The 133,341-nt window shown below is 34.0% G+C and overlaps 14 protein-coding genes, 1 long non-coding RNA gene and 1 pseudogene across 30 annotated transcripts in view; 7 read left to right on the forward strand and 9 right to left on the reverse strand.

Annotated features, from left to right (window-relative positions):
• Nucleotides 1-4,681: 4,681 nt before the first annotated feature.
• On the forward strand, nt 4,682-16,837 carry LOC133705234 (uncharacterized). 10 transcript variants are annotated; one of them, XR_009844236.1, is made up of 18 exons: nt 4,684-5,138; nt 5,749-6,884; nt 7,007-7,188; nt 7,788-7,987; nt 8,150-8,218; nt 8,355-8,420; nt 8,557-8,629; nt 9,056-9,212; nt 9,316-9,607; nt 9,706-9,820; nt 10,009-10,172; nt 10,288-10,362; nt 10,475-10,655; nt 10,798-10,887; nt 11,308-11,373; nt 11,786-11,837; nt 11,941-11,968; nt 16,331-16,837. XR_009844236.1 is itself a non-coding variant. In XM_062130371.1 (15 exons), exons 2-15 carry the CDS (start codon nt 5,434-5,436, stop codon nt 10,935-10,937), a joined length of 3,030 nt encoding a protein of 1,009 aa, XP_061986355.1. In that variant the 5' UTR covers nt 4,999-5,138; nt 5,423-5,433; the 3' UTR covers nt 10,938-11,228. The 10 variants fall into 10 exon arrangements, 5 of the variants coding, with proteins under 5 accessions (XP_061986353.1, XP_061986350.1, XP_061986351.1 ...); XR_009844234.1 differs by lacking the exon at nt 16,331-16,837 and adding an exon at nt 12,085-15,630; XR_009844235.1 differs by lacking the exon at nt 16,331-16,837 and adding an exon at nt 14,843-15,630.
• A 3,476-nt stretch (nt 16,838-20,313) lies between these two features.
• On the forward strand, nt 20,314-27,356 carry LOC133705590 (glucose-6-phosphate isomerase, cytosolic). Of its 2 annotated transcripts, none has more exons than XM_062130879.1 (24): nt 20,314-20,469; nt 20,644-20,717; nt 20,799-20,875; nt 20,969-21,050; nt 21,244-21,291; nt 21,598-21,753; nt 21,829-21,925; nt 22,095-22,137; nt 22,856-22,923; nt 23,036-23,120; nt 23,389-23,437; nt 23,650-23,722; nt 23,798-23,858; nt 24,116-24,182; nt 24,486-24,542; nt 24,638-24,691; nt 24,803-24,931; nt 25,369-25,432; nt 25,526-25,599; nt 25,766-25,819; nt 25,902-25,970; nt 26,434-26,523; nt 26,686-26,793; nt 26,972-27,356. In XM_062130879.1, the coding sequence occupies exons 2-24, from the start codon at nt 20,667-20,669 to the stop codon at nt 27,020-27,022; spliced, it is 1,707 nt and encodes a 568-aa protein (XP_061986863.1). In that variant the 5' UTR covers nt 20,314-20,469; nt 20,644-20,666; the 3' UTR covers nt 27,023-27,356. The 2 variants fall into 2 exon arrangements, with proteins under 2 accessions (XP_061986863.1, XP_061986864.1); XM_062130880.1 differs by having other exon boundaries at nt 20,320-20,469; nt 20,656-20,717.
• Nucleotides 27,357-28,882: 1,526 nt separating this feature from the next.
• On the reverse strand, nt 28,883-30,651 carry LOC133705991 (homologous-pairing protein 2 homolog). The gene is made up of 6 exons (XM_062131483.1): nt 30,547-30,651; nt 30,361-30,386; nt 29,894-30,161; nt 29,586-29,656; nt 29,286-29,474; nt 28,883-29,196 (listed from the first exon to the last, which is right to left on the reverse strand). The coding sequence occupies exons 1-6, from the start codon at nt 30,572-30,574 to the stop codon at nt 29,098-29,100; spliced, it is 681 nt and encodes a 226-aa protein (XP_061987467.1). The 5' UTR covers nt 30,575-30,651; the 3' UTR covers nt 28,883-29,097.
• Nucleotides 30,652-32,462: 1,811 nt separating this feature from the next.
• On the forward strand, nt 32,463-34,293 carry LOC133704217 (uncharacterized). The gene is made up of 2 exons (XR_009844015.1): nt 32,463-32,582; nt 32,763-34,293. It is a non-coding gene; the product is annotated as an uncharacterized LOC133704217 (long non-coding RNA).
• An 822-nt stretch (nt 34,294-35,115) lies between these two features.
• On the reverse strand, nt 35,116-36,106 carry LOC133704215 (small ribosomal subunit protein cS23z-like). The gene is made up of 2 exons (XM_062128998.1): nt 35,688-36,106; nt 35,116-35,597 (listed from the first exon to the last, which is right to left on the reverse strand). Exons 1-2 carry the CDS (start codon nt 35,967-35,969, stop codon nt 35,310-35,312), a joined length of 570 nt encoding a protein of 189 aa, XP_061984982.1. The 5' UTR covers nt 35,970-36,106; the 3' UTR covers nt 35,116-35,309.
• An 11,441-nt stretch (nt 36,107-47,547) lies between these two features.
• Nucleotides 47,548-50,841, forward strand: LOC133704318 (aluminum-activated malate transporter 4). Its single transcript, XM_062129115.1, has 6 exons — nt 47,548-48,029; nt 48,108-48,245; nt 48,356-48,622; nt 48,725-48,861; nt 48,959-49,105; nt 49,907-50,841. The coding sequence occupies exons 1-6, from the start codon at nt 47,657-47,659 to the stop codon at nt 50,513-50,515; spliced, it is 1,671 nt and encodes a 556-aa protein (XP_061985099.1). The 5' UTR covers nt 47,548-47,656; the 3' UTR covers nt 50,516-50,841.
• Nucleotides 50,842-54,031: 3,190 nt separating this feature from the next.
• LOC133705471 (serine/threonine-protein phosphatase 2A 65 kDa regulatory subunit A beta isoform-like) lies at nt 54,032-60,470 on the forward strand. Of its 3 annotated transcripts, none has more exons than XM_062130709.1 (13): nt 54,032-54,185; nt 54,394-54,823; nt 55,305-55,551; nt 55,842-55,954; nt 56,936-57,015; nt 57,166-57,307; nt 57,428-57,508; nt 57,988-58,092; nt 58,481-58,663; nt 59,153-59,245; nt 59,589-59,728; nt 59,821-59,887; nt 60,034-60,470. In XM_062130709.1, exons 2-13 carry the CDS (start codon nt 54,431-54,433, stop codon nt 60,148-60,150), a joined length of 1,761 nt encoding a protein of 586 aa, XP_061986693.1. In that variant the 5' UTR covers nt 54,032-54,185; nt 54,394-54,430; the 3' UTR covers nt 60,151-60,470. The 3 variants fall into 3 exon arrangements, with proteins under 3 accessions (XP_061986693.1, XP_061986694.1, XP_061986695.1); XM_062130710.1 differs by having other exon boundaries at nt 54,064-54,185; nt 54,407-54,823; XM_062130711.1 differs by having other exon boundaries at nt 54,069-54,185; nt 54,419-54,823.
• A 6,372-nt stretch (nt 60,471-66,842) lies between these two features.
• Nucleotides 66,843-68,033, reverse strand: LOC133705270 (probable carboxylesterase 6). Its single transcript, XM_062130411.1, has one exon. The coding sequence runs from the start codon at nt 68,031-68,033 to the stop codon at nt 66,984-66,986; it is 1,050 nt and encodes a 349-aa protein (XP_061986395.1). The 3' UTR covers nt 66,843-66,983.
• A 6,244-nt stretch (nt 68,034-74,277) lies between these two features.
• On the reverse strand, nt 74,278-79,374 carry LOC133704887 (transcription factor TGA2.2). Its single transcript, XM_062129931.1, has 11 exons — nt 79,064-79,374; nt 78,785-78,891; nt 78,571-78,647; nt 78,256-78,453; nt 77,516-77,593; nt 77,364-77,423; nt 76,813-76,890; nt 76,639-76,696; nt 75,314-75,585; nt 74,966-75,211; nt 74,278-74,855 (listed from the first exon to the last, which is right to left on the reverse strand). The coding sequence occupies exons 1-11, from the start codon at nt 79,090-79,092 to the stop codon at nt 74,709-74,711; spliced, it is 1,350 nt and encodes a 449-aa protein (XP_061985915.1). The 5' UTR covers nt 79,093-79,374; the 3' UTR covers nt 74,278-74,708.
• Nucleotides 79,375-83,459: 4,085 nt separating this feature from the next.
• LOC133704461 (uncharacterized) lies at nt 83,460-90,493 on the reverse strand. Its single transcript, XM_062129288.1, has 7 exons — nt 90,127-90,493; nt 89,129-89,598; nt 87,851-88,034; nt 87,501-87,725; nt 87,279-87,395; nt 85,128-85,364; nt 83,460-83,937 (listed from the first exon to the last, which is right to left on the reverse strand). Exons 1-7 carry the CDS (start codon nt 90,181-90,183, stop codon nt 83,737-83,739), a joined length of 1,491 nt encoding a protein of 496 aa, XP_061985272.1. The 5' UTR covers nt 90,184-90,493; the 3' UTR covers nt 83,460-83,736.
• Nucleotides 90,494-96,777: 6,284 nt separating this feature from the next.
• LOC133704932 (protein ASPARTIC PROTEASE IN GUARD CELL 1-like) lies at nt 96,778-98,581 on the reverse strand (annotated as a pseudogene).
• Nucleotides 98,582-101,604: 3,023 nt separating this feature from the next.
• LOC133704996 (lysine histidine transporter-like 6) lies at nt 101,605-104,982 on the reverse strand. Its single transcript, XM_062130081.1, has 8 exons — nt 104,841-104,982; nt 104,595-104,734; nt 104,102-104,485; nt 102,581-102,974; nt 102,391-102,496; nt 102,185-102,276; nt 102,028-102,096; nt 101,605-101,928 (listed from the first exon to the last, which is right to left on the reverse strand). The coding sequence occupies exons 1-8, from the start codon at nt 104,862-104,864 to the stop codon at nt 101,830-101,832; spliced, it is 1,308 nt and encodes a 435-aa protein (XP_061986065.1). The 5' UTR covers nt 104,865-104,982; the 3' UTR covers nt 101,605-101,829.
• A 2,968-nt stretch (nt 104,983-107,950) lies between these two features.
• Nucleotides 107,951-112,800, forward strand: LOC133704891 (GDT1-like protein 4). 3 transcript variants are annotated; one of them, XM_062129935.1, is made up of 13 exons: nt 107,951-108,187; nt 108,295-108,363; nt 108,855-108,950; nt 109,916-109,975; nt 110,075-110,122; nt 110,590-110,678; nt 110,780-110,816; nt 110,891-110,938; nt 111,607-111,675; nt 111,826-111,870; nt 111,960-112,021; nt 112,143-112,215; nt 112,324-112,800. In XM_062129935.1, exons 1-13 carry the CDS (start codon nt 108,170-108,172, stop codon nt 112,390-112,392), a joined length of 783 nt encoding a protein of 260 aa, XP_061985919.1. In that variant the 5' UTR covers nt 107,951-108,169; the 3' UTR covers nt 112,393-112,800. The 3 variants fall into 3 exon arrangements, with proteins under 3 accessions (XP_061985919.1, XP_061985920.1, XP_061985921.1); XM_062129936.1 differs by lacking the exon at nt 108,855-108,950 and having other exon boundaries at nt 107,958-108,187; XM_062129937.1 differs by lacking the exons at nt 108,295-108,363; nt 108,855-108,950 and having other exon boundaries at nt 107,958-108,187.
• A 1,251-nt stretch (nt 112,801-114,051) lies between these two features.
• Nucleotides 114,052-115,650, reverse strand: LOC133704442 (ATP-dependent Clp protease adapter protein CLPS1, chloroplastic-like). Its single transcript, XM_062129265.1, has 3 exons — nt 115,445-115,650; nt 114,855-115,005; nt 114,052-114,555 (listed from the first exon to the last, which is right to left on the reverse strand). Exons 1-3 carry the CDS (start codon nt 115,506-115,508, stop codon nt 114,294-114,296), a joined length of 477 nt encoding a protein of 158 aa, XP_061985249.1. The 5' UTR covers nt 115,509-115,650; the 3' UTR covers nt 114,052-114,293.
• A 618-nt stretch (nt 115,651-116,268) lies between these two features.
• On the reverse strand, nt 116,269-126,854 carry LOC133704616 (mediator of RNA polymerase II transcription subunit 25-like). The gene is made up of 15 exons (XM_062129497.1): nt 126,613-126,854; nt 126,486-126,516; nt 126,048-126,111; nt 125,259-125,389; nt 123,289-123,498; nt 123,128-123,193; nt 122,675-122,885; nt 122,016-122,083; nt 121,020-121,886; nt 119,969-120,022; nt 119,804-119,832; nt 118,667-118,735; nt 118,464-118,548; nt 117,322-117,408; nt 116,269-117,130 (listed from the first exon to the last, which is right to left on the reverse strand). The coding sequence occupies exons 1-15, from the start codon at nt 126,708-126,710 to the stop codon at nt 116,573-116,575; spliced, it is 2,628 nt and encodes an 875-aa protein (XP_061985481.1). The 5' UTR covers nt 126,711-126,854; the 3' UTR covers nt 116,269-116,572.
• A 4,990-nt stretch (nt 126,855-131,844) lies between these two features.
• LOC133704169 (uncharacterized) overlaps nt 131,845-133,341 on the forward strand; it is a 4,042-nt gene continuing 2,545 nt past the window's right edge. Inside the window, exons 1-3 of one of the 2 annotated variants that reach the window (XR_009844008.1) lie at nt 131,845-132,234; nt 132,351-132,476; nt 132,717-132,875. Coding sequence is in view for 1 of the 2 variants with exons in the window: in XM_062128936.1 (XP_061984920.1) it covers nt 131,965-132,234; nt 132,351-132,476; nt 132,717-132,875 (555 nt within the window). In the remaining variant the exon portion in view is untranslated. The remainder of the gene's footprint in view (nt 132,235-132,350; nt 132,477-132,716; nt 132,876-133,341) is intronic. The other variant, XM_062128936.1, reaches the window with a different exon arrangement.

The raw sequence follows: 133,341 nt of genomic DNA on the forward strand, positions 1-133,341 counted from the left end.
AATTATTACAGCATTTCCAAACAGCTCAAAATCAAATATTAACTTCATTCCATGAATGCCACATGCTTCAGAAACGTGCATATATTTAATTCATGTAAATCTTTCTTTATATGTGACGAGATTCCTTGTCGGCTAGGACCTAGCTGGGTCTCTGTCGCTTACCCAGAGCTAGAGGACAATTACCTAGCCAGAGTTTTTTTTTTTTTTTTTCCAGCAGCGTCAATTAAGATTCCCTGTCTACTGAATTTGGAAACGAGGTTAGAATTGAAGAAGAAAAAAATTAAATTAAATTTTTATATATTTTTAGATAGTTTTTAACGTTAATATTAAAAATAATTTTTAAAAAAATTAAAAAATATATATTTTTAAATAAAAAATATTTTCAAAAACAACCATTATTATATTATCAAACGTCCTCGTAATCAATTTAAGATGTCAAGATGCCAATTAGATAACTAATTTTCTAAAATGGGTTGAATTATTTTTTTAATATTAAAAAAATGTAATTATTTTAGAAAATCAAAACTTTAATACATATTGACTAAAATTCTTAAAGTACTCACATAGGGACATATTTTGATGATATAGTTTTTTAAAGAAACCTATTAAGACTAGTATATATTAAATCAACTTAGGTCAATTATAATTAATTTATAAAATTTGTGATATAGTTTTTTTAAAATATATTGGTAATGCAATTTATATCGATTGAAATTGTATTAAAATTATATTTTTTCATAATTTTTTATATTAATACATTAAAATTAATAGAAAAACATCTCTAAAAGCATCAATTTTAGTGGGTGTATAAGGTACTGGTAGATGCTATTTTTCAAAGTATTTTTTGTTTGAAATATATTAAAATAATATTTTTTATTTTTAATATTAATATATCAAAATTATTTAGAAACATAAAAAAAAATTATTTTAAAAACATAATAATTTAAAACTTATTTTTTATTAAAAAAATAATTTAAAAAACAAGTTGAATTACGTTAGCAAAATATATCACTTGTATTGAATTTCCTTCAGGTGTTGTCGGTCTTAGGGTGTGTAGATCCCATTATGATACACGACTACACGTGTACCCCTATCATGCCATTTAGATAATAAAACTGAGTTTTTGTTGAAAAATATCACAACTGTTAAAAAATAACAAAATAATATACTTGAAAATTTATCCGTGAAAACCGCATTTCAAAAAAAAAACTAATCTCTTTTGTAAAAGATTAAAAAAAATTTTGTATGTTTTGAACTGTTTTAACGTGCTGATTTTAAAAATAATTTTTTAAAAATAAAAAAAATCATTTTAATACATTTCAGTATAAAAAGTTATTTAAAAAACAATAACAACCATACATCTAAACACCCCTAGTTTGTTAAGATATGTTGGTCTCACAAAGGTGATTTGAGATCTGCATGTCTTACATGTGCCGCCATATAGTGTCTAGTATTTATTTGTGTCTGGTGTGAGCGATGCACATATTAACAAACGAGTATATTGTTATATTTTAGAAGAATAGTTGTGATTGTTTTTAAAAATATATTAAAATTATTTGAAAATACTAAAAAAATATTAATTTAGAATAAAAAATTATTATTATTATTATTAAATACTTATAAAATATAAAAACAAGGAGATGGAAAATACGCAGTAGCATCTTCCAAAACTCATCTTTCTTTCATTTTCTTTTTTATCTTCCCTCTCCTGCTTTGGCTATTGTGTCAACCCATTTATGATCCTTTGGTATATATTGTCCCCGTAAAAACAATTGTGCAATGCCTCTGTTGGGAATTTATATAACATGCACGATTACTTTTATGTATGTGTTTTTAAAATCGTGGTTATTTTTTTTAATTTACATTGAAACCATGAAAAAATTAGAATAAATATCAATTTAATGCCTTTTTCATATCAAATATATTTTTTTAAAAAAAATTCCAAACACCGTTATAATTTACTAGACATTTGCATATCACATGAAAAAAATGGACCTGTGTTTTCTGAAAAATCTAGTAATGCTTATGCTCTAGCAAGACTCGACAAATCGTTCATTCACATCTCACAGATTTTTATAGATTGCTATTTTGATTTCAATATTCTGGGCTATATGAAATAATGCGAACTCAGTTTTACTCCCATAAAGAAAATCGGGATAGACCTGAAAAATGCTCCTTCACTTTTAGGTTAGTACCGGTTTTACCCCCGCATGAATTTTTGTACCAGTATTATCTCAGGAATAACTTTGATTTCTCAACTGGAACATCATGTTAGTATTTTATTAGTCAAAAATGTTATTCTTTTATAAAATAACGTCGTTTATTGCTAAAAAAATACTATTTGAATAGATCTCCAACCAAATATGAATGAAAAAAATAATTGGAAAATTTGAAATTTAAGACACAAATTTAATACAAATTTTACTTGGATTCAAAATTAATACCACATAGACTAGACATATAAACATAAAACACATAAATAAATAAAAGATGACCAATGCTTGTTTCATTAATGTGTTAATTAACCTATTTTATCATAGTTAATAGTTATTAACTGTAATAATTACAGTAAAGTTAAATTATATAGGGAAAGTACTATAATTTTTTTTATAAAATATTATAGATTGTTACATGATTTTTTCATGTTTTTTTTTTAATATGGAGCTGGCTGAAAATTTAGCTTTATAATTTAAAAAAAAAACACTATAGATTACTACAGTGTTTTCCCATGTGGTTTTTTGTTTTTTTGTTATGATTTTTTTTCAAAATTATCATTGTCGGTTTTATTTTTTAACATCGAGCTGGTTGAGAATTTAATTTTGTATTTTTTTAACAAGTAAAGTTAAATAACACGGGAAAAGCACTATAGCTTTCTTCACAAAACACTATGGATTGCTATAGTGTTTCCAATCCATAGTGTTTCTCCATGTGTTTTTTTTTTGTTTTTTTGTTATGATTTTTTTTTAAATTATCTTTATCAAATTTATTGATGAAAACACTATAACTTTTCTCATGAAACACCGTGAAAATGTGGATTGTTACAGTATTTGTTCACGCAAGTTTTTTTTGTTATGATTTTTTTCAAAATTATATTTTTTTATTTTATTTTTTCAATTACAATTACAAGTAAAACTAAATCATGTGATAAAAACACTATAGCTTTTCTCACAAAACACTGTGGATTGCTACCGTGTTTCTTTACATGTTTTTTTTGTTCTGATTTTTTCTAAAATTATTTTTTTGATTTTATTTTTTTAATATTGAGATGATTGAGAATTTAATTTTGTAATTTTTTTTCTTTTGTTAGTAGAAAAACTAGATCATTTGAGGAAAACACTATAGCTTTTTTCACAAAACATTGTAAATTGCTGCAACTTATTTAATTCAGTCTCTAAATTTTTAATCATCAACATAACTTTTATCCCCTCGTAGAATATTGGCTTCATTACACTTTTAGTTTCTATTACTTGTCTAGTATTGGTTTGTAATTATAACAACTTTAAGGATATTTATTTTACATACTCTTACGCGGGTATGCCATCTAGTTTTATAATGAAAGTACATTAAGGCCTTATTTGTTTGCTGGAAAGTAGTTTCCTTTTAGAAAGTGAATTTCGGGAAAGTGAATTATTTTCTGATGTTTGGTAGTGTAATGGAAAATAAGTTGGAAAACATTTTATAGTGTTTGGTTATATCATGGAAAATGAGTTAGAAAATAATTTATTAATGTTTTATTTTTTCAAGTTTATTAAAATAATGATAAACAAATCTTACAAACTAAAAAGTTGAATGAGAATGAAATTGAAAAAATTTCCATAAATTATCTCAAATAAAATAAATAATAATCAAAATAATAGAGATCAAATCTAAAAAAACAAGAAAAATAAAGAATAAAAAAATTAAAATAACAATAATTAACATTTCATAAATTATTTCAAATAAAATAAGCAATAATCAAAAGAATAAGGATCAAATTTGATAGATAAAAAATTTTAATAAAAAAATAACAAGGAAAAAACAAATAACAATTATAAAAATAAGGACCAAAGTTAATATAAAAATTAAATTTTAAAAGATAAAATTGAAAAATAAATATTCTAAAGAAAATATATATAGCAATCAAAAGTTTGAGGACCAAATTTGATATAATCAGCAAATAATATGATATTTCTAAATTTTTCACAACTTCCGGAAAGTGTTTTCCGTCCAAATTTTTTTTAAAAATACTTTTCTGGAAACCAAGTTAATTTTTTTTAACTGAAAAATATTTTTTATTGACCAAATTTTCTATTAACAAATAAATAAAAAAAATTTAAAAAAAAATTTAAAATTATTTTTTAAAAAATAAACAAGTAAGTGGGTTAACTGGGGATATGGGGATATGGGCTTATTCTGTTATTGGAGCGTGTGAATATCCAATTACATGTAATGTTGTCTAGGAGTCAGTTGCATCGCAAATTTTCAATCTTTCTTAATTTTAAATTAATATTTTAATATTCTAATACTAAAAATCAAATAAAAAATATTATTTAAAAATATTTTTAAATAAAAATCAGAAATCCAAAACCTTAATCACAAAACAGCCGGCACCACCCAGACGCTCTTCAAGGCACGCGCGCGAGTCATCGTTCCAAATCTGGAAAGGATAGTCAGCCAGCGCAATACGACGACCTCTCCTCCCCTTCAAATTACTTACGTAATCAATTCACTGTATTTCCAAAATCACCCTCTTTCCATCCTAGAGAAAGAAAAATCCCTAATAAAAAAATCGCTTAACCCTAGATTTGCTTCCCCGTCACTATTACCAAACAATGGCGAGCGACTCCGATGCCTCACGTCGCAAGCACCGAGGATCTTCCTCCGATGACGAGGTGGAGAAGTCCTCGAAGCGCCAGAAACATCGTCACCATCATCACCGACATCACCGCCATCGTAGCAAGAAGCACGGAGGGGATACCAAGCAAGGCGGTGAAGAAATCGCTCCTCCTACTCTTCCTCCTCCGGTTCCTGTTGCGCATAGTAATAGAGCTGATAACGATGACGTGGAGGAAGGGGAAATTCTTGAGGAGGAAGGTTTTGGTGGTGTCGATATCAAGGCCAATGAATTACGTGAGGAAATAACTGATTCTCAAAATCTGGTGTGTTCTGTTTGCCCTCTTTTATCCCTATTTTTTTAGCGCAAACTGTTACTTCTTTTTTTTGCCTTGATTTGCTTCTTGTTTGGTCGCTGAGAAATTTAATAAAACGTGGAATCTTGAATCTCAATTCTTTTTGTATACTGCTTTTCAGAGCTACAAAATCTAATAAATTGCTTACTCTTGGGACTTTCCTTTAAAGGAGTAACGTGAAAGGTGATTTTTAATTTGAAAATCTGAGTGTCTGAATGGAAATGTTTTCTCCTTTTGTTACCAACTTCCCTCAGCGGCCAAACGGATGCTTGTTTTGATTTTTGGAACATGTGATGAATTTTTGGCTGGTGAGAGTCTTATCGAGTATGTTCCATACACCTATGTAAGAACCTGCTTGCACCTACAAACACGAACATGTGTGAATTGCAAAAAGAAAGACGTTTCCTCTAGGCCTTTCAATGAAGAACTGATGGCTTTATATTCATTCGTAAGAAGCTGTTATTCTGAATATTTCTGTTTTTTTCCCTGCGTACTCACATGTGTTTCTTCCTTTGATAATCACCCACACTGTTTGTCATGTTTCAAAGTTTGTCACTTATTTTTCTTATATATTTTATAGCAGGGATTTGACAAGAAAGACAATGGTTTCGTGAGTAATCAACTAGTTGTTGATAAGTTTGACAATGATGTCAGCTTTCAAAGAGATTCTAAGGCTGAGCTTCAAGATGAGTTAGTTTCTAAAATTGACTCAGAGGATCTTATCAAAGGTAGTTTGGGTCACAAAAATCATACAGATGACAAGAAGAGGCATGGGGAATCTAGATACCCTTCAAAAGGAAGTAAGCGAAAGAATAACCGGGATATTGACCCAACTGAGGGTGATGATAGCAAATTAAAGGATTGGAAGAAGTCACCATCATCTGAAAGCAGCGAAGACAAGCATAAGAGGGCACGTTCACCATCACATGATAAGTATCATGATGAGATTCATGCTAGAAGTAGATCAATGTCACGAGATATAGTTAGGGAGAGATCTCGTTCCCGTAGTGTAATTGAAGATGAGGCTCTTTTGAGAAGAAAAAGACACCATGACAGGATTGAGAATGACTCTTATGATGAAAGAATGTCTAGATACAGCAGGAATTTGCGGCACAACATTGGAGATTCAGTGAGAAATGTGGATAGGGAATGGAGTGTTAGTTACATCAAGTCTTTTGATGGAGAAGAATGGCATCACAGTAAGGATGCACAGGACAGAGAGAGGAGCAGGGAGAGGGAGAGGGAGAGGGAACGGAGAAGAGAGAAGGAACAAGAGAGAAGCAGGGAGAGAGAGGTTGACAGGGATAGGAGAAGGGAGATGGAAAATGAGAGGAGCAAGGAAAGCGATTGGAGAAGGGAGAAGGAACAGGATAGGGAGCTAGATGGGGAAAGGAGGAGGGAGAAAGGACAGGAGAGGAGTAGGGACAGGGTGGAGGAGATAGATAGAAAAAAACGGATGGAAACAGATATGACCAAACACAAAAATATGCAAAGGGCTAGCAACAGAGATAGAGATAAGGAGAGAGAAAGGGAGAATGGTAGAGATAGGTACAGAGAAAGGGATAGAGCTAGGGACCATGACAGTGGAAAAGAACGGGACAGGGAGAGGCGAAATGACAGGGATAGGGAGAAATCTAGGGTTATTAAGAGCAATTCAGAGAAATTTTATAATTCCAACAGTAATTTGTTAGGACAGGGAAGAGACAATCTAAACAGGTATTCTTTATTGATAAAATTGAAATGCTTATTTTAATTGAAAACAGCTTTTTTACTTCAAGAAAATTTATGTCCCCAGAGCACCTTTTTGACCCAACTTTATGTTTTATATTTTCCTTCAGAGATGAAGATGACCAAGATGATTTTGAAGAAAGGATTGCACTGAAATTAGCTGAACAGGAAGAGGATAATCTTGATAGAATAAAGGAGGAGAGTAGAAAGCGAAGGGATGCCATTCTTGAAAAATATAGAAATCAGCAGTTGCAGCAGCTGAAAGAGTCTGGATCAGAAGATGCAGACAAAAGTACTTTTCCATTCCTTCAGCTTCATTTTTACACTGTACTGTGATATTTACTCTTAAGCTCAGGATCAACATCCAACTGTTTGGTTTGTTGTGTCATAGATGAACATGATTTTCAAGTTGTACATGCTTGCTTGATGAGTCTCATTTGTATTTGACAACTTGCTTATTAAAGTTTCATGCTGTTTTCAAGAAACGTGATTCAGAATTGCTGTTTTATTAGATGTCCAAGTTCCACTAGCACCTGCAATATTTGCAACTTAAACAACAAGAATATTGTTTTATATGGTGTGTTAATACTCATCCAAGGGCTAGAAAAGTCTTGTTTCTGTTGCAAAATGCTTAAGTTCTTAGTCTGAGTTACATTTAGGCAATAATTTTGCTGCCATCTCACAAGTTGGAATGGTGGATGGATGATTTGTGTGTTAGTTGAAAATCCTAAAAGAAAAATCTGCTCCCATTGTTGATTCATACAATAGATATTGAGCAGGGTTAGGTACTGATGGATGTTTACACCATTCATTTTTATCTGTTTTCTCCGTATTATTATGTGTTGCTCATGCTAATTTCTTCTCACAAGAAGATTGTTTTGTGTGGAGCAGACAAGGAGCCTATAGAAGGTTCTGACCAATCAGCAGCAGCTGACAATGTTGCTCCAGAAACTCTTGATGGTAGGACTGATGGTGCTGATGTTTATGTTATCGAGACATCATTTTCTGTGGGGAAATCACCTTTACAAAATGGAATACAAGCTTCCAAGAGGACTTCAGGAACTACAGGGCTTGGAGAGGGTTCGCCAAAGGTCTGTCCATTGGTTCCCTAATGTCTTATTTTTCTACTTGGTTAGTCAAGCTTAATAATCATATAGGTGGGAACTGTATACACAATTTCTACTGAATCCACAATGGAGTTCACCATTGATTCGCTTTGCTGATGTTTTCTTTTTGGTTACTATTATGCACAGAGTGAGAGATCAGATGAAAAATTATGTGATGATATTTTTGGAGAGACTCCTGTTGGAGTTTGTAAATCGGTAAGATCCACAGTTTTGTGCATCTTGTTTATCTGTCGTTTGTGTTGGTAAATTTTCTCTGTTAGATGTGTAATGCAGTTCTTTAAAATATTCACAAGCAATTATGCTAACGAATTGTGCTTTGAATGTGTTGCAGGGTAAAGGAGATGAAAAATATTGTGATGATATTTTTGGAGAGACTCCTGTCGGAGTTCGTAAAACGGTAAGATCCACAGTTTTGTGCATCTTGTTTATCTGTCTTTTGTGTTGTCATACTTTCCTTGTTAGTTGCACAATGCTGTTCTTTAAACTATTCATGAGCAATTATGATAAGGATTTGTGCTTTGAATGTGTTGCAGGGTAAAGGAGAGGGTTTGCCAATCGTGAGGAGTGGTCTTCATGACAATTGGGATGATCCTGTAGGATATTATAGTAAGTATTCTGAGATGTGATAATCTCCTCCATTGTCATTTCTATTTTCCTTTCCCCCTAGTTTATCTTGAGCACTGCCTAAGACATACTTCTTTTGCCTTTTGAATATAAGACCTAATATAGAAACATGTTTTTTTTTAAGAGATGGATGTTTTTGAATTTGACTCTTCATGGTAAAAGCTATTTTATCAATCCATTTTGAAAGTGTTATTTTCCTTTTTTTCCACCAGAACATGTGTTCTTGTTCTGGAGGATGAGACTTCACTTTACATCATTTCAGAGGCAATCATAGGAAGTATAAGCTTGTATTCAATTTGTCGCAAGCATTTATTGATCTTGAAAATTTGTGAATCTGGTAGATCAATATGTTGTTTTTGCTCTTCAAATAGTTATTTTTATTTTTTATATTATTATTTTGGTATGTAGGCCACCGATTTGGAGAAGTACTTGATGGTCGATATGAGATTGTTGCTGCTCATGGAAAAGGTGTCTTTTCTACAGTAGTTCGCGCAAGGGATCTGAACGCTGGCATTGATGAACCTGAAGAAGTGGCTATAAAAATTATACGCAACAATGAAACAATGTTAGTATTCATTTTTTTAATAATACTGTGTTCTCTCTTTTCTTATCCTTGTTCCTTTTGTCAACTTATTTTATTGGCCGCTGATTGTACATCTATGGTGCAGGCGTAAGGCTGGTGATACAGAGGTTTCAATATTGAAGAAATTAGCAGGTCAAGATCCAGAGAACAAGCGTCACTGTGTTCGTTTTCTTTCAAGTTTCAAGTATAGAAACCATCTTTGTTTAGTTTTTGAATCTCTTCATATGAACCTGCGTGAGGTCCTTAAAAAGTTTGGTCGAGATATTGGCCTTAAACTAACTGCTGTTAGAGCATATGCGAAGCAGCTTTTTATTGCTCTGAAGCATCTAAGGAACTGTGGTGTTCTTCATAGTGATATAAAGCCTGATAATATGCTTGTAAGTTTCAGTGCCACAATTTTGTTATGTTACTTTAGTTAATTATCCATTGATTACACGCTGTTTAATTCACCTTTTCCTCCTCTCTTTTCCCACAGGTAAATGAGGCAAAAAATGTGCTGAAGCTTTGTGATTTTGGTAATGCGATGTTTTCTGGTAAAAATGAAATTACACCGTACCTTGTAAGCCGATTTTATCGTGCTCCTGAAATAAGTAAGTTCCATTGTTGAACAACTATTTTGGGCACTCTTGTTAAATAAATTGTTACTGACACGCTTTCTCCAGAAAGATAAATTGATATTGACACTTTCGCCAGAAAAAAGAAGCTGATATTTCATAATATTTATAACAATAAAATTGTTTCCAAATAGGGAAAAAGTAATTATGCACTTCTGTTGCAGTTCTTGGTTTGCCGTATGATCATCCGATGGATATGTGGTCTGTTGGTTGCTGCTTGTATGAACTTTATTCTGGAAAGGTTCTTTTTCCAGGTTCTACAAACAATGACATGCTACGACTTCACATGGAATTGAAGGGCCCTTTCCCAAAGAAGATGCTTAAGAAGGTAAAATCACTCCCACCCCTCTCGATAATCATTGTTGATGGTTCTCCATGGTGGCTTGCAACTCTGTTCCTGAATTTGGCTATCCTTCTTTATCTGATTTGACTTCTACATGCAGGGTGCATTTGTTGACCAGCATTTTGATAATGATTTGAATTTTCATGCTACAGAGGAAGATCCTGTTACTAAAAAGGTATTTTGTATGCGTAGGTCCCATTCACAGACTTGTTCGTAACATTTGTACCTTGTGGTGGTCCAATTTCAAATTGATTGATTTGATTTGATTTTTTTTTCTTTCTCTGCAGATTATGAAAAAGATTATTGTGAACATAAAGGCAAAGGATGTTGGGTCTATTATTTCTGGCTCTCCTGGTGAGGATCCAAAGATGCTAGCAAACTTTAAAGATCTTCTAGAAAAAATCTTTGTGTTGGATCCTGAGAAGAGGATGACAGTTTATCAAGCACTAGCTCACCCATTCATCACGGGCAAGTGAACCATGTTGCTGCTTTTCTGACTCCAGACATGCTGTTGCACTAGAATTTGTACATTATGACCTAACCCATTCAGATATCTAATCATTGCACATTATCTTTATATTCTGTCTTCTGGCCTCTGAGCTTTGGACAGTTTTTCGCATGGCTGAAGTCAAAACTGGTGATATGTGGTCAGCAATACTCTTTACAGGCGGTTCATTCAGTGGAATGTACTGGTTCTATTGTAAGACAACTTGCCAAAGGCGTTTTTTCTCCTCTTGTAATCATTTTTAATTGGGCCATTGTGAAATTTCATCAAATTTGCACTTATTTCTCTGCTACAATTTTTTTTGTACTTTGGACATGGTTGCTGCAATTGGATTTGTGGGATACATAATAAGGAAAGAAGTATTCTGGAACCCACGAGTTAGTAAATGTATATATTCTTTGAGACCCATTGCTGAAGCAGGCAGGAAGAATCTCGTTTTCTGCTGTTTTAACCTGTATTTTCTACTCATATAGTTGTATATACTGCTGAATATCAAAACGTTTGTCATTCTAAGTGCTGCAATTATTTCACTTTTATATTTGCAGTCTATATTTTCTCTTACCCTTTTATTTGATTTTTCTGGTCCTTGAGTGTCTAATTAAATTTTTCATCCAGGATAATCTTCCCCTGGTTTGAGGCATCCTTCCAGTGCTTAGATGCTTAAAAGGCACCCAGGAGAAGGTACCTTGGTTTGTTTACTAGGAGCTCATTTAATAACCCGTCGAAAGTGCTGGAAATTTTATTCTTCTTTTCCTGTCATGAGCTTGAACTAGAATTCCTAGGGTTTCTTATATTTCTTTTTATGATAGTTTTTTTTATGCCTCTTTCGTTTGTTTGGATCTTGATGTTGCTTTCAAAGAACACGTCTGCTGTTTAATATGCTTCTTACATTTCAGTGTTGCTACATCTGGCACCCTTTTTTGTTTTGCAATACGCATTTGTGTTTCAGACATTTCAGGACTGCTTAAGCAGTCAATGTCTATATTTTTTATGTGGTCATTATCAATGGTTGTAGTTATTATTTTGTTTACCTTTACTATCTATATGCGCTAACATAGTGCATGCATCTGATCCATGGCCTGTCATTCTGGAGGCACTTGCTCCTGAGATTTGCCGCTACAAACTTGAAGTGATAGTGCATTTTGGTAAGTAATTCAGGTTTTAGATTTGGCACTTCTCTCCTTGGAAGGTGTTGTATTTCCACTGGAAATGCTAATGTATCAATATTGTTTCCTGTCTTTTTTCCAGGGCATTGTGTCATCCATTTGCAGCTCCGGTAAGTATCTGAAAACTAATTGGTTATTTTGAGCTGTGTAATTTTTAATAACATGAAATGTTTAATTTTAGGTTTTCTTGAATTTTGGTCTCTGATGTAGCCATAGTTTGTTACAGATACTTCATAAGAACCATGCATTGCCTGCCATGTGTAGTCAGTGCTCCTCATACAAAAGTTTTATCTATAACTTGGATACAAAACACAGGATGTGACAAAATACTATTGTGAAGCATAAGCTTCAGTCAAAATTGCATCTGGATAAGATATAGAAACATGTTTGAAGTATAAAATCTAGTTGAACGTGCTCATACGTTCTTTTAGGTCTGAGCCTAGCAAATATTAAATTATACTTTTAATTAAGCTCAATGAACATGTTTAGAAGATATGATCTGTGTTAATCCTGAATTCATTTGTTTGAAACCCTTGTGTCTTGGATTTGGGTGATCACTGGAACCCGTGAGTTAGTATCTGGTCAAATTTGTTGTTTGGGATGATGTGTTAAAGCATCAGTCAAACTTTTGTGGCATTGGACCTGAATATTTTTCTCATTATGCCTCAACCTTGACTGCTTGCTATGGATTGGAATAAGTTGAATTAATAGTCTTTCGTAGCCTACTCTAGCATCATGTTTCAATATTTACTGTTACAACAATATAAATGACAAGCAAGAGAGCGTTCTGTGTTTGGTCATGTGGTGAGGAAAGGAGGTTGTTTGGAGAAGTATTGCACAAGCTACCAGCCTTAAAGTATATTGATCTTTAATCTTGCAAGAATTGTGCACAAAAGGTCCTATAGTATTCCAAGATCCAAGGCTTCCCTTCTACCCGCATGATATCTGACCTTAACCACCTGAGCTCTGTATTTTCCACTGTCAGTTTCCCAATTGGGTATGGGTGCAAGTACTGTTCTAGGTTTGGGAGTAGAAGGGATATGCGGGGAAGAAGGGGAAAAGAGAAGGTAATGATACAGAGATTAAAACATGGATTTGAATACTGTTGATAACAAAAAGGATGATGCTGCTATTCTTCCCCGTGTTTCAATCAGATTAAATAATTTCTATTTCCTTTTCAATTGTACAGAGAAATGAGATGGTCTTTTCATATGAACTTTTTGTCGAATTAAAATTGTTCTCTGATAATGCCCAGTCATTGTATTCTGGCAAGTGGAATGACAGGACACAAAATATGATTTAATAAAAGGCAAGTTGGATTGTTCTATTAAAACATCAGGGTCTGTTATTGATAGTAATGTACAGTGGGACTAAGAATGCACAAGATGGAAGTAGAGGGGTTCATCGTGTTTAATTTTTTGCACCGGGCTTGGTTTTCCATTCAAGGCAAAGTTGAGGGACATGTATGGAGCCAAGCTTGTTAAAGTAAATATTCTCTATATTTAGTGTAGCTATCTTGATAAAAAAAAGGTGTGCGACATGCGTTTCTGGTTTGATGTCAGCCGCTATATAGGCTGGTGGTTTTTGACAGAAGTATTACAAAGATATACACTCCTTATCATATCTGTCTGTCCATGTGAATTGAATGCAAATATTGCCATGCTTCATTCAGTGCAACCTCTAATTGGCCTTATGGTTTGAGTTATTTCTTATTTTTCTGATTTGATTTAGAGCCTAGTGTAAAAAAATTGCTTGTGGTTAATATCTTTGGATCTAAAACTTTTGTTTTGAGTGAAGGAAAATTCCTTCTAAGTAGAACTAGTTTACTGCACTTTTATGCATATAGGTCATTGGAGAAACAAAACATGGCTAAGATGAGAAAATAACTTGACATACAGATATGCTATATTTTAACTGATTTGGTGTAAAGTCGAAATGAAGAACTTGTTCTTCCACTTCCCCTGATAATTACTCCACAGGAGCTTTCATAATGAAACTAAATTTGTTGGTGAACAGGAAATTTGATTTCTTATGAGATTATTTTCACAAATGTTTGTTGTTATGCAAAGTACATTAGCTTTTGCCCTCGTTGCATTTTTTCCAGAACACTGGGATTTCATTTTTCTTTAATTTATATAAGTTGCATAGTTAAGTGCTTGTGTTGTATGATTTCCCTGCAAAAGTGTTAATGCGAGGTTGTTCTCCCCATTCCACTGTCAAATTGGTTTCATTGATGATTTGCTGAATTCACAAGTGTAATTATCCAAATGCTGGATTGATGATTATTGTGCTTCAATTCCAATTTGATTGTTCCCTGTCAAATCATAGTTTGAAAAAAGATTGATTAGCCTATATTAGAATTATTTATAATTGGTTGCCACCGAGTTTTGTGGTGCTCATTTTGGTTGGGCATGTTGGTCCTGAATGTTTTTGTTGGACATTTGTATGTTAGATTTAGTTCTTGCTGCTTCTTTTGAGGGCTGAAAGGAGCATTTGTTTTCTGCTTTCTACATGTAACATTGGGTGATTTAAGGAATAATTCCAAGTTCAAACTCAAAATCAGAAGATAAGAGGATGTTGTTGAGTCATTTTATTAGACTAGTAAAACAGGAGGGAAAAAAAAAGAATTAGTAAGCAACCTTCTACATTGTTTTAGATTTGTGTTTATATTTCTCAAGCTTTATGATCTTCTTATGTTTTGTCTTTGGCATACGTAAGCTTAAAAGATGATATTTTTCTAGGTATGCAACCTTCTTGAGTATGGCAGTGTGAATTAAGGTTCATTTCATATCTATTCATATCTCTTCATCTTTTACCATTGCTGACTTCCTATTTTGGTTCTTAAAATGATATTCTAATCCATTTGTGTGTGTGTGTGTGGGGGGGGTGGGGGGTGTAGTTTATTGCTTCTCACACTGCTTTTGAATTGTGTTTGACTTAACTGGCAATAACTGTGAGTTCTATATATATTTTTTGGAATGCAGTGGAAGATAATATGATATTATCTAAGGAAAAATGAGGTTTGAAAATCTTCCACTGTTTTGCTAACGTGTCCTAGTTTTGGCTTGCCTTTTTATTAGTTGCCAAAAATGGAATGCTTTTGGATTCAGAAGTTCTTTTCCATAGGTTAGAAAAGGATGACATAGCAAAGAAAAAAGACCGAGCAGGCTTAGATTTTAACAAACTTGTTCTAGCGACTCTATTACTAACTTTGTTTTATCATGTGATCCAAAACCTGTTAGTTGGTATCCCCTTTCTTTTCTATTCTTTTTTTTTTTTGGTTTGGAGGTGGGGGATGGCTGGAGTGGCAAAAAGGTTTTCTTGCCTTGTCTTGGGAACATTATATATGCAAGAGGTGTGTGGATGTATGTTCTATGATGCTTTTGATATCAGTTTGTTTGAGTGCTGTTTTGATCTAGTGTTATGAAATTATATGTGATAGTATCTTCACAGCAATTATACTTCTATCATGCACCATGTTTCGGTATATGCAGTGTTTTATTTCATGATACACATCAAAATTCGTTTCTGTTTGTTGAAAAGTTTTTGTAGACCAATTATTTGGCTATCGAGTCATCTGGGATTTTCCCTAATAGTTTTTTTCTGTTTTTTTTCAATAGTTTGGTAAAAGGTCCTAGAAAATGTGGCGGGAATTATTTTTTTTATGAATTATATCAGTTGCCTTTTTGGTTGCATATAAACACAAAGGGGTGATCAATGTGATTTATACTATTTATGTCTCAGTTTTTAATTGATGAGTTTTCTGATTCCATTGACGGCTCCTTTCATTCAATGCACACTTATTCATGTGCACTCAAGGGCGCTGTGGAGTTTTGTTAATTATTCAATTCCTTGGTTCAGCGATTCTTAGTTACAAGTGGAAACTGAACAATATTACCTCTTTTAACTTTTATGGCCTTGCTTAACTTGCTATGATTAAGACTTGCTTTTATTGACCTTAAAAAAGGTCTTGCCAGTAGGTGTTATTCAGACAATTTATTCCTTGTAATCATCCTACCAGTGCTTGGTAGAAATGCTACTGACAGTTATCTTTCAACTGGTTGAGCGAGGTTCTTTTTATGTTTTTTTATCCTGAATTGATTGGTATTGCATTTAATGATGAGTTATTGTTGAACTATCAAAATAAGGCGCAAAGAAAATTTGGAATTTGCTTGTATTTCAATGTTTTATTGGAAGGAACATTAGAATTGCTAATGACATTTTGCACTAAGCTATTTATGCCTAAAATACCTTAAGCTCGAAGGTCAAGTATGGTTTGGAAAATATAGGATTTGAAGTTATAGGAATGAGATTTTGAGATTCACAATCCTGTGCATTGATAAATTGTCCATTTTGGTCGATCCAGCTTCCCATTTAAAATTTTCTTAGTTAAGAGTGGTATGTTCAATCGGGAAATGGAAATTATCGTTGTAATATGTGGGTGTGCTTGAGAGGTGAGAGTTGATGTGCAGGGAAATGCTTCGATTGTTAAGTATGAAGGTCTGGATTTGTCGGTGTTCTTAGTGGCTTTGGTAGAGGACTGGATTGAATAGCAATGCGTAGAATGGTGTAACCGGTTTTATTCAAGCTTGCTATCTGTCACAAGTTGACAACTGAGGTTGGGACTTGGGTCGCTTTGGCTGAAATCTTCGTTGTTTTCTTGCAAAAAACATTTGTGGTTGATTATACACGGTAGGTATAATCAACCTCTTCCCTCTGTAAACTATAATATAGTATTAAAAAAAAAAAACAAGCTAACTATGCTTGTTCCTTTTATATTTTCCTATTTGTGCAAGCTTGAAAAAATGAATCAGAGGTTTCATGAGAACCAACAAATTTGGTCCATGAGAGCAATCAGAGGGTCATAAACATTGTCTAAAAAATAGAGCAATGATGTGTTGTCGTTATAATATGAAAACAAAACATTAAAATATGTTTTATTTGATATTTTATCGAATAATATCTTAGTATTTTGTGTCTGATGTTCATGCAAGACATTTTAAACTTAATAATAAACTCTAAATTTGTATTGTTTCATCTTTCTAAAAATGAGTTGACTGTTTCAAAGTTTCATAACATCGTGATTATTTTTTTGTATTTTTTTCCCATCGCGTTCATACCGCCTTCAAGGCTTCAACTAGTAGCATATTCTTTCCTCGCCATGAAGCGTGTGAAAGAACTTTCCTCTTTTTTTAAAGCAACACTGGGTATGAATTAATTATTTTGCATCATTTTATTTGTTGATTTTTCTCTTTTCTTTGATGCAATTAATGAAAATACATATGCTTACAAACCAGCTCTGCCTTTATCTATTCGTTGCACAAACATTGTATGATTAAATACAATTATTGATGTTTATACCACTAACTACACATTCTTTCTTTGTTGTTTCATACAAACAACATCCCGTATGACTTTTCACACGTTTTATATGAAGAGGGGCTCTCAAAACATCTCGAATGATAGTATTGTCCTTTGAAACACGGTGTAGCTATCCATTTTATATTTTTGAAAAGCTATTGTTTGACCCACAACATACATGTAAATTACTAGTTTATTATTTTCATGCTGAGCTTTGATTATCCGTTTTGACGAGCTCACTATCAGATTCTCATGTGTATAGAAAAAATATCATTTGACCTGAACTTGATTTTGCGCAATATTAGAACTTTAGGGACTATAATTGACAATTGGGAAAAAAATCAATCTCCTGGAAAAAGAAAACAAAAAAAGCCAAAAAGATGTGGAATTTAAAGAGATGAGAGATAAAAAAGAAAGTTAAGAAAAACATTAAAATATGATTTTGCGCAATATTAGGTTACCTTCGTACGTTATGAGATACAACTGGTAATGAAATTATTGGCACCCGAGATCTATATTTCCAATGGAAGTATCAACTTGCAAGTTTTCAGTAATATCAGACTATTACTCACTGCCATATTTTTGTAATTATTCTATAACCACCATCACTATCATCATCATTCTTATAATATCATTATGCTATGCAACAACTATTCTTTTTTAAAATGTGTTTATTATTGTAGTAATTTTTATAGTTATGATTTAAAAAAAGTTATTTTATAAAAAATATTTTTAGTAAAGATTAGTTTGAAAAAATATATATTTGATTGAAATTATAATTGAAATTATGGTTTAACAAAAAATAATTTAATGTGTTTAGTTAAGAATGATTTTCATAACTTCATGAGCGTGCAACAATATCAGGTAAAATATCATCAGGAATAAAATTAGGATTGTGATTAAATTCTGCAAATGCTACGTCATCATGAAATTTTCTTTTAATATAATTATGTAGTGTCATTGAATAATGTTAAACACTAATTTTTTAAATAAAATACAATGCCTGAGAAATTTTGTTAGATTTTTTTTTTTATTTTTTCAGGTTGGACCCAGTCCAATTCATTTATGTTAGGGCCGGAACCTATCCGGATCATTAACAGTGAAGATGCTCTCCACTGTTCACGTGAATAGTGGATCAGCTGAATTAGTTTACATGAACAATGGAGCAGAAACATAAAAATTTTGTTTTTGTTAAACTGCGGTAACAACCGTAATTTAAATGAGTTCCACTAAAACAAAACTCAGTTCTTAACTTAACCGAACACTAATATTTGTGACTGATTGTTAACCTCAATTGTAATCTCAATGCCAAACGAGCACTTAGCACATCATATTTATTCTCGATGTTAATCTATCGTTATCTTTTTACCAATATAACAATTCATAATATTACTAAATTGACCATCATATTTTATACTCCCTCCAACAATGAAAACTATATAAATTATTTGCTCATAAAACATGTTCCACCTACAATGTAACAATATTTTGATGAATAATGAGTTCTTATACATTAGTTTTGAATTAGCATCATCGGGGCGAGAGCTCGCCAGTCATGAGAAGAAGAAGAAAAGACCTCGTTGCCATTTTTACTCAAAGTTCCGTGTCTGATCAATTATATTATTATAATTATAAAAAACATTAAAATATTTAATTTGGAAACATTGTATATATGAACAGTTAACCATCTTAAATATATATTTTTTATTTGGATTTTTTTATTGGGATCTCTTCTTTTCATTTGCATCATTCTTTTGTTTACCAGGTATTTTTTGCTTTCCATTTGAACCACGACATGGTGTTTGGATTATTAACAATTTTGACCATGTTCTTTTTTTTTTCAACTGGCATCCTTTTCATAACCGAGTTTTTTTTGCTTTTCATTGAACAATTGTAGTTTGGTTTTGTAAAGTGGATGTCCGATAAATTTTGAAATGGTATTTAAAATCATGAACATACAAAATAAGAAAAATATTAAAAAATAATAAAAATGCAACATAAAAGAAAAACATAAATAATGGTGGATTGCTTACAATATTTTTTTATTTTCAATTAAATTTTTATTCATAATTTAATTCTTTCATATTAAATTGACTTGAAACCATGTTTGATATTTTGTTTTGGTTGGTTTTATATAAAGCTTTTACAATATTAAAAATAAGTTTTTATGTTGAATTAATATTTATCTGACAAAATAAAATTCAGTTTTATTGATTCAAACCACATAAAACTTTGAAACAAATATTTAAGTTTTTTTCTCAAGAAATATTATCTTTAAAAAACCTTTCTGGCTCAATATTTGATTTAAATTAATAAATTTATTAATATATATATATAATTTTTTATTTATTTTATAAATAATCTGCCAGCTGGGCAGCATGCCTTACCTCGTCCCCTGAAATCACAAGCAAAGTCAAAATCCATGGCTGTTGATACATAAAGAAACACCAAAGGAGTACAAAACAGACACTTCACTTGATCCGTGCATCGTTTGGAAAGGTAGATGCCCCTTGTAATCTCTACCGGGTAGTTTAATATGAAATCGATGGATATTGAAATGACTTGTACCGAATTGAATAAATGAATATTTTTTTTAGATTTAATAAATAATATATAGAATATAAATATTATCAAATTTAACCTGAATTCGCAAGAACTTAAGCTAGGATATATATTTATATAATATTTATATTTTTAACACAATATATATATTAATTATTTTATTTTTTATTGATTAATAAATAATATAAGATAATGAATACCTAAATCTAATGAATAATTTATAAATATATAAATGTTTTATGTGATATATAATAACTAGGACATAAATATCAAGAAATTCAATTCATGGATAACTATTATCATCTTTAATTTCTAATAAAAAGTGTTTCATTGGATTTTTTTTAAAAAAATGGATTTTTTAAATTTTAAATTAGTTTTTTATATATATTTTTAGGTGATTTTGATGTATTAATATTAAAAATAATTTGTTTTAAAAATATTATTTAAAACTATTTGTTTTTTCACTGATAAATACCCCTTAGCCAACACCTGGCTCATACTTTCACGTGACCATACTCCTTAGCCAACACCTGGCTCATACTTTCACGTGACCACACTCCTTAGCCAACACCTGGCTCATACTTTCACGTGACCACATCACCACCGCCTCTTCATTTCTCTATTCTTCTCTTTGCAGCTATCCTCTCTTTTCCCTAGCTTCATCTAATCCCTCTCTCCCTCTTCTCAGGTATCGTCTTTTGTTTTCCTTTTTCTTCCTCTTGTGATTGCTGCTGACTACTTCGTTTGTTTAACTTGTATCAACCATCGATTCGATAATCGAGTTCTCGATCATTTAAGTGACTGTTTATTACACGATTTTGACTATAGCCACTATAAATTTATTGCCTACTTTTTTTTTAAGCGCCTGCTCCAGACAAATTTCAGATGGCTTCATCGACTTTAATTTGCGAAACCCAGCCATGGAAGGACTTGAAGGTAAAGTGCTTATTACTTTCTGTATGATATAAAAGATACTTATAAAGGCATTATTAATAAATCGGGCTTTTGTTTTTGCAGTCTCATGTTGAGGACATTAAGAAGACTCATTTACGCGAGTTGTTGAGTGACACTGACCGATGCAAGTCAATGGTGGTGTAAGTTTGTTTAATGTTTTTTCTGTTTCGATTTTTTTATCTTACTGTATTGTTGTGGATTGGGTTTGTAATGTGTGCGCGCAATTTCGATAGTGATTTTGATGGAATAACGCTTGACTACTCACGCCAACGAGCCACCCCTGGTACCATGGATAAACTTTGTAATCTGGCAGAGGTAAATTTTGAGTGGTTCTTTTTTTTTTGGAATTTTTGCTGCCAGCGCACGGCAGCCTCTCAAACCACCATGTGTGGGACGTAATAATTTCTCCATCAACTTTTTCTTACCACTCTCTGCACCTTATTAATGTTAGTTTGAAAGGATTCTTTGCAATGTAACTATCTAATGCAAGTCACTTTCCATTACACAGGCAGCTCATCTCAAGCAAAAGATTGATCGCATGTTCAATGGGGAGCATGTGAGTCACATTTTATCCTTGTAATCTTATTCATGCGTAAGCTTATGTGAAATTGGTGTGCTGTACTTATTTCTGTCAAGAAATTCGCTGTCCTTTATGAATTCCTGATCTGTGATCCTGCGTTTTGTCTTTATAATGCCTTATTTAAAGACCCCATTTGTTAGAGCAGAGGGTGTCCAACTCTCTTGATTTTACTTATTAACACTCATATCACTGATGTTTGCTAAGTTTTGTATTTGTATTTGTGTATTTTTGACAATATGGCTGTATGAACATGCTGTCTGATGTTAGTGTGGATCTTTTCAGATAAACAGCACTGAGAATAGGTCAGTGCTTCATGTAGCTCTTCGTGCTCCAAGGGATGCAGTTATGCAAAGTGATGGCAAGAATGTTGTACCAGATGTCTGGAATGTTCTGGACAAGATCAAGGATTTCTCTGAGAGGGTCCGCAATGGTTCTTGGGTAATCTTCAGTTCCTTTCTGAATTTCAGTTGATATACATGATGCTGAAGCCAGTAATGAATTGAATGTTGGTAGGTTGGAGCCACAGGAAAACCACTTACTGATGTTATTTCAGTAGGCATTGGTGGCAGCTTCCTGGGTCCTCTTTTTGTGCATACCGCTCTTCAAACAGGTTATCTGATGCTTTATTTTCTGATGCTTTATTTACTAAAGCTGCACCATTCTGTTTTATTATATTATTCTCATTGCATCATGGTTGTGTTTTCTTAATAAAAACTGTTGACCTTGTTTTACGGCAAAATCTTGCTTAAATTTTATTGTTTACTGATTGCAATTTACAGATCCAGAGGCCAGCAAATGTGCTACAGGACGCCAATTGCGATTGTAAGCACTTACTGTAACTTCACACTTCATTATTTTCCGTGTTAGTGTTATACAAGCTTCTCATCCTAAACTTACAGATATAGGCTTCAATGTTCAAATTGTTTTAGCAAAGGTCCACTTGCTTTCAACAATGATTATTGAGCTTTTGAAATAAATTTTAGAACTCATTGCTTCTGACCTTAATAAATAGAAGAGGGGAATAAGCCCACGAGATACTATCTAAAATCTCGACCATTTCATGTGTGAAATTATATTTAGGAGTCAGAGAAATTATGTTTCATACAGGTATTGTGTATTGCAGGGGATGAAGCTGACAAGAGCTAGCGATATGCCTTTTCTTTTCTTTTCCTTTCCTTTCCTCCTTTTCTTTTCTTTTCCTTTCCTTTCCTTTTGTTTTGAGAGGAGGGGGAAAAGGGAACATTCAAATGCTAGATGTATCCTAAAAGTGACATTATTGCTCATAGCGCATATCAGGGGAATGGTGCATCATTTAACTGGCCACCCCGGAGTTGCAATACACATTATGACATCCTATCATAAGTGATGTAAACACACAAACGACATGCTTAATGTGCGGACAACTAGTTGTAGGTGCATTCATGGTTTAAGGGGTCATCATAAATGATTTTTATGATTATGTCTATGCTTACAAGGCAATTGTATCATTAGATTGTTTTACAATGCAAAATGATGTTCTTGTTTTTTTGGCATTTGCCAGTCTTGCAAATGTAGATCCAATTGATGTTGCTAGAAATATTGCAGGCCTCAAACCTGAGACTACCCTCGGTAAATAATATTTGTTCATTATTCATGTCACTAGTTTGTTGTATACCTTTTACTTATGCACCTTTTCCTACTTTAAATTCTAAATCCTATTTTTTTTTGTAATTACATGCAGTTGTTGTGGTTTCAAAGACTTTTACCACAGCTGAAACTATGCTGAATGCTCGAACACTAAGGGCATGGATTTCAAAAGAACTCGGGTTAGTGCAAAAATCTTCTTATTTAAGCATGCGGTATTGGGTGATCCAGGAATTAAGTTTAGATCATTTTGGCAATAAAGAAAAGCGGAGGATTGATTTCAGAGTTAGAATAGCATGACTGCTAAGATTGAGAGAGTAGTGCTTATAAATAGTTTGCATAAATGCTCCATGTCTGTCTCGTAGTTTTTAAAATGCATTTATAAATCTTGTAATTGCTCCATATCTCTCTCTGATTATAACTTGGGACCCTTCTGCAACTTATTTTCAGACCATCTGCAGTTGCCAAGCATATGGTTGCAGTTAGCACTAATCTTACGGTAAAGTGACTTTATGTTGTTTGCACACTATCATTCTTTAGATTTTAGGATGATTGAAGTTCTATGGTATTTTAAAAAATCATTTTCTCCACCCCCTTTATATCATTTTCTATAAATGGCTCTTCTTCCTTCTTCCTTCTTCTTTCTCTTAGAGATGCCCTTTTTTGGTATTTGGCAACCTTTCTACTCAATTTTTCTTCTTTCTAATGCAGCTTGTGGAAAAGTTTGGCATTGATCCTAACAATGCTTTTGCCTTCTGGGACTGGGTTGGTGGAAGATATAGTGGTAGGTTTTATCTCTTTTTATGGACGGAATTATGGCGAACTTCATGCAGAATGCTAATTGTGTCATTGCTTGCAGTCTGTAGTGCTGTTGGCGTGTTACCTTTGTCTCTCCAATATGGTTTCACAGTTGTTGATAAGTATGGTAACTTCTGATTGTTTTAATTCACGCATTAGATTTTTCCTTCACCATTTTTTTAGGGTTCGCAAGAAACAATGTCAAAAGTGCCAAGGATTCTCAATCTGTGGCATACAAAGATGTATACATAATGTACACTTATCACCTTTTTGTCCTCCATAGTTTCCCACACATCTCCTAGTTACTTGCCTGGTCTTTTTTGCTATTTTGTTAGGATTTGTTACGTAGTTGATAAAAACTTCTACTTTTCTACTCAAGGTTCTTGAAAGGAGCATCAAGCATTGATCAGCATTTCTATTCTGCACCATTTGAGAAAAATCTACCTGTAAGTGCTCCAACATCATGAAATTCTATCAAATCTATTATTTTTTTTATCCCAAAAAATTGCGTATGATTTTCTACTAGTGGTGCTTAATCACTGTTAACATGGGTAGGCTCTGGATTAAACAGTTGGTATGATATATGATTACAGTCTTTGAGGTCCTCTTAGATTTGAAGCATTTAGTATGGTGCTATGTCTTTTGCCTTGTGATATCTATTTGGGGGATTATCTCAACAGGCATGAGTCCTGGATGTGCTTTATGAGATTCTAAAGACATGTTGATAACTTTCTGACTTTCTCCTGCAGGTACTTTTAGGTATGTTGAGCGTGTGGAATGTTTCATTTTTTGAATATCCTGCAAGAGTGAGTGTTTCTTCACTAGATCTATTTGAGTTACCACTCATTTAGAATTCTTAACTTTACCAGTGGTCCTATAACTTGTTCTACTACTCCTTTAGGCCATCTTACCTTATTCTCAAGCCCTGGAGAAATTTGCACCGCACATCCAGCAGGCAAACCTACTTGAGCTCTATCTTTCCTTTCCCTTTTAGTATTAAATATGTAAAAGAGAGAAAATCTGCTTATTAAAGTACTCAAGGCTTGTTTATTTTACTTAAATCTAGGTCAGCATGGAAAGTAATGGCAAGGGGGTATCTATTGATGGTAAACCACTTCCCTTTGAAACTGGTGAAATTGATTTTGGTGAACCAGGAACAAATGGTCAGCATAGCTTTTATCAACTAATTCACCAGGTAATTTTCTTGTTACGCTATACATTTGGTAGAAGTAAAATTAGGTCAAGGGATAACTAAGTTGGTTTTCTTAAATTCAATTCTGAAATTCAAATAATTTCCTAGTTCTATGAATTTATTTTTTTGAAGAAATCCCTGCATAACGTTGCTTCTGTGGGATAAGCTGTTTCTGGATACATTTATTTCTAATCTTGATATCTTTATGCAAGGTTTTGCCTTTTTTTTCCTGCACATACCCTGTCATGGTAAACTTAACATCTCGATACTCATGTATATGCACCTCAACAGCCTGTCTTTTTAAATGGAGCATGAAATTTAGTTCTTCATTTTGGATGGTTTCTAATTGAACAGTGGCCTGCTTTTTTTCAATGTGTGTGGCACCAACTTCAATTCCCATTTGCTGCATATTTGTTAACTCATCCTCTTAAAATTTTCAGGGACGTGTGATTCCCTGTGACTTTATTGGTGTTGTGAAGAGTCAGCAACCGGTATACCTAGAAGGTATTTTGTCAAGATTAAGATTTACAAGGTCAACTTTTTAAGCTTTGAATTTTTAGTTATGCTTTATCTGATTTCAAATCAATTTGTTCACAGGAGAGGTTGTAAATAACCATGATGAACTCATGTCCAACTTTTTTGCCCAGCCAGATGCCCTTGCATACGGGAAGGTAGGTTTAAGCATTTATGTATCTACTAAAAGGATAAGAAAAAAGATACAAGAAACTATATTTGCATGCTATAAGGGCCAAGGTATCTTACTGCTGTATCTGATTCATGGTGCAGGGGTTGTCTGCAGTGACGTCTAATTATTAATTTATTTATATTTTTTTGCAGACACCAGAAGAGTTGCAAAAAGAGAATGTTCTGCAGCATCTCGTACCTCACAAGGTGAATCCTCAGACTTACTACAGCATAGCTTTACCAATTATCACTGGATGATTAATCTTAAGCATTGCTTTGTCTTGCCCAGACCTTCTCTGGCAATAGGCCTTCTCTCAGCCTTCTGCTCTCATCATTGGATGCTTACAAAATTGGACAGGTTTGTGGCTTCTGCTTGTTAATGAAGTAGTTGTGCTAATAGAGTTTTTGAATGCAAGTTTACTATTTAGAAATCCTATGTTTGAGTTTGATGCTTTGGTTAGTGATTCTACTTCCTGTGGGAATTCTGCTAGCTACATGTTGTCCTATTTTTTGTAATCCAGAAAAGATTTCCCATGATATAGCAACGGCAGCGACATGTAATCCATTATTGGGAATGTCTGTAGCTGAATGTCATGTGAAAAAAAAAGTAATGTCCCACCTAGTTTTAAGGTTGACCACTCTTCCAGTGCTTATGCTTACTTGAACCTGGTATCCCTCGCTCTCCACGTTCCATTCCATGTACTCAATTCAGGTTGCCCTTTCCTACAATGCATTTGTCGGTGATTGTGTCTGTTCTTTCATTGCTTTACTGTCTATATAAACTCCTTCTGGTCTAATAGCAGAAAATCTGTCCTTTTCAGTTGTTGGCGATCTATGAACACAGAGTTGCTGTGCAAGGCTTCATATGGGGCATCAATTCTTTTGACCAGTGGGGAGTTGAGTTAGGAAAGGTATGAATTACCTCAGGAACTAGTTTGATCCTTACGAAACAAACATGTTGTCCAAGAGTTATGCTCTCTTCTGAACTAAATGTTGCCTTTCCTGTTCTTGCTTTTGCGATTTTCCTTTTGGTATTCCTTGGTCCAAGTGTCTCTTTCATTTTCTTAATACAGTCGTTGGCTACTCAAGTTAGAAAGCAACTTCATGCATCTCGTGTGAAGGGAGAACCGGTTGAGGGTTTTAATTTCAGCACTACAACAATGCTAACAAAATATCTGAAGGTATGCGGGAATACTATACAGCTGACAGCAGAAACATGTTACTTTAGGAACAAACTGCTGTAAAAAAATATTCACTGTAGTCAAAGCGCTATTCTATCTGAACAGCTGTAGCAAGTTAAAGAAACATAAAATTAACCCTAATTATGGTAATGCCACTGAAATTGAGTTTTACTTGCAGGAAAGTTCGGAAGTTCCAGCCAATCCTCCAACTATTCTTCCTCGGATATAACTTTGTTCCATGACCTGGAGGTTTCAGCTTTGCTATACAACTTCTTGGAATCCTAAAGATAACATATGCAGAGACACTTTTCGCGATTTTCTGAAATTTTCCTCTTGTTAAAAGGTTCCTTTTTAATACGAACAAGGCTATAATGATACCTGCAGTTATACTAGCAGGTTCTCTCATGACTCATACGGAGGCTGAAAAATGAAATTTTTGGCCCCGAATTTTCTTATTCTAATGCTCGGTGCTCCTGCGAACCTCATTGTTGCGTTTGAGCTTTGTGTTACCACATTATTGTGTATTCACAATAAAATGACACTTGCCAGGTCCAGCAATTTTATTTTTTGAGGGCTTGAAAGCCAACTGTTATATTCTTGAACCCACCTCCAAAATTCAAAGAAAGAGGAGAACAGGATGAATTGCTTCGAATTCCATTAACTGCTCGAGATTAATAATTTTTCTTCGATTCAATTCATTTTTTGAACTCGTATTATTTAATCAAATCAAATTTTGTTTAACCTACCCTTCGGTGCTTATTCGTGCATACAATATTGATGTTTAAAAATATGAGATTTCAAGAATCAAACTCGTAACTACTTGAACAGAAACAAAAAATTATCATTTCAAAATTTTCTGGATTTATGCCATGTTCTCTAATTGTCTAGTGTCAATTCCACCAGAATCATGGGAGTTTTCGGCCTGTAGGGAGCCACGGTTTATTTATTGGGTTCGGCCTGCATATGTTTATACTATACATATTTGATTTATGATGTCCTAACAATATGTTTGTAGTTTCTTTGAGTTAAGAACTTGGTTAGCACGTGTAAATATTTTTCTTTCACACTTCTTCCTCTCCATTCTATTTCCTCTCTCTTTATGGAATATTTTTAATGACTCGATCAGCAAAAAAAATTACACAGAAGCATAGCTAGAGAAAAAAAAATCGAGAATAAACATATTTTTGTTGGCTATGAAAGTAGAACAAGTTAAAATAATAATAATAAAAAAAAATTAAATTAAACGGTTATACTGTTTGCACCGGTGCAACCCATAAAACAAGATTTAAAGAGTTACGTTGATCCCATTAGCGCAACAAGAAAATCCCTAGGGTCATTCAAAGTGGCCCGAAGGTGAATTCAAGACATGGATATTCCACAGCACGTGCTACAGAAGGACCTGGTATTCAAAGTTCACAGCGCTTAAACATAGAGAAGGGACTTGTCTCTGTCAGCACCAGACGAGTTCGAGGATTCCAAGAATCATGATTCATGAGCATATCGCATCTGTCGTTAAGCTTGGTCAGTTCTGCTAATAGGAAGGCTTGATTATAGGTTACATCTGTTCATTCTTCACAGTAAATTTTGGGGACAATTTGGCTGCGTGTGCGTCGTATATTTACTGGATTCTGTTAAAAACAGAGGAACCTATTTAAGTGTGTATGTTTGTATTGAAGAGGATTCTTAACATGAAATGTGAAGAGAGTGCAAACCATCCTCTATGTGGAAAACCAAGGACTCCCTGGAACCAGACGGGCACACTTCTTATTACCAATTGAACAAAACAACAAAAAGCATGAAGACCTTCAGAACTCCTGAAGAGTGTGCTGCCTAGAAGCACTGGAGGTAAATGCCTCAGCTGTCTTGTGTTCATCAATGTCGAGACAAAATCAATCATTACTCATTTGTCCAAACACACCAATGGGAAAACATCAATAATTCATCCAGTTATGTAAAGGCAGTCACACTCATGGCAAGCTGAGATCGCTTTGTAAAAGATGTTGCACCATTTGAGAAACGTATCTTATGGATTCCCAAAAACTATTTAAACGAGAACTGGACATCCTTTCCTATGAATAGGTCCTCCATGTAAATTGCATTAATTCAAATATAAGAACACTTAAACTGGAATACCATGCACCTTTTTGAAACAGCGGTCCAACATGCAATTGGTCAGAAGCGACAAATCTAATTCTTACAAGATAACAGGATCTACAAATTTTATAACCGGCTAACCCCTTAAGAAAGAAAATACCAACAACTTGTGCCTAATGCTTCATCAAATATGCAGTTCCTCCTATAAAGTTACTGGTCTCTGGTTCGCTTCTTGCCATGTTGCAGCAGGCCACTGAAAGACTGCAAGCTCACACCAACATCTTCGTCATATTCAAGTCCAAGTTCTTCCTGCAAAAACATAAATATATTTATTAAACCCAATTCCTGCAAACCAAATTGCAAATTGCTGGCAATACATGAAAACATATAGATATGACCTTAAATTCTTTTAGATCCTTGGGTAAGTTCTCAGTTATAGCATCCCACACATCCTTGAACATCCTTTTCCGCTTTCTCCACTGACTTACTTTCTCTGAATACATTTCCGCAATTGCCTTCCGCTCTTCTGGCCTGACCAAGGTAACTCCTTTGCGCAATTTTACCAATCTGTCTTCCATTTCTTTAACCTGATACAGAATTCAAAAATCCTTAGCTCAGTCCATTCTTCTTCTCGGAAACAACTTCAAAGGACTCCACTAAACAATCACTTCAAAAACACGCGCCCATGCACAATTTACCTCCTTCTGCAGCTTGGCCTCTTTATGACGTATCTGTTCGAGCGTCAGATTCGACTGCAAGTTTTTAATTTCTGCAATAGTGTACATCAACCCTCCCAATAAATTACTAACTTTCCTCAATAGTTCACAAAGAAGCTGAGACCCATGTTAGCTTCGGGTAAATCATATCATATTGAACAGTTGAGATATGTCAAAATAGTAGTTGTTGTAACACGGAAATTCATCAGATCCAACCATGAAATATTCAATATTCAATTTTATTTAACAAAAACTATAAGCACACTTGTTGGGTTGTGTATAGAACATACCTCCCTCAACCTCACTAATTGCTCTCTTCTGCTCATCCAGCTGTTGCTGCACTTGTGCATTTTCTGCTTTCATCTGATTAAGCTCTTCGCTGTTGGGAATATCAAACTGGTCTTGCCGAGCAAGGTATATCTTCTGCTTACCATACTCCTTAAACGAAATCTTCCCGTTATCCGCAAGATTATCCAGTGCTTTCTGTATCCCTGCCTTCTTTAGGTTAAACTTTTGCAATGAATCGGCCACGTTTTGAGAGTTCAATGGCCTATTTTGCTACACAAAGTGAATTTTCAGATTATAAAACTACATTAAATTTGAAGTCAGATTTCTTCTAATTTACACTTGTAATTTTTATTTTCTGAAAAAATAAATAAATCAAATGAAGAACACAAGTTAAAATGTTACTTTGTTTTCTCTGCAATAGCAGCAACCGAACAAATTGAAATCTCTGAAGAGAGAAAGGGTTATTTACCTCATTCACGAAGTTCAGCACGATAGCTGCCAATTCAACAACAAAGCGAGAGAGAGAAGAGAGATGTAAGCATTAATCAGATATAATAATGGTGGTTGAGAAGCGATTAAGGACGATGTAAGTTGAAATTCATTATGGAGACTCCAGAATATATGTATCTGTTTTTAATATTCAGAGGAGATTTACCTTCGGCGCTATCGGATTTCGGGGCCATTTTCGATCGGAAAATGAGAGAAAATGCGCGGGAGACGCGTTTCTGAAGGAAACCCCCCGAAATAAAAAGTGTTGTTGTGTTTGGCTCGGTGAGGAGGTGGCTTCCTTTTCTTTTAAGAGAACATCGGTTCATACGCCACCGTATGCTGGACTCTTTTAATTTTTCTTCGTTTTTATTTGTAGTTTTTATTTTTCTTTTCTGTGAGAAAAGGGACATCTACTAGGGTATTTGCGTATATTTCAATCAAGTTTTAAATAATTTTTATTTTTGTGTTCCAAATTATTATTTTTTTAATTATTTTGATATATTAATATTAAAAATAATTTTTTTAAAAAATAATTTTTTAATATATTTTTAAATAAAAAATACTTTAAAACATAGCTATTATTATTACACAATACCACTTAAATTTCCCACATTTGCCACATCAAAGGTTCAAAAGAAAGCATGATTCTGGTTATCACAATCCTTCACCAAAATTTGTAAGTCTTATTATCCATCTTCTCCTCGGGAATCCTTCAATTGTCTTTTAATTTATATTTGTAATTTTATTTTTCAAATTAACCATCACTCACATATTTTATGTTAATTGTCGTCTTGTAATTTTTTAAAACGTGATGATGCCAATTTAGCTAATAAGATGATAAGAATGATAAAAAAAAAATCAAGAAGTTCTATATGTAGAAAAATTAAGTTTTTAAATGAAAACAACGTTGTTTTATTAAAAAAAAATAAAAAAAAATTGTTTTTATTAAAAAAATATAATTTGAGTTAAATTGTTTACCCTTATATCAACTTGGATCTTGAGCTACATCCACCTTAAAATTATACCTTATAGCCTTATGTATTATAGATATTGAAATGATAAAAAACATTCCGTTGTAAAAAAGGTTCATAATCGGGGGACCAAGGAATAATTTATTACATCCCCGGAGTTCAAAATTGAGCCAGCCAGTTGCTTCTTTTTTTAAAATTTTTTTTAATTAATATGAATGTTCGGATCAGCTTGTGTGTATCTCGATTAATTTCATGGACCTCAAAACTAACAATTATATAAGCCTCCACTACTTTTAAGAGAACTCAAACTCATAATTATTAATAAAAAAAATTTCAAAACTTAACTAATTAAACTTCCTCTTAGCATTAATATTATTAACAAAATTGCTTCATTAATTATTGCTGTCATGGTTAATATTTTAATATTATTAAATTTAATCTTGTTTGCTAGTAATTTATTTATCTAATATATGATTTGGATTAATTTTTATATTGAATTAAATGAGAATTAAATTAATTAACTTGAAAAGTTAAACTATAACTTAAAAAAAATTTAGTTTAATTTTTTTTATTTTAAAACTACATCATTTTAAATTAACTCAAAATAATATATTTTAACCTTCATAACCCATAAATCAAATCTTTTAATTATGTCATGGGCTGGTGGGCTTTACAGGGCAAATGAGCATTTTTTTTATTGTGTTCGTTTTTTATTGAAAAAAAGCACAATCAGACCCCAAACCCCTGAGGGAGCAAGCTTGATTGAGCCGAAAATTAACTCAAACCCTATAATATTTGCTCGGTTCAATTCAATTTGGTTTTTAAAAAGAAAAACCAGCAAAACTTGTCATTTTTAGTGGTTTATTTTGGGCTTTTGTGGCCAAATATGATTTATTTTTTTATAAAACAAATGATAAAATCAAAATAAATTCATAAAATAGATTGGATATCTAAAAATATTCAATAACACATGTAAATATAATAACAAAATTAGAAGAACATATGCAATTATTCAGACAATATATATAATTACAATCACAAAAATTTATTATAAGCAAAACATATCCGGACTTGTTTTCTTTTATACATTAGAAACAATATAAACTTCATGTTCTAACACAAAGATGCAAATCTAAGGATGGGTCGCGGGTGAGGTAATGGAGGAGAACGAGAGATAAGGGTGGAGAGCGAAAGGAGTGTGAAGATAATTTTATATTTATACCCTTGTCGAGTTAGCACAATTTCTTATTTTTTAGTTAAATTAGTTTGGTTTGGTTTGGTTCAATTAGTTTTGAAAACTTGACACCAAAACTGAACCAAATCTTTTTTTTTTCCTGATTTTTCCGGTTAATATTTTTTCAGTTTTCTAGATTTAATAAGTATTTTTTTATTTTTTATATTTTATTCCCAGACCAAAAGCGTGCAAACAATGGCAGCAACATTAGCTGGAGCGCTGCTCTGCAACAACCAAAACACAGTCTCCTTCGCCTAAGATAGAAACGATAATACGGAAAGTGGTTCAGATTATTCCGTGGGTTGTTGAAGGAGTTTACATTTTGTGGCTCTTTCTACTTCCTTACCCCCCTGTAAGTAAACTCCTCCCCCTCTTCGTCTCCTTTTTTAAAACAATGTCCCATGTCATAAAAAAAATGCAATTTGTGAAATCATATACTCCAGTGTGTTTGATTAATACAGGGAGATTTTGTGTGGGCTGTCAGTTCAGAGACTGTAAATTCTCTCATTGGACTTTCTCTCAATTTCTTCTTCATCTTGCCTTTCATCGATTCTGATATGGCCTTTTCGAACTCACATCTGATCGCTAGTTAGTACTTGTTGAGTATATTTTAAGCTTGATGGGTTCGGAAATGGACTTTCTGGCTAGTAGTCGGCATAAGTTATGTTGACGCCCCAGTTCTTCACCCGGTAAGAATGGTTGGCACTCGGTTCTGTACCCTTTTTACAGTCTAACGTTGGCGTCGGTGATTTTTCTTTCTTTTACCCGATGTCTGAAGGATTATTCAACTCTGCTCTTGGGTGGATTTTCATGCTCGCTCCTTCGCTGTTCACCGATTGCAAGAGGGATAGGTACTGATGTTCATTGGATGTTTTATGGGGCTTCCAAATGTTCCTTACAAACAGTATCCTTCATTCCTTGCACAATCTTGTTCCTTTTTCCATTCCCTTTAAAACACCACTCCAAGATTACAAGATCTTCTAGGATGATCACTTGATTCGGCTGGATGGCTTTTAATAGCTATTGGCGGGGCTGCATGCCTGATATCAGTACTGTGGGCTCTTTACGGTCGAATGGATGGTAATTTTGGGAGCATAACAGACAGATGGGGTTTTTTGGTCTGTTATTTAGAATCAGAGAGGTGGTTTATTCTTTCATTTGGGATATGTATCTCAACATAATTTTCCAGCGGTGGCTGGGGTAGGTGAATATTTGCAAAATGCTCAGAAAAGCAAGGTTGATGTGGTGAGATATCTTATAGAGTTGTTCCAGTGGTGGGCTTGGTTGCCTATCTTCTCTGTTTGAATCTTGATGAGGACCTGTGGCCAAATGTAGTTCTTTGCTAGATTTGAGCTGGAGTCAACTTTACAGGTTTCAAACTACTTTAAATGCGTGCATTTTTTTTTCACCATCTGAAATTTTAGGGAACTTTGTATCTCTATTTGGCGTACAGTAAATGTACTAGTGAATTCGTGTGATTATTACAACGAAGCTCAATAGTGAGTTGGGGATGCTTTGCCTGTATATTGCTCCTTCTGTTGTTGAAATGGTCAAATCCAGAAACAATATATGAAAGAACTTTTTATATTGTACGAGAGGAAGCTATGTATGATCACCCCTTTCGTTTTCTTTTCATTTTTTGTTCAATGATGAGTGTTATGTTTTCAAGTTATATGAGCAGAAGTCATATGTGATCGCTCGTCTGTTACATTGTGTTATCTTTTCCTCTTTTATTGGGATGTTTTTACAGCTGAAACAAAGTTACAATCGGTGTAATGCTCAGTTTCAGAGAAATTATCTCAGTTTTTCATTTCATGTCATGTTTTAGATTCCCGTGTGTGCGCTTCCCCTGCTCAAGGGAATTTGTTAATATTGAGTGTTGAGCAATGATAATTCTATGGAATCTTGTTGGAGCATATACATCAATTTGCGGAACATCGGATATTGCGGGACAGAACAAGACTGGGTGTCATGAGACAACCCTCCCCCAACGACACTGTTCAATTCCCGAGGCAGGAATTCAATGTCGTGAGTGCAGATTGCACTGCAGTTTTTCCAAACAGTGTTTCATTATCTGAATCTCTTTCCAAGCACCGGTCTTTCAAATTAGGTACCATTCCTTTAGTTCCACTTAAGCTGAAGGCAGCTAGATTTCTCTATTTCTCCTGGTCACATTCAGTAATACAACGATGTAGAGTTCACCATGAAGATTAAAGATCTTGGCTGCAAATTCATTTATATTTCAAGACGAAGCATCAGTAATGTTTTGCGATGTTATAAATACAAGTCCCAAGCTCAAATAGAGTCAAAAATTTCTACCAATGCAGACCTCCTTGCGTATGCATAGAGCTTAGAGAAGAGAGTTTCCTAATAGCAGCACTCCTATCAGAAAGTCTCTCCTAATCAGCTAGCAGCAGATACAACTGGACTTTCTGCTAATATTGTACTGCAGCCCAAGTGGAATGAGGCGGTAAACGTACACCTATTACCAAACATTTGCAAATAATTTTTAAACATTTGCAATCCGACATAATTCAACTTCAACTGGGAAAAATACCATAACAAACCATAAAACGTGAATACAGTTAGCACGAACATATCTCAACTTTCAATCATACCAGAAAGAAAGATCCAAAAGGATGTAAACGAGCTACAACCTAAACACAACAACGAACTGCAAAACAAACCCCAATTCCGCACCCCAAAAAAACGTGACCATCAATTTCATTGTGCGGTAAGATTACCACCACTTTGCTGCCACAAATTGATGATATCCGTGGCCTGATTGAGAAGTATGATCATCTTCTTCTGGGATATCCATGGCTTACTCTCTAGAGTAGCTTTAAGCTCTTCCCATGCATCCTTCCTAGGCCAAAAAAAGTAAGGACTCAATGGGACAGTGCCATGTCCAGGTATCACCTGATCAAGAGCCAGCCCGATGTTCTTCTCCATCCATACAAACTTCAGCACCAGCCTTGGCTTCTCCACTTGCTTCACCACCAACTCCGCTTTCTGAAAAAAATCAAGAAAATCACCTAACAGAAACAGTATAAAACACATATAAACACTCATTAATAGTTAAAGAAAGAGAAGAATCTGGACCTCGGTTTCTTGGATGGGGATGGATTCTTCTGCTGCATTGGATGGTGGAGCATCGGCGGGTGTTTCAGCTGCGAGAGCTTCTGGGACTGCAAAAGTTGTGTATCTTTGGTTTCTTGAAACGTGTCTCCTTTTCCGGTCAAAAAATGTTGAAGAGCGTATCGGATTTGGTTTGGGATTGACAGAGATTGTGGCTTTGAATGTTTTGCAACTAGGGGTTCGGCTAGGCAATGAATAATAAGTGAACACGTTATTTACACCAGATTGAAATGCCATGGATAACATCTTCTCTGTGTTTTAGAGAGATAAACCTTCTGGAAAAGGAGAGAGAAAGACAGAGATTGGTTATGTCCTGACCAAAACCATGACGGTCTTTCTCTTCACCAGACGAGAACCACCTGGGTTAGGATAAGGCATTTGGGATTTTAGTTCAGAGTCAGATGGGATAAAGTTTGGTGTACGAGAGATTGGGTTGGGCTTATGGAGTTGTCTTGAATTAATAACACATCTATAGAAGTTGGCCCATATAACATCAGAGCCCAGATATGGAACCAGCAACTTCAAGCTATCACTGTATACCAGATTTGAAAAAAAAAACAGATGAATATATAAAATCCAAAACTTCGAAAAGCATTAATGTACAGGGCTGAATTTGGACTTAATTTATGAGAGTGGAAACCTGTATGAATACTCTAATTCATATATATATATATATATATATATATATATATATATATATATATATATATATATATATATAGTCCCGTAATAGGGTGAACAGTGTAAAAAATGTGTTTTTTTTTGTTGTATTCTTAATCTCGATTTTAGTTCTTCTTTGGATTTTACACACCTCAGCTAGCAACAAAATAACATTCGATTTTTTTTTACGATGATTAAATTGCATCTGCACGATCTCGAAGGTACAGACATAGTTGTATGACCACGCACCTGAGTAATAAATGTGGAAAAGCAGTGCATTGTATTTGTAGGGGTGTTTTAGAAATTATTTTTTTAAAAGTGTTTTATATTTAAAAATTTATTAAAATAATATTTTTTTTATTTTTAAAAAAATTATTCTTGACATTAACATATTAAAACAATCTAAAAATATTTTTTTAAAAACACCATGGTGAAATATTGTTCCAAACGAACACTTGGTATGTATTTGGTAATATTTTAAAAGCTTTTTAATTAAAAATACATTAAAATAATATATATATATATATATATATATATAATCACCACATCAAAATTATTTAAAAATATTTTTTAAAAATTATCAATTTAATTTTGTTAAGAATAAAAATAGTTTGAAAAATTTGCACCGGAGTGATTTTTTTATGGCCAACGTGTAATAAAGAGGTTGGAATTAGCTCTCATGACTTTACTTTCTAAGTCAAGATTAAATGAACTCACAGGAGAAACATGCCTTCGCATGGGGTAAAGGTAAAGCAGATCTTAGCCAAAGTTTACTTCATGCTCCCCTTGTGATTGGATTTTACCCTTTTCCGTGCTTGACAACACGGGCGGGCGGGCGATTGGTGGAAGTTTATGATAGAAAGTCGATTTTTCTAATAAATTTTCGTAATCACACAATGTATGTGGTGGGCGCCACGCAACGAGACTGGATTGTGTTAGCTTGTGCTAAAGGAACATGATAGAAAGAACAGGATGTCAAGCTAGAGAAAGTTCGGGACAACCTTGCACAATTTTATATTTTACGGATTGATTTAGGAATGAATGGCTACTAGGCTCGAGATTGATCTATAACTATCTATTTTTGCATGGGATAGTTTCATTGAGTATTTTATAGTTTAAAAAGTTTTTCACTTTACCTCAATTATATTAAAAATTACACTTTGTATTCTACATTAATTAAAATTTCCAAAACAGACAAAATGATTAAATTACCCTAATATATCAGAAATTCTTTTTCTTCAGACACGATCTCTCTTCTTTTTTAACCAAGATCAAAACATGACCTAGTTTAACCAAAAAAAAAAAAAATCATGATTCTTTCTCTCTTAATTCTGCTATCAACCAAATATATAAACAATAAATACAAGATAAGAAATGTGCAATAAATATACCGAATCTCTAAAATTAGTATTGTTAAAATTACAAGTTGACTTGTGCCTTATCTATCACTTCTTAAGTTTTCATTTTTTTTTATGGAATTGTGCCTCTAGCAGCTGTGATATCTCTTTTACTTTTTAGAAGTTCATATATGCATTTTGATTAGACAATTAGGTTTAGAGAGAATTTAGTAGTTTGATTGTTGTTACTTTTTAAATAATTTTTCATGTCAAAAAATATATTAATAATATTTTTTAAAAATTATTTTTGACATCAGCACATCAAAACTATCTAAAACATACAAAACATATTAAATTTTAACCAAAAAAAATTAACGCATTCCCAAACATATTCTTAATCACTTTAATGCAAGTCATACCTTTAGGGACTGGCTTTAAGCGTGAGTGAAGGCTCGGATTTTTGCTTCTAATTGTTGGTTGATTCAAATACTAGAACTGCAATATATGAATCAAATGACATAATTAAGAATCCGGTTTGAAAATATAACGTGTTTCTCTACATTTACTTACTTTTAATAGGTTGTTTCCATTTCTTTTAATTGTTTTCTTGCATGTCAATCACTTTATCATACATGAATAAAAAGTAAAAATATATGCTATGAAATTAGAGAATACTATTTCCATAATAAAATCTTTACAATTGTACGAAGGACCAAACATATTAGATACTTGTCATGCTATATATATGTTCTTATACTTTTGAATGTGATGAGGTGAGACTGTGTGTTGTTAGTAATATTTAATGCTTATTGTGATGGAAAAATTTTCTTTCATTTCACTAGTGTTCCAATTCAATAAAATAAACATGGATTATAGGTAACTATTCATGTGCTTATAAGTGTTCTATTCTTGAATATTTTCAAGACCCTACTTGGACTTGCAATTATGTTACATAAATCCCTTAAAAAAAAACTACTCACGGTTTTATAATTTTATTATCCGAGTTTCTATTGTATTTTTTGTGTCATGTTAAAAAAATATTTTTAATAACCTTGACTACTATTAATGCTCTCTTTAATGACCTCTCGATCATTGCGAGAAACCACGGTCACCTTTATTCTAGAGATCAAGTGATATAGTTTGATAAGTGTTCATGGCTAGTTCAAGGTTGGGACGGTGCTTGGTTAGAGACTTGATTAATTAGATCTATTTAATCATGAAGATGTGCGAAGAATATTTGATTTTAAAGGTGATGAGATTTAGGTTGTTTCTAATTAATAGGTATGATATTTTTTTGTGTTGTAGCATTAATACTTAATAGCCAGATTAATCTTAAAGAAAGAGACTTGAAGATTTTTTTTTAATACTCTCTAATTGATGGGTCCAAACTTAACGGGCTCAAAAAAAATCTATTAAAAGCTTAAAAAAGCTCAAAGAAAACACCCAAAAATCATGGGCTCGGACGCGCACCCGAAGCCCAATATGCTTGGGTTCAGGTAGAGTGTTTGTATCCATGTTTCACCTCTAATAGGCTCGGACACTTTGTTGGAGCCCAACACTCATTTCAAAATTTTTTCTAAAACCTTACATGGATCATTCAGTATTTTTTATTGATTCTATACGTATTATTTTGAATAGAATGTAACTTAAAATATTATAAGAGTGAAATTACACTTCAACCTATTTTCTTCATAAAAGGACAAGATTTATGAGTTATAAATGTACAATGAATCCTTCAAACTCAAAGTTCATAATCTTTTCATTCTTAATATTTTTAGCATATATATATTTTAGAGTTTATTTCTCTAAAATATCATTGTATTTTCTCTGCCTGCAAAGCTACTGACTTTACCTTCAAAGAGTTCTCACGTCCATCAAATGAGATCTTTTACAGGTATTAACTACTAGTTACCTTGGCATATTAGGCACCACCTGCTACTTCCATAACTACCAACCACCTTGGATTATTAGACATTACTTGCTACTATCTATCAATCACTTGAGTTTTCCACCTAAAACCCATCAAACTAAACTTTTTATATCAAACTGTCAGATACCTTGACTATAAAAAATAAATTAAATTGTTTAAACTAAGAGATTAGTTAATTATCCAACACACCAATTTCATTTCTAAATATTTTAGCTTTTCGAACTCATCGGAACATGATTAATTTAGGAATGAATTTTGATTGAGATGAATAAGTTTGAAGGCTAATTTCGTTGTAAGGCCATCAACTACAATTTTTAAGTTTTTATTATTCCATTTCTGCACTTAACCCTTAGTGCATTTTAGAAATCTGAGTTGAAAAATTTCTTTTGTCATTAATTTTATTTGCAGTGAGTGTTGCTCGACGCATATGATTATTGTCCATTTTGTTTATTCTTGCTTATAAGAATTGTTAGGATACTGGCATGCAAACCCGACAAGATAAAAGGCAAAGAATAGGATAAAACGAGAAATCAGACACACAAGAATTTACGTGGTTCACCCAATTTGGCTACGTCCACGGGCAAGTATAGAAGGATTTTACTAAGTAATGTGGGAATTACAACCTCTCTCTACTAATAGGAGAACAACTGAAATCTCTCTATTAATAGGAGAAAACACCTCACTTACTCTCTCACAAATACCTCACAATTTTGTGGGATTTCTTTCCCTCTCTCACTCTTCTCTTCCTCTCTTGTTTCTCTCGTGTGGTGTGTTTACAATGCTTGGATGCATTGCCTATTTATAGGCAAGCATCCATGTAAATACAAGGGGCAAGGCAAGTGGCACAAGTTTGGTGCCTACAATTTATGACTAAGGAAGGATGGCTTCACCACCATTGTTGACTCCTTAGGTGGCTGGTTTCACATTCTCTAATTCAATCTTGGTGGCTGGTGGTGGCTGGCTTCACATTCTCCCACTTGAAGACTTTGATGATTTAATCAAGTCTTCACACATGATCTTCTGTGATTCTTCTATCCTTTCTATACTTGCCATCTTCATGCTGCTTACGTTTCTGTTAGGCCATAAGAGGATCTGCACCATATATACTTGTCAGTGTTGACTGGTTTGGTCAAAGCATCTGCTGGGTTTTCCTTTGTGTGAACCTTTTGAAAATCTACACTTCCATCTTCCACCACTTCGCGAACAAAGTGATACTGAACATCTATGTGTTTTGTTCTTGAATGAAACGCTGGATTCCTTGCAATATGCAAGGCACTCTGACTATCACAATACAAAAGAATGTTCTCTTGTTTGTGCCCGAGCTCCTCCATAAGTTTCTTTATCCATATTGCTTCTTTACAAGCTTGTGTAGCTGCCATGTACTCAGCTTCTGTTGTGGATAACGCTACAACAGTCTGAAGTTTAGAGACCCAGCTCACAGCTCCTCCTGCAATTATGAACACATAGTCTGTCGTGGATTTTCTTTTCTCAAGGTCGCCAGCAAAATCTGAATCAACATAACCCTTTACAGTAAATTCTGATCCTCCATAACATAAGGCAGCATCTGAGGTACCCTTGATGTATCTCAAGATCCTCTTAATAGTATTCCAATGCTCTCTACCAGGATTTGCCATGTATCGACTAACTGCTCCCACTGCTTGTGCAATGTCTGGTCTTGTACATATCATGGCAAACATTAAACTTCCCACTGCTGATGCATACGGTACTCGAGACATCTCCATCCTCTCTGCTTCATTGCTAGGAGACATACTTGAGGATAATTTGAAGTTAACAGGAAGTGGGGTGGAAATTGGCTTACAATCTTGCATGTTGAAGCGTCGCAAGATCTTCTTCAAATAATTCTTCTGAGAAAGCCAAATCTTCCTCTTACTTCTATCTCGGTGAATTTGCATCCCTAGAATCTTGTTTGCTGGTCCCAAGTCCTTCATATCAAACTCCCTAGCCAACTGTGCCTTCAATTCTTGGACTCGATCTTTGTTGGGGCCTATTACCAACATGTCATCCACGTACAACAACAAAATGATGAAAACATCATCTTCTTCAAACCTCTTGTAATACGTACAATGGTCTGAACTGAGTCTGTTGTACCCAAGGCTAATTATGAAGGAATCAAATCTCTTGTACCAACACCTCGGCGCCTGTTTGAGACCGTATAGAGATTTGTTCAACCTGCAAACCAAGTTCTCTTTGCCTGTTTCAGCAAAACCCTCTGGTTGGAGCATATAAATTTCTTCTTCAAGTTCTCCATGAAGAAATGCAGTTTTCACATCTAACTGCTCTAAGTGAAGATCAAATATAGCACACATCGCCAAGACTACTCTGATTGTAGTAAGTCGTACCACCGGAGAAAATATCTCATTGAAGTCTATCCCTTCTTTCTGAGCATACCCTTTCACCACCAATCTTGCACGATACCGCTCCACTTGATCATTGCCATCACGCTTTATCTTGTAAACCCATTTGTTGCCAATGGCATTTCTTCCTTGTGGTAGCGGAACAAGATCCCAAGTGTTATTCTTGTGCAAAGCTTCAATCTCCTCTTGCATTGCTGTCATCCACATAGATACATCTGTGCTTTTGATAGCCTCATGGAAAGTTGATGGCTCTCCATCCTCTGTTAGAAGACAGTATGCAATATTGCTCTCAGTAACATATTCTGAGTGCCAAGCCGGTGGTCTTCTTTCACGAGTCGACCGTTGAACTTCAGGAGTTTCAGACTCTATTTGTTCTTGCTCTTCATGCTCTGGTGCAGCTTCAGAAGAAGTACGATTCTGAGTATTTTCCATATGGACTTCTGTAGTCTCCTTTAAAATGCTATTATTTTCTTCCATTTGCATTTTATCTTCTGCAAATATAACATCTCTGCTGATGACTACCTTGTGGGCAGTGGGATCCCACAAGCGATACCCCTTCACTCCATCAGCATATCCCAAGAATATACATTTTCTGGATTTTGAATCCAGCTTGCTGACTTCTTGAGTATTGTACATCACGTACACAGGACTTCCAAATATATGCAATCGAGAATAATCAGTTGGCTTTCCAGTCCACATCTCCATCGGTGTCTTCAGCTCAATTGCAGTTGATGGAGATCGATTTATCACATAACAGGCGGTATTGACTGCTTCTGCCCAGAATGACTTTCCTAGACCTGCAGTCTTCAACATTGCTCTTGTTCTTTCTAATAGGGTTTTGTTCATCCGCTCTGCCACTCCATTTTGTTGTGGAGTGTATGCCGTTGTGAACTGCCTTTTGATACCTTCATGTTGACAGAAGTTATCAAATTCATCACTGGTATATTCTCCTCCATTATCAGTCCTCAAACACTTGATCTTCTTTTCAGATTCAAGTTCCACCCGCGCTTTGAAAATTTTAAAGACTGCGAACACATCTGCCTTCCTTCTAATTGGATACACCCAACATCTCCTGGAGAAGTCATCTATGAATGATACAAAGTATCTTGCTCCTCCCAAGGATACAACCGGTGCTTGCCAAACATCAGAGTGAATCAGGTATAAGATGCATTTGCTTTTAGTTGTTGATGTGCCAAACTTCAACCTGTGTTGTTTGCTTGTAACACAATGCTCACAAAAGGGTAAAGTAACCTTTGTAAGCCCAGGGAGTAACTTCTGATCAGAGAGAACTTTCAAACCTTTCTCTGACATGTGGCCTAGTTTTTGATGCCACATCATCGTCTTCTCTTCTGCAGGACTGGCTGATGCAATTGACGCTTCTGCCCCATGATGTGTTTCTCCCATTAATACAAACATGTTTGCAACTGTCTTTCTCGCCTTTAAAACCACCAGCGCTCCCTTGACAATTTTCATTATTCCATTGTCTGTTCGGATCTTACAGCCAAGACTATCAAATTGTCCCACGGACAAAAGATTCTTCTTTAAGTCTTTCACATGTCGCACTCCTGAAATAGTACGAATTAAGCCATCATACATCTTCAATTTGATGGTGCCAATGCCAGCAATCTCTACAGCATGATTATCACCCATGAACACTTTGCCTCCAGAGATGGGTTCATATGTTTGGAACCAATCTCGATTAGGAGTCATATGCCATGTTGCTCCTGAATCCATTAGCCAGACCTCAGTAAGCTCTTCTCTATCTGTAGAGATTGTCGCTGCTTCACTATATAAAACCTCCCCATCTTCTGAGGTGCTCGCAACACATCCTTGAGGTTTTGATGACTCTGCAGTGTTCTCTATACCCTTTTTAAACCAACAATCCCTTTTGAAGTGCCCTTTTCTGCCACAGTTGTAGCATTTCACAGTCTTCTTACTTCTTGATTTGGACCTCCCCTGCCTTTGACTCCCACTGGAGCCACGCTCCGTTGATCTCCCTCTTGACACCAACAATGCCTCTGCTTGGTTTGAACTATTTCTGTCTCCTTTATTTTTGCGCCTATTTTCTTCTTCCAAGATGGCGGCTGCAACATCATCAAAGACTAAATAGTCTGTGAGGATATTATTGGTCAAGTTGATAATGAGCTGATCATACGAATCTGGAAGACTTTGAAGTAGAAGCTCTGCTCGTTCACTTTCCTCTATTTGTTGACCCAACGTAGTGAGTTGTGAAAATAGAGTTCTTATTGTGTTGATGTGGTCAGTCACCGCCGTGGTTTCTGCCATTCGAAGGGTATAAAGTCTCCGCTTTAAGAAAATCTTATTGTGCAAAGACTTGGACTCATATAGCTTTGTTAGAGTCTCCCATATCTCCTTAGCTGTTTTCTTCTCCGCCACACTTGATAACACTTCATCGGCTAATGCTAAATGTATGTTAGCAATAGCATTGCCATCCATTTCATTCCATTTTGCATTATCAGTGATCTCCGCGGGCCGATCCCCAATTGCTGCCAAGCAATTGTCTTTCCTTAAGATTGCCTTGATTCTCATTTTCCACAGTGAGAAATTGCTCCCCTTGAACCTCTCTATCTCGTACTTTGCTGCCATTGTATTCACCGAGATCTATTCAGCTATCACCGTTTCACAGATCTGTAACGTATATAGAAATAGTATCGTGTGAATAATACTTCACTAAGTAAGTTCCCAGGAAAGATTGGAGGGGTCACAAACGGTCCCGCTTAAAACCCAATCTCCTTAGACAGAACTTCCTAGACTGTATTTAATCACCGCACTGACTTTCTATATACGCCAACAGTAGCGTATGTGAACAGTACCGTATGGATGAATAGTGCCGTATAGGTGAATAGTGTCGTAGACGTGAATAGTACCGTATACACGAATAACTTTTGTGTATTAACAACACCAACCAGAAGGCTCTGATACCACTGTTAGGATACTGGCATGCAAACCCGACAAGATAAAAGGCAAAGAATAGGATAAAACGAGAAATCAGACACACAAGAATTTACGTGGTTCACCCAATTTGGCTACGTCCACGGGCAAGTATAGAAGGATTTTACTAAGTAATGTGGGAATTACAACCTCTCTCTACTAATAGGAGAACAACTGAAATCTCTCTATTAATAGGAGAAAACACCTCACTTACTCTCTCACAAATACCTCACAATTTTGTGGGATTTCTTTCCCTCTCTCACTCTTCTCTTCCTCTCTTGTTTCTCTCGTGTGGTGTGTTTACAATGCTTGGATGCATTGCCTATTTATAGGCAAGCATCCATGTAAATACAAGGGGCAAGGCAAGTGGCACAAGTTTGGTGCCTACAATTTATGACTAAGGAAGGATGGCTTCACCACCATTGTTGACTCCTTAGGTGGCTGGTTTCACATTCTCTAATTCAATCTTGGTGGCTGGTGGTGGCTGGCTTCACAAGAATCACGCCTTCAATCTAATCGTGCTGTGTATGAGTTCTGTCGTCATGTTTATGTTTTTTTTTTAATATGGAAATCTAATAAGAAATCATACCAATCTTCTAGAAATTCAAAAAAAAAAATGATAAGGGTGGTGTGTTGTTGTTGTTGTTGCTGTTGTTATGACAATGACAAAGTTAAGTCATTTAATAAAATATAATGATAATTTTATAAATAATTTAATATTTTTTTGAAGTATAATTAAAAAAAAAGTGAAAAAAGTAAACTTGATAATATTCAATAAAATTATCCTTTTTTCTTTTTACTATATATCAAGCAGACCCCGTTGCTTTTTTCCTCTTTTTTTAACTATTTATTAGCAGGCAGCATCTACCCCCGCCCTTCTGCTTATTTTCAATTGCGTAGACAATTTATACACGTTAGGATATTGGGAATCAACTCACAGAATGACTGGTGATGAACAGGACCGGTTGTTGATAAGTAGGAATTCGAAACCGACCAGATCAAGAGATTTGAAACTTACGCTAAAGATATGGGTTTGAATCCACCCTTCAACAATAATATTATTTAATTTAACTTATGCTTCATGTATTTCTATTGTACTTTTTCTATGCGGCTGCCGCTGCGTTTTATTTAAAGCGCAGTCCGCAGCCGTTTAATAATATTAAAACTTAGTTTATTATGTATGAGATTTACATATTTTTTATGTTTAAAACACTGAAAAGAAAAAACAACGAAAACCTGCTTTGCATGCACTGTAGAAACCTGCAGACAATACAATTCATTGCTGTTCATGGGTGAATTGCACTGTTCACGTGAACAGTGCAATTCACTTGCACTGTTTTTTTTTTTGTGTGTTAATTGTATTAATTTTTTTAAAAAAAAACAAGTTTAGAGAATTAAATTCATTCGCGATGTGAACAATATTTTTTTCTTAAAAACTAGTATAAAGTGAATTAAATTTACGCGTACAATAATATCAATTTTATATCTGATAATATTTTATCTAATTTTATTACACACTCAAAAAGTTATGAAAACTGTAGTTCTTATCGGATGAATTTTGGACGAAATGGAATTATAAATACTTTAATGAAATAATAAAAAATATTTTATATAAAGTATTATTTTTTTCATGATGTAATAAGAGTAATTAATTTTATAATATTTTTAAAACCATCAATATTAATATATTTTTTTAAAAATTATTTTATAACCTCAATTTCAAAAACATTTTTAACCAAACACATTAAACTACTTTTTCTTAAACATTAATTTTAAACAAAGTTTTAACCAAACACCTATTTTTTCAAACCAACCTCAACGAAAAGTACTTTTTATAAAACAATTTTTTTTAAACCACAACCACAACAGCTACCGCAATACCAAACACACTCTTCGTATCTAGAAAGTCTATCCATCCTTAAAAAAAAAAAAAAACCAGAGAGAAGAAAAGAAAGGAAAGGGGTTGTCCTCGTTTTCAGCTGTTGCTTGGATGATCCTTGCACTCTTGATCTTGCCAGGATCCTGTCAAATGAGAGATGCTCTTTACCGGGGAATTATGACAAACGTCAAAACTCAACCGCATATTATTCAAGATAGAGATATTTGCTCCAATGGTATGCTTTCTGTCAATTTTATTTATTTATTTGATGATATTCCATTTGTCTTTAAATCATCATCATTACTTTTATTTTATACCAATCAAATATATAAACTTTATTTTTTTTTATTTTGATATACCAACAATTTTTATTGTTTTAATCAAGTAATTTAGTCAATTTTTTATTTTCTAACGTGAGCTTTTTGTTAATAAATTTTTTTTATCTAAAATAAGAATTTTTTTAAATAAATAAAATGTTTTAAATTAAAATAAGTGCTCTTAAGAAAATTACTGGATGGAATTATGACAGAGAGACCATACTAACAAAATTATTTGAATAAAACAACCAGTTCCATTTAAAAAAGGATAGAGATTAGAGGTGTCACGTGAAGATAATAAATATTTTGACTATAATAATTAATTATAAAGTACTTTTAAATATTTATATAAATGACTTAAACATCGATAAAAAGAATTGATGTGTCAGCAGGGTCTCATCTCTGCTCTATATTGATCCTTTGAATTTTGTTCTATACACGTCTAATTGTCATTTCTTTTGTTTTTTTTTTCCTGACTAAGAAATGGCTGCCAAAATCGGATCTCTTAGGCACAGCTTTGAAGAAAGGAGCAAGGAGAGGTTGATTTCTAGAAAAGAGTATCCCGACTTTGGCCTGAACCGCTCCGAGAATGATATTGAAGAAGCTAGCAAGTGCCGGTGCTTTGGATCACTATCTGATAGGATCGTCAGCTTCTGGAATGGTGTAAGAAATTCTGCTATTGAATTATATAAGATGGGCCAAGCAGATCCTCGAAAATATATTTTCGCTGTCAAGATGGGCCTGTCTCTAGCTCTTGTTTCCCTAGTCATATTCTTAAAAGAGCCTCTCAAGGACGTTAGCCAGTACTCAATCTGGGCAATTCTGACAGTTGTCGTCGTTTTTGAATTCAGTGTAGGTCTGTCATTTTCTTTTTGACGTGGTTTATATTTTTAAGATATTGAGGTGGTTTTGATTGTGATTTCATCTTTTCCAGGAGCAACGCTTAACAAAGGATTCAATCGTGCTTTAGGGACATTTTCTGCTGGTGCTCTGGCTATTGGCATTGCAGAGCTCTCTTTGCATGTTGGAGCTTTGGGAGAAGTTCTTCTCGTAGTCAGTATTTTCATCGCAGGTTAAAGCTTTAGACCTATATTGGAAAAGAAATTTCACCTTATAAGAACTTATTTCCTATCACATTTAATCCCTTAATTTCTTGGATCATTGTGTATCTGTGATGTTTAGGATTTTTTGCAAGCTATATAAAACTGTACCCTACCATGAAGCCTTATGAATACGGATTCAGGGTATTCTTGCTGACATACTGCATAGTAACGGTGTCTGGGAGCTCATCGTCATTTTTCCACACAGCTGTTTATAGACTGTTGCTCATTGCTGTTGGGGCTGCGATATGCTTGGCTGTAAATATTTGTATGTTTCCCATATGGGCAGGGGAGGATCTTCACAAATTAGTGGTGAAAAACTTCAACGGTGTTGCTAATTCTTTGGAAGGTTGGATCAAGCTTGGATATATATTTTTCTTACTGCTGTTTAGTTTGATTCTTCAAAATTATTGTTAATAATTTTCTTTTAAGAGAGTTTAACCTTCTTCAGGTTGTGTAAATGGATATTTGCAATGTGTGGAATATGAGAGAATCCCTTCAAAGATTTTAACATACGAAGCTTCTGATGACCCATTGTATAGTGGCTATAGATCTGCTGTGCAATCTACCAGCCAAGAGGAATCTCTAGTATATATGTTCACATCACAATCATACATTCCTGTTCTTTCAGAGGATCACAAAGTGAAGGAATTACTGATTTCAACTTTCTCCTGTTTTTCTCCAGCTGAGCTTTGCAATTTGGGAGCCTCCTCATGGTCCTTATAGATCCTTCAACTATCCTTGGAAAAACTATGTAAAATTAAGCGGAGCATTAAGGCACTGTGCATTTATGGTCATGGCAATGCATGGATCCATACTTTCTGAAATTCAGGTAAACAATGTTGTTGTTGCTGTTGTTATAAGTATTTGGCATTTTCTCAACGTCACCCAACCAAGGACTCTGTTACGTTTTCATGTTTGGGTTGTGAATGATGCGGGGTTGGATTTGGGGGGTTGGATTTGGGAGGCTGTTGATGTGAATCAAGAAACTGCAAAATATTTCTGCGTTCTCAGTTTTTCATATTAATCCTCCTATTCTTATAAATTCTGTACCTCAAAATGTTGAAATATCATGAGAAGGAAATAGCTGATAAGTGATAACACTCCTAGACGATCTGTCTGGTTCAGTGAAAATTTGTAGAAATTGCCACAACACAAGTTTATAATTAGCAACTGGTGATGTTTATAGAGAAATACACATTGAGTTTAGCCCTTAACTAAGTTTCCATGGAATATCATTGGTTGCTTTGCATCCGTTTCTTTCTGGAGAGAAGAGGGCTAAACACTAGTCATTGATTGTATATGCCGGATATTGCGGGCATGCCAGCCATTTGCTTTAACTGCATTCATTCAATGCATAAATATACAGAGGAACAAATCGAATCGAATCTAATCTATTTTTACTTTAATGAAATTAATTAACACTCTGACAATTTCCAGACATCTAAGATTTTACTTGAAATCTTTCCAAGCTCATTATAAAGCAACTAGTTTTCAGTTTTGTTGATGTTTTCTTGTCTTGATGCTTTATGCGACCAAGGATCTTTAGCTTGCATGCTGCAGATTGGATGAGAGTTTTCATGTTCTCTTACGCTAGTCAGTTATACCAGATTCTGTAAATTTGATTGTGTAGGCACCGCCTGAAAAGAGACAGGTTTTCAGTAGTGAGCTTCAAAGAGTTGGCAATGAAGGAGCGAAAGTGTTGCGTGAGCTTGGAAAAAAAGTAGAAAAGATGGAAAAGTTAGGTCCCGGAGTAGACGTGCTGCTAGAAGTGCACGAGGCAGCAGAAGAGCTGCAAATGAAGATAGATCAAAATTCCTACCTACTGGTCAATTCAGAAAGCTGGGCAGCTGGAAGACCAGCCAAGGAATTTGAAGATCCGCAGAACCTCTTGGAAGACGAAAGTAAACTAATTAGCTACCTTAGCGAAACAGGGGATGTTAAGAATCAAAATATAAGCACCAGTCCTTCCATGCCAGAATTGAAAGCCTCGGATAGCGTGTTCAATCAGCCAGTATCGTGGCCCCGTCTCTCATTTACAGGTGGTTCCATGATCGTTGAACAAGAATCGAAGGTATACGAGAGTGCCAGCTCCTTGTCCTTGGCAACATTCGCATCATTGCTGATAGAGTTTGTAGCAAGGCTACAAAATCTTGCGGATGAATTTCAAGAGCTTAGCGAGAAAGCAAATTTCAAGGAACCCAGATACGGATTGGTGGAAAAAATGGCAGTTGGAGTTTAATTTGGCCCAGTTTGAGAAGCTGCTTTCAGTATTAGAAGCAAATATACTGAAAAATTGGTTGAAGATCATAGTTCTTTTCGTTCTATAACCGGGAAATTCCTTGGTGGTGACTTTAATATGTTATGGTTTTGACAAATTGATTTCGTTTTGGTCGGTTTGATAAAAAGGACCCATGATGTCTCATGGCACAGTCTCATAGTTTCATGGCACAGTAGAATGTTTGTCCTTTAACCTATTTTGTCTCATTCATTATTACACTTCAGCCTAAGGCTAGATGCTGGATTTCAAAACATTCTCTATAATAATTTGACAACTCAGTCCATAAACTAAGTTTTTTTTTTCTTTTTAAATTTAAAATCCTAGCACTCATAAACATATATCTAGACACCAATGTCAAAATCATGAATAGGTTGATCATAATTGATTTCTTGATTAGTTTTTACTAACTTGGCCCTACTAGAAATATTGAAAACTCTCTAATTCACTACAAAATTCAACCCTTTATCTATTGTATCTTCTTCTTTTTTAAAAAAAAACGAGCCCACATTTCTCACAACTATTTCTTCAACAATATTGTTTTTTTTTCTTGAAAAACACAATCTATTAATCTCTTTTTCTCAAAATCTTTATAGTAATTTTATTTTTGATATGAAAAATATAATCTATTTGACTTATAAGTCTGGTAATTTGATTCTAAATATTAGTAATATAGTTGTTCATTTATATAATATATATTTTTTTGGACATAAGAATAGTAAAAGGGTTATTTTAAAACTTTTTCAAGTTATGAAAAGATATTATAAACAATTAATAAAAAATACCATTCACATTTTATATTGAGTTTAATTTCCTGATCGATAAAAAATGGATGTTGAAGTTTATTTTTCTATTTCATTTAAAATATTCTTTTTATGCATAATTTTATTAATAAATGTTTAAATTGTAATTTTCACCTGGAAGTATATAGTGATTGATCAAGATGGAAAGAAAACCAAGTCCTTCGACTAGGGGGCAAACACAATTGATAGATAGGATGGTTTTAATACTTGGCTGGTTTAGGACCTAATCATACAACCATAAAGTTCTAGAACCTAAATATAAAGTGGCGTTTATGTGCTACGTGTCATGAATGTGTGTTGCCTGTCTTTTTCTTTCATAAAAAAGTGTTAGGACCAAGGTCGGAAAGCTTCTCTAGATTGGAGTCTCCAACCTTTGACGAGAAATGGAGCCCCCTTTGAATTGTTGATTGATTTTTGTTCTGGCCTCTGAGATAACACAAAATCTCGCAGCATAATTATAAAGGAATAAATTATTGTGGTAGCTGATGATGCATCTCCACGTTTGTATATGGTAGGTTGTCGAAGGTATTGTTCTAATTGATGGATTGAAGTTATGTAATGATTCTGGTTATTGAAAAGACATCTTACAAGAAGAAAGAAGATTATGGTGTTGTATGAGCAATTAAGAGTTTTATTTTGATAGTCGACATGGAACAATAACATTATCATAACCTCCTGAACGAGGAGCTTTAATAGCACAATATAATTGAAATATGTACAAATAACATCAATGATAATATATATTTACATCCACGTATGATATACATCCCAAAAGTATTATTTCAATTGATAATACGAAGCCGCGTAGTATTTTATTTTTTAAAAAATATTTCTTGGAGAGAAAAAAAATTATTATGTTATATAAGTGAAGAAAGCTCTCGTTTCTTATTTGATATGAGATAATATTATCATAGAAATGTTATTAATTTTTATTTTTATAAAGCAAATGTAAGAAAGTTTAGAAAACAAGAAGATGAATAGTAGCATTACATCACCATCTTGTTGCTTTATTGTGCATTTCGAGTGAGGCTTAATATGAGCACAAGAAATCATAAATTTAGGGGGTATAAATCATTAATTCATGGAGTATTTAATGGTGTTTTATTGGTTATTTTTTTGATTTATTTTAAAAAATTAGAGAAATATAATTACGAGAGAGAAATCTTGAATGGATATTTTTTTTCACTTTTAGTGGATAATAAATTTCATTTTTTCTCTCCTTATTTTTTTTTATTTAGAAAAAAAATCATTTTATTCTAAAGAATAACTAATAAGATTACACTTATAGTTATTAACTATCATGGAGGCAGAGAAAGAGGCATTGATCTATCTGTGCTCAAGAGGGAATTAATTCACGACTAATAGAATATTGAATTATGACATTTTCCGAGATCAGAATGACATATTTCATAAAAGACACCCCTACAAGCTACAACCTAAACTGACCTATCTCTGTGCTTGTATAAGTGGCCAAGTCAAGAGTCTCCGAGCTTAAACCTGAATGTGTTATGATGATGGAAGAATTAAAAAGTGGGGAAAATACACAGTGAGAAGCTCTCGACGGGCAAAGTTGCATTTTCCTTACAGAAAGGCAGAGGGAAAATCCTTGCTGACAGAAGTCCGTTATGAAATCTCCAGTTTGCTTAAGTTCCTGAGCTGAAGCATCAACTAGGTGACTTCATAAGCCAGAATTTCGAAGCCCATTAACTCCCAACACATGCCGATTTGGGTTCCCTGGCCCAGGTTTTCAAACTTGTTTGTCGATCTTTCTCGCATCAATTTCAGTTTTCAGCTTTACGGCTTTTCCCATCAAAACACAAGAACCTTGTGATTTACGACATAAAGCTTACGAGAAAAAAGAAAGAAAAAGCAGCTCAATATCTGGCAACACTTGGAGATGTGGGAGGTCTTAATTCTTGTTTGTCATCGGCCATCACTGTCACTGATCACACTAATCAATAATTTTTTTTTTTGATAAAAAATGTAAGTAGACACTAATCATAGTTCTTCCTCTGATTCTGCCTCCATGGCTGCCATCGATCAGAATGTAGGGAGGAGTCGAAGAAGCGGGAGCGGTGATCAAACATTGGCGACCGATATACCACGCCATTGGCATGATATTTTCTGGTTAGGAGTCTTTTTATTTCATTTGATGGGATTAGCACTTGCTCTTGCAGTTCTTGGGCTCAATAGGTTTAAGAAATCGGATAGATTTAATTTTGATAGATACACTAATCAATAATTGCTACCACTGTTTGTAGTTCTTTTTCGTATCTTTGGTTTTGTTTATCTTTGAAATAATCACGTGTATTAAACCAAGAGTTTAAAATTTTTAAAATTCACATTGAAAGATATCAGGTTTAAATTCAAGAAGATATGGTCTTATAATAGAAAACAGTTGCATCTCAATGCATGAGCTATAGCTTAAAGCTCATCAAATTTCTTTATAAATAAGAAAAATATATCAAATTTATGTGATAATTTTATTGTTTTATTATATGATTTTGAATTGTATTACATGTAAAATAATATTTTTTTTTATGTAGAATGACAGAATTAAAATTTTTAGCGCCACCAATAATAAATTCTTTAATATCTCGCCAGCCTAAAAGAAGAATAAGAGCCCAGGCCCATAATATACATTCAAAATTGGGCCTGAACTTAAGATCGCTTCAAATAAACAATAGCAATAAATAAATACAGTACAAAAAAAAAAAAGAGCAAAGAAATATAGTACAAAAATCAAATAAAAAGAAATTCATAAATTCTCTCTATCCCTCTCTAAGCTTCTGCAACTCATCAGAGGCACGGCGGGAACGCATTTCAGATCGGTAAGAGCACACCACACTTCTATCAAATTTATTTATTTTAAAAAAAGAACTGCCATAAACCATAACAAATTAAATTCTTTTTCCACGGTTTCATTCTTGCTATTATAAGTTGAAAAATTAGGTTGTTTCCTTTTTAGCTAATCTAATCTAATCTCATATCAAATTGGCTTTCTTTTTACTAATTATTAATGTGTTCATGAATCGTTAGATTTGAATTCTAGGGTTCGTTACAGATCTTGGATACAATGTCTACGGTGGAAGAACCGCTCTATCCAATAGCCGTTTTAATAGACGAGTTAAAGAATGATGACATTCAGCTAAGGTTAAACTCAATCCGTAGACTCTCGACCATAGCACGTGCTCTCGGGGAGGAACGAACGCGGAAGGAGTTAATTCCATTTCTGAGTGAAAACAATGATGATGATGATGAGGTACTCCTTGCGATGGCAGAGGAATTGGGTGTGTTTATCCCGTTTGTTGGGGGCGTTGACTATGCTCATGTTTTGCTCCCACCTCTGGAGACTCTTTGCACTGTCGAGGAAACCTGTGTGAGAGATAAAGCTGTGGAGTCGTTGTGTAGGATTGGATCTCAGATGAGGGAGACCGACTTAGTTGAATGGTTCATTCCTCTTGTCAAGGTGAGAGAACGTTTATATATATCTGAGTTACTAGATAATGCTAATTCCTTATAATTTAAATGAAGATTTAGCTGCACCTACCTGCCTGGAATAATGATTTTTCATTTATGTACTGTTTGAGGAGACTCATTTTGTTCTTCAATGTCTTGAAAAACGCTGTTGTTCTTTGCTAGATTGTTATGTATTTAATTTGGTTGCTTATGCCTGTTCTATTTATTCAACTTATACTAAAAATATGCATGAACTCTGTATGTGCAAGATTTATCCCTTACTGAATTAGAGATAAATGTGTTCATGTGTGAGATGTTATGGCCTTCTATTTCACTTATTTGTGTTTGTATGTATGTCTGGGACAGGGAGATATTTTGCATGTTTTTCGAACCCCTGAGTAGTTAAACATGTCACACTTTTGGTTGTGTCATATTTGTGTTAACTACTAATTTACTTTATTCTCTTGCACCTGCTTAAATTTTATCTTCAGAGACTAGCAGCTGGAGAATGGTTTACAGCTCGAGTTTCTGCGTGTGGGCTATTTCATATTGCCTACCCTAGTGCCCCAGACACATTGAAGACAGAATTGCGGTCAATATACAGCCAGCTGTGTCAAGATGACATGCCCATGGTTAGGAGGTCTGCTGCCTCTAATTTGGGGAAATTTGCTGCCACTGTTGAACCTGCACATTTGAAGACTGACATCATGTCAATTTTTGAGGATCTTACCCAAGATGGTAATTGAACTTTTAATATATAGAAGTATGCTTTTATTTAGTTATTTTGAAAATGGAATAAGGTTAAGATAACTACTATTACATGTTTGATTGCACATGTAACTCATACAGTTTTGACTTGAAACTGTGGAATGGTCAACAATGCATGAGAAATGAATTTGATATCACTAATTATAGGTTTATAATGTAATATTCTTATATATGCAATACCTTAATTTGTAGTTATTTGAATTTGTTTTTTTAGTTTGATATGTTTGGAATTCTTCACGTGTGTTTTTCTTATACCTCAGATCAAGATTCTGTTCGTCTATTGGCTGTTGAGGGCTGTGCTGCTCTCGGGAAATTGTTGGAGCCTCAGAATTGCGTTGCACATATTCTTCCTGTTATTGTTAATTTCTCTCAGGTACTAATGAAGTTTGTAAATCCAACAAAAGTAACAATTTACTTTATGATTTGTTGTGTTCTGAGTATTTTGCTGGCACTATCTTGGTATTTCGTTGTTGTTTGGTCTAGACCCATTAACGCTTAACTAGAGTTAAATTAGATTGTTATAGAACATCCATTTCAGTAATCAATATTAAATAAAGATATTTTCTTCTTTTGGTTTTATTAAATTATGGATAAGGTGATTTAAACAGAGTTACAGGATAATGCTACCTCCCTGGAACCGTGATCCGGATCACATGTCCTGATTCATCGTAAATTTGCATTCCAGCCTGACTTGGCAAACTTACTTCCCCAATTCTTGGTTCTAGGGCAAGGGGAAAATGTAATGGCATCTTTCTATGCATTTCTTTTCCCTTGCTTTTTTAAAAGGCACCACGCTTGTTCTATTGTCCTAGGCATTATGCTTGAGAAATAATTATAGATAAACCTTATAACTTACCTTGTCACTGATTCAACCCTTATGAACAGCCCAAATAAGCAGAAACACACAACATAACACTCTACCTTCAACCCTTATGAACAGCCCAAATAAGCAGAAACACACAGCATAACACTCTACCTTCATACCACAAATTAACGTGTGTACCATGTCTCCAAAGTTGCAGCACAACCCAGAACACTCCACATTCTTGGTAACACTGATTGAGACCTATCGGCCTAGATATAAGCTTGCAGAAATTAACAACTTGGAAGATAATGTATAATTTTTCCTGGATGAGGAATGGAATTTTATACTGGATCATGTCTAATGGTTTGAAAGCTTTAAGAGTGTCTGGATAAAATTTTGTTACCAATATGATACCACAGGGGAAGAAAAATTGTTTATGGTGCTTGGTGGCATCACTAATATGATATTTGTTTGCTGATTCTGCAAGCTTTTAGCTTTTTTCTTTCGATTTGTTTCATATTTAAATCAAGTGTTATTGCCTCCGAGCAGGACAAGTCTTGGCGTGTACGCTACATGGTTGCAAATCAATTATATGAACTTTGTGAGGCTGTGGGACCTGAGCCTACCAGGTGTATATCTAACTTGAAACTGCTGGGTTAAATGCATATGTACTTTTTCTTGTTTTAAGTTCCAATCCAATTCTGTGTTTGATAGTGATCTGTTGATGGATTCTGTCATATTGTAATCAAGATTTTTGATTTATGGTAATTGTTTCTAAGGATGGACTTGGTCCCTGCATATGTGCGGTTACTTCGTGATAATGAGGCTGAAGTACGTATAGCTGCTGCTGGAAAAGTAACTAAATTCTGCCGCATTTTAAGTCCAGAACTTGCTATTCAACATATTCTCCCCTGTGTGAAGGTGCATATCTATTTCAAACTTTAAAATTCTTCAGTTGACTGTATTGTTTCTTGTTAGAGCATGAATTGATTTTTGCCTGATCTTTTTTTTAATTGTAGCGTTCTCACTTATTTTTTTCAGGAACTGTCATCAGATTCTTCCCAGCATGTCCGCTCTGCTTTGGCTTCAGTTATAATGGGAATGGCTCCTGTCTTGGGGAAGGTGAGAATGTACAGTATGGGTTGTCTAAGACTTTGTTATTGTTCACTTAATGCTTGCACAGTAAGATGTGCTATTCATTTAATTGCTCCTGTCCTGATCTGACTTTGAACTATATAAAGCTTTCAAACCACATGTACTTCAATTTTTGAATAATATTTGCAAATTTCTGATATATAGAGAGATAAATACCTTCTGGGGCCAAGTTTGTTAGCTTTAGCCCATATATTTTACATGTTCTTGTAGATGCCATATTATTGGCCATTACCTGTCATCATTTCAAAGTTATCGTTTCTGTAAATGTATATGGTTCATTAGCTGCATGGTTTTCTCTTTCATTAAGAAGTGCTTTTTTTTTCATGATGTTGTCAAATATCATTGGTTATTTTATCTATGTCACTGTTCTTCCTGTTTCAATTCCTAGTGCATGAATTGAATTGCTGGAAATGGATTTCTAAACTTTATTTTGTTTGTCAATGCAGGATGCCACAATCGAACAGCTTCTTCCAATTTTTCTATCCCTCTTGAAGGATGAATTTCCTGATGTGCGTCTGAACATAATCAGCAAGCTTGATCAAGTGAATCAGGTTTGCAACAACTTAAGAAAACTCAAGAGGTTTCAGTCTTCTGTATCCCGGGAGCCAGCTCAACCATCTCTCCATTTTGGTTTAGTCTAATATATTGCAATTTTTACCAAGCAAATGAGTACTGTGATAACATTCCTTAAAATATGCCTCACAATAATTATTCATTTGGAGATTTTGTCTCATAGAAATTACTTGGGCACACTAATATAAACAAGTAGGCTAATGCTAAAATCACTGTCACAACACATGATGTAGTTTGACCTTTCTTTTGATTTTGTGGGGTCTTAGAGATGTTACTCGGCATGCTCTTAGCACATCATAAAAATGTACCTGAAATGCAATATTTTCCTCCTTGCCTATGATATCATGGGAATAAACATTACTGCAGGTTATTGGAATCGATCTACTGTCCCAATCACTATTGCCAGCAATTGTTGAGCTCGCAGAGGATAGACATTGGAGGGTTCGGCTTGCAATTATAGAGTACATACCTTTATTGGCAAGTCAACTGGGTGTTGGGTTCTTTGATGATAAACTTGGTGCTCTTTGCATGCAGTGGTTGCAGGATAAGGTTTGTATTTCCACATCATGTGTGCCAGCAGTTAAAAGCTCACTTTTGCTTGTGCATCGCACCAGAAAATTTTTGAATCTCGGTTTTTCTCTGTTTGCTTGTTTGATGTGTCTCTGTTCAATGATTAAAATTTCTCAAGTAGATTAAGATTTTCAGTCTTCATTTATGAAGATATAGAAAAGATTTGGGCGTCATAGGACTTGAAAATACCAGTCTTTATGAGGATTTCTGCTCTTCTTGGAATTGGTGTTCAAACCTTTAAATGAAATTCACTCAAGTAGTACGCTAGCCTTTGTATACTACTGGCTTTGCTGTTTTTTCTATCATTATTTTATTAAGTTTTTTCTTGTAAAAATAATGGAAAAGTGAGCTTTGAATTTCTATATAATACTTTACTAACTTTTGGAACTGAGCTCCTTTCTGCCAATCACGTTGTCATGAAGATTAACTGGTTTATTTTGAACAATCTTGTCTGGGTATTTTCTTCAGGTCTACTCGATTCGTGATGCTGCTGCAAACAATTTGAAGCGCCTCGCTGAAGAATTCGGTCCTGAGTGGGCAGTGCAACACATAATTCCACAGGTTTGTGTTGCACTGGTTTGTTTGAATTTCACCACTGTCTAATAATTCTGACTTTTCGTTGCTATTAATTTCCCAATGGTGGGGTTGGATGTGTTGAATAGAACACAATAGTTTAGGATCAATAGGAAATTATGTCTTCTTAACTATTAGAAAGAAATCCCTGGATTGATGGTTTGGCCTCTTTCAATAGTTGATTGTTTTTTCTGCTTCAATTTGACAAGCCAACTATGTAGCCTTCCCCCCCTGTTTCTGGCTTGATTATTGTTTTCGTATTTCTTTCACATTTTATGTCTGTTCCTATCTTCTAAAGAACTGGATATTGAAATGTCACATTTTATTGCAGGTTTTGGAGATGAGCACCAATCCCCATTATTTGTATCGGATGACAATTCTACGTGCTGTCTCGTTGCTTGCTCCTGTGATGGGTTCGGAAATTACATGTTCCAAACTGTTGCCAGTGGTCATCAATGCATCAAAAGACAGGTATTGGATGCGTGGATTGTCAATCTGGTTTGTAAAATTGTTTCATTCTAACCCGGCAGTTTCTGAATGCTGGATTTGATTTCACTAAGCAGGGTACCCAACATCAAGTTCAATGCGGCGAAGGTGCTGCAATCGCTCATTCCCATAGTTGATGAGTCTGTAAGTCGCTCTTGTTCTTAGCAAAGACTAAACTTTTTTTTTTTACCTTTTTTTCCTGCTTGTCATTTTATTGAAGTATTGTTTATTTTGTTCATGGGTGCCTTTTCACTTTCTTAATCTCAATGGGCCATAAATTATATCCGCAGGTTGTAGAGAAGACTATCTGTCCCTGTTTGTTTGAGCTAGGTGAGGATCCAGATGTTGATGTCCGTTTTTTTGCCAACCAAGCTCTTCAGACTATTGCCAGCGTCATGATGTCCTAGACAGACTCCCTTTTAATATTGGAATCTCGTTGTGAGCCCATGTACTGAAGACCCTCTGTTGAAGTTGCCATAATTTCGGGTCATCAACCCCTTTAATATTGGAATCTCGTAGTGAGCCGTGTTGTACTGAAGACCTACTGTTGAAGTTGCCATAATTTCTGGTAATCAAACCAGTTTCTTCTTTGCCGACATTTTGAGTGGGTAGGCAATTGTATCACTGTGAGATGTGACCGCCATGTAAAAATCCGTTTTTCTGGCTCCTGAACGAATGCGCGCTCTCATTTTTCCTCATGATAAACGTTGTTTTTGCTTTGTTTGTATCCCGTGTCTTCCAATAGGACTTTCTTCGTATCCTTTTTTCATTAGAAAGATAATTTCAACAAATTACTACCGTTTAAGTTGTGGAGAATTGGCGTTTATCCTATACAGTGAACTGAATATATGACATGATCTTAAACCATTCAAGCTTCAAGTAGCAGTCGCACTTGCACAGAGCACAACAGGGGATTCCCTCGAAGACTCAAGTGAGTTCAACTTCATGGTCTCTTTATGTTCCTTAAACTTGTTCTTTTTATGTATGAAATCAGCTGTTTCTGCTGTCGCCAAAGCAACCAAGGAACAATTGGCAGTTTGGCACTGTTGCTGGCTTGTTGGCGTGGATATATTGTAAGTTGGAAAAAGAAAAGAAAAGTCTTCGGCTTTTTATACGATCCGTATTGATCAAGAAATGCACACCCTTTGGTTCCCATGAACTGAATTATGAGTGTCCTGAATCAACTGAATTGAATGAATCAGTTTCAGTTAAAAAATGCAAGTTTTCATTTGGTAGAAACAAAAACCTGTTCTTTTTCTTGAACTTCCAATAGAAAAGTGAGAGCATGAATTTGTTTTCACTGGAATTATTTACTTTCTGTGATAGTAAAATTAATGTCATTGTTTTTATCCATGGACTGAATGGGAAATCATGTAGATTATTGGCAATTTGTACTGCGTGCGGATATGTCGCGTTAAATTTAGAAACCTGAGTTAGAAATTGCACCCACCACCACGTGAAATTGAACTTTGTTTTGTTTGGCGTTTGAAAGTCAGTTGGTGAAGTATGGAGTCTTCCATTTCCCTTCTTAATTATAAAGGAAAAATTACCTTTGAAATTGCAGTGCTCTTGTCGAGAGTTGAAAAATTATAATTTATATTTTAAGTTAATACAAATTTTTTAATTGGATGAAAAAACTGAACTATATAATATATCAAAAACTGAAACAAAAAAATCAGAAGTTTAATGACCATATGCAATTTCTTTCTTTTCATATATCATTTTCTCTCTCTTTTCATAACAATTTGAACCCAAATCAAGAACAAAATCTGGTGTTTTTAATTGATTCTTCTCTTCTTGCCTGGTTGAAATCTCTCTCTTTTCTTGAAAAACAATTTGCTATGTTTTTTCAAAAGCCATGGAAAACCCCAAATTGAAACTCAGAAGAATCCTAATTTTTTCAATCATCCACTTGATTCTTCATAAATCCACATAATTAAAATCTCTAAATGTTGGATTGAAGTCGAAGCACCACCACTGATCTGATGACATCAATGATGCTGGAGTTTTCAAGAGAATGCCGAGGCTGAGGAGAAGAAAGTGAAGCAAGAGAAGCCTATGAAACCATCAATTTGCTTTCCTTAGCTGTCCTAGCTATTTTTGCTCGTCTTCTCATTTCACAGTTCATAAGCAAAAAGTATTCTACATCATCTAAAGTATTGGAGAATGATGTATTACATGTTTATCAAAAAAACAAGAACATGTATAAATTAGGTATGTATTTCTTTGAGGAGAGTACATGCAGTGGAAGCTAGTAATCTTGATCTGGGATTTCTATATATATGATTTAATTGTCAGACTTTATTAAAGAAAAATAAGTGTTGGTGTGGTAGAGACCAACGTGCCACAAGAGAGTTCTAGCTAGCGTACACAATTGAAGAATGTGAGGATGTGGGTTTATGGCTGGAGATGGTAGCTGCTGGTCATTTTGAACATAATTTCCCATCAATTAGTAAAGGATGACAAAAAGCTCATAGATCAGATAATTGTCCTGAACTACTTTACTTCATCTCTTGCCTAGGATCCCTGACCTTCTAAGAAGACTTTCTTACAAGCATTAAAGTCATGTCATCATGTACTCCAAGGCCATTCACCCTCGTCAGCCTCGAAGAAGAGTTAGTTTCATCTTCATTATATAAAGGGTCTTTAACCTCATCGATCATCTCTCATTTGTAAAATACGTACAATTCCTATTTTTTACTAAATGGTTTTTTTAATTGTATGTTTACTTTTTCTCTAGATTTCTAGAAATTAAGTAAGAGAAATTCTAAAAATTTAACTCAATTTCTTTATTATTTAAAAGCAAGCCAAACGAAATCCAATTTTCTATTTTGAAAACATGTTTTTCTAATCTTTTATGAAGGTAATGTTAAAGTAAATAAGAGGTGGAAACTAGAAAAAATAATATTTTCTAAAGTAAACATAACCTTAATCTTTTGGTTGTTTATAATATAATATTTGGTTGTATATGATACTTTTAATAACTCCTTATATAAATGCTCGACAAGCCATAAATGTTTTTTTTTTAATAAAATGGAGGAATGAGATATTTAATTTTTGAAATTCATAAGAACTAATTAATTAATGTAACTAAATTACAATGACACAATTATAATTAACTATACACTTGATTGTAACTATACTAGACTGAGGAATGATATTCTCGGTATGCTAAAACTGACTAAAAACAATTCCAGACCATTAAAAGAAAAAAAAAAAAGGTGTTGAAAATGCTAGCACAAACAGATTTGTTACAAGTTCGATGGAAACTGTTTGTGATGGGAAAGCTGCTACGTAATACAAAAATACTAGTCAGCAGATGTGGGGGTTGAGGCATTGTTTCGTCGACCGGTGGCTCGCCCCCAATTGAAAACTTCAACTACCATAGACACCAACAAACGTTATAGGTAATTCGTGTCTCAGCTGGCCATTTTTTCCTATAAATAGAACCTACAAATTTGACAAGAAATCATGAGCTAGCTTCTTACAATTCCATCTTAACCCTTAGGAAGTTCATCTTGTACATTGTCTTATGGAAATAGCCAAACTCGAAGAAGATGATAAAGGAACCAGCCTGCACTCTATGAATGAGGTACGTACTTATACTCCATGAAAATTTCGATTTTTGTAGCAGTTACCCATATAGCTAGGCCAACTCATGAAGAAATATGAGTATTAATTTGAAACAAAGCCAAATAATTACATACCCTGATACATTGTTGTTGTTGTTACTGTTGTTTTATGACTGATAAACCCAAAAAAAAGGCATAGTATATATATACCTGTAATTAAGTCGAATTATATATATATAGTTATGTTCTTGCCGATGATTTTGTTTTAATTAGCTTTTGATCACTATGGTTTGTAAGGCTGCTTACTGATAGATTAGGTCAATTGCTTAAAAATCACCTAATCGGTGATAGTTTTGATCACGAATAATAATCACTCTCTTATTTCGTTTTCTGTTATGCAACACGTCCAGTTCTACTTGATTAACACTGGCAGAACTGATACATAACATGCATGCACAAGAAAATGAGAAATAGTACTGCGCTAAGCACTATATCTGGAACAACCTTTTTCAATGTATCAAAATATTTTTTTTTTAGAAGTATAATATTGTATTAGAATACATTAAGATCTGACAGAGAAAACATATAAAACATAGAAAATCTGTTTAACATAAAACGACAAGGTTTTAATTAATTCATCTTCCACCTCAACTTCACTTTGTACGTAACGGTGTGCATGGATCATTTATATTCTTACGAATGCCGTCTAAATATTTGCAGGAAAGAACCAAACAGGTTCCTTTGGAATCTTCATTTGAGCAAGATTTATAACTCTATTATTTTACTGAGGACGCCATGGTCGAGCACTGAAAAGAAGCCTCGACCTCGAAACTTCATGGGAGGCTGTGTCGTGAGTTGGATTCCTTTATTAACTACAAGTTGATTGATTGTAATTCTCTATCGTCCATTTAAGAAGAAGAAGAAGAAGAAGAAGAAGAAGGGACAATTTAGTTACTGCCTTATTTCAATTTCCTAGGCAGCAGGTGAGTAAGTAGCTTAGGGCTGAAACCTGAAAACGCTACGATCTGGCAATGTACTCTGTATAAATAGCTAGTGTGCTAAGCAATATCAATAAAGAGATCTTCTTCCACATATATCTGCTACACTCGAGTAATTGCTGGCAACTTTGCATCTATCCAGGGATGCACCTCAGCAGTTAAAAATTGAATTTTTACTTGGAGTTCTCAACCACTAATTTTTAGTGGAACTTAAGAATTAGAAAGGGACATATATATATTATATACATTTCATCCTTCTATTCTTGACATTTTCTTAATTCTTGTTTGAATTAATTGGGTCCCTTTACTGAAAAACATTAATGAGGTCCTTCTATCAATATGGTTCCATCGAGTTACACGGTGATAATATATATATATATATATATATATATATATATATATATATATATATATATATATATAGAGAGAGAGAGAGAGAGAGAATTTTACACTCAGAATCTTTAAAATAAGAAATTAATATCAACGGAAAAATGAAAAATATTAGAAAAAAAAAATTATACAATTTTGAGAATTTCTAAAAAAATTGAAAACAAAATATTAGATTTAAAAATGGAAAAATAAAAAATAAAAGCCTTTAGAAAAAAAGGAGTGTATTTTAAATATTTTAAAAAATAAATAAACAATTTGAAAATATAAAAGTCGCAACTCTTAATAAATCAAAACTTTATATTTAAGAAAATTAAAAGCTACCCTTCATTGAAAATCTTAAAATAAAATTGAAAATAAAAAAATTAAATAAGGGTGACTTAACATATTTTTATTTCTCTTTTTGTATAAAAGAATATCTGAAATACTCCATTTTTTCTAACAGCTTCTAAATTTTATTTTTCCATTTCTCAATCTAACATTTTGTTTTTAACTTTTGGAGCTTGGTTTTCTTTCTAATATTTATCATAAAAGATTATTTTTTATTTTATTTTTCAAATTTTTACTGAAAAATGCTATCTTTTCTATGCATCTCCAGATTTGACTAAAAATCTGAAAAGGTCATGATGAAGGGATCACATTAAAAAAATTTGAGTAAAAGAACTCAATCAATTCAAAAAATAGTAAAAGGATCACGATAAGAAACTTTAATAAATAAAGGGACTAAACTCGCGGTTAGCTGACAATAAATATGTTTATTGATGGAGTACAGCTGTGAAAGTAAGTTAACCTATTGCTTACTAAGATCCCGTTTGGCTACGTGGTGGCGTTTATATTTCCTGCGGTCAAATTTTGTAAGCTGTTTGATTAATTAACAAACGTATATTATTGTATATGGGGCCCATGAAATACTATGTTTGAAACGCATGAAAAAAGGAAGCAGCTAGGAGCTGCTTCCTGCGCGTTACAAGGAAAGAGCCGTAAACAGTGAATGCACGGCTCCACTGTTCACTGAACAGTTTTTTTTTTAAAATCAGTATAGTTAATTGATTTCACTCACACTGAATGTGAACAATAATTTTTTTTTGTTTTTTTTTAAATTAGTCTAAGGTGAATTAAATTTACTTGTACTATAATCTCAATTTTATTTCTAATAATATTTTATCTAATTTTGTAGTTCTTGTCGGATGAATTTTGTACGTAATGGAATTGTAGATAGTTTAATGAAACAATAATTTTTTTATATATATAAAGTATGATTTATTTCATAATGTAATAGCAATAGTTAAATCCATAATATTTAAATTAAAAACCATCAATATTAATATATATTTTTTAAAATTATTTTATAACCTCAATTTCAAAAGCACTCTTAACCAACACATTAAACTACTTTTTCTTCAACCTCAATTTCAACCACAGTTTTAACCAAACACCTATTTTTTCAAATCAACCTCAACTAAAAGTACTTTTTATAAAACAACTTTTTTCAAACCATAATCACAACAGCTACCGCAATACCAAATACACTCTAAGGCGGCCGATTCCGCCCAACTATCCGTTTTCCATTCCATGCCCACAATTAAGGCCCGTAAGCTTCGAACCAAATAACATATAATGGGCCGAGGAGTTAATAAAGGCAGGCCCATATCATATTGACTGCCCAACTTTGATTGTGCGTTCAATGGACTGGAGTGGCCGCTTGATGAACTTTTTCTCTTTGGTTTTCATATTTAGATTTTAGATTTATTTATTTATTTATAGATTTGGAGTGGCCGCTTCCCTAATATTTTCTAATCGTAAATTACAAGTGTAACCAGACATTTATTTAGCTCATAACCTTCTTTTCCAATTTTCACTCTACGTCACTCATTTTTATTTTAAATAAAATTTCCAGTTCAGAGTTTTTTTTAAAATTCATTTAAAATAAATTTTTATTTTTAACATTAACATATCAAAAATTATTAAAAACACTAAAAAAACTAACAATTTAATAGATTTTCAAATCAAACCATCTGAAACTAAAAGAAACACAACTTCTTTTCCATCGCATGGTCTGTTCCTTTTTTGTCCAAATACAACGTGCTTTCATCCCTAAGATTTCTTTCCTTCTCCTCTCTTCTTCGTTGACCAACATGGGTAACAGATGGGTATACGTGAATATCTATTTGCAGCACTAAAAGCATTGAATTTTGCATCATATAAAATTGAGAATTAATTTCCTTGGCTACCTAAATAAAATTCTGAGTATATATAGTGCTTGAGACTTGAGAGAGGAGGGGATCATATTCCACTAATGAAGTCCTTGATTTGTGACATCATTTCCAATGTTCGAGTTTGTGAGAGCTGGGACTTGCTTAAAATCTGAAATGCATGCCCTACCCCTTTATGAACCACATGCTCCACCATTTTACCAGCTCTATCCAAAGAAGCAACAAACTCCAAGCTCCTGTCTTTCAAGATATCCATCTCTGATATGCACACCATTATTGGAAATCTCAACAAATCCTCCAATTCCACGTCTAACCCCTTGGCTAGAGGGTTGCACCATGGATGGTCCCGGTTAGATCCACAAGGCAAAGCTAATCGCCAATATGTATCAGAGGCTGCCAAGCTAAGCGCCGAGCGAGGTGATTGTACGAGGTATTTTTCTGAATTAGTGCGTGCCTCTCCTCCGAAAAATGGCTGTATCAAGACAATGCCTCTGAGACTTAATGGCTTCATGGCTGCAGCGGCTTGTCCTGCATTAGAGGAACCAGGTCTCGTGATGATGTTATAGGCTATGTTGGCGCCAGCACTATCTCCAGCTAGAAAGATGTTAGAGAAATTGAACTGACTAGTCCACCAATTATCAGCACCAACACTTAGAGCTTGCTGTTTTAACCACATCAGAGCCTTTATTCCATCATCATAAGCTGCTGGGAGAGGATTTTCAGGCGCTAAACGATAATTAACCGACATGATTATGGAACTGGTCTCAGCAGCTAGCTTTGCTAGGAAGTCATGGTAGCAACTCCAAGCAGCTGAGCCTACACAGAACCCACCTCCATGGAAATATACAAGTAAAGGCAGCTTACCATGGCATTTTATTGGGACATAAAAACGTGCCCAAATGTTTGTGAACTTGTCAATGACTATGTCCCGTGAAGTCACACCGAGCTCGTGAGGTAAATCACTTGTGACACACGGAACAATCTTTGGTCTCTCCACATGCTCATCTTTGTACACTTTGATTAGCCCATCAATTTCCTCGGTCACTGCTCCATGTTGGTGACAATCTTTATCGATTTGCAGGCTTAAATTTAAACCATCTTTAACATTTCTGGTTCCCATGAGAGGTGAGAAATCAAAATGAAGAGCAAAAGCCCAACGAATTTCAGTGGTTATACAAGTGCTCTGTCCCTGGCACTTCCTTGTGTGTGTGTGTGTGTGTGTGTGTGTGGGAGGCAAAAAAGACAAGGGCTGAGTTATCCCGTTAATTATTTCTAGGCAAGTGGGCAATTGGAACTGGACACGTTCTTCACGGGATCCAGGTACGGGGTGGGTTGGGGACTGTGCTCTTAGGTTCCTCGTTCTCAAGTTAAGATTGAGCTCCTCATCTTAATTAATAAGTTTGATTAGGTTAATCACAATATCATGTTGTCTTGCACCTTCGTATCAGTGATTTGGTGTGTGTGGAAGCATAAGAGAATGCCATTTCATGCTGTGAGATTACAATATTCATATTTATATTTTATTTGTTCGAGGAAAATTGGATTTTTATAGAAAGTAGTTAATAAAAAATATATTATTTTTTAATGTTTGACGTGCATATATGTGTGTGTATGTATATATATAAAAGTTAAAAAACACATTCTAATTTTAGCTATGCACTGAAAAATAATTAGAAAAATCACTTATTAATATTTTAATTTTCTTATAAGTTTATTTAGCATATATAGAACTATTTAGCCACTTACAATAAAAATATAATGGTGAAAGAAAATTATTATATTGTTTATTTTATAAAATATAACAATACATATAACATGAATATTTTAAATATAATATTATAGATATATAACATTGTTAAGTATTTTTTAAGTAATTGAATAATAAAAAATGAGTTGAAAATTATTTTCTAGTCTTATAAAAAAAATAAGTTGAAAATGATATATTTTGATCAGCTATTAACTTTTTGAAAATAGTAGAATATTTATTTTTATCAAACATTTTTTAGTTTTTGGAGAACATTAAAAATATTTTTTCCATGGTATCCTAATTTTATAACTCAATTTATATGATTTAAAATATATGATTATTATATAATATAACATGTATTAATTAAAAGTTTAATGTCTTAATTAAGAATTTAAGAATTATAATATTATACACAAGCCCTTATAAGAAGGCCTGATGAATATTTTCTTTTCATCATGATTATATTTGAATTTTGTACATATTTTTGTTATTTTAGATACGGTAATTGGTTATAAAAATATATGACTGGAGTTAAATAATATTTAAGCAATTATAAATAATTGATATGAGAAGACCATCATACTAACTTTTTTTGTCTGGTACACGTGTGACGAGAACTATTTATAACAACAATGTCAACGGTCAGAATTTATAGTTCAATTGACATTTACAACCTTCTTTAAAAGATGTCATGTTTAAATATGTTCTTGTATAAAACATGTGTTATATAACACTGGAGCCTATAAATTCTGACCGTTGACATTGTTGTTATAAATAGTTCTCGTCACACGTGTACCAGACAAAATGTGATTTTAATTTTTAAACCAGAGTTGACCGAAAAATCAGCATGTATTTATCATGGTAAGCCAGATAGAATAGTGGATGGAAATTTGGTATGCAAACATTTTCACAAATAACTGTTTGGAACAAGTTTCTCCTGTAATTCCAACACGGTTACATAAAAATTTTTGAGAAAGCAACGAAGGTTAGAAAAGTATTAAAAAAATAACACATTTTAAGAATGATTGGTATAGTAATTGAACATGATCGCTATTGGGAACAGTAGAAGCATATCTCTATATATTTAATTAATGTTATAAAAAATTAATCTAAAATTTTATAAAAATCCAATGATTAAAATTTTTTTTTATCAAGAATACAGCAGAGCTTCATTTTTTTACATAAATTTCATTGGAAAAACCTCAACGAAACTACTCTAACCATACCTTACAAGACCTCCAAACATGGTTGTAGATTGTTAAGAGTTTTGTTCAAAGTTAATTTAGGATTGCTTACGATCTCATTTGGTGTTTTTTCAATGTGTAGTTAGAATTGTTTTGTTGAGATCATTCTAACAGTATTGGATGTGTCAAAAATGGAGTCCCGAGATGTCCCTAGTGACCTTTTTTTTTGTTTTTTTAATTCCCTTATTTTTCTCTCATATTATATCACATTATCTTTTCTTTCTTTCTTAACCATTAGATCTTGAATCACATCTTTTGATCATTGGGTATTCATAAAATTTTGGATTAACTTTTGTTTAGATTAATTAATTTGCAAAAAGAACATGTCTAAACAATCGCTATTTGAAATTGCGATTGTGTACAAAAATAATATTCTTAAATGCAGTTGTGCTTAAACTAAGCTATTTTTCAAATACTTTTTAGATCTACAATGCATTGCCACTCAAAATTAAGATATTGGGTTGGAATTGTCAGTCAATTCATCAACTTTCGAACAACATTCTAAATCTGTCAATTATGTTATGGTCGAAGTTCTACTCATAGTGACTTGGTGGAATTGAGAGAAGTTGTAGGTATTATTGCATGTCAATCCATTGGAGATTTGGGTACTTAAATAACATTATGTTATTTTTCAAAAAATCTCCAAGTTGTAGTGGAATATAATTACCAGACTTGACCCGACAGGTTGACTCAATTATGGGTTAATCTAGGGTCCTGGCTGGGTTTGAAGAAGATGAAAACTGGGATTTCAGTTGGCTTGTGGAGACTCGCGTGACCTACTGCAACTCAGCATCAACTCGATATTTTTTTTAATAAACCAAAAATTAGTTTTAAAATATCTATTTGATTGTTAAACCAAGCCAATAAATTAATGTACAAACACCTAGCACCTAGCCTTACATATTTTTTTTTTGGTGGGTGCTCCCCAAAAGCATCTAAAATGGAGTAGTTTCATTTTAAGGTAAAAAATAAATTACTACGGAAGAAAAAAGGGTGTGCACGAGGCAATCATAAATTTTCCTCTTGTTCGATCCAACATTATACATGCAAACCTACTATTCTTTTCTTATTGGTTACTAGTTCATATCAAAATTCACTATATAAATACTATAAGAAAGTTTTATTTTTTTAATATGGGATTGGAAGCCTATATATATATATATATATATATATATATATATATATATATATAAAATTATATTTTTTCTATGTGGGATAAGAAATTTTTTTGTTTAAATACTTCAACTTAAAAAGAAATAATAATATTTTTTTCAAAATAGAATAAAAACTTTTTAAACTAATTTTTTAAACTTTATTATTTACAATATATATAATATATATTCACATGAATTATTTAATAACTTTTTATATGTAAGATATTAAAATATTTTTTTTTCTGAGTTGATGTAAGTTTATCTATGTAACCTGAGATCTAGTTTCTTATCCGGGTCCACTCGAAACCGGTTTTAATAACTATAAAGCGGAGTATTCTGGTTTTTCTCACCCACTGAAACAAGAGTACGTGTTAGGTGTGTTAGGCGTGGCTTGGGTGGGGGAATGTCGACTATAAACTATAAAGTTGCCTTTGAACTCCCTCTTTTTAGGACGGCCGCGGAACATGCTTTCATATTTCGGGTCCGTAACCATACTTATTTGGTCAAAGGCATTGGTTTGTCGATTTTTAAATCATTCACATTCAATGCATAATGCATAGGTTTGAGGGTAATATTGGACGAAAGTTTGGCACATACAGGTGTCAATTGTTATTTATCAGCGCGTGTATTTGTTTTTTTATAAAAACGTATTTTTTTATATTAATAACATGTTTTTTTAATAAAAAGATAGAAAATTGTAAAATTTTTTAATCATTTGAAATAAGTTAAATAATATATTTCTTCAATAAATTTTTAATTGATACGTTTTTTTTAAGAAGAATATTTTTTAATAACTAGTTTTTCTAATAAAACATTATCATGATTTAAAAGCAAGTTTTACTAAAATCATGTAAAAAATATATTAAAAACCATAAAGAAGAAATCTTATTTTCATTAAATATTCATGAACACATTCTTAACTTTTTTTAAATATTTGATAAATAATAATTATCAATATTACCATAAAAACTTATAATATTATTTAAAAATCATAACATAATTGAATAATAATTTAAATATTATTTTAAATAGAGTGCATTTTTAAATCAAAATCTTAAAAAAATAATTTAAAAAAAATAACAAAAAAACTATAAAAAAAGATTAATTGAATAAGACTAAGAGTAAGAGGTTAGACTTGTGCACTTGATCCCATCGAAATAAGGTCATACCATGTGGGCCTTTAAATTTAGACTTGCACTTGGTCCATAGAAATAAGTTTTTTTTTTTTTCATTTTTTTTTTTGATTTATGTGGGGTGTCCGGGCCAGCTTGCGCGCACCACGACTATTCCCCACGGCCCACTGGACATCCTGCAAGCCCAGGAGCAGGTTAGGCACCGCGGGGGTGACAGGCGTGCACATAGAGGGTCGAACCCGGGACGGGGACGGAACAAGTCACACGGTTGACCACAGCAGCTAGGCCCTCAAGTGCCACTTTTTATTAGGCTTGGTCTTTAACATCTTAATTCAAAATCAATTCCTTGTTTAGTTTAATTTCAAAATTGATTTGAAATAAAATTTTAAATTATTAATTTTTAGATTAATCTATCAAATTATACAAATTTGAAATTATGAATTTTTCAATAAATAACTTTATAAATATTTAATCAAGAACACGTGTTTTGGTGTGAACATATATAAAATAAATTTAACACGATAAAAACATTATAAATAGATATGGACGCCCATTTTTTATTCTAGTATTAGTAGAGTTAAAATTTGAGGTTATTATTTTTCAAACATAACATATGATATTGTCTATATTTACACCTAATAAAAACAATACAAATAAATACATAGACCAAGTATTACAGAATAGTGATCCAGTAAGATTATTGATGTGTAAAATCACTAAAACCCTTTTAATTTACAATTAACCCAACCGTTAAAACTGGAGCATCCACGTCACCGAACTAGAGGTGGTGAATGACAACCCTCGCTTAAGACGATTAGGACGACAGACAACAGGATAAACAATTGAAAATCGACAGATTATTTCTAGCTATGAAATTGTGTTGTTTCTGTGTTTTTTTAAAAAAACAAAATTGAAAAAAAATTATTTTTTTTATTTTAAATTATTTTTTTTAATATTTTCAAATTATTTTGATTGGCTAACATAAAAAATAAAATTTAAAAAATATAAAAATATTATTTTAAGATATTTTTAAAGAAAAAATACCTCAGTACTAAACCTTTGATTTTTTAACCTCTCAAATAACAACACCACGCGTCTAAGAATCATGGTCTGAACATATGACTGCTAAAGTACTACTAGCTGCCATGGTCAGCAAGCCTTTCGATTTTTCAACCAAAAAAAAAAACAAGCCTTTTGATTCCTCTAATCGAGTTTACATATCCCCTGATAGCTTAAAAAACGTGCTGAGTGAATCCTAACATTCAATATTGGACCGCAGAGGCGTACACACTCATTCACATGGCCTGCACTCACTAACAGGGGTGTTAAAAATACCCGCTAATATTTGTATCATCTATTAAATTAAAATCAGATAATATAGATATTATCAATAATAAAAAATTAAATATCGCGGTTGAGTAGTAAATAAAGATTTTTAAAACCCGGTCCAAACGGTATACCGTTACATGCCCTGTTATTTTTTTTGGCAATTGATTCTTCCATTCTAGATTTTGCTTTTGACGGCAGATGATGGTGAAGAATTTTCCCCCATTCGAGGCTGATAATATTCGAAGCAAACAGGAGTCGAGCAGCTTAACCAGCAGATTTCCAACAACATTGCATCCAGGAAGCTACTTCAACTGGTGGGAGAGGCAGAAAACTGATTCAGTTCCGCCTTGGCTGGAGAACTTATGGAGAAATGCGAACGTAAATGGGGTGTTCATCCCTCAAATTGTGAAATCTAGAAGATACAAGCATGTTATGTCTTTTGCATGATGTACTCTGAAGTCTAAACAGCCAAGTAGATGACCCTGTTTCAAAGTAATTCCTTTCTTCTCAACTAATGACTTTGTGTGGATTGATAGAAGAATGAGCAACGGGAAGGGACAATTACACAAGCCAGTGGAGTACTGCAGACAGCTAAATTTGACTCTTTCAAAATCCTAAGCATACTATGTATAGCAGTTTTGCGGTGGACTGTTATGTCTGAAGAATCAATAGCTGTAACAGTCGGTTAACCATAAGAGATGAGCTTTGCCAACATATATGTCCAAATTGATAGAAAACTTGGGACAATGATGCCATATGAATTCCAAACATTACCCCAGCTTCGAGGGCATCACACCCAAAAGATGGATTTCTGGCTGCCAATTATACAACAGAGTCTTCTATCAGTAGCTATATTTTATCGCTACAATGGCAATTCGCAACATTAGGTGACAATTTTGTCCATCCATGGCTAGAAGGCTTGCCTAGTTACACGATAAATCTACTCACAACCACCCGACCTAATCAGTATTGTATGTACTTGTATGTACTTCTCAATACCGATGCTTCTATATCATGCAGAGGACCTTCTACATCAGGAAAAAAAAAAAAAAAAACAGAATTGTACTGGCTTGGCACAATGTGCAAAACGCTTCCTCAACTTCATAGTCCAAACATATCCGATGGGCACACCACGTTGGAAGTGACATAGAGCACGCTTTTTACAGCACCATTGTGAACGGGTTTGTGTCAATCTCTGGGGCGTGCTAACCATAAAGAGCTGAGTGCCCGGAGACGTGAAGTGTAGTCACTGATAACAAGAAGGGCACGGGCAGCCTGACGAGTCGTCAAAATTCGATGCATTTGTTGCAAAGTTTGTTGTCTTAATAGGTCTGCCTAACAAAAATAACAAGGCATAACCACCCAAGTCAATATACAACGTTAGCAATGCCAAAGATTTTCAAGGGAAGGACAGGTATTCATAATTAGACTAGAAATTATATTACTTGGTGAAGGAAGTTCTCTAGTGTTGCGAGCTTCCCCATGGCAATTGCCATTTGGCCCATGTAATCAGCAACATTTCCAGAACCAGCAGGGCCCAGAGAGGTGGATGATAGTGTGTCTACAAGTGATTGTTGCAAAGCTTCCATTCCTTGAGACAAGGCATCTTCAGCTTGTTGGGATGATTGCTGCAGATTGCATATGCCCATCAACTGTTGATCTGTCAAGGGTTCAAGGTGGTTCCCGAGAATCTATATTACAATGATAAAGAAAATGCCATTAACTGAAACCATCAGCCATTTTCTTAGAAAAGGAAATAATGTGCATGACCAAAACCATCAATGGTCATCTACCTTGAGAAGTTCAGAAGATTTAAATCCACCCAACCACATGAAGCATCTTTCTGCAGGTGTCTTCCACATCCCTGAAAGCATATGAAATACATCTGCTTTTGCACCAATGCTCTTCAGTCGGAATATTTCATCATAGTGTGCCATTACACCATCAACAAGAAGCCGTAACTCGTCATCACTCATATGAGAATTCATGGCTGATCTTAGGTCGTTGATCAGTCGATGATGTTCATCCAGCCAGCGTGAATAGTCCAAGTCAAACGCAAAGGCCTCTAAAGTATAATAAATCACATGAATCAAAACCATCAGGAGATTAACTTGTAGGTTATGAAGTTCTTTCAAAAGTTGTATATAGTAGAATACAAAATAAAAGAACCAATACTATCAGCGTATTAAATTAAAATTTAGACCATAAGGATTTTCCATGTGTTGCATCTAACAGTCCCAAAATAATCTTTGATTGAATACTCCACCGAATACCAAGAAAGATTACCAAAATGTGTAGGTGACCAGAAAATGGTTAGGACAGTATAAAAAACATGAAGGCAGGCCATTCTACTGTTCACAATTATCATTAACAGTGCTTTTACTTAGACTTCTATCCCTTCTATCGAGCCTTCATCTACAGTCACTTTGCTGAGCATTTCACTAACCAAATAAAAGAAATAGTCGATGCCATGAAAGTTTGTCCTAGCAGCAATTTTCTGCCAGTTCTCTACAGATTGTCTTCCACGAACCTCTTAAACTGAGTCCAGGATTCTAGGATACAGAAATTCTGGAACTCAGATTGAAAACACTGCTCCTAAACTTCACAAATCAAACCTTCATGGAAACTGGTCAAGGTTAACCAGAACTTTCTCAACAAGTTTCCAACCTCTCACCCATCTTTAATGCTTTAATCCTATATGACTCCATCGCTTAGCTCTTCACCGGAAACAATCAAAGAGATCAAGGAGAAACAATGTGACATGCTTAGTTTACTGATGTCATCTTTTAAGGTAGGCATCACACCTTAGAATTTACTGCTGAAAGGATGTCACTTGGTCCATAAAGTAACTTCTTCATAAGTAAAACGCAAAACTAACTTCAAACTACAAGATCCACGCATCCAATGTCGATCGACATGAAATACAGCTGTTTAGAATATCAATAGTGTATTGAAAACAATTTAATACTGATGCTTTATGCATACACGAAAATCTATTGACTTATAACTAATTTGTTAAACCATTTCACAATCTATTTAAAACCTTTGGAGGAATAGACACTCAGCTGTGCTTAACACTAGGACCTGAATCTATTATGGCATATCCAAAATCCCTTACCATTTCCAGCTATTGAATGGCCATGATCCCCAGAAAATCCAGATGCAATAAAAAATCCCTGCGGAAAAATTTGCAAAATGCAGAATGAAAGAAATTTAGTCTTCTATGCAATCAAGTAGAAAAGACACTTACAAACATATTGCACTAGAGAATAAAAAAAAAAACTTCCTGTACCTGCTGGCGTGCTCGTTGAAGCTCTTGCTCTAGTTGTGTAAGCCTGAGTCGACTACTCTCGAGCTGCTGGACATATGCCTATCCAAAACCAAAACCTATAAATGATCCAAATATGTTTCATTCATCAACTTAAGACATCGAAATTGATATAGCAAGCCAACTAGATGGCAATGCTAATTAATTTCAGGAACAAAACTAGATGTCTCCAAATCCCAGGGTAAACTGTTGTTCATGGCAGAAGAGATATGGAAAACTTTTAACCGATCCACAACAAGATATAATTTAAGGGACACCTTAATCACAATATGGACAGGTAAGATGGCATGGATGAACAGCAAAATCTTTCTAATAAAAACGCTCTCACACAAGCTTTTTTGGGTGTCTGGTCATATATTCACGAGTTTCAACCATGTTTTCCTACAAGGGGTGAACTCAAAGGGAAATTGAAAGATAGAGAACTAAGAGTTGGGAAAACCAGATTCTGAAAATAAATTAAGAATCCCAATCATCCATGTGAAGAAACAATATAACATAACTAGCAGAGACATTACTTTCTTCCTAAGCCGACTTTTCCTTGCAGCCTCACGGTTCTGAGCCAGCCTTCGAAGAGTCTGCAAGGAGTAAACAAAGAACTTGAAAACTTAACCATCAAAAATCAAACGAAACAGCAACACAATTACTAAAGCAACATCATGTCAAAAACCTTTTGGTCACCAGTTTTTCCCTTCGATTGATCCACAGATTCTACAACCACAACTGTACCATGCTGAACTCCATAAAGCTACATAATTATAACAAACCACAATCAGAAGCTGACATCTATCGAAAAGTCAGGTAGAATGTAATTACTAGTTACCAAATAATGTAGCTAGCCATGTCCAAATTGTTAACTGAGCATACAAAGTAACAATTTTAATGTTCAATGGAATAAACCACAAGAGGGGGCTCGATGGTAAAACTTGGGATCTTATATTCATGAGCTCTCAGCTTCAACACTGCTCCGCGCCCTCCTGTGGCCAACACAAGGGCAGAGGCCCGCTTCCCCAGCTATCTAGTTTAGGTTTAGAGCAATATCAACCAAAGGTGGTTGAGGTACGGACTGGTTACTTGTTTATCAAAGCAAAAGAAATATGTTTGATATGATTGGAAAGTTCAAGCATCATGAGTTAGTTAAACAGAATGTAAGTTAACCCTGCAGTAAAAATTAAAGTCACAATCACGAAGATCTAACTAAAGCATAATATTCTACAAAATCAAGCAAAAGTATAACACGAAATACGATGCAAGTACACAGTGTCCGATTCCTCAATTCCCAAGCAGACCCACCATTAAGCACCCACACTAAAAAGATTCCTATTGTAGCAAACCAAATAAAAAAAAAACATATCATAACATTAAGAAAAAAAAAACAGAGCGTATTAACAGAGAAAGATGCACAAAAACCTGGTTTTTGTCATCAGCATCTACATCTGTTGAAGTGTCAGTCTGTTGGCTATTATCTGCCATCCCTGAGTCTCCCCAAGTCTCAATACTCTGCCAGTTTCCCAACGAGGAACCAAACCCTGTTCCCTTCTGGTACATGTATTGCCCTGTGTCCAAACACCCTGCTCCAGTAGTTGCTATCTCTACCGGCCCAATACCCTGAACAATTGTTGAAACAAAAACATAATACATCAGCAGCATTAGTCAATAAATACCAATAAGTCAGGTATTTAACAAAAGAAAGAGGCGGATGAGGAAGGTGGAGATGTACTGTACCGTGTTCAAGGCAGTAGCATAAGGTAAGTTATGGGACACAACAGTGACATTGCCTGATTTTAGACTGAACATGGAGCCTACGAAGTTGGTATGTTTTAAAAGAAAAAAAATCACTAGTTGTTAGAGAAGCTGAATTCTATACGGACAAAGAACACATGCTTTTATAATTAATATACCAAGACAGCAAGAGAAAGAAAGAGAAGGTAATGGATACTTGAGCTTAAATCAACAGCATCGTCGTGAGGAAAAACAGGAGCTGGTTGATGAAGCTCTCCAAGATCCGCAAAACGCGTCTGGTTTCTGCTACTAATATCTTCTCCTCTGTTTTTTTTCCCACCCAACATAAAAACAAACAGAAAAGGAGAAACAAAACAACAAATGCATAAATAAACATACGTATGATTATCTTTTACCACACAAATCATTCCTTAAAAACCCAGTAAGCAACAAAATACAAGAGCTGAAAATAAGGAGAGAAGAAGAAAGTGAGTACCGGGGAAGGAAGGAAGAGTGGCAGTACATTTCAGGGTGAGGAACAGAAGAACTAAGAGGAGCTGCTGCTTTGAAGCTTTGTATGTGTTGCTAACTTTTAATACTGCCACTCCAAATAAGTTTCTTTCCCTAATAAAGTACTGTGTAGCTATGAGAGTAAGAAAGCTATAGCAACTACTAGGTAAGGATCATAAAAAGGGTACTGTAAGGTTCGAGAATAGAGGGGGGAAGAAGAAGGAAATGCTCAAGGAGAAAATCTTGTCGTGATCTTAATGAAGAGGACAGCGTATCAGTACGGCTCCTTTTCTTCTGAGTTTAGTAATAGAAAAAAAAAAAAAACTAGTATTATCATGCTTTTGATTGTTGCCTTCTGACTTGGGATTTTAGTTTCCCAACACTCCCACACATTTCTATACCTTTCTCACTCGCCTTCAATAGCACGTTCATATCACCGCCCCTAATGTGTTCGCGTAAGCATCATTTTAATTGAAAATGCTTTTAAAAATTTTGTGGTTTTGATCAAGGTATAATAAATTATGTTTCATATGGTCATCACGGTTGTAGCCTCGGAAAAATGGTTGGAATTTAAATGCTCGTACATTCCTTTAATTCTATAATGTAACCAACTTACTAAGGTTGGTAATCAAACAAAAATTCAAAAAATGCTTACTTATAATATTTTAAAATGTTAATTAATATGAAATTATTTTTAATTTTATTTTGTAAAAAATAGAAAAAATGAGTTTTAATATAAATCCTGTCTTTTAAATTTATGCGCGTGGTAAAATAAAAAGGATATTTAAGAGAAAACAAAATTGAGTAATTGCTAAGAATGGTGATTTGTTATGTGTAAAAGACAAGGTACTTCGTAGGGCATCAAATTTGTTTGCATACTTAGGCAATTTTAGAGTTTTAAATAGAGGTGTTTAGGGGTTGATTGAAATTGTGACTAAGGAAATTTTAAAAAAAAAATTTGAAAAATATATTAAAATAATATTTTTACTGAAAAAAATAATTTAATGTTTTTTAAAATCAAAAATATTTTTACAAAATATATAAAAATAAAAACTAAAACTATTGCATTTTATTACGAGATTATTGTCATGCACGATAAGAAAGGCGCGTGGGACTATAGAGTCCACTCCCCAAGACAAAAAAAACGCCCTTCTTTCTCTTACCTCAGTTGATTCTTTGTTTGTTTTTGTTTCCACAATCTTTCTCACTCTAGACTGTCTCTTGCAACTTGCTGATCTTTCTTGTTTGTTTCTCTCTCCACAGGATGTCGATGTCCCTTGTATCCTCTAGAGCTAATGGCCAAGGCTCGATCCTCTCCCTCTCTCTAGATTAGAATCAGAGAAAACTTTTGCTGGGAAAGAGTGTCCTGCAACTCCAGAGATGATGTGATGGTGATGAGATGTGATGAAATGAAACCCCAAGGGAAAAACAAGAAACAGTAGTGATTCTTTCATATCCCACTGTTTTTATTTATTTTTAAGTAGTTTTAAATAAATTCCTCGTACTTCTGATTGTTAGATTTTAATTATTGCGCTATTTTTCCCGGTGAGAATATATTCGAGTATCTAGGTTCGAACTCATGTATTCCCCCACACACACCCAAAAAAAAACAAAAAAAAAACCCTTGTTTTTGGAATCTGAATGATAATTAATGTAGGAAGCATATCTATCTTAATATTAATTCTTTAATTGAATAAGTAAATTATGAGGAATTTCTCAGTTTAATATTCATGGATGATTTGGCCTGTTCTTGTTTCTGTAAACTGAGACTAGAATATCTCTCAGGTTGTGGGAGATCTGCCATTTCACTTCTTATTTCGATGGTTAACGAGAAATCACACATCTCTTAATTATAACAATAGCATGAACAAATCTTTATATAATATTCAGATTTGTAAGGGTCAGGAGGGTTCATTTAAAAGAGAGCTTTGCTTGGAAGAAACAACTTGGGTTTGATTGCAAAGAAGCTAAGCGGCTACAATGGGGATGTGAGCTTGCTTTTCCTTTAGGCCACCGTATCGCAGGAGCTCTGGATTGCATTTATCGATAAAAAGGGCAAAAAATATTATGACGCATCTGATACGGCAATTCGTACATTTATAGTTGATGACGTGTCACTTTCCTTCTGGTTATCTCTGAGGTTTATGTGGGATTGGCTCCCTGTGTTTCTTTCTTCTGTCTCTAGCTTTGCTTATCCCGGCTCGATGATGTCACGTGAACTCTTTTGCAAGGGGCCCCCCCTCTTGTCAGTTGATGATTTCTTAAAAATATTTATTTGTTTTGGCTCTTGAAGTTCGAGGTTTGTAGAAAACGATAGCTCTTCTTCATTCGTCTTATAATTCGATCCAGGGAAGGCAAGAGGGAGCCTTGATCTGGTAATATTGATGTTCACATGTTCGTCTTGTAATAGAAGTTTGTTGATGACTGTTTCATAACCTCAGACGAGACCAGGCCCACAAGAGATTAACTGTCTTTTTAAAAAAAATTAAATTAAATTTATTATGAATCATTGAGGTTTAAAATGGTTTTAAAATATTTAGACCACGATTCTAAGGTATTTTAAGATGAAAATGGTGTCCAGATTGGGTGTGGGGAGCCAAAACCAACACCTCTTGATTTTCAAACAGTAAAATGGAGAAATAAAATGGTGTCCCAAACGATCGCCTCTCTATTTTTAATCACAAGAAAATGTGCGGGCCTGCCACGCGTTTTGGCCCGACTTTCTTTCTATCATTTTTTTCTGTTTTTATATACTTTTTTTTCTCCATTTTTTTCTTACTTGTTCAAATTCCTAGTTATTAGAACCTTTACGGTGATTATTTTTATTTCAGTTTAATTTTATTAAAAAAAATAACAAAATTAAAATTTAAAAAAAATCTAAACCGGTTTAAATTGGACAGTTTCTATTCGGTTTGGTTCGGTTTTTTAGGATAAAAACCAGTTCAAACCTGTTTGACTCGATTTTTTTCGGTTTGTTTATTTTGGTTTTAAGCTTATAAAACCGAACCGGTCGGTTTTTTAAAATTTTAATCGGTTTAATTGATTTTTTTTCACGATTCAGTTTTTTCGGTTATTTTTTTCCAGTTTTTTTGATTTTCTCAATTTTTCGGTTTTTTTGCTCACCTCTACTCTGTATAACCTCACAAAAAAATTATTATTATCTTCACATTTTTTTTCCTTTTTGTCTATTTTACAAAAAATATTATTAGAAGTAATCATCATTGTCAAAAATCTCCTTGCAACCTTAAAAAAATAATGATTAATTATCAAATTTTTGAGACATAAAAAAGGTTTAATAATTAATCAATTTAAGATGCATGGTTTTCAAAAAACTTGACAACAGTAACACTCAAAGGGAATGATGTAACAAAAAAACCAGCACAGTTGATAGATTAGAATTTAGAAAAAAAAAAGGTCTGAATAAAAAGAAATTGGTGATTAATAATTTACATCTTTTAGTTTATATTAATTCTTGATTGATTAAATCTCATTTAAGAATTTATCTTGGTTTTTAACATGTCTTAAAAATATGACTCCTCATTCTTTTAAAATGGCATAGACACACTAAATAATTCATCATTTGATCTCATCATACTTTTATGTAAATTAATAGTTAAATTTCAGGTGATGGAAATTAGTGTTCAAAATCATGTCAATATGAAATATAAAAAAAATAGAGAATAATCAGGTTTTTTCAATCAATAATATGAGCTCATCAACTAAAATTAGACACCCTTCCAATATAGATTGCTCTGGATCTCTTTGGATGTCAATTCTTACCTCATGACTCTTCAAATTAGATTTTTATATGATATAAAAAATTAATTACATGTTTATTTTTATTTCTATTTACCAAAATCAAATATATTCATAAAATGCATTTAAACTAACAAGACACGTGATATTAAATACTATAGAACATATATTAAATTACAAAAATCTCAACATAAATGTTAATTAATTATGATTTGGCTCGCCTAGATTTATTAAAATATTATAAGTGATTTTATAAGATTATCCTAGTGCATTCCGAAAACAAAACAAAAATCTTTCTAAAGCACATTGGTTGAGCCGAGACCGAGAGGGTTCCGTTAGCGAACAACTGTCTACCGTGTCTTGAAAACGACATAAACAAGCAAAACCGCGCTTTCGAATACTGGAATGCATGACTTCAATTCTATACAAGAAAATATCAATGAGGAAATTGGTATTTTTAGCAATCTGCCAGCGGAATCAGATCAGAAAATGATGATGCAAGCGACCTCCACTTCTTGTATCCCATAAGCAATGCTTTGAAAAAATGGCGATTTACGTTAGTAAATATAAACAGATACCTAAAAAACAAAGAAATTATACGGTCCCGCACTGGACAACCAATCCAATTCCTCCAACCCAAAGAATCATTTAACTGTGACCACATGGGGAATCTACACAACTGTTTTTCAGCCATGCAGCTGAACGTCATTCCATGCACCAAAAATAAACAAAAAGAGAGAAGCTATATATATCTGAATTAATGCAGCTTCCGAACAGATTTTTGACCTATGCTCTTCATTTCCGTGTAATCAAGGTCCCAAACTAAACTAAAAACAAATTCAAAAACATGGATCAATAAAATACAGCACAATGAATTACAGCGCCTATTCCGGGCAAAGTTTGTCAGACGGGGACAGCATTGAATCGATTGTGGGTCAATACTTCCCTTGCCCGGGAACTTCTATGTTGAAGACGCTGGTGTAGTGCCTCGGACAACTGGTTGAAGAATTCAGCATCCCATCTATGTATTAACAAGGGGTCTTCAGCATAGCAGATATATATGGATGTCACGGCGCTTTCAACAGCCACCATAGCCAGTCCAACCTGGAGCAAACAATAGTTTTAACCTCCAACGGAAAAATATGGCATTTTACTACAGATGTACTTGCACTGTTGCACACCATCAAAATGAAATAAATGCCAGTCATGGAGGATTGAGAGCATGTTTAATGGTTCGTGATTCAGATTAAAAGCAATTCATTGTTGATCAGTGGTGTTTTTGCAGAAGCACCACCACCCAGTGTTGTGGTTGACAAATGGCTGGCTTTCATTCACATGTTTCCAGCATAACATGGAACTGAAGCCAGCCTTTAATTGATGCGACCCAGCAACCGCAGAGGAGTGTTTGCTGTGTAGCGATAATGGAAATTACTGTGTGTAATATATACATAATGAAATAAAAGAGGGAAAAGCTAATGCGATACTATTTAAAATTTAGGTGCCACCACCCCTCTACTTTTAATTCATTTGAGATTTAATCTCAACTTCCAATTTTGGGTATGACTTCCCTAAACTATATTTCATTCATAATCAAGTACTCCCATTAGTTTTTGCACAATTTCATCCATAAGTTAACGAATTCTGTATTTAAAAAGCATGGGCTTGCTAAGAAAATGCTATTTTATCCAATAAAGAATGAATAATAGCAAAAATACATATAATAAAGGAAAAAAATTCTAGTGTTCACTTGACCTTCTCACATACAACAATTTGCTATCTTATAGACGGAACTCCACCAAAAACTAACAGAAAGATTTGGTTTCAAATGAAACATAATTCACAGAGATCAAATCTGAAATTGGATGTTAAGGAATTGATTCTCAAATGAGTTAAATTAGGGGAGGTGGCACCCATTTTCCCATTTTGCCAAGCATGTGCTTATCTAGCTGAAATATCCACAAACTGATTAAACACTTCTGCTTTATAAAAGAGATGAATGCTTGATTTCAAAATAGGAACAGAGAGAGAAGCTCTACAGTGATACTTCATGTTATGGAAATGTTTTACGATATCAAAGTTGGAAAGAAATATATGTGCAAATCAGTGATATACTCTAAGTAGAGGTGAACTAGATAGGACAAGTTGCCACATTATAATTCTGAAACCCAACTTCTTAAATAACCAAGAAAGTAAAAAACTCCCAACTCCACATCCATTAAACGACACAAGCAGTTTTAGATCATAAATAGGTTATCAATTCCAAAAGAGAAAAGTCACTGAAAGACGGAACTTACCAAGACCATTCCCATCAACATTGCAGTGGATCCCACCATGGTCACTCTATCATCATTCCATTTGATATGAGTCCAAACACCCGAGCAAGTTCCACTGATGAGCCCTCCCAAAAGTGTAACCATCAGTAGAACTGCACCTGAACAATCATAGGCGACTAGTGCTTCAACTCCAGTCGATTGAAATAGTTCCCAGGCATCCCTAGCTGAACGGTTAAAACTTTTCCCATGAACAGCTATCTAGAGGGAGCACAACAAATACGTGAATTGTTGTATAAATATGCAAGAATTGGCTCGTGAATGATGACAAATCAACAAAGTTTTAATGAACTTAAAAAGAAAAAGGTAATAATAAAATTCCAGAAAAACAAAACGCTTTTATATTGAATGATGTGTCATCCAACACTGAAGCCATAAAAGTAGAAACTTATGCCACCTTGAATGCTCAGGGCATGTTTAATGGAAATCTTGTAAACAATAAAAATGTATCACATAAGTTAAGGACAATAAAACAGGACATAGATCAGTCATCAGTCAATCCGTAACACAACATGCCAGCCACCACTCCCTCCCCTCTAGACCAGAGAAGAAATGAAAGAAAAGGAATATGAAGGCCATCAAATGCCCTTGAAAGATAACAGGTCTGTATGTATAGTTGTGTATTGAAAGATAAAGATGCAGCAGGGGACAACTGCCTCAGAAAAAATTAGGAGGTAATGTTTCAGCTACTTCAGTGGAAACCCCCCACTTAAACCCATTCCCTTGAAACTACTTCATGTGTGTTTGTTTAGTATTGTGGTGCAAGGTGTTTTTCGCTTGAAAATGCATCAAAATGATTTTTTTCAGATTTATTTTTCATTTTCGACTAAGCACATCAAAATCATTGGAAAGCACTAAAAACAACATTAATTTGATGCTTTTTCAAACCAAATGCACTTTTGAAATGCACCCAAACACAGTTTCAAACATTAAAATAAAGGGTGCCTTCAACAGGTAAATAGAAGTAAAATTCATTGACTGAGACATTATGAATCCCACATCTAAAAAAGCAATCTACTGCTTCCTTACTATTTATCATCTTCCCATACTTTTCTTCTATCACTTGCAATTGAAACTAGTTCTGAGATATTGACTATATTCCAATACAATGCTTACCCCTTTTATTTTCATGTACACCAAATCTACTCTGCTCCAGTGGGAAAATCAATTAATGATGATATAACCATTGCTAGTCTCACCCAAACCAAGTAGGGTCTTCTAAGGCTGTTCATGTAATATTTTCACGTGTCTCCATTCTCAACACTAAACCCTGCATAATAGCTTTTGGGTGGTCTAAGGCCTCCTTCCACTACTTCATCAATCAAACAAGCTGCCAAAGTCCAAATAGCTAAAGCCTGCACTTTTTTTTATTCCATTCACAGTGACTCTTCTTATGACCTTTTGATGTGGTCTTCACTAACAAAGCCTTAAGCCTCATTCAACATGCACCAAATTTTTTTCTTTTTCTAGTGAAAATTCATGATTTCTTTATGATCACCAGGGAGGTCACCAAGATGCTCGTCACGTCTAAATTTCCATACCCTGTCTACCCTCCTCTGAACAGCCTAATATTCCGCTCCAAAAACCATTATAGCAGAGATCTGGTACTAAACATTTTGATATTTGGTTTGGATGAAGGATTTTACTTAGAACTTTTATATTATTTCCTACTAGGATTTAGTTTTCAAGTTTATTGGGCATAAAGCGGAAATCAATTAAGAATTTAATTTTATTTCCTATCTATTACTTCACTACGATGTCTCAGTGTAATTCACCATCCTCTTTTAATAACTCATATCTCCTCCATCCTTCCTTGTCCCTGATCATTCTCTTTTAAAATTCATGACTTCAGCCTTCATTTCCTGGTCCTAAAATTTCCAAGTAATTCTTTTTCTTCCATAGAGTATAATTTAGAGGCACCAATGTTGAAAAAATTCACTGGAACACAACTGAAAAAATTGAGAATGTTTCAGTTTTCAAAAAATTTCTCTGTGCTGACAATGGTCATGATTAATGTACCACAAGATCATCATAAATGAAAGGTTATGAAGAATAATAGACAGTTAATTTGATAATAAAATTATGTACAGGTGACAAATCATTGGCAGAAAGTACCTGGACATATGCATACTTGTTGAAAAAGCGGACAAGAGTCTCTACAAGATGGAATAGAAAATCAACACAGCAAAGCAAGCACTCGTTCTTGCCTATCTTCGACCGCAATCCCCTGATCTAAAATGTACTTTGAAGTTAAAAAAAATGGACAAACAGAAACAAGATCAACATTGGAAACAAGCTAGTTAACCAGTTAGAGAAAGGAAATGTTGGCGTCCCGACCTCCCACCGTAGTGTCCTAATTGCAGCAGTGAAGAGTGATCCATAGCAAATGCTGCCAAAAGATTTCGTCACAGAATACCTAAGAGACTTCATCAAAGGGTTGGCAGGCATTGACGCTGCTTCTCGACCGCCATGGATAAGAACGAGGAACACCATCCCAGACACTATAACATGTACAGTATTACAGAGTACTGCACCCGTCCAAAATAAGCTCAGTGACAGAACCTGGGTGTGCAATTAACAACATTAAAAAGATATACCTATAGATAAGGGATGTTTTAGTAGAACATTGTCGCAGTTCTCATCCCAGTAGCAGAAGATGGAATAAAGCGCAAAACTTGCCAGCTCACCACAAGAAGCCACCAGCGTCCATTGAGATTAATGTTTGAAGCCACAACACCAGCTGCTCCAAAAGACCACAATCCCATCCACAAAAGCATGACTAGCATGAATGCATATGAAACTCTCATAACTTCAGGAAGGCTCCATACCATTTTCACAGCTTTTTGAAGCACCAGCATGGTAAATGGGAGTCTGAAAAATCAGCAAATGGTCAGAGGGAGATCTTGATATCCAAGTTTTCAATTAGAAAAAGAACCCTTAAATGATACTAAATATTGCATCTACTTTGTCATTAAGGAAAAGTTCATGTACTGTATAACTGCACATACATAGTTTTCTAAATTGTCACTCCAGGAAAGTCCTATCGGTTGTTTAATTACAAAATCACAAATTGAAAAGGAAATTGGGAGAAAAAAATTAAGAGAAACAACCTTAGTGAAACTCTATGTAAATATACAAGTTAAAAAGAAGATGAAAAAAAAATAAAAAGCTTTGATTCTGGACACTTGTGATCCACGCCAACGCGCTTGACTCCAGACACTTATGATCCACACCATCACCTAAGATGCATATGCTATAATCATTAAAACTACAATGCATGATGACTACCACATTTGCTTTTAAGGTATGGATGGTGAAGTATAAACTTGACACTGTAAATTGACATGTTCCAGACCTTACCCGGGAAGAAATCTATCTTAGCTCTCACAGGATAAATTTAACAGAGGCTGACCAAAACTATTTTTCATATGGCTATGCTTCTTTTTACAGTCCAAGCCTCCTAGTAACCATTTTATGAGAATTGAAAACCAAAATATGTAGAGCTATGGATAAAAACTAAATGAAAAGAACGAAAAGAATAAGTAAAATTTTAGCCTATTCCGGCGATAAAATCATTCTTCTAGAGATCACACCTTCTAAAGCTATGGATAATCAACTGCATTTCAAATTTACTAAGGATTACAATAAAGTGAAATCTTTTGATCTCACTAAATTAGAAGATTTAAAGTTTTTCATATAATGATTTGCATGCAATGCGCATTATAAAAGACTAGTACAACAAAATGTTCAATCGTTAAAAAGCGAGCACGGTGACAAGAAGTAAAAGGAACACTTCAAACTCAAACTTAAGTGCTCAACTTATAGGATGCACTCTCTCTTCTAGATTTTTTCAACCTTGTTCACTAAACTAATGAAATTGTGAGCCAGAAGAAACTCCTTTACAAGCACCAGACACTTGCCACAATTACATTTAAATGCAAAACCATATCATTTCAAGCTCGTACCTGTCTATAACAGATATGACATACAAAAACTGCAAAGCAGCGCCAGTTGCAAAAGTGACACCCCAAAAAATCTGCTCGCTCCAGAAACACAAAACACTAACCACGGCAAGATAAGTAGTCAAAATATGCACCGAGATCTTCATCATATGATTCGCCTGAGAACCAAGTAGCAACAACCAAGCCCACCCAAGTAGAGTCCCAACTCCACCACCAAGACCATACATTGGCCAATAATCCTCCGTAAGTCCATGACTATTTTCCACCGTGACAGTCGTATTACTAGTGTATCTATCAAAATTAAATCTATCCGATTTCTTAAACCTATTGAGCCCAAGAACTGCAAGAGCAAGTGCTAATCCCATCAAATGAAATAAAAAGACTCCTAACCAGAAAATATCATGCCAATGGCGTGGTATATCGGTCGCCAATGTTTGATCACCGCTCCCGCTTCTTCGACTCCTCCCTACATTCTAAAACCACAATAAAACATAGAAAAAAAAATTCCGAATTCAGCATACTCAATCAATGCAACGGTAAAAATGATGATAAAAAAAATTGTCCGGTAAGCAACTGTGAAATTAAATCAACGTAACAAGAAATTTTATATATATATATATATATATATATATATATATATATATATAAAATAAAAAAACTCGTCAAACTTAATTGTTCCTTAATCCAAACATTTGTGTCGGCATATACTAAAAATGACCACTGAACTGAAAAATTCCGGTGCGAACGTTGTACAGATACGTGGCGGTCCCACGCAGTGGTTATGGGACCCACACAAATACAGAAATGACTCGAAACCAAAACATAAACATTGGAAGATTTCTAAATTTGAAAAGAAAAAACATAAGAAACATCGAAGATCAGTTAAACATGAATTTTGAAATCACTGCCTCGTAATTTGAAATCAAAAAATTGAAAAGATTAGCGAATAATTAAACTGTTGTAGAGCGAGTGGAAATGGAAGAATTGGATAAAAGGAGAACCTGATCGATGGCAGCCATGGAGGCAGAATCAGAGGAAGAACTATGAGAGTCGTTCATGGGGGTTGCTGATAGAGAGATTGGTTTGAAGGAGGAAGTGGATTAGTTGAATGATTAAAGCATTTTTAACTAGCGGTCAAATTGAATACAAAATTTTCAAAGTAAATGGAGAGAGAGAAACTGGAAACGTAAAGAACGGGGGGAGGGGGGAGGGTCAATGGAGAGGGTATGAGATTAAATAATGGCAGTGTGTTGATTTTGAGGAACGTTGCGCGAAAGGGAGGAGAAACTGAAACTCAACGGCTAGAGTGAGAGAGAGTTTTGAAGAGAGAACAGAGATGTTGAAGTATAGCTTTGATTCGCCAACGTGGGCTTATTGTCTTCCGAAAAGGAAATGAACTGCACTGTACTGCCGCCACGCGCTGTTCTTTTCTCTTTCTTTTGTTTTTTTTGAAAAAACTCTTTTCATTTTTAACCATGATTACACCATATGCTTACATGTCCAATCTGTTTTGCTTTATGGAGATAAGTCAAGAAAAATAATTGCGGTATGTTTGGAAGCATGGTTTAACTTTGTTTTCATGGGTTATTAAATTTTTTTATTTTAAATTATTTTTTATATTTTTATATTGTTTTGAAATACTGATATAAAAAAAATTAAAAATATATATACTATTTTAATACATTTTTAACAAAGACATACTAAAAAAAAACAAAACTCGACTACACTTTCTTTTACGTATATTTCATCACTTGTTCAAAAACGATTTAAATAAAAAAAAAAAACAACTTTCATTTAATTTGTCTTTTCATATTGCCTTACAAAAACCTTGTATGTAGATTGATTAGATGATGAACGAGATTTTAATTTTAATTATGAAATGTGTGATTAAGTAGGCTGGAAAATCAATTTAAACTAGATCTTCTTTCAGGATTGGAATACATCTTTTGAATCGGCTCCCTGTGTATTCGAATGGACGAATTTCATCGAATATTATTTATAATGTTCGAACTCGTAAAGTCGAGGGAGGGAATAAATTTTCTCGGCCACTAAACTGATCATTGAATTTGAAATAAAAAAAACCATGAATTATAATCCTTTATTTACGTTGATGAGAAATAATTTCTAGATAAAATAGTTGCGGCTATGTCTAGGATTCTATATTGAGATTAAACTATGCATATCGTTAAGGAATTTCTGTAATGCACCGGCGTGAACGATCCGACCAAATCCTTTGTTTTAAAATGATTAGTGGTAGTACGTAGTTCTGACCATGTCGATAAAATCATCCAGACAAACACAATGACTGCACGACCATATAAATGGTGATGTCACACACTATACATGGAACCAGTAAGACAAGAGGCCGTGCCATGCCGCTGTCAAGTAAATCTTTTTTCAACATAAGAGATTATTCATGCCGACGACAATGTTTTTAAAAAAACAATAAAAGTTCAGGAATTAATTTATTAATTTAACTAGATTTAATCATTTCAATTAATTTAATAATATAATTAAAAAAATATTAGTAATAAATAAAACGAATAAATTTTTTTATCAATAATTAATTAAAAAAACAAGTTGTAACATCATACTTGAAAAAAAAACAAAGAAATGTTTGTTGAGGGCTTACTTTTGCTTCGATGCGAACACCATCCCACCATCAAAAGAATTTTGTTGAGACGGTTCTAACACCACTGCAAAAAGATTATACGACAACATTGAAATAAGTTGCATGTATCATCAAAGCAATGACCTGAAAAGCAAGTCAAACTAAATATTATAAAGTGAATATCTCGTCTTTGTATTTAATTAACTAGTTCAATTTAACTTTAAAAATAAAATTTATACAGAAAAGTTAATTTTAACAATGAATGGCAAGTAAAAAGACCCGATATAACTTAGGTCATTTATGAAAAATCTTATAGAAAGTAACGAAGCCCAACCTCCAATTAAATAAATGTTTAGAGGCAAAACTAAAAAAACATGAGCTTAAAAAGAAAGGAAAAAAATAAAAGGTCGATATACTAAACATGCAACCTATAAATGAAAGGTCATTAAGACTACTTCAACAATATCAAGAGAGGTCGTCTTTAACTATTAGAACTCGTAGCACCTGCTGTTTGAATACGACAAAGTAGCGAGCATATTTGCTGCGTGCAATGCATAGGATAACCAATTTTATTTTTTAATTAATATTTATATCAATAAAAATATCAAATTGTTTATCAGTTAACTTGGTTATAACTAAAGAATCAAAATTAAAATACAAAAAAACCCTTAAACACTAGTAGAATAAACTTTGTCTTCCAGGGTAATTTAGCAATTTTTTTTTGTTTTTTAAAAATAAAAATCCAAAAAAGCTTGTAGAAGCAGTTAAATGAATTTTGATTTTAAATGTAACTTATTCATTTTGTTGTTTTTAAAAAACATTAAAAAACCAAATTGGTTTAGATTAGTGTGATAATAACCAATATATCTTGCAAACAAATCCGTATTGCCTCCAATAATTAGTTTTAAAAACAATTTTTAAATATAAATATTATTTTTAAAAATATATAAAAAATAATTTTAAATATAAAAATTAAATTTTTTAAAAAACAGTTTCTTGTCAAGTACTGCCGTATATACATGCTCAAAGTGAGAGGAAAGTAGATGTGGCGATCAGTTAAAATACCATAAGGATTATTTGAAAAGGAAAACAAACCAAACCATGTCCCTGTTCCAACGTTTAACATCCTCTTTCATCAAATAATTAGGTTCTCTGAGATTCTCTTGCATCACTGACAAGATTACTTGCAATGAAACAAATCGATACTCACAGTTTAACCATGGATCACAAGAGATGATTGGATGACAAAATCTAGGACTTCCTTTTCATAAAATTCTAGTCTGCAAACACTTTTGATGGGCAGTACACAGCCAACAAGGGAAAAGAAAAGGAAAAAAGTTTGATGCTCTGCAGGTGTCATGAACTCGTTGAACGCTCCCTTGTGATGGATGGAATTAAATTCACATCATTCTGGAGATTTACGATTCTGCCTGCAGGGTGTGGATTTTTCGTTTTTCCTTTTTTTATATAATTACTAGTCTTTCATCCATATCCACGTGATTCTCCATTTTACCCGGTCCTCACCTGCCGCTTTACCGAGAGGGACTTTTATTTAATTCAAAGAAAAGAAAAGAAAAGAAAAGCTATATTTGATGCAACCATCCGAATTGATTAGAATCAATTAAATATAACCACCTTGCTGTCACCAACACAACCTCCATCTTTCAGCATTTTTGCCTCGTGTCATGAACTGGCTTATCTGTGGACCTTGCCAAGGACATTCCCCGTGTTGCTTGCTCCTTCGAGAGAGTTCTATCCTCTGGATTGCTTTCTTAGTAAATCCTAAACATTGCATTTTAGAGAACAAACAAAGGTTGGACCAATCGGGCTAAGACAAGATTCATTTATATGTTTGTTTTCGCTGCTGCTGTGTTTGTTTTTAGTGTTGATATTTATTATAAAAAGTAAAAAAAAAAAAACAGTAGTAAAAACATGAATTTATTGTTTTCATCTTATATTTTTTACTGTAAACATAAACAAAAACAAACACAACACAACAATCCACGTTTCGCGTATTCTTTACAGGCAATTTGAATTGCAATGCAAGACCTGGTTAAGTTAAGCCTCAATTGTGCTGGGCTCAACAAGTCGATAAAGTGACAACAAATTGCCTACCGACAACAAACCTAGCCCAATAAATTGTCTCGTTAGCATGCTGCCTGGCAGCTGCTCCAAGTCCATCACGTGTTTATCTGTGTCGTGTTTGAGATTGTCAAGGTTTTATATTGTGTTTTAAAAATATTTTTAAAAGTTTTTTATTTTATTAATATATTTTTATCAAATGATTTTAATGTGTTAATATCAAAAATAATTTTTAAAAAATAAAAATAATTATTTTAATATATTTTAAAATAAAAAATATTTTAAAAAATAACCACAACCATAATTATAAACACGATTAATTGCTGCAGAATCATCAATGAATTTTTTTTTTAAAAAAAACACATGAATTAAAGAGGGTAAGCCTCATGTTCAGTGTTCTTAACGGTTAAAACAAATGACTAATCCATGTTGACTATAGATCTGACTCAGCTAATAATTTTGAAATGAACACCTCTCAGGTTTAGGAAAATATGGTATTAAGCGTATACAAACCATCGATATTAATTTGAGTTTTCTTATATAAAAAGACAACAATTATTTTTTTAAAAAAATATAATAACCCATTTATGAGGTAAAATTAACTCGTGATCATTGAAATTCAAAATCAATAATCCATATTTCTAACGTAGCACCTTGACTTCAAAGTTTCTCTATTTCAAAATTACATTACGACATGACGGGAAATCTTCAAGTGACAGCGTGTCCAACAACTCACCAAACATATATTTCTTAGTTTGTTTAAAGCTAAATCGTATACTTTGAATTAAAAGAGCATGCCTTGGAATATCATGGATTGGCAATGTCAATACTGGTTGAACAGGCCCTGGTTCTTTCAAAGGACACCGATGAGATTCTGAGAAGAAATCCAGGTCTGCTCAGTCAACCATGCATGGAATGCTTCAAGCAACAAGACTTGAATAAACTTTAGCCGTGATCAACTCTTGATCTTGACATGAAAAGACTGGATCAACCGTCAAACTTGCCCTTTTCGCGAGGAAAATAGTGTCATGGCTCGCCAGCTGGTGCTCATCTAATTACACATAAGAAAAAACCTCCCATTCCCAGGTCAAAGACTCAAAATTCTGTGTCATCCAAGGGACAAATACCACGGTGTGGACCGTTCCCCGCCCATATAACGTTACCCAGTATTTTACTATGTAAACAATCCCTGAAAGCTGAGAAGAAACCAAAACATCTCCTGCGCCAAAAGAAAAGGGCAAATACAAGTGGAACAGCATATTTCAATGAAACACGAATCCCGGCATCGGGTTCAAAAATATATATACATTGCCAGCATTTGCTTCAGGTCATATGCTCTTTTTACAACACAAAAAATAAATATTCAGACTTTTTCAATATATTTTTTTATATGTAAAAAAACCTAATTGTAAATTTAAAAGTGTGAGCATACATTTAATTTAGTAAATTAAGAATTATCTATATCTATATCTATAAATAAATAAATAGTTAGTAATAACTAAAAACTATACAAAAAAATCAAGAAATTGATATAAATCAACATATTTGATCTCGCAACACGGGTCATGTACCTAGTTTGTGTTTAATAATTTTATTTATAAAAATCAATTTTTTATTTAGTTAATTGATAATAGAAATAGATACATACACAAAAACAGTTGGATAAAATCAAAGAAAAAAAAATATCATACAAGATTGCATATATTAAAACAAAGCATTATTATTTTTCATGAAAACTAAGTAAAACTAAACAATAATTAACTAAAATTAGAAAACTAAGAGATAGATTTGCATATAATTATTTGATCTTAAAGAACGAGTCATCAACTCAATTATATTTATTAACCTTATTTCTCGAAATTAATATTTTATTTAATAAAATAATAATATAAAAAAATACACATAAAAAAACAATGAGAAGATTAAAGAAAAAAAAATCATGACTGCACCAAAAAAACCTCATAATATAAAAAAATGTTGAGATATCAATTACTCATAACCTAAATAAAAATTATATTATATTACATTAAAAAAAATTCATGAAAAATTATTGAAATGAAAAAAAAATCAATAAAAATTCAAAAATAAAAAATAAAAAATAAAAAAAATTTAAGCACGTGAGCCTTACCTGCGTAGCCAAGCGCACTTGGAATAACTTTTATTTTTTTAAGAGTTCGCCTCATTTTTTTAAGAAAAGAAATATGCATGCAACGCTCACCTGCTTCCCTCCACAATCTAGCCATCAATAGTGGTTGAAAAATCTAGAAATGTGGATTTTTGAACTAGAAATATATTTTGCAACCTAAATTCAATTAAAAATACTAAATAAAATATTTTTAGAACCATCCAAAATCAATATAACAACCATAAACACTCTAAAAATAGCTAAAAACACAAAATCAACTTTAAAAAATTGCCTTTCAACTTCAACATGTTTCTTCAGGTAAAATTAAAATTTTAAAGGAACACAATCAAACCTTTTTTTATCTCAAACCTATGAACACCAATAACAGATACTTTATCATTGAAAGGTTACTAAATTAACTATTTTTTCTCCCCTTTTCATTCTCAATCACTTTATCATTTCTTAATTTTAAAGATTAAAATTACTACTTTAAAATTAAAATTTCAAACTCTTTTCATCTTGAAACCTATAAATATCGATAATAAAGAGTTTATTATTGAAAGGTTGTTAAACTAGCTATTTTTTCTCCCCTTTTTATTCTCAATCACTTTATTATTTTTCTAATTTAGAGATTAAAATGTAAAGAAAATAAATTTTTAAACAAAAATAAAAATATTTAAAAGCGACAAGGACAATGAAAGAAAAAAAAATGACCATTAATTTTTCTATTTGTCTTACCCCTTTCAATTCTGCCTCTCCTGAATAATTTTTGATAAATTAGTTATTAATTTGAATATAAAAAAAATATAACTAAAAAAAAATTAAAGAATAAAATTAAAAAAAAAATCCTGTGATTCTGTGAACAACTAGACTAACTACCCCATACATATGAACTTTTTTCCCTTATCTTCAAAGTGGTAAAACTTCGCTTTTCATTTCTTACTTAACATGGGTAAACTAAAACAGTTTTTTTTTTTTTTTTAAAAAAAAAACTGAACAATAAAAACTGGTCAACACATACATTATCATGACTACCTTCTTTCAAGTCAACCTTCCCTAGCGGTTAATTACATGGTTCCGCTTGACTCGGAACCCAACAAAAGGGTCCACGAGATCATAAACGACACGTGTTCCCCGCTGCTGGACGTTCCTAATAATGGACAAAGATGAAGCCGTTGGTGCAGAAGCAAAACAAAACGTTCCTTCCGAGTCAAGCGGAACCATATAATTTTTCGCCTGTAACGGTAACAACTTCCCATCAGGAAAGTGAGACGACACCGTTGGCACCTCCACATTCCCTCTAGAAGACAAATTATAACACGCGTCAAACAACGATATCCCGTTAGTTGACGGCAAGTCCTTCGTTCCCCTAACAACGCACTACTCAGGGAGTTTTAAACGTCCGTTTGCAGCTAAGTAATGGCCGGAGAGTCAACTATTACCCCTCCATTTCCTGATTCATCGATTTGAAACGCCGACACGGGAATCGATACCAGCTCACCACCTACCCCCAGTCCCGTTAATCCAACGTAATAAAAGGTATCGAGCTGGTGGTTCCTGATTAACGGAGCAGTGACGGTGTTGGGAGGGAGAGTTGAGTTAAACTCGAGAGTTGAAGCCGACTGGAATCACGATCCACGAGGCAATAAGAAAATGACGTCGTAATGATCTGAGAAGGGAAAGACAACGAGCCTCGTCCGAGTCCAAGCAAGCCAGCAGCTCCAATAAACAAACCTTCATTATTATGTCCACAGCCGATAACAGCCGATACCCACATTATCAACTGAAGCCGAGCCGAGAGTGATAGTCCCAGCAACAAAATCACCAACGGTATAAGACCCATCCCCGTACGAAAACTTGTAGGGACACGTGTCGTCCCGGCATTCTGACACGTCGAGGGACCTGCATTGCTTGGTGTTGCAGGTTAAAGGAGAGAAGGAAGCCGAGGTAGCCGGCTCGAAGATGGGGGCGGCTTGCTGGTAACAATCAGCGCAGGTGCGCACTGTACCCAGTTAATGTCACTGCCAGTGTCGAGTATAAGATTGGCTTGACTAGCTGGTTTTCCGATTCCAACTCGGGAGAAGTACTCACCACTTGTAGAGCCTTGACTCGTACCAGATATAACCGGGCTTTGCAGAGCCTCAGATTTGAATTCCGAATCAGTCTCAAGTGGTTTAAGATCTGAAGTGGAAAAGGAATTGATGGCTAGATCTAAACGAGTTGAGAGAGACTTGACTCGGGCTGAGTCACGCTGGAGCCGAGATAAGGTTAGTGATTTGTAGTCAGTGTGCGTGGTTTTTTGAAGGGAAGTTCTAGAATGCAGCTCTACCGCTAGTTCTGACGAGGTGGTTTCTTTCTCTTGTTGGTTAAACATTGACGTTTTGGTGTTAGAAGAGAAAATGTTTTTGGTTTTTTGGATGGAAGAAGCGACGTCAAGGAATGTCGTTTTGGAGGGCTGTGGTGTTGGAGTTCGAGAGGAGGAAACAAATGGAAAAATGAAAAACAGGGAGAAGAGAGCGTAAAGGAGAAGCCCCATTTTAGCCAATGAGAGAGAAAGGGAGAACAAGACAGGGTGAAAGCGAGAGGAAGGGAGTGCTTGTGCTTGTGTAATATATAAAAGGGAAGTATAAAGAGAGAAGTCCTGAGTGAGTGGGGCTTTTAATAGCCTATTTGTTTATTATGCATTTTAAGAATATATTTGAAAGAATTTTATTTTTTATTTTAAATTTATTTTTTTATATTTTCAAATTATTTTTTTTATGTGTTAATATTAAAAATAAATAAAAATATTATCTTAATATATTTTTTAAAAAATATATTAAAAAACAATTAATACAACGTTATCAAATTTGCTTTAGAGGATAAATTTTAAAGAATCTTTGTTGCACGTTATGCTGATCTTTGTGGGTTTAGTGAAAGAAACATGTCTTTAAATCCTGTCCGTGTGCGAGTTTGAGTTTTTAATTAATTAGTGTTTCATTGCGATTAGCATGATTAGTTATTGTCCGTGACTAATCTATATAATGATGATGCTTTCGGTGGAGTCCACTCTTTACTCTTTCGACCGCTAATGGGCTCTATGATTTTAGCTGGAAGCTTTATGGCTAGAAGGGAAACGGTTTGGGCCTACGTTGTAACTTTTGTGGATCAAAAGATTGTCTTCAAGTCGTCTCTCTCGAAAAGCGTGTCCTGAAGTTTTGCACTACTTTAATATCATCATTACAAGCGTATCAGTGAGAGTAAGATGCATCTCGGTTCAATCATTCTGTCTCGCTTAATTATTCTTTAGTAACCTGGCGATGATATGATGTTTGAAAGTAAGTTGATATTTTATATATATATATTTTTTAAAAAATTATTTTTTATTTAAAAGTAATATTTTTTTTATAAAAAAATTACCTTCATTTTCTTAACATTAAAAAATGGTAATACTTTGTCTTTTTAAAAAAAAATTATAATTTACATATAGTGCAAGATTTAAATTCTAATAAAAATATGTCTAGACATTTTTTTTTCTTCCCTTTTCTCTCCTCCTGCCTCTTTCTCCTCTCTTCTTTCTTTCTCTCTTCACCTTGGCTGACCAAACTAAGGTGAATGTAGCCCCATCCATCTTCTTCTCCTCTTTCTTAGTTACTAAAACCATCAAACCCACATTGTTAAAATTAAAATCAAACCACAAACCCTCATTTAAAATTAAAATCTCTAACTTATTAATTCAACTACTTTTTAGTGCCTCTTCTTCTTCATTTTTATGTCGAGTTTTCTTTGGTTTTCTAGTTCGGTGAGATTTGGATTTGAGGATTGATGAGTTAATTTTTTGTTAAGATTTTTATAAATAAAAATCTTCTTTAATCAAATGGGTTTAACAAATATGTTAGATCAAGATACTTGAAATAGGTAATCCGTTAAATCCAAAGTATTGTAGGTCTAACTGACAAACATTCCAGAACCAAGACACATAAACTTAACAGTCAGCTAAATCCAAGGTAATATGGGTCTGACAAACATGTCAGACTTAAAAAACTTAGACATTACCAAATTTTAAGGCTTTATGCTTAATTTTAGACAATCCTCTACATTATAAGTATTAAAGGGATAATAAATTGTCATGTCTCTCCATCTATAATAATTGGTTATATTAAAGTAATGATTTCATTATACTTATAGGTGTATATAAGATCTCTTAAGAAACCTACCATACTTACTATCTCATTAATGATATGTAAGAGATATTTGTCTCTCGTTGATATCGCCGAAAGTAGAGGACTTTCTGGTTTTTTTAATGGAAACGACAAGGTTCAGATGGTATAAATACCCTCTGAACCATCCAGGTAAAGGGTTTACAACTTCTTATCTCTTAAAATAAAAATATTTAGATTTCAAAGCATTAACAAACTTAAAACTAAAAAATAAACATCTTTATTCTTGAAATTTAAGACTAGTTATTTAATACATTTTTCTATAAAGATATTAACTTTATCATCAGAGGATCTTTGAGTTTTTTTAATTAAGATTGTTTTTGCAGGTATTCAAAACTGTAAGTAAGAGTTTTTTAGATTAAGAAGAAAAAGTCCAAGCATATGAATATATTGATTAATCACTATTTCAAACACTGAATAATTTTTTATTTATATATCTTGAATTTTTGGGATATTGTTAATAATGATTGAGAATAAAAACTTTTGAAGGTTGTGTTAGAATTGTTTTGGTAAGAACTAGGTTTTTCAAGACTTGGGCCTTTTGATTTAAACCATGATATATATGGGTTTTTTTATATAATGATGATGTTTTTTTCAAGATTTGAGAAATTCCATTTGAATTGCACCATGGAATTTCTTATACGATGGGAGCTGTGGAAATTACGGTTTCAAGATCTGGCAAGACAAAATGGTAGTTTGCCATTAGTGATAAAAGGTGAACCTTCTGATAATATTTGGTGGTCTTAATAGTGATTATCATTTTTGTAGCAAACAAGGCATGCATGATGATGAAACTTTTGGTGTCGGTATTTATACAGCACTGTCCACTGTTATTTTTCATTGCTCTGGTTTTGGAAAAGAATAGATGTGTAGAAACCATTGGATGGTTGGTTCTATAACAACTCATGGAGTTCTACTTAGGTCGCTGGTATGTTTTGTTTTTGTGATCGAGGTTAAGATTTGTATATAGAATTTATTAAAAAATTAGAAAAAAACAAAAAAAAATAGTTTTTACAGCAGATTTTTATATATAATTGAATTGTACGTAACCTTAACCTTAACTTTAATCACAAAAACAAACATAGTAGTGTCTTGAATTCTCTATATATATCACTGGTTCAACAGCTAGTTAAAAGCAGGATCGGGGAAGAAGCAGATGTAAAAATTATAATGATACTTTGGGTATGAAATCAATTATAATAACAAAACTATAATATTTCAGATATCTTTTTTCAAGTATTATTAACTATATAAAAAATGTAGATATAACGTGTAATATTTAACGTATTATGTGTTGAAATATAAAAAAAATAAGGGTAATTTTCTCATTTTTATATTATTACTTGTTTTGCTTAAGCTATGCACAATATTCTCTAAAGTGATCACAAAATGACTTGGCTTAATTAGTGCAATTCATTTCCACAACAAACATGAAACTATTAATAGTTGGACAAGCACAATCTTTTCAAATGTTGGTCTCGCTGAAAGTTACGACAATCCAAACATAATAGTTAAGATTTATGACGATGTTAACATGAAATCAGTCTGTTTGCTGAATATGACAACACAAAGCAGAACAGGATTATGCTGGACTGTTCTATTTAAATAGTTGCATGCTTAATATAACAACAGAGGCATATCAATAAAAAAGAAGTCTTGCAAACTCGATCGGATACATTTTGCATTATTATGTGTAGAACCTATACGAGGAGGCATCGGTAACGATATTCCGGAACCCACCAATGGTGGATGCCATCATGATGAACACTCCAACGAATATGCAGGCCTGAAAGAAAAAAATAGATACTGTTATTAATAAGTAATTCACTGGTCAAAACTGTTGCTTTAAATAGGAAAGACATGGTAGTTAGATTTTTCTGTTTACCCAGTTTATAAACCATTTGGTGCTGAATCTTTTAGGTTTCTTGATTATTAGCCACATTACGCAAGGGAGCTGCAAGAAAACCCAACATGGATCAATTAGCTTGATCGATCCAGTAAGTCATTTACCGACTACTGTAGACACCATATGAGAGGCTTACGAAGTATGAAGTGGGGGCAAAACCAAACCCGCCAAAGAAACCAAGAAGATCTCCGAAGAATGGGAAGGTGACTCCAACGAAAAGGGTAAATGCTGCAAGGTTTCAGGGACATAATAACTTGTAATTCAATAGGTAACAAGATTAAGAGTCGAGCAGCTGCAAACTTGATGTTAGAAGACGTTTAATTTCGAAGAGAATAATCTCACCAACATAAGTAGAGCGAGTCACGAGCCTAAGTGCAAGTCCTGGTGGAAAACTGAATCTTTTCATCATCATCCTCTCTAGCATGTCAAAAACAGGCATAGCATAGACCTACAAAGGTTCCTGTTAGGTCCGGTAGAAAAAACATATATATATGGCTAAATATTGTATGAATAATGTAGTCTCTTGTTATACCTGGTAGCTACCAATGACATGAACTACCACCATTAAATTAGCAGAGGCAATGAGCCATGCGGGTCTTTTCAGCTCCATAAGGACATTATCATCAACATCCTGTCCAAATGCCCAATACCCTATAAGGGCAACGGGGAAATAGCAAATTGCATTGATAAAGTAAGCACCCAGTGCACCTTTCCACATTGGGATTTTGGAAGGCTTCTCAGTAGTTGATGGAATTGTAGCCTGAATCTCAAGAACAACTGCATGGCCAGCGAACGCGAAAGAAATTTCTCCCAGTGCATTGAAGACACGAAACATGTAGTCAGCTGCGCTGGTGTTTTTGTAAGCATAGCTCACGTTATCAATCTGGCCATGAGCCAAGGAACCTGCCCAGGCTATGGTTGAATAACTGCAACCAGAAACTCAATGGAGTAAAGACAACACTGCACGATGTTATATCAATCAGGCACCTCTGGCTTTTGCGCAAGACTGGTGCCCTTACGAGCAGAAAATAAAACCGTACAAATTCAACATAAGAATAACAGGAATGAAAAGGTATAAAAAGTTAATGTCTTGATGTCTTTAAGCATGTTTGGGTTCACCTTTTGATTTGGTACTATTTATATTTACAAGGCTAAATCTTGAGTAACTTAGCCATTTATAAAATTCACTTTAAAGTTTCTACTTCACTAAAATCATGATGAATTAGCTTGGCTCCCCCTTGCCATTTTTTAGTTTCACCAAAAGCATAAAGGAGCGGCCTCCAAGTCTAAAGTCTCATCCCATTTTCTTCCACAAGATTAATTTAACTTATCCCATAATGGCTGCGCGCCACTCATAGTGTTATGGGTGATCAGGATATATTCGGTCTAAAAAAGTAACCCGAACCCTCGCAAAAGCAATAGCTTTTAAGCACGGCCCGTTTGGATGATAAAGACCGGGATTCTTTCTACTAGTCATCGATCCATAGTGAATCTGTAGACTCTGATACAATCGCGAGTGCTTTACGAGTTTCACGATACGATGCAAGTGAGTTTGATAAAGCATGACCAGAATATATCGTCATAATTGTTCAAAGTCATGTTTTGCGAGTAAAGCATGCAAGGAATAATGGATCTCCTAGTCCTATCTTGTGTATAGTTTACAACGGAAGTGTATCAAAAGTTTTAATCTAAAAGAAACTAGAACAAATATAATTTTTAATACGATTATTAAATACATCCCATTCTACATACTTGTTTTTTTTAGTAGTTTGTTGGCTATAACCAACTAAAATCGAGAACATGCTCAAATTAGATCTAAAATATGTTGTTCAAGATAAAATTGCACCAAAATGTTCACCAAAATACGACAGGGTGGGTTAGCATGGCTACTGTGCACCAAAATGTTCTATTAGTCGTGATAAAATTGCAGCTTGATGTCAAAGTACCTTACCAAGCATATTCTCATTTGGGACACAAACCACTACAACTAATCAAGTACTTAATGATCATATGTAATTGGGCATAACGAGGTTAAAAGTATAAAACCAAGTACCCGAGTGACATGACTGCTGCAGCTAGTGAAACGCCAGCAACAGAATTGAAATTCGGAAGCTGAGACAAGAAGAAATGGATGCCACCGAAGATCAAAATCCAGTAAGACTGCCTTATTGGGGTGCAAGAGGCGCAAGTCATCTCCATGAACTTCTTTAAACTCTTTCCACCCGTAACCATGTACACGATATCACAACCAACTTGAACAATCAGCTGCTGAGGTAGGACAATCCATGGTCCCAATTTCGGGCCGAAAGCATGTCGACCTAGGTCGATGTAGCGATCAAAGCGAGTCCCAGGAACACATTCATGGAGTTGGATCATCTGCCACATTGTGTTCAGAGTCATGCACCAAGATAACACCAGAACCGTTATCCCTGGACCCCTGAAGAAAATAAACAGTTATTTTCTAGTAGTTTTGGTTCTAATTCATTACTGCACATACATATTGAATACGAATTTGTTGAGCTGTGTTGCAGTACTGACTAACATACCAGCCTAAGTAAGCCATGGCGTAGGGCAGACTTAGAACACCTGCACCGATCATGGCTGTGACAGTGTGGAAAGTTGAGTACCACCATTTGGCTCGGCGAGCGGGATCGCCTTCGGTCCATTTGCCAATGGACTGGCCTTCCTGTTTAGATTTCAAGAATAGAAAAGAACAGCGGTTACATTTTTTCGTAGCAATAGGCATGCAAGTATAAATGTAAAATTAACAAGGGATAGCTGGCTGTGCTCACCTTAGAAGGAGAAGCTGAAACCATTGTCACGGCCAAGGACAGGGACCCCTTCAGTGTGGGAGATGAGTGATCATAATCATCAGCTATATGTAGTGGTTTGGTGTCTCAATTTTTTGTTTTCGGTTTTATAAGATTAAAGCATTTTTATATCAGCTTATATTTCAATTAAAACAAATTTTTTTAGATAATTTTAAAAATATATCCCTTGTCAATTTAGCGATCAGCATGTTAAACTCACAAAATATTGATTTTAAAATTTAAAGCAATAATATTAAGAGATAGAGTAGATATTTTTAATCATCAAACTATAGGTAAGGAAAAGAATCTGTTCGTATATTTAAAGTGACGCTGGAGCCCACCACCTACTGATTAAAGTTTTAGTGCCATCTTCGAAAGTAACATGCCTAATTAACACATTGAGTTCGTAATCGTGAAGAGACTTTTTTCTTCTTTTTTTCCTGAGTACATCAAGTGCTGCGAAATGTATAGTATTGTAGTGAATTCTTTCTCTCTTTTTTTGGAAATATATTAAAATTATTATATATACATATACATATATTATATTAATACATTAAAAAATTATTATTTTGATTTTTTTGAAGCTAAATATATTTTTAAAATATATATACATGTAGTTCCAAACACATTGGTACTCCAGAAATAAGAGAAGTTAATTATATTTGCACACCCCAGGAACTTTTCTTATCTCTTTGAAAAGTTAATTATAAATTCTTGGTCCATCTCAAGGATTGTGGGATTTGTAGGCTTGGAGCCAATAAATGGAAGTTTTTGCTGGTTGGCAATTTAGATCTATCCAAAAATCATTGCCTTTGAAGCAGTTCTTTGTGGGAGGGCCATAGTTTCAGATGCAATGATTAAAGGGAGAGGTCTACTAGTTATGTAAAGGCGGTCCGGTGTCATGCTCCGTTGCTTACATGTACATGGGTGTTTGATAGTATGGTTAAAATACTATTTGTTTAAAATTTAAAAAATATTTTTTATTTAAAGTTAATTTTTTTATTGTTTTGATATGTAGATGTTAATAATAAATTTTTAAAAATAAAAATAAATTATTTCAATATATTTTTAAGTAAAAACTATTTTAAAACATAATCTCTACCTGACTTTCAAAAATAGGCTTAGATACAGAACAATATTTTGCATATTTACAGACCATTTAAAAGAAAAAATAAGATGAAAGAACCCTTTATCTAAAGAAAGTGTTCGCACAAATAAAAAACGATGTTTTTTATTTGGGTCTTGTGTTTGTTGTTTTTTTAGCAGTTCATCAATTAAAAATGGGCCTAAGGTGGAGTACAGATAAAGATTCTAAGGACCAGCTAAGGCCCAAAGTGAATAGTTAACCCATGCTAAAATTGAACCCAATTAAAAGCCGATCAAGAACAGAAAACACTAAAAAGAAATGTTTGGTATTGTATATTGATTATTTTATAAAAAGATATTTATTTAGAAATATATTAAGATAATATTTTTAAAAATATATTTTTAATATCAAAATGATTTAAAAAAATTAAAAAAAAATTTAAAACAAAAAAAATTAAAAATTTTAAAAATACAATTTAATCACAAAAACAAATATTACCTTAGTATCATCGGCCAGCTTTTATATTTCCTTTTTATTTCAGAGGAAACAGAACAGTTATTGAACTGTACAATGACAGGTGATTTTTTCATTCCTAATTCTCTATCATATTGTTTTAGGATTTTAACACAGTACCTTGTTAATGGAATTTCGAATGGTTGAAATGAAATTAAGATTTGTAAAACTAATATCTTGCGTCTCGTCAAATCTTGAAAGTTTTAAAACCTTTTATATATATATATATATATATTAAATCAGCTCAATTTATACTTATATTTTATACAAAATCTTTATAACGTGTCCCAGAAAAAATTAACTGTTGTTGATTTGTTTCTCAATTAAAAATTATTATATATACGTAAGGAGAGTTGTGTACTCCTCAATCTCACAAAAACATGATACTTGTCTCGAAAATAATTCATGTGTCTCGTCTTTATATGAGAAGAAGGGATGGATACGACTTTAAACGTACGTACTGAATAATTATAATTCCTGGAATAGTAAATTAGAAAATGATCTAGGGATGGAGACAAGTTGAAAATAATTAAATTTTATAAAAATAAATTGAAAATTAAACTAAAATACGATGACAAGTTGAATTAATCACTCGGAAAGGGAAACAAACTTTTAATTTGCAAACATCGTCGTAGCGTCTGCAATCATGCTGCGCATCTGGCACTTGTTTTTTTATATATAATTTAGAGAAGTTGATGGAAATGTTGACTTTTTATACATAGGCAGCTTAAATACCGGTATAATTTTTTATGGAAGAGGATAGGAAACATGACGTGGAAATCTGCCATCTTCGCTCTTCCATTCCCTAGCTGAATGAATTGAAACGGAACGACTTCGTTTTTACTCTGTCTGCATTATATCCAGAGCCCGCTTGGGATGTGGTTAGAGTTACTTCAAAGTGTATCACACGACTAGCAGTTGGCCTGATACGTGCACAATTTAATTGCCAAGAAAGGCATAATAGAGAAGTTTTGATAGCTAGCTATATAAACAAACCAAAAAAAATATTGAAAAAGAGTTTGAGAAAGTTCTAAAGCTGAAAATCACCTCGTAAATAACGAAAATGCAAAAAAAAAACAAAAAAGAAAAAGAAAAAGAAGAAGGAAGGAAGAGGAAGAAAAACACCGTTCAATCAATACAAAGATTCCAAAAAAAAAAAAAAAAAAAAAAAGATTCCAAAATCTTTCGGAATCCAAGCGTCGTAGCGTCCTTGTTATTGAACGTTATTATCGTTGAAGCCGCGCGCATATTTCCGCAACTATAAACTGCAACCCTAACATCCTGAAACAACAGATGTCTAGCGCCTTAAATAAGTCCCAAACCAAAATCATCTTTCCTTTTCAACAGCCTCTCAACTTAATAATGCTTTAAAGTCTGTTTACAAGGGTTGATTATAATTGTTTTTTAAAATATATTAAAATAATATTTTTTAATTTTCTAAAAATTATTGTTGATATTAATAAAAAATTAAAAATTAAAATAAAATTTTTAACATAAAAACAAAGAATACCTTACTCAGAATTAACCCAGACAAACTCTAACACACAAAGAATACCTTACACATAATTAACCCAAACAAACTCCAACACTCTCTCATTCTGTTTTGTCGAAAAGTTGCTTCGACTTGGCAACTTTTCTCCGAAAGAAATTTCCCATAACAGCTCACTTTTCTCTTTCTGACAGCGTATCATCCTCTCTTTCAACGGAAAATATGACCTCAGTCGTTCAGGTAATTAGCTTGTCTAGTTAATCTCTCTTTATTTTGTTATAATCTGGATTTAAAATTTGTTAATTACAGATGTTCTTTTTCCATTTGTTTTCTTTTGCTCAATCAAGGGATTCACTAAGTCGCTTGCGATGACAGTGCTATCGGAGATCGGCGATAAGACTTTTTTCGCTGCCGCGGTTTAGTTTTTTTACTCTCTAAAGAATTTGGTTTATGTTTAATTTAGTTGATTTATTGCTTAAATTAATTTTGGAACTGGATTTTGTTGAAGGATGTAAATTACTAAAAGATTTTTTTTCCCTTATGGTCAAATGAGAATTGAGAGAGAGAGAGAGAGAGTGAGAGTGAGAGAGGAATTGATTAGTTTTTGGAAAAGTTTTATGAGTTGAATTTCATAATGCGTGGAAAGTTAAAAAAAAAAAAAGGCGAAGAATAGAAACGACAATTTTAAACTTTATCAAGTATGATTATGATGCAACTCAAGAGGGAAACAGGATTTTAAACTTAACAAAGCGTTAAATTCTCTTATGGTTGATGGTTCGTGTTGCACACAGGGCCCTTAGGCAGGAATTAATTCTTGTTTTGTTGTTTAGATTATCATTACCATATCTTTCCCCTTCCTTTTTGGTATTCTTGCTTTATGGGATTTGGTGGATATTGTTTTCTCCAGAAAATACCTGCCTGGGTGTGTTGTGTGGCCATGTTGAATTTGCTGAGACTGTATTTGCAAGATGGAGTGTTGGCAACTTATTTATGTTCGCTTCCGGTGACTCTCTTCTGTTGAAAAACCGATCAATATTGCATCTTTTGTTTTCTTCATAACTCTTGCCAATACCCTCTTACCTGCCTCTTCCTTGTCTCAGTTAAACTTGGTAACCTTTAGTAGCATTCAGCCATTGGGATGGTCCATTTGCAGTTATGGTCATGGAATTTTGGAAAAGACAAAAAATGATGATGGTAGTAAAGAATTTTTTAAAATAATTAATGATTATGTGATCAGCTAACAAATGTCCAAACAAATCGTGGATAAAAGCTTGCCTTTGCAACTAGTCATGATTGTGCTCTTTCGGGATATCAAATATTAAAATGCATGCATAATGGTACCAAAAGTACCAATCAATGTTAAATCAAATCCACTAGTTAGCTGCACCATTTCAAGAATGACTTGCTGTATTTATGTAAAAGCAGGAGTTTGAAAACTGAGGATCTTTGGTATTTCTGGCATTATGAGTTCGGAAAATCAATTCATTTAATGGCCTTTCTATGTGCAATTAGAGTTTTCCAAAGCTTATATATTGAACCGAGTGAGCATAAGAGAAGGGAAAAAAGGATTGCAATTTACAGCCAAATATTGTACATATTGCCTTCACTTTTAGTCATGGAAGGAAATTGTGATAAGAGACGGAAGGAAAAGAATTCAAAATCTCATGTAATTTTTCTCTGTGAGAAATGTCAACAGTGAAGTGACCAATAATGGTGCTTTTTAAGTTTTTCATAACTTCCTTAAGGATTTCATAGTTTCTATTTGAGATTGTTTTACTTTTATGCTGTTTAGATTAATTAATATATAGAATCAGGCATCATCTGTTCTGTATGCTTTCTCCAGAAAACCGTTTTGCATGGTCTTCTGATTAAAACTTGGAATTTCTACTACAATCCCCCTATAATTATTTATTCAGAATTCTCCTATTTTCTACGTGTGCTTGCCTGACTTCTGCTTCTTGTTTCAAGATCTTGGCCATGCGTCACCCAAGAAGACTTGTTTTGTCAGGTTGCCTAGCGGCTTTGATAGTAAGTGTTTTCTTGTGTTTTTGGTGCATGGCTGTAGATTTGACAAAATTCCCCTTTCTGAGCGCCAAATTGTTAATTATAATATTTGCTGATTTCTAGGTTATGACTATCCTTTCTGCTGCTCTTGGCTGGGCTGCTCCAAATCTGGTAAGCGGTCTATTGGAGGCCTATATAGTTTTGCGTGTCAGTAAATTTTGTGATTCTGCCAGGCTGCCTTTTTTGATGTTATGGTGGAGTAATTACATTTCTAGTAGATGCAATAGAACTTATTCGAGTAATTGATAGATTTTGCATTCTTAATCTCTTACTTGGGACACATTTTCTTGATAGTGTGCAATGAAAGCCTATAAATAGCACTGTTGTAAGCTGTGGTTTTGTATAGTCAGCCCCCTTGGCAACCTTTCGTTATGTTACTCAGTAAGTCCATATAAAGCACCCGTGAACAACAATAGCTTGTTGACACCCCCCCTCTACCGATCTCTCTTCTCTAGTCATCTATCCATTTTGCAGTATTTGCTTAAAGTGCATGTATCTATCAAAGTTGTTAAGCAAAACTGTCTCGTTACTTCCTTTTACTTTGTCAATCAAGTTTTCTTCATTGTTTACCTATCTAGATCTCTCGTGCGTGGACTCATCACATAACAACAATATTGTTTTTTGGATTTGGGCTTTGGTCCTTGTGGGATGGATTTAATGACAAAGGGTATTGTTCCTGATCTTCTTTCTTTGTTAGCTTTCCTTTGCACTCTTCTCCTGGCATGACAGTTTGTTCTCATTGGAGTTTATTTCTGTTTTATCAAACAGGGAGGCTGAAGAATTGGCAGAAGTTGAAGCAAAATTGGTTTGTTTCTTCCCTGTAATAACATTTACATTCAAGTGGAATCATAGTTCACATTGCCTTTATTTTATCATCAGGATGCTGATTGGAAAGCTAACACAGGAACGGCCAAAGTTGGTAGCAAGGTATAATAACCGCTGTATTTTCTGGAAATGTAACACTTTCTGCCTGCTTATTTGATCACGAAAGCATTTATTCTTCTGCATTAATCTTTCTCATTCTTCTCCTATGTTGGGTTTAATCTTCTCTTTTTTGGGTTGCCTCACTTTGAAAAGAATTTAGTCAAACAATCATTATACTTCTTTCTTCAAAAAATAAACAGAAAAATGTGCAGGCAGTAGGAGAATATAAGCCTTTTCCTGCGTTAGGTATCTTATTTTACAAAAGCGGATTGGATTTATGTATATTTAGCTGGTGGATTTTTATAACTTTTTTTCTCTAATTAATATGAGTAATTGTCCATTGTGTGGCATCTCTAAACATGGACAATAGAGCTGCTTATATCCAAATTTCAAAGAATAGGTTAGCCAGGGTCAGGTTCTGTGCGCTCAGTTATTTTTACAAGAATGTAGCGTGTCTAATGTACACATGCATTAACATTCAAATACTTGGATTTGTCATAGATGGATTCATTAACTGGACTTTTCCTGTATTTCTCGAGAAAAAAACGCAATTATGGTTAAATTGGTTGTGCAAATGAGCAATCTAGTCTCATATTTGAATACCTTTAACCGTGTTTCCTGAATACGCTATGCTTGGTGGTTTTTATAGTTTGACTGTTTTATTCTTCCAGGACAGTGACGAATTGAAAAAGCAGAGGCGGACATTTCTTTCACAGTTCTTCTCACCTATACTCTTGAAAGTAATGCTTCTATATATTATATATATATATATATATATATATATATGTTGAAGTATTAGATTTGGAACTCTGCATTAATACTGTTGGTCCAGGAAAAAAAACCCTGATTTGACCTTGAGGCTGACCAGTTTTATCATGCGTGTTCTGCAGGCATTTTCCATTACATTCTTTGGTGAATGGGGTGACAAGAGCCAGGTAAGGGTCACCTCCAGGACTCACACAGCCTATTAATTTATCCTCGTGGTGATGGCCTTATTTTGCACTATGTATGATTGCCATTTCAGATAGCCACCATTGGCTTGGCTGCTGATGAGAACCCGTTTGGTGTTGTTATAGGTGGAATTGTGTAAGTTATAGTGTTTTCTCCATGCATTCATTTGAGTCATGCTATGTTTTGTTTTCTTTGTTTGAACTTACTATATGTATCGCCATGTTTATTGTGTTTGATTGCTTTTCCTTTTCTTCAGAGGGCAAGCACTGTGTACTACTGCCGCTGTCATTGGTGGAAAGAGCTTGGCATCTCAAATATCTGAGAAAATAGTAATTAAAGCTCCTTGCATTTTTCTTAACGACATATTTGGAATGTTGTTTCTACATTATGTAAGCCAATCAATCTTTGATGTCAATGTTGTACCTTTTGCCATTCAGGTTGCGTTGTCAGGTGGAGTTCTTTTTATTGTTTTTGGAATCCAATCCTTCCTTTCAACGGTTGAGTAGACCCGTCATCTAACACGTAGTATCTACTTACATTCATTATGATGTGGGGGGTTATAGGGGAACTAGGGTGCATGGGTGAGTGCTGCCAATTTATTATTGGAAAAGGAAAGGAAACGCTGGAAAAATGTAGTCCAGCAGAATATTCAGAATTGGTTGAGCGTTAATAATTTCACTGGTGTGAGATAGCTACGCATCGTTCACTCCCGGTTGAAGCGATCATACGTCTGTAATGTGTATGTCCCATAATTTCTATTTAAATATATATATATATATATATATATATATATATATATATATATATATTAATATATGATATGTCAATATGTTATTTTTCATCTTCCTTGTATACCGAAGGGGAAGTTTCCCTAGTTTACTTATCTCAATAAAGTATATGATTGGTTTGAAGAACGTCTTGAGATTCAGACAATTGCAGATGATATAACAAGTAAATACATTCCTCCTCATGTCAACATATTTTATTGTTTAGGAGGAATTAAGCTTACTTGTTTTTTTAGTACAAGTAGCTACGGGGTAGAATGTTCTCTGCTGTGGGTTATCAACCCACCCTTCGTACCGAAATGGGTTCTTTATAAGAAAGAAACACACATACAATCATACTCAATTCAAAGGGGATCCTCTATAATTTCGCACGTGAGGGGTTATTTCTTGGTTTTGTCCAGTCATTAATCACCCGCTAACAGAGATGTGCAGGCCACTTGCTTGCTTGCGCATGCTCACTAATGCACACGCGCCATAATGAAGAAGACGGCAGCAAAACATAGATGCAAAAGTTGCCTTTCAGAATTTTTTTATTAATTAACAAAAGGAACTCTTGAGAACAATGGCTGCAAACGGCTACACATGCATGGTACTGGTTAGGCGAGAAAGAGATTTGCATTTAAAATTGTGCTTATCAAGACTCTTAACACTGGTTCTGTTTGACACTTTGACTACTTGCATTCAGGGTGGTGGTTAGGTGTATTAGTGACTTTCATACATTAAGAAGGTGATCATTCTCCGAAGGACGCAGCAAGATCTGGTTATTTACAAGAGCAATTGCTCAACTCATAAATTTCCTGATTCAAAGAGCAGTAGCATGTTTGATTATTAAAACCAAGAGCGTGTTATATGCTATTTAAATGATATTCTGTTGGATCTTGATATATCTTAAATTGAATGAAGCATTCTGAGGCACCGAAGTTGCCCTACACGCGGTTGATTTTATGCATGCAATTTGAAGGCTTCCTGTTGATTTGTGAAAGCAGATAATGTTGGGAATTTTTTTATACAACTAAGGATGATGATAACACAGCAAAGAGCCTGTAGGTCGTGCTGTAACTAGTAGTGAAATAATGCCATGGCGATTGGCGCTGTGGTTTTCTTCCAGAAATCCAGGGTGTTCACTGATAAGATTGATCTGGGATTTCAACGTGCCTTGATCGAAAGGTTCAGCCACATCATTCCATGATGGCTATATTAATCAAGACTCGAGTTAGATTTTTGTGTGGAAAAATAAAAAATAAAATGGGGTCCAAAAAAGGTAACAGGTGATTCATTGTGACTGCTCGTTTGGTAACAATCAGGTTATCAAATGGAACGAGTCATTACATCTTGAAAATAAAACAGTACTGCTAGTTAAACATAGTTCGAGAAAATCAATGGTGATAAGCTAGGGGAAATCTACGTTTAAGCACAATATCCTGTTTAGAAGATGAGTAACAATCACAGATTATAATCCACATAACAATTGCAGACTCGTCCTTTTTTTTCTTACTATTCAAAATTAGCAAATCCTGCCATTTGCATCTGACCATTGATGACCAAGACATAAACACATGGGCACTGCTAGGTTATATACATCTTTTAACAGGAAAGCATAGTGATTTCATCAAAGACTGTCCTCAGCAACCACCACTTGCAGGTTCAATTGAACTCAGAAGTCCATTACCTCTCAGCTGCATGCAGTGCTCTTCAGCATCGGCCTGAGCGCAAATAATCACCACCGACAGGCCATTGTAGTGTGCTTCTTGCATTATATTAACAGCATTGTCAAGGGTCATCCCAGGGATAACTTTCATCAGAACTTGCACAACATATTCACGTTTATTGTAGTTGTCATTGTGCAACATCACACGATAAGGTGGTGCCATTTTCTTTGATTTCCTGAAGAAAATTTAAAGAGCAACGATATCACCCAGGTGAATGACAGTAGAACGTTAGATGGTACAAAAAAGAATTAAATCAACACCACTGTGTTCATTCAAGCGAAAAATGTTCAACAAAGAAATATCCCTGACTTATAATTAAACTTGGGATGATAAGAAGAAGAAGAAGAAAGTTCTCCCTCCCAACTTCCGTCAATCTGAATCCGAACTACTATATGCTCATAAAAGGAAGCTAGAGTTGTTTGATTTAGATCTCATAAAATACAAAACAGGAAGAAAAGCGGTGCCGGAACGTACCTCAAATCAAACTCAGATTCGCGACCGGGGGTGGTTCTCTCGATAACCGGCTTCTCCAATAACCCTCCTCCTTTGCCTGAGCATGTTGTTGATATAGCCATGAGAATCCCACGGTTGGCACATGGTCCTCTACAAACAGAGTTCTTGTCTCCTAGTCAAGATTTTAACAAAACTATAAATACCGGTGACCAATTTTACTTGCTAATGACACCCATGACTCAACTCATACTCCGCTCAGTCTCCACGGGTAGAACATGAATTCAAAAAAACAGGATTTTAAATGTGGTCTTTTTACACCATCATTTCTTAATCCCCACCAAAACTAAGAAATCGGAGCATCCTCTCCTCCATGATTAATCAAGCAAAACATACAAGAAAGAGATAAAAAAAAAGAAAAAAAATCCAAAGCAACAAACTACAACCACCCGCAACTTAGCAGCTACAGCATGATGCTTGTTTGTGTATAAAAAAATAAAAATAAAAAGTAATAACTGATGGTCGTTATAAAATTGAATCAGACAAGAGAATTTAGAGAGATAAATTTGCGTAAAATAATAATAATAATTAAGGGAAGAAAGAGCAATAAGCACCGGGTTTAGGGTTAAAGACGTGATTAGGTGAGAGAGCTATTCTCCCACAAATTGCAGTCTCCATTGTCGCCCCGTTCTCTCTCCCTTCCCGAACTGAGAAATCGACACTGTTTTCTTTGTTTTTCCCTTTTCTTTTCTTTAAAAAAAAATAGTAACTGTAAGAGATTTTTTTCGTTTTTGAAAAAAATGGAAACAAACTGGTGGTTGAGTTGGGTTGTGACTTGGACAGACAAAACAAAACATATCAGGAAAAAAAAATAATAAAAGAAAAATTACATACAGAAACAATAGCATGAAAACACGTCGTTTTGGCATCCTGATGACCGAAAGTTCTGGTACCAGTATGTCAATATCTAAAAAACAATATTCTTCTGATATTTATTTCCAGATATATGATTAGACAACATGTTTTAGTAAGGGATTTTTTTTTACCGGCTTCTTTTCCATTTCTTCCAAGATTCGTGGTGTAAAGTATTTTTTTTCTTTTATGTTTTAATTGTTAGCATACCGTATGCAGTCTCTATTTTGAGCTTTACCCAACATATATATACATACATATATATATATATATATATATATATATGAAAAGTTCCCTTTTTGGCATTTTTCCTCCAAGGCTATATAATCTGTGAAGTTAAAACCACACCAAGGGCTGAGAGGTAAAATTTCTTTGACATACAAGTGCTGGGGTCCCAAGCTGTTGTAGAGAGAGAGGTCCAAAGGGTACCAACAATTAAATTCGGAAGTGTGTGTGATCATCCGACGAGGATATGAACTGCTATCAGTCAATTCACTTAACGATATGAAATAATAAGGAAGGTGAATGAACAGAACAGGAAATACGAGCTCCGAGTTAAAATCTTATATAGCAATGATTACATTCTCTAATAGTAGAAATGACTGCAAAGAAACCTACGAAAATGCAACGCCTCTAGCATTGAAAAGTATCTCTAGCGCACGTGCGCAAACTTGCATCATTACGTTAAGTAGAAGCGAAGCAAGTCTGACCACGAACATTATCAAGGAATTATTACAATATATTAATGCGCAGAGCATCTATGTGAGTGTTACAATCGTTCGTTCTCAATTACAAAGGTGCATTCTGCTCCCACAGAATCGTAGTTTTTATTATTGACTCATAAAGCCTCCTCCAGACATGTTTGCTGGCCCTTGTGAAGAAACTTGTCCTTGAGAAACTAATTGTGAACGACCTGGACCTTGAACATAAGTTTGACCCATTCCTGTTCCAACCATTTGCTGTTGCTGCTGCATTTGCTGAAGCTGCTGCTGCTGGTGCTGCTGCTGCATTTGCTGCTGCTGCTGCATTTGCTGCTGCTGCTGCATTTGCTGCTGCTGCAATTGCTGCTGCTGCTGCATTTGCTGCTGCTGCTGCATTTGTGGAAGCTGCTGCTGTTGAAGCTGTGAGAGCTGCTGCTGCTGCTGCTGCAATTGAGGTAGCTGCTGTGGCTGCTGCTGTTGAAGCTGTGAGAGCTGCTGCTGCTGCTGCTGCTGCTGCTGCTGCTGCTGTAGCTGTGAGAGCTGTTGCTGCTGCTGTAGTTGTGGAAGCTGCTGCTGATGTTGAAGCTGCTGTAGTTGTGGATGTTGTTGTTGTTGCATCTGTTGGTGATGCTGCTGTTGCATTTGTTGCTGCTGACTGGATATTTGTGGCTTAAACACAACCATATCCTAGTCCACACCGTTTACATCAATTTATAGTGCATATGATAAGTGGTTCGTTTACGTCTTATTTTGATGGCTTAATCAAGTCTTCACAACAATTAAAAAGGAAAAAGCACATCGATGTGCAAGCCCTCAAAACAAAAGGAAACTTGGTTATGCTACTAATTTTCATAACTGATAGGTCTCAAACATCTTACCCCAGGAAAAAGCATCCCTATCAAGCGGCAGGCTTTGTCAGAAACAGAGAGTAGCAATGTCTGAGATGGTAACTGGATTACTGCACACTAGGAAAATGAATAACAACAAATTCAACATCAGAAAAGCCTATCAAATAGACATATTTTCCACGAGTAAAAGAGCATAATCCTGAGCTAATTAAATCTAAAGTAAAACAGTAATAAGAGAATTTGTACAGCTAGGACTTGAGCAATAACTGCCTGAGGGCCTTTTTCATTTCTCATTCTTTCTTTTCTTTTTTCTTTTAAGAATTAGAGTCATCATCCTCTTAGATTCATTTACATGAAAGTTTTAAAAGAGTTTACAGAACTTCATTGAAAGAGCTTCATAAGGGTTTTGATTATTTCAGACTTCAGACTAAGAAAAAAAGTTTAAATTATTTGAACATTAATAAACTGCAAAAACCCATGCCTATCAAACAACCACACTGGCAGGATTAAAGAACTTTCGACCATGTGGAAAAGGTCCATACACCCCTATGATTCAATTTGTTCTACAGTAGCAACTTTCACCAATGGACATTTACTCATGATTGACCCTCAAAGTAGTGAGTGTTAAATCTCACTCAGTGAAGAGATCAGGTTGAGAACACTTCAATTATGTGAACTTCCTAAGCTTGACTTGATAGCCTCTGCGCAAACACTATCATACCCCAGATATGACTTAACAAAATCAGAGTGCCTAAGCAGACAACTTTAAAAGAACAAAATGAAAGGGGAGAAACAGGCAAGGGTAGAGGAATGAGGGAAGGTTGTTATCAATATCACATGAAGTATGGCATTAATGTGCTACTTGTTTCACATTAACTAATTTGGCAACTCTGCTTAACAAGGCAACTTCTGATTCTGCAATTCTACTCTCTCCATTATATTTTTATCTTCAGATCCAATTCACTTTAAATCAAGCAAGTTTCAACCAGGAAAGTAATATGTAGTGAATTACAAGCATCAAGATCCATACAAAAACATCATATCACTGAAGTTAACACAGGATGCAGTAGGGATAACTGATGACTGGAATGAGAATTGACCGTGACGTTTCAAGAAAATATTAAATTGGAAAGCCTTAAGCTGCTTTTTTTGTAAGCATCCAGAAAACTTACAAGCTTCTTCTCTTGGAGTTGTCCAAGAAATCCATGCTGATTCATAGCCCGAAATACTAGAAAATCAGCCTTTCCAACATATTGCCTTTATCAAATAAAGCAACAACAAAAAACACATAAATATAACAAATTCAGGAAGATATGCGAGTGAACAAATAAATGCAAAACAGACATGCTGAAAATCTCAAATAAGCAGCAATTACTTGTTATTCATGTGATCCTGAGATATAAGCCGAACTATTTGCATTGTTGGCGGCCAGTTTGCTGCAAGCCTGAGAATCACACGAAAAACTGAACCAGTTGAATTCATCTTGACAAATATGTATGCTAACAAGGGAAACTAAAATTATTAAACAAAGAGAGAAAAAGATGAGAAGAGCACACACAAAAAGTCCAGCTCAAAAGTTCTGAAGTTGGAGTTGTCTTAAACAATCAAATGAAATCTCAAATATTGTCTGCTATGAGGGGTATTTGCAAATAAATAAAATGGTCATTTTTCATACAGTTTATCCAACTATAAATGTTACTTGGAATAGAGTTTTGATTTTCATATCAAAGCCTAATTCCCAGCCCTTGAGCAATCCATACCCTGATCAATGAGGCTGAGATTTAGGAAATTCTCAAAACTAAACCTGTCCCGTTGCTGTTAGTGTTTTTTAACCATAGATGGATGATAAGATGGACAAAATACAAAGCTCTCTGAGGTAACAAAATAGAATAATGTCCTTCGAGAAACAAAATGATTAAATCCAGCCCTTTGCAAAACATTTGCCAGATGCAGAATAATCCCATTCCAATGATTGTGGGGGTTGATGTAATCATGAAACCTAAATCAACCAGCCTGCCCTTCATTTTTAAATTCAGCCCTAGGCAAAACAGTGACTGACACTTGAGGGCATGGGTGCTGAAAACCCTAAAGTATTAGATACCTTCCAGTATGCTAGGACATACAGCTACTAGGAATGGGTGTGAAGGACGATCTACCTCAAAGTAAAGCTCGCTGTTCCAAACTAATCATCTGATGACCATATTATGATTTTCTCAAATGTAAACCTGTATTGAAGTATAGTCTCACCATGTTTTTGTAATTCTTTTGAGTCAGTTAATACAATTTCTTTTATCTAAGAAATGTATTATTGTCCCAATAATCTCCTGTCAAACAGTTAATCCTTGACTTGTATAGAGCCAACAATTATAAAATAAACTCGTCTTTTGGGACAACCAAAGATAATCTAAAAATTTGTTCCCAGAAAATGTAAATTTATGATGTAAAAGACATTAGGAAACAGATAGTGTAGATTGGTTTTCAGCACAAACTATGTTACTACGCCTGAACTTACGTCTCAGAGGCCGAAGCACTTCTATAACCCTGTATCAAAATACAAGGTATAAGTTCCATGTGTAAGACTAAAACATGTCAAATGTACTAAGATTAATTACTATCAAAAGAAGACTGAAACAGCAGTTTGCATTGAGTGGAGATTTATGAGCCATTTCAAACATACTTCTAGTCTAGTGATAAAGACAGGCTGTCCTTGCCGTTGCCCAGACAAGTTTCCCTGTGTGCAGTTCAAATGTTCAAAATAAGTTAGTGAGTTCATAAAGACACATGTTCAACAGTTCCAGAAATCTACATTGATATTGAAGAAAGCTTTTCAATGGAGTTATACAATAATTAATGATAACAATAATAAATAAATAAATAAAAAGCAACTAAGCAAAATCAATTGATTACTTTAATCATCCAAAGGAGAGATTTTTGTTATTTAATTTTTATCCATACATAAATGAATGTTCCCGCTTCATTTTGGATTATTTGACCTTTGTCTCATTACTACTCAGGGGTGTTAGCAAACTATTATCAAGTCTAACAAGATGAGACTCGAGCAGTTATGATTCATTAGAAACTATCAATAGATTTTAATTTGAGGAGGTGTTCTGCAAGAAAGAACGTGCAAGTCTTCTCAACTGATGACAGAGGTTATACATCCCCATCGATGGCATCAACACTATTTTTCAACTGGCTTTGGGGTATCAAGGTTAGGGTGATTTGACTTTTCAAAATCAATGAGTCAGCGAAAAGGGAAATGAAGAGTTTTAAGAGTTCTCCATATCCTAAAAGGATGACATAGTTTCATTTTTATTTCACACAGAACAAACACGAGTAAGGTCTCTAAAGATTTTTCACTCATACCAGGAAAAAAGAAAAGATACAAAGGATGACATAAGTTGTCATCAGATTAGTGAGTTCTGAGCATAGGTTCCATCCCAGCCCCACCCATGACCACCTCATTCAAGGATCATGACATATTTTCCCATCTTTTCATCATTTGGTGAAAATTGGTGAAAAATTGCTAGATGCCATTGCACATATTATGAACCAGGCATGCCAAAAGTCCATGTGTTTAGTACAAACAACTTTTTGACAAAAGGAAATAAAAATCTGTTCTTTACTTGAAAATGAAAGTGAAAATTTCCATTACTGGCTAGCAAATCGACTATAATCTTGAACAATGCACACACACTTAGTTAACCCAAAAAAGCAATCAGACTTACCTCCCAAACTTTGACATATTTCGATTGAGCTGGTTGCAAGCCCCCTGCTGTCTGTTGTGCCAATGGCAAATTAGCTGCTGAGTTATTGTTTGCACCAAGAGGCTGCATCCCAGATTGTACTTGTTGAGACATTCCTGGAGTAGGAATCATTGTGTTCGAACCAGAAGAGACACCTGAAGCACCCAGACCACTCATTGTGTTGGGGTTTGCACCCATTCCACTTTGTACCATTTGTGCTCCTGAACCGCTCATTGTGTTTGGGTTTGCACCCAGACCACTCATTGCTGATTGGCTGATGCTAACACTTGCGTGAAGATTACCCATTGGTTGTGAAATCCCCCCAAGGTTTGAGTTTCCAGGCATGTTAGAAGTTGCGGAAGTGAATGAACCCAGACCAGAGTTTGGTGTGATTTGTGTTGTCCCAGTAAGATTCCCTGACCCTGTTATTGAAGAAACACCTGGTTGCCCAGATGAAAATACAGTTTGAGCAGCAGGCACGGAAGCCGTCATTCCACTTGAAATCATACTTGACATGTGCATAGCCACAGAAGTTTGATTTATTGATGGGAGACCAATAGAATTTCCTCCACTTAGGGCTGCAGAGTTCATCACTTGCCTTGCTTGAGAAAGATTGTTCAGAATGTTCACGTTAGCTGCAGCAGGAGGCGCAGAACGTGCAGACTGTGTCGTCACACTGACATTAGGTTTCAAGTCCTGCGCATTTTCACCGTTTGTTGCCATATCTTGAGTAGTCGTGGATGGTGATGAAGTCTGCATGCTTGGAACTCCTTGAGATGAAGGGCGTGGAACAGAAGGAATATGGGGAAAAGCAGATCCATTTGCCATAGAAGTTATAGTACTTGGTTCCTGCGAATATAAAATCACAAAAGCTCTTAACTATGTCCATAATGCACAGAAGCAGTGCTATCATAGAAACAACTTTATTTCCTATTAATATGAGAACAAGAACAGAACTAAGGGATTCACTAGACTTACAACTTTCACAGTTGCAGTTGGAAGATTTCCAGCTGAAATTGGCGGCCGATTTGTGATAGATCCATTCACTAAAGTTTTGAAAGAAAGTAAGTCTTCCACCAGGCAGAACATCAAAAATATGAATTTAATATTGGAAGTAAAATAAGCCTAAAACTAGAGGTCAATACCTAAATGCCTCATGGAAACCTGACCAATTTTTTTTATGGTTTATCTTTAATTTCAAGTGCAATAAAAGTCAAACACATTAGCACTAAGATATCATCTTCCACAACAAACTTTAAAGGAAACAACAGATACAGATGCTTGAATCTTGCTGAACTCCTTAGACCTGTGAGAGGAGGTGTACTTGAAGCCTCACATCACATCAATGTATCTGTAGATTTTTGCAGATGAAAATTATGATGGATAACAAGCTAAGAGCTTCTACAACTGCGTATGACAGTAACATGCTGCCTCCATGAGAACCAATTTTACAGAGGGTTAAAATACACTCCGTGGAAAATGTTGATTGATCCGGTTATTATGTCTCTCTCTCGTGCAAAAATCATGTTAGGTAATTTTCTTCAGAAGAGAGAGCCAGCGAGCAAAAGAACTTAACAAGCCATGCCAAAATATCCAATCACACTCAACAATAATGTAGATTAGATAGCTTAAACAACCTGAAGGAATTGAAGCTGGAAGTGGCCCAGTTACTGAAGTAACTGAAGCAATATCCACTTTAACAGGTGTTTGATTAGAAGGCAAACTTGTAGCTCCAGGACGACTTAATGCAGCACGAGCCTCCATAAAGTTCTCTGAGATCAGCACAAGAAAATGAGGATTTTTTATGTTGTCGACAGGTGGATCTGCTGCTCGGCTGTTGCGCTTCCCCTACATTGTAAAGTGGTGCATTAAGTAGCCTACCCCAGACATATATTCGTGATTTCCACCAATTTCAGAAGAGCAAAATATGCTGCGCACTGGTATTTCAAACACTCTCACCCACCCACCCACACCCCCAAATGATTTTTGTTTTTTCCCTCTACGCAAGAAGCACAGTGCCATATACAAATGCTTTTGCAAGCATCAACACAAGAAAAAAAAAGGAAACCAACTAAAAGTCTCATCCTTACTGCATTGTAGATTAATCTAAGTTTTGGAAGCTGTTTTGGACAGATGACTGAAAGAGAAACCGAGCACTGCAATGAAACTAGGAGTCAGTTTTCACATGGCCAGTAATGCTCGTAAACAAGAGAACGATAGTAGATTAGGTAAGAAAACAACATCAATGTACCTGAGGAAATGATTTAGCAACTGTCTCTGCATCAGATAGACGACTTTCATTCTGTGCATCGATGTTTTCAGTCTGCTCCAAATTTTGTATTTGTGGACGATAGACTGGAGTGGGCAATGGGTGAGGGTTACTTGCAGCAATAAGAATACAATTTCTTTGCCCATCTATATTTGGTTGAGTTTGGTTTCCATTTGGAGTAATAGGGAACATCTGAATAACACAAAAAGGCACAAGCCCAAGGAACAATTTCAAGAAACGTTTTTCCTTGGTGAGACTAACAAAATAAACAAGTCTCAAATCTAAACTTGTCACTGACTCCTTGCAAACCAACCTATGTAATGTTGCAGTTGAGGATTAACAGCAATAAGAAACAGAACTCTTGCAAGTTGCAACAACTATACAATATGTATCCAAGTATGTCATCGAATGCAACAGGCAGGAAACAAGCAAGGGTAACAATAGATGGTCAAGCACATCCTACTTTGCTTAAGAATCTGGCAAATGGTCATTTAGGCAATATAATATTCTTCACCAAGCAACAAGACATGCATATAGTTACTTGGTAGCTAAGTTTAAGAGTCATTGATGGGCATGGTTACCAATCTCCTTGCACGTTACAAGGGGCTCAAGACCTGCGTTTAAGCCCAGACAGGAACAGGACTTGGGTCAGGTCTGCCCCATTTCATAGACTAGCCATTGACCCAACGCAATAAAAAATCATGCAAAGCCACAAATTTGGGTTTATAACCAATACTCTAAAGCAATAGGGACCAAGTATGACTGTCGCACTACTTTAAACATTTTAATCAAGGAAGGGTACTTATGAGATGATCTAGAGCAGAGCCTAGTGGTCCTCTTGGATCTTTTATAAAAACATTCCATTGAAGAGAGTATAAATCATATTCACTGCCATTGAAGCTGGTTGTATATACACTAATCACCCTTTTGTTTCCTCTTTTTACAATAGCCACCGTTATTTCATGCTATCTTATTGCAAGGCAATCTTTTGATTTTAAATTTCATGGCCAGGGTCTATAGGTGTGGGATGTTAGTTCGAAGGAAAAACAAACGGTGGGATTTCTTCAAGCAAAAGAGCACCATATTAAAGGAGATTATAGTTCAACTTGAAGATGCAACAACCAAAAGAAGTCGAAAAGGAAAACTGGTTGAGATCATGGAAACCATAAAAGTAAATCTTTAAAAAAAAAAAAAAAAAACATGGCAGCATAAGAATGAATAGTACAAGTAAAATAAGGCAACATCCTCAAAATACAAAATGAAAATCAAGAAAAGAGCATTCCGATTCCATCAACAGTTACAAAGAGACTATATCCTGTAGCTGTACCCCACAATATAAAAAAGCAGCGACTTCACAAATAATGAAAAAATGAAAATCAATAATGAAATTCTATTAGAAGGAAAAGAAAGAATAATTCAAGAGGGACAGAAGGATACCCCCCTCAGAAGGAAATAATAATCAAAACAAGCATTCCAATTTCAATCCCATTAGATGTCATCTAAAGAAACTGCTCTAGGAGCCACTTCATCCATGTTCCATAATACAATGCAGCAGTTAATTAACAGATGATATTTTCTTTTTCGAGAACGAACCTGAAAAAATTCTAGATATAGCAAACCCATGTAAGCCATTCTCAGCAAACCTAATCCATGTATATGCCTGTTAGATTGTTGGCAATGCATGACACTTCGCATCCATGTCAATCTCCCCACACCATGGCTTACATGTTTATTCATCGTTAGGTAAAATAGGAAATAACTGAAGTTTCTAATGAAAGGGACCTTAAACTTCTTCCACGCTTTCCCTCTTAGAGGGAAGGAAAAGAAAAGCGGAATTGTTATAATAATAAGCTACTGTTCAGGGAAGACCATGAAATACTACTAACCATTAACTAGAAACTGAAAATGTTAAACTCAATAACCTAAAAAAATAGAATACAAGAACGGCGTACCATTAGAGCTTCAGAAAGCCCTTCTGCAATTGCAGCATCATTGAAACCACCACCAGCAAAAGGAACGGCTGATAGCCAGTGTAAGAAGATGTCAACATCTCTTGTCCAGCCACTACGTTGTACCAGGCAAGCTTCACAAGAAGGGTAGAAATGAAACGGATACTCTGTTAGTTTGCCAATTATAGTAGAATAGCAGAAGAAAATCATGTTTCAGAATTAATGCAGCCATGGTACAGACAAGAGACATTCCCTGTCATGCATATAGCGATATTAATACAATTCAAACTTTGAATATTTTGCAATAGATAACAGTAATATAAGAATCTCACTGGCTAGCTAAATTTCCCAAATTAAACACATCTCTGACAGTTTTATGACTTTTTAGATATGGCGTAAATTAAAATATACATGTGTGTGTGTATTAAATTAAGGCAACAAGTAAAATTAAGTGCAGAGTGAAAACTTGAAGGAAGTTTGGTATACAAACAACAGGTACATGCATATGAATCTCTTCAGAAAGTTGACTTTCAAGTTTCAACTGTAACTCCAACTCACAGAATGAAATCAGTTTGCAGATTTCCAATTACTTCAAATTCAAATCAACAAACCCTCATGTGACTTTCAGCTAGCCAAAAAATCCTCATCAAAGATCGGAAGAAGATGCCAACAACAAAAAAAACATAAAAATCACGTCTTGTCCCTCAAAAAAGTAGTCCAACATTAACATGTAATAACACATAAATCATGAAAAATGCCACAAAATATGAATTAATCAAGCAAAACACATACCAGAATATGATCCATGAGAATTAAACGTGACAAGAGAGAGCTCAGCACTAGAAGTAGGGGGCTTCTATAGTTGAACAAAAGAAATCACAGAATAAGTGTCAATAAAATATGAAATTTACAGAAAAAAGAAAAAATAATCAAACAAGTACCAACAAGAAACACAAGTTTAAAGAGAGCATTCCCATTGCTCATGCCTTCAAACGAAAAGTAACCTTCTAAAATGCATTCAAGACAAAGTAAGCGGAGCAAGATAACTAGATCTAGAACCAGAAAAACACCTTATCTATCTTTCGGAATTGAATCAGTAAAAAACCTCGTAATATTCTTTCAATAATCTAACTATAATCCAGTTTTTACAGTCAATTAATTATATGGCTAGCATTTATCACTATCCAAATTAATGCAGTTAAAATTTGACAATATAAGATTTTTACTTACCTGCCCTGACGTTTCATTACCACAATAACACCTGCACAGATTGATGAATCCATTGATTAAAAAAACCAAAAAGAAAACCCTAGTTCACAATTTCAAACTATTGTTTTCAATCAAAGTGCCTACATACCTGATAATCTTTTCAAGATAATCAGAAACGATGATCGACCAGAAAGGGCCCATGGCGGCCGTGCCTTCAACGGCCACGATCAGCTGTTTGTCCGCCATACTGACGGTTGCGTATGAGAGAATCGGAGGTCAGGTCGTTTCCGTTACTTAACTGACTGGAGACTCGGTTGAGTCATTAATGAATTGAAACGAGAAAATAATAATTAAAGACCTGGATTATTCATTAATAATTTGATTCATTGCTTTTTTTCTTTTTAATTTTTGGTTTCCCACCAATGATTTAAATAAAATTAGTATTTTGTTAGTTTGTTTCTGTATTTTAAAAATATTTATAAAAAAATGAATTTTTTTATTTTAAATAATTTTTTTTATTTTTAAATTGTTTTGATATATTAATATTAAAAATAATTTTAAAAAAATAAAAAATATATATTATTTTTATATATTTTTAAATAAAAAATACTTAAAAAAACTGATATTATACTCCCAAGTATGATCGTGACTGCTGAAGTGCCTGTGGTGACCTATTCTACTTTTCGTGTGTTGGAGTGACGATTGTATGCTAAAACAGAAGACGACGTGGTTTTGGTACTTGTTTTGTACAAGAAGCAGGGGTGATTACTATTTAAAAAAACATTATCCGAATTTTCAGAGTTTTTAAAGATTTTCAAAAAATAAAAAATTCGAATAATTTTGAGAAAATAATTTTAAAGAAATTTGTATAGAGGAAAAAAATCTCGGAATTCCCAAATATTTTTTGAAATTCTTACATTTTAAAAATAGTTTTTAATTCATGTATGTATTAATTAATTATTAATTATTAACCACAACTAGAGAAGGAGAAGTTATTGTGCCCTGGACTAGTGATACTATTACTTAGAATTAGAGGTGGTTAATTTGTGTTTGGTTTGGTTTTTATTTATAAAAATAATTAAATTGAATTTAAAAAAGAATAGCTGAAATCGGTTCAAATCAACTAGTTTCAGTTTGGTTTGGTTAGGTTATTTTAGAATAAAAACTGAAACCCAACTGACCGGTTTTAATTTGGTTATTTTATATTAAAAACTAAAAATTATATTGTTTGTTGGGGTTTTTTTATAATTTTCAATGGGTTTGGTTTCAATTTGGTTTTGTTTTTTGATTTGGCTTGGTTTTTTTTCGGTTCGATTTTTTAGTTTTAGGTTTATGGAACCGAACCGGTTGATTTTTTCAATATTCTAATCAATTTTTTTTCAACGGTTCAATTTTTTCAGTTTTTTTTTCTAATTTTTTTTATTTAATCAATTTTTTTATTTTTTTCTTACCCCTAGTCAGAATAGTGTTACAATGACTTTGCCTCTCAAAATAACAAGGGTATATAAGTCTTTTAAATTTTTTAAAAACATTGAAGTTACTTAAATTCTCTAAAGCAAAAAATGTGCCTTAGGGCTTTATGTTTTTCAAATTTGTTTGGTTAAAATTAAAGTGATTAGTTGTCTCTTGGTGCTAAGTTAACAAATTCTATTGGTCTTGAAAATGATCCTTGTTACCTTGTTTTTTTATTTATCATTATTTGTTGTTTTTTTTTTAATTCTTTAAATTGATATTATTTATTTATTCCATTCTTCAATTTTTTGGAATAGTTTTTTAAAACAATTTACAAGATTATAACTATTTTCCATTCGATCCCCTTAAAATTTGTAATCTTTGAGTTTAATCCACATTATTTTAATTGTTATTTGTTATATTTTTATTAATTTTAAAATTTATTTTTTTTACTTTTTCACCGTTCTTTTCTATAAAATTTGATTTTCATTCTTTTCATCACTTTTTTTTCCCATAAGCTCCTTGATTGAGCCTAAGTTTGGAATTTTATAGGCTGCAGATATTGAAAATTAACCGAGGTTTAGAAGGTTTGTTTGGGTTTGCTTGTTCTGTTTTTCTTTTTTAAGATTATGTTTTTTAAGTTCCATAATTCAATGTTTATTAAACCAGAGATCGAGCTCCATTATTTTTTTTATTTTCTACTTGTAATATTTGACTTGAATTTTCTCAGGTTTACTTTGGTTAGTAAATATTGAATTAATTGGGAATTGAATTTATTAATCCAGTCCAAGACTAGGATTTAATGAGTTATGAGTTTAGGATCCTTGACCAGGTTTAGAAGGTTCGCCTAATTTTCTTGGTTTATTTTTGTTTTTCTTTTCTTAAAATGATATTTTTGTAATCTCATCACCCAGCATTTATATCATTAACGATCAAGTTATGTTTTTCTTGCTTGTCTTTTATATGATTTTTTTGTCAGTTTTAAAGCTACCCAAATTGTCTTTAGTCTTTTTAATTCTCATTTTTTGTTGGATTTACCTTGATAATTTTTTTAAGTTATTTTTTTTTAATTTCATCATCTAACATTGTATTGGTTGGGCATTACTTTTTTTTTATTCCATCCTTCAAAAATTGAGGTTTTTCTATACCAGACTTCGTGATTTTTTTAATGATTTCCTTTATATTTGTCTATTATAATTTTATCATTTGGACTGCGAGTTTGATGGTTTGGTTTGGGCTGGCTTGAATTTTTTTCAGGGTCACTCTTTTTAAATTTAATAATTTTTTGCATTCCATCCTTTAGCATTATGTTTTTTTTTTTTAACTAAGACGTGTGATGTTTTCCAGTTTGTATTTTATTCAGTTATCTCATTCATATGAATCGAATTGCATAATTTGTTTATTGAGTGTTTTTTTGTTTTTTTTTTAAAAAAAAATTGACATTTCTTTTCATTTCATCATTTGACACTAGATTTGTTTGAGATTCAACTTTGGCTTCTTTTTTTTTTTCTTCTTATCTCGCTCCCATGGTTTGCATGGTTGTCATGCTTGATCAGGTTGACCCATGTCACTTTTTACTTTTTTTCCTCCATATTAACTTTGTTGTATTTTTTTTAACTATTATTTTGTTGCAAGTTCTCATGCCTTTTTTAACTTTCTCTTTTTTAGAAAAAAAAAATTGTTCCTCGTGCTAGCTTTTTTTCTTGATTGGGTCTATACCCTTAGCCGCATTTCAGGATGGCGTTTGATAGGTCCTGACATCCCCGATCTGATGAGGCGGTGCGTGTGCCACCATCCACGGTGGTTTGACGCCGATAACTGTTTTTTCCCTTCTCCCTCTCTCTCTCCCCACCTAGATTTTCATGTCAAGCCTTTAAAAATTCAAGAACAACCCTTTAATTTGTTGGCTCTTCAAATTTGGTCAATTTTCTTTTTATTCTGATTTTTTTTATATTGAATAATCTATCAAATTGGCATGTCTTTTCAATTTCACCCCTCTTGGTTTGTTTTTTATTTTTCAAATTCGATCCTTATTTTTTTTAATTGCTAATTTTTTTTGTCTTGAGTCATCTTCTTAATTTTTATTTTTTTTGCAATTTGACCCTCCTTTTCTTTTCTTTTTTCCTATCAAATTTATCCTTATTGTTTTGATTGCTATTTTTTTTTGCCTCAACAAGTTTTTACTTTGGATCATTTTTAAATTGGTTTTGTTTTATGATTTCACCCTCTTTTGTTTTTTTTTTCCTATCAAATTTATTCCTTGTTCCTTTAATTGCCAATTTTTTTTGCCTCAACAAGTTTTTAAAATTTATATTTTTAAATTGGCTCATAATAAGCTTCTTGATTGGACCCGGATTCAGGGTTTCATAAGTTGTGAGTTTTTAAGATTTGACCGGATTTAATATGTTTGCCCGAGTTTGTTTATTTTTTACAGATGTCTTTAATTTCACCCCTGTGATTTTTTTAATCTTTAAAATCCAGTCTTTATTCTTTTAATTTCTATTTATTTTATGTGGGATTATTTTTAATTATTTTTTATTAAATTACATCCTCCTTGGGTTTTTTATATAATTTTTTATCTTTTTTTTTGTATTTTTTATTAATATTTCTTTTATTGACATCATCATTCGAAATTAAATTGATCGAAAATTAGGTTTATTGATTGAATCCAGGTTAAAGATTTCACTTTATATTTTAGCTCTTTATATATATTTTTTTCTATTTTTTCACTCTATATTACAAATAATTTTCAATTTCACTCCCCTATAATTTTTTTAATCTTTCAAGTTTGGTCCTAATTCTTTTAATTATAATTTATTTTATTTAGAATTATTTTTAAAATTTTTTTTATTCTCATTGGGTTTTCTTCTGTCAATTTTTTTTTTTATTTTTTTTGAAGTTTTTTTACTAATATTGCTTGATTTTTTTGGACGTGCAAAGAGCCACTGTACAGTATCCCTTTGAGTGGTCTTCATTTTTGTGAGATGCAAAGGTTAAAAAAAACTCCTCGACCTCCTCACCTTTTTAATACGAGTATAAGGTGAGAAGGATATTCCTTTTTGTTTAGTACTGGCTCAATTCCGAACGTGGTCGGGTTGTTCGAACAAAGGTGTTTGTATAATGTTTTAAGTGGTTGTACGATTGTTTACGGGCAATTCTTTCTCATTTATATGTTTACTTCCATTATTATGATTGTTTTTTAAATAATTTTTTATATTAAAATATATATAAATAATATTTTTTTATTTTTTAAAAATTATTTTTAATATTAATTCATTAAAAAGATTCAAAACATATAAAATATATTAAATTTTAACAAAAAAAAAATTAAAATTTTTAGAAATACCTTGCAAACAGTTTCAAATTTAAATAATTAGATTAGAATTGTGAAGTGTACATGACCTTTGAATCCAATTTATCATCGGGTGAAGAAACCAAAATTAGTGTTATTGATTGATTTTAAATTTTGAAGTGCAAACTGCAAAGCTGCTTTCTACTCTTTTTGACACAATCAGAAGTTGCTGAATAGTTTCGTTCTCTATTTTTTTATTTTAAAAAAGTTTTTTAAAATAATTAATTTTTTTATTTTAAATTAATATTATTTTAGTGTTTTTAAATTATTTTGATATGTTAATTTTAAAAATAAAAAAATATTATTTTAATAATTTCTAAATAAAAAATATTTATAACTACACTTTTAAATATGCATTTATCCTAGAGAAGGATTGTGACTTTTTTTTAATATAAAATTGATAATTTTTATAATATTAATCAAATTTTTATTTTTGATGTGGATGTAATTAAGCATTTTCAATCGTTGTTACTTTCTTAGCCAATCAGATCGTAATTAGAAAAGATGGGTTGTTGTTAACCACGTGGCAGAATCAAAGCCATGCAAATGTGCAAAGTCGCTAGCCATTCATGACCAGAAAGAAGTTTAGTAGAGGAATTCGCGGGAAGAAACACCGGAGCAGAGAACAAAAAAACTAACCTAAACAACAGTCTTTACTCTGTCTTAATCTTCCTTCCTTAAATTCATTATCATCTCATGGCTGTTCTTGTTCAATACAGTTATTATTATTCTCTTCTCTATAATTCTTGTAGAAGAACAACCAGACCCTTTTCTCCTTTTAAGCTATCCTCACCCACCCGTCTTGATCTATCCTCATCTTATAATACTCCAATCAGCCACAGTTCAAGATCATTCAAGTTACCTAGAAACAGGTGTCATAAGGTTGTTGTCTCTGAAGAAGCGAGCACTGTTGGGTCCGCTTCTGCTGCCACTGACACTGATGTGTTCAGGCTCACTTACTTAGAGGTGATATTTTCGGTTTCTTCTTCATCTGGGCATCCCTTGCCTTATGCATGATTGATCTGTTTTTAGTTTTTTTTTCCTCTTTAAAATAGTATCCATTTCGTTCTTTTTAATTTTAGGGGAATAGCTGGTTGTGGGAGGTAGGCGGGGCTATTATTTTGGTCGACCCAATCTTGGTGGGTAACTTAGATTTTGGAATTCCCTGGCTTTATGATGCTGCCAAGAAGGTCCTTAAGAATTTCCAGGTACTGCTCCTTCTAATCTTTGAACTGTTATGTTAAGTGTTAACTGCCTGCTGAATTTTGACCCTATGCTCTTTGCCTTTTTTGTCGTTCAAAGCATATACAGAGTCAATTTAATTTGTAGTTTACTAGGTACTAAAGTGGGGTTACGCTCGGTAATGGCATTGTACAATTATTTTCCTTTGTAATTTATTGTGGGAATGATTGTGATTGATGGAAATTGGTAATATAATGTCAATGAAGCTTAGTGATCTTCCTCAAGTGGATTGCCTGTTGATCACTCAAAGCCTCGATGACCATTGCCACTTAAAGACCCTAAAGCCACTTTCTGAATCATCTCCAAATCTCAGAGTCATTGCAACTCCAAATGCTAAGCCTTTGCTGGATCCCCTTTTTAGTAATGTAAGTTTTTCTCGATCGCAAATTTTGTCTCTCATTTTTGGTTGCATTGACTAGATATGCTTATTTCTTGAGTAAATGCATTTTTTTTTAAACAATGGGACATGAACATTATCTACTGCTGGGAAGAGATATAAAAGACAGCATAATGGCTTTTAAACTTTAAAGCATCAATCTTGACTTCACTAGTATCTATCTAGTCACATTTTTTCCTCAGTAGGATTCTTCAATAAAGTTCTTCTTTCTAAGCACATCATCATCCATGCCATCACTCATGGGAGAAATTATGATCTTTCTGTCCTCGTAAGAAGTAATGTCACATTTCCAGAGCTTCAGAAATTGATTCTACAGAGTAATAAGCTTCTTTTACTCAATAAACTACTGGACTTGCTACAAGACAAGAGGAAGAGTCATGAAGTTACTCTAGTCATGCTCCCTTTGAAAAGAAGTTCTTGGTTGTGCATGGTCT

This window comes from Populus nigra, chromosome 10 (genome assembly GCF_951802175.1).
Source record: "Populus nigra chromosome 10, ddPopNigr1.1, whole genome shotgun sequence".
NCBI lineage: Eukaryota > Viridiplantae > Streptophyta > Magnoliopsida > Malpighiales > Salicaceae > Populus > Populus nigra.

What these genes read in the sequence shown, in the direction of transcription:
- LOC133705234 (XM_062130366.1), top strand. Translation starts at nt 4,812, where the DNA reads ATGGCGAGCGACTCCGATGCCTCACGTCGCAAGCACCGAGGATCTTCC. An exon ending in TAAAGCCTGATAATATGCTT is followed by an intron (nt 9,608 to 9,705) that starts GTAAGTTTCAGT and finishes CTTTTCCCACAG; the next exon opens with GTAAATGAGGCAAAAAATGT. An exon ending in CAAAGAAGATGCTTAAGAAG is followed by an intron (nt 10,173 to 10,287) that starts GTAAAATCACTC and finishes TTCTACATGCAG; the next exon opens with GGTGCATTTGTTGACCAGCA.
- LOC133705590 (XM_062130879.1), top strand. Translation starts at nt 20,667, where the DNA reads ATGGCTTCATCGACTTTAATTTGCGAAACCCAGCCATGGAAGGACTTG. An exon ending in ACAGGACGCCAATTGCGATT is followed by an intron (nt 22,138 to 22,855) that starts GTAAGCACTTAC and finishes GGCATTTGCCAG; the next exon opens with TCTTGCAAATGTAGATCCAA. An exon ending in GGTTTCACAGTTGTTGATAA is followed by an intron (nt 23,859 to 24,115) that starts GTATGGTAACTT and finishes TTTCTACTCAAG; the next exon opens with GTTCTTGAAAGGAGCATCAA.
- LOC133705991 (XM_062131483.1), bottom strand. Translation starts at nt 30,574, where the DNA reads ATGGCCCCGAAATCCGATAGCGCCGAAG. An exon ending in TGCTGAACTTCGTGAATGAG is followed by an intron (nt 30,162 to 30,360) that starts GTAAATAACCCT and finishes CACTTTGTGTAG; the next exon opens with CAAAATAGGCCATTGAACTC. An exon ending in AGGATCTAAAAGAATTTAAG is followed by an intron (nt 29,197 to 29,285) that starts GTCATATCTATA and finishes ATGTTTTTGCAG; the next exon opens with GAAGAACTTGGACTTGAATA.
- LOC133704215 (XM_062128998.1), bottom strand. Translation starts at nt 35,969, where the DNA reads ATGTTATCCATGGCATTTCAATCTGGTGTAAATAACGTGTTCACTTAT. An exon ending in TCCCCATCCAAGAAACCGAG is followed by an intron (nt 35,598 to 35,687) that starts GTCCAGATTCTT and finishes GATTTTTTTCAG; the next exon opens with AAAGCGGAGTTGGTGGTGAA.
- LOC133704318 (XM_062129115.1), top strand. Translation starts at nt 47,657, where the DNA reads ATGGCTGCCAAAATCGGATCTCTTAGGCACAGCTTTGAAGAAAGGAGC. An exon ending in CGTTTTTGAATTCAGTGTAG is followed by an intron (nt 48,030 to 48,107) that starts GTCTGTCATTTT and finishes CATCTTTTCCAG; the next exon opens with GAGCAACGCTTAACAAAGGA. An exon ending in CCATACTTTCTGAAATTCAG is followed by an intron (nt 49,106 to 49,906) that starts GTAAACAATGTT and finishes TTGATTGTGTAG; the next exon opens with GCACCGCCTGAAAAGAGACA.
- LOC133705471 (XM_062130709.1), top strand. Translation starts at nt 54,431, where the DNA reads ATGTCTACGGTGGAAGAACCGCTCTATCCAATAGCCGTTTTAATAGAC. An exon ending in AGCTTGATCAAGTGAATCAG is followed by an intron (nt 58,093 to 58,480) that starts GTTTGCAACAAC and finishes ACATTACTGCAG; the next exon opens with GTTATTGGAATCGATCTACT. An exon ending in ATCAATGCATCAAAAGACAG is followed by an intron (nt 59,729 to 59,820) that starts GTATTGGATGCG and finishes TTCACTAAGCAG; the next exon opens with GGTACCCAACATCAAGTTCA.
- LOC133705270 (XM_062130411.1), bottom strand. Translation starts at nt 68,033, where the DNA reads ATGGGAACCAGAAATGTTAAAGATGGTTTAAATTTAAGCCTGCAAATC.
- LOC133704887 (XM_062129931.1), bottom strand. Translation starts at nt 79,092, where the DNA reads ATGTACTGCCACTCTTCCTTCCTTCCCCG. An exon ending in ATGCTGATGACAAAAACCAG is followed by an intron (nt 77,594 to 78,255) that starts GTTTTTGTGCAT and finishes ATAATTATGTAG; the next exon opens with CTTTATGGAGTTCAGCATGG. An exon ending in CCATTCAATAGCTGGAAATG is followed by an intron (nt 75,586 to 76,638) that starts GTAAGGGATTTT and finishes ATTATACTTTAG; the next exon opens with AGGCCTTTGCGTTTGACTTG.
- LOC133704461 (XM_062129288.1), bottom strand. Translation starts at nt 90,183, where the DNA reads ATGAACGACTCTCATAGTTCTTCCTCTGATTCTGCCTCCATGGCTGCC. An exon ending in CCATGGCTGCCATCGATCAG is followed by an intron (nt 89,599 to 90,126) that starts GTTCTCCTTTTA and finishes TTGTGGTTTTAG; the next exon opens with AATGTAGGGAGGAGTCGAAG. An exon ending in ACAAGTATGCATATGTCCAG is followed by an intron (nt 85,365 to 87,278) that starts GTACTTTCTGCC and finishes TGCTCCCTCTAG; the next exon opens with ATAGCTGTTCATGGGAAAAG.
- LOC133704996 (XM_062130081.1), bottom strand. Translation starts at nt 104,864, where the DNA reads ATGGTTTCAGCTTCTCCTTCTAAG. An exon ending in GCCATGGCTTACTTAGGCTG is followed by an intron (nt 104,486 to 104,594) that starts GTATGTTAGTCA and finishes TATTTTCTTCAG; the next exon opens with GGGTCCAGGGATAACGGTTC. An exon ending in GCAGCAGTCATGTCACTCGG is followed by an intron (nt 102,975 to 104,101) that starts GTACTTGGTTTT and finishes TTCTGGTTGCAG; the next exon opens with TTATTCAACCATAGCCTGGG.
- LOC133704891 (XM_062129935.1), top strand. An exon ending in GTTGCCTAGCGGCTTTGATA is followed by an intron (nt 109,976 to 110,074) that starts GTAAGTGTTTTC and finishes GCTGATTTCTAG; the next exon opens with GTTATGACTATCCTTTCTGC. An exon ending in CTCAAATATCTGAGAAAATA is followed by an intron (nt 112,216 to 112,323) that starts GTAATTAAAGCT and finishes TTTGCCATTCAG; the next exon opens with GTTGCGTTGTCAGGTGGAGT.
- LOC133704442 (XM_062129265.1), bottom strand. Translation starts at nt 115,508, where the DNA reads ATGGAGACTGCAATTTGTGGGAGAATAGCTCTCTCACCTAATCACGTC. An exon ending in CGTCTTTAACCCTAAACCCG is followed by an intron (nt 115,006 to 115,444) that starts GTGCTTATTGCT and finishes AATCTTGACTAG; the next exon opens with GAGACAAGAACTCTGTTTGT. An exon ending in GAATCTGAGTTTGATTTGAG is followed by an intron (nt 114,556 to 114,854) that starts GTACGTTCCGGC and finishes AATTTTCTTCAG; the next exon opens with GAAATCAAAGAAAATGGCAC.
- LOC133704616 (XM_062129497.1), bottom strand. Translation starts at nt 126,710, where the DNA reads ATGGCGGACAAACAGCTGATCGTGGCCGTTGAAGGCACGGCCGCCATG. An exon ending in CAACTGCAACTGTGAAAGTT is followed by an intron (nt 121,887 to 122,015) that starts GTAAGTCTAGTG and finishes TTATATTCGCAG; the next exon opens with GAACCAAGTACTATAACTTC. An exon ending in TCTTTATCACTAGACTAGAA is followed by an intron (nt 119,833 to 119,968) that starts GTATGTTTGAAA and finishes ATTTTGATACAG; the next exon opens with GGTTATAGAAGTGCTTCGGC.